The sequence below is a fragment of the Bidens hawaiensis genome, unplaced genomic scaffold, assembly GCF_021521415.1.
Source record: "Bidens hawaiensis isolate Kalapana, Puna unplaced genomic scaffold, B.hawaiensis_p1.1 tig00002306_1, whole genome shotgun sequence".
Lineage (NCBI taxonomy): Eukaryota > Viridiplantae > Streptophyta > Magnoliopsida > Asterales > Asteraceae > Bidens > Bidens hawaiensis.
Window position 1 is genome coordinate 97172 of NW_027491123.1, and position 115321 is coordinate 212492.

A 115321-nucleotide genomic window follows, 5' to 3' on the forward strand; every position below is an offset into this window, starting at 1 on the left:
AAGTAAGATAATAATTCTTTTTACTGCTATGCTCCCACAATAACCATCATAACTCTCTTCCTTGTTATTTATTACAGGGAATAAAAAATGGGACGAGCTGGACAATTGATATGTTTACCGATAGTTTCTTAGGACGGTTAAAGTCATATCCTTTTTGAAAAAATTATTGTAACTTTTTGTTAATATAAAAGTAAAAGTTTGTAAGTTCCTTAACATTGTGATCACGGTAGCTACAACAGATGCCACCAAAGTGATTGGTCTTAAAAGCATAGCTGCATATCGCAGTGGCCTTGAAATTAACACGAATGTCACCGAGAAAGAGGCTGGCGAGGGTCTTGCTGAACTTTTGCTTGGTGAGTTTAGGTTGTTCAAATGTTATTCTAGTTTATAAAATAGTTATTTTTGCGTTGTTATCTGACCATTTATGTTCCTAGGCGGAAGTCCTGTTCGCATCACAAACAAAAACCTTATCGATTACATATTCGTGCGTAGTTTGGAGGTTGCTTTGTCTTTTGACTGGCCCATGCAGATACATACAGGGTAAGACCAAAGTCAAATGTATTTGTTAGCTATTTATAGTAAAACTAAATCGAATGTATGGAGTTGGTACTAGGTTTGGAGACAAAGATTTGGATTTGAGGCAGGCTAATCCTCTTCATCTCCGGAATCTTCTAGAAGACCATAGATTCTTGGACTGTCGAATAGTGTTGTTACACGCGTCTTACCCTTTTTCAAGGGAAGCATCCTATTTGGCTTCTGTGTATCATCAGGTTGACTTGAAAGGGTAATTTAGTAATTCTAAAATACTCATTCGTATTAACACAAGTACAATTCATTTCAGGTGTACCTTGATTTTGGTTTGGCTGTTCCAAAGCTCAGTGTCCATGGCATGACATCATCAATCAAACAACTTTTGGAGCTTGCACCGCTAAAGAAGGTTCCACATTAAGTTTCGGGGCAATTTAATATATACTCCTACAAACTTGGAAATATCAGACAATGACATGCCCTTACAAAGTAGTTAAAATATCAAACATACCCGGTTCATTAAAAACAATATAGTAAATGGCCATTTTAACCTTATTTTTCTGTAACTTTAAAATTTCATATTTGCCCATCTTTAACTTCAAAATGTTTTATCGCTCGATTGTGATGTGATTATACTTGATTCGATTATTTAGTTCGAGTTCAATTTTCTGATTTGAACAAACAGATTCAATTGTTTGGCTTTCTTGTCGTCGATGTCGATCAAATCCAAATAAAAAATGGGGTTTAAACCAATATAACGGAAAGGGGTAGAATGGCCATGAATAAAAATTAATTAAAGTTGGGTATATATGAAAATTTTCAAGTTTGTAAGGGTATGTATGAAATTAATACTTCTCAAATTATGTTAATGATTGATAAACAAACCATTCAATAAATTAAAAAACAACAGCCAACGGTGAATATTCAAATCTTCATTTGGTGTAATGCATGAAAGAGCCATCAGGGGGGTACGTTTTAGTTTTCATTTCTGTCGTTTTTTTGTGTTAAGTCTGTCGTTTATACGCCTTTTATGTTTCAGTTTGACTTATGATAAAGCAAAATGATATGTGTATGTAGGTGATGTTCAGCACTGATGGATGTGCATTTCCTGAAACGTTTTACCTAGGTTTGTGAAACAAGAACTATATACACGCATGTATGCATATATCTTTTTTCTTTGTAACACAAGATTGACAGGTGCAAAGAGAGCGCGAGAAGTTGTTTTCTCTGTTCTACGGGATGCATGTAATGATGGTGATCTTTCAGTACGTGAAGCGGTTGAAGCTGTTACCGACATCTTTTCTGAAAATGCAAAACAGTTTTACAAGATTAGTACATCTAGTCTTGGTTGTGATACATTATCAAAGTTGGATAATCTTGTGCAAAAGACTCAACAAGATGCGGTGCTTGTTCGTGTTTTATGGGTGGATGCTTCAGGACAACACAGATGTCGTGTAAGTACTTTGGTTTATATTCTTTATATTTTATCTGGTTGATTGTAATGAGTTTGCTACAGGTTGTCCCTGAAAAACGATTCAATGGTATTGTGAAGGAGCACGGGTTAGGCCTAACCTGTGCCTGTATGGGCATGAGTTCAGTAATGGATGGTCCAGCTGATGACACCAATCTCACAGGAACTGGTGAGATCAGACTGATGCCCGATTTATCAACAAGATGCAAAATCCCATGGTAAATTTTCACATACAGCAATTTGTTATATCATCATTAATCTCTTATCACATACTTCTTCAATATTTCTTAAAACTAAAAATAAAATATATAATACAAGCATAGATTTTTTTTTTTTTTTTTTTTTTTTGTAATTGACATAATCATTTGTTTACAGGGCGACGAATGAAGAGATGGTTTTAGCTTCCATGCATTCAAAACCTGGTCAAGTGTGGGAATATTGCCCAAGAGAAACGCTAAGAAGAGTTTCAGAAGTTCTTAAACAAGAATTCAACTTGGTAATAATCACATAAATTATGAATTTATTCAGGAATTTTTGTTACGCTTAATATTGTTGATTTTGCTTTGGTACATATTATGTTATATCTAGGTAATGAATGCTGGATTTGAAAATGAATTCTATCTATTGAAGAGTCAGTTAAGGTATTAGGCAGTAGTTATGTTGATGTATTTTGAGCTGTATTAATATTACATTTCATCTTTACTTGTGTAAACAACTCCACAGGGGCGGTCAAGAAGAATGGGTCCCATTTGACACATCACGCTACTGCGCTACATCTGCATTTGATGCTGCTTCACCGATACTGCATGAAGTTGTTAATTCACTGCAGTTCCTCAATATTGATGTCGAGCAGGTAACTAGGCTTTATGTTCTCATACAAATTGGTTGATTTGGCTTGTTTATCAAGCCGGTAAAATATTTTTTAAATTATGAAGATGATGAGAGCATTTATGTATATGATAAATGTTTGTTTGGTAACGCAGGTACATGCAGAGGCTGGTAGTGGTCAGTTTGAAATTGCATTGCGTTACACAACTTGTGCCAATGCTGCAGATAATTTGATTTATGCCCGTGAAGTTATTAGATCCGTTGCTAGGAAACATGGGTTGCTGGCTACTTTTATGCCAAAGTATGTATTAAACATCATGGAAAACATCACTTTCTCTTCCTAAATGCTTTATTTGTGGTTCAATCAGGTATGCACTAGATGACATCGGCTCGGGTTCACATGTGCATATTAGTTTGTCCCAGAATGGTGAAAATGCATTTGCAGCCTCTGATGGGTCGTCGCCATGCCATGGAATGTCCAAAATCGGGGAGGAGTTCATGGCGGGCGTTCTACACCATCTTCCATCGGTTTTAGCTTTTACAGCACCAATCCCAAACAGGTTTCAATAGTCACAATGATTTTCAGGAGGAATTACATTTACACACACACACACATGTATATATGTAGAAAAACATTAATCATTCAGTATTCCAATCTAATAAGTATATACGTACACGCATATATACATATATGTATAATCACACACTTTTTTGGCTTCTCTCTTTTTGCTCTGTTTTTCCAACATGCCACGGTTACTATCGTGGCCATTGATCAATGGCAAACATATTAACTTTGCCATAGTAGAATAGAAAAGAAAAGAAAAGAAAAGAAAGAATAATATATTGTTGTATTTATAGTTATGATCGTATACAACCGAATACATGGAGTGGAGCTTACCTTTGTTGGGGGAAAGAAAACCGAGAGGCTCCTATGAGAACTGCATGTCCACCTGGAGTTCCCGATGGCATCGTCAGCAACTTTGAAATCAAAGCATTTGATGGATGTGCAAATCCCCATCTGGCCCTTGCTGCTATCCTTGCTTCTGAAATCGACGGTCTTCGCAGGCATCTTTCCTTGCCTGATCCTGTTGGTAAGTTGTTCACACTTTTTAATCTCATCCGTCTTGGTAAGCAAGTACATCCCGTAAACTAAACTAAACTAAACTATTATTGAAGAGGTATGCACCCGCCTTAACATCGAGCGGGGCGGGTCAACCCACAAGATATAGACAAGAGGCTTGAAATCAGGATGTCATGAAGGCACAAAGCCAAAACCTATGCGCGTGGCGCGTATCACATATGCTCACGCGTATCACATATGCTCACGCGTATCACATATGCTCACGCGTATCACATATGCTCACGCATATCACATCTGCGCGTGGCGCATCTGCGTGTGGCGCATATCACATATGCTCACGCATCATATATGCTCACGCATATCACATCTGCGCGTGGCGCATCTGCGCGTGGCGCATATCACATATGCTTGCGCGTATCACATCTGCGCATGAAACATCTGCGCGTGAGAATAAAGAGAAGACCTCGCGCATCCCCAGGATAGGCGCATATCACACATGCACATAATCAACCACGTCCTTATCCAAATCAGGATAAGGACAACCATGATTGTGCTCATCAGACAACCTTCCAGAAGGTATCCTTTAAGGAATAAAGAATATGTTGAGGTTGACAGCTGCCAATGAAGGGTGGACAACTCAGCAAAACCCACGTGCTACCACGTGATTGCACATAGGTCAGGTGAAATACCTTGGTCAGAGAATAATCAATGAAAAAGCACCAGGTGTCCTAAGGACACGTGGCGCGAAGCAATAGGAGGAGGCCAAAAAGGCCCTAATTGGGTCTGAGCCCAATCATTGGAAACCCTAATACTATAAATACCACACCACCTCCACAAGGGGAGGTAAGCAAGAAAATACATTCTAAGTCCTTACTCACTTTCAGATTATTATTATCTTCTCCTACAATATCTTATTCTCACACCGGAGGGTTACCCCAAAGAGGACCCGTCTGTCCCTTTCCGAGGGGTAAGTTCACGGTGCTGCTCGTTTTGTAGGTGGAAGAACTCATATTCCGGAAAACCATCGGTGATATAGCACACTCATACCCGAGGAAAGTTGATCGTCTGCCAGTAAGTCGATCCACGTTTCTTCATTGGCGCCGTCACCTGTTACAACGGCAACAAAACCACTATCTCATCAGTTCTCTCTGAAAATCTTCACCATGGTTTCCAGTGTTCGAAACAGCGATCAAGTTCTGGAGGATAATGAGCCTGAGGATGTTAATGAGGGACATCAGTTTCTGAGGGCGCCGCGTGATACTGCGCGCACCACCAGTAACCATCCCTTCATCACAACACCTCATAGCCAGACTGAAACTCCTCCAGACGATCTCACGTTCCAAAATCTGACTGGTGCAAAACAAAAAGGACCAATGGGTCCGGAAGTTGAAACCAATGACCCTAAAGAATGGCTCATAAACGAACAACGGCGTTTAATGGACAAATACAATGAGCTGGTCAAACACAAAAAGTTAGCCGACTTAACACAAAGGCTCGCATTTGACAAACAAACCATTCAGGGAACAACAAAAAGGGCGCGCGCGCCGGAAGATGGTCACTCTGTTCACACCGAACACGCTGATTTTAGTGATGAGGAAGAAGTGCACAGCATGAGGAAGACGCGAGATACTCATGCAGGAGGTTCACAGCTTCGCGCGCACATGAACATAGCGCCTAGAGCCAAAGTTGATATGGATCTATACACACCGTACAACCCACAAGCGAAAGGGCAAGTGGACGTAACCACACCATATAGGCCAGCCATCTTGGTGAAGCATTCAAAATTCACTGAGCGCATTGCGAAGGCTCCCATTCAACACAAAACCAAGATGCCAAGTGGTCTAGGCAAGTACGATGGTACAACAGATCCAGATGATTTCTTACAAGGTTTTTACAACACTGGAAACCTAGAAAGCTGGACGATGCCAACATGGTGTCACATGTTTGCTCGCTGCATCACGGGCGCAGCGCGTGTCTGGTTCGAAAGCTTGCCGACAGGACAAATCAATGGGTTCGAAGAGCTATTGGAGAAATTCCAGGCTCACTTTGTACAGCAGCGCAGACACGCGCGATCCCGATGACATCATGCACTGCGTGCGTAGGAACGATGAAACCATTGAAGACTACATAACTCGTTTCAATCAGGAATCTCTCGCAATTGGAGGTATCACTGAACAACTCTTGCGCGTGGCCTTTATACAAGGTGCGCGCAGTGATCAACTCCGCAGAGCTCTCGTGAGCAGAGATGGCATGCCAACCACTTGGGCTAAGATTATGGAAGCATCGCGAGTATTCGCGCGAAATGAAAAACAAATTGCCCAAGACAGAGCAAGAGATAGAGGGCATCAAACATAAGCACCACGCAACAATGAAAGGAGGGGCAAACAAAACTCCGTATGGTCCAGGTTGCAACAAACCAGTTATTCTCCCGCAGAAAAGCAAGCGCAACAAAGTTCACCCCAGCCCCAAAAAGACATTCGTAATCGCGGAGAAGGTGACAAGAGGGAAGGCGGCAGAGAGCCTAACAGACCTCTACCAAGAATATGGACTCCCCTCACCAAAACGCCTTCGCAAGTGTTAAGCACAGAGAATGTCCAGTTTAAGAGCCCCAAGCCGTTACTCCATAAGGGACCACCAAACAGTGGCAAGTATTGTGAGTTTCACAAGTCCACAGGGCACAACACCGATGCATGCCACCATTTGAAGGATGCGATTGAAAGAGATGTGAAATCAGGCAAGTTGGCTCACCTGGTGAAAAACCCAAGACCAGAGAATGAACAACCAGACGGAGCCTCAGCCAGTAAAAAATTCAAAAGAATCTGTGTAGCTGAAGGAGGAAGGCAAGGGCAAAAATCGAGGAAGAGAAGCGCGCAAGTCCAAGGGGATTGGCGCGAGCAACAAGTAATCTTCCCAAGAATCAGAGGAGGCCCGTCTATCAGCAGTCCTCTAGTCATCACTGCACACATCGCTCATTATGAGGTGTCAAAAGTCCTGGTGGACACCGGCAGTGAATCAGACATCATGTATGAGCAATGTTTCAGGAAGTTGGATCCAGCAGACCAAGCAAGACTCGAAATTGTGAATGCACCAATCTCAGGTGTCTCAAACGAAATTATTCACCCCTAGATCAGATACAATTCGAACTAACTATGGGGGATGAGAAACACAAGCGAGCTGAAATTGTCAACTTCTTGGTCTTGCCCACCGCTTCATGCCATAATATGATCTTGGGTAGAGGAACGATTGCCCAATTCAACGCCATACCGTCACCAGCGCACGGCGCGTTGGGGTTCCCAACACCAACAGGAGTAACATTTGTATGCCGAGATCATTTGTGCGCAGTAACAAGTATACCGCGAGAAGGGAGAATGAAGCTTCCAATGGCAAACAACGCGCCAGAGGAATGGATTCTCAACCCAAAATTCCCAGAACAAACAATCACAATTGGAGCTACGATATCAGATGACACAAGGGTGAGAATGAAAAGATTGCTCACAGCGTATACATCGGTCTTCGGGTGGCAACATTCTGATATGACTGGGGTTCCGCGAGACCTGGCGCAGCATTCTCTCAACACATTCAAGTCTGTAGAGCCAATTGCTCAAAAGAAAAGAGTCATTGGGGATGAGAAGGCAAAGGCCATGAATGAGCAAGTAGAAGATCTACTGCGCGCAAATATCATCCGCCCAATACGATACCAAACATGGGTAGCCAATCCTGTGATGGTAAAGAAGAGCAATGGGTCATGGAGAATGTGCATTGATTTCAAGGACCTCAACAAAGCGTGTCCAAAAGATTGTTACCCCCTCCCAAACATTGACGCGAAGGTGGACTCTGTGGCGCCATTTAAGCTCAAATGTTTCCTGGATGCCTATAAGGGCTATCACCAAATTCAAATGGCACCACAAGATGAGGACAAGACTGCCTTCAGAACTGACAAGGGTGTTTTCTGTTACACAAAAATGCCCTTTGGTTTGAAGAATGCAGGAGCCACTTACCAAAGACTCATGGATGCGGTTTTCAACGAGCAAATTGGAAGAAACCTAGAAGTCTACGTGGATGATTTAGTGATTAAAAGCAGGGAGGAAAAACAAATGCTCAAAGACATCGAAGAAACCCTTTGGCGCCTAAAGGAAGTAAACATGAAGCTCAACCCGAGCAAATGCACATTCGGCGTAGAAGAAGGGAAATTTCTCTGTGTAATGGTCACCAAGGATGGTTTCAAGGTGAACCCAGAGAAGGTGGAGGTTATCCTTGACATGCCCTCACCATCCACCATGAAGGAAGTTCAAAAGTTGAATGGCAGATTGGTATCAATTAACAGGTTCCTAGCAAACCATGCAAGCAAATCTACCCCATTCGTTAACACATTGAGAAATTGCTTAAAGAAAAGCCAATTCAAGTGGACGCCTGAGGCCGAGCAAGCTTTCAGTGAGATAAAAGAATGTATGATAAATCTGTCTGCGCTCACAGCTCCACTACCTGGCGAAACTCTAACGTTGTACCTGTCAGCAGGAGAGCGCGCCATTGGCGCACTGTTGTTGGTGGATCGCAATGGAATCCAAACACCAATCTATTATGTAAGTCGGGTGCTGACAGATCCTGAGACGCGCTACACCATCATAGAAAAGTTAGTTTTATCACTAACACATGCGTCGCGCAAGCTTCATAGATATTTCAATGGTCATCCCATTGAAGTCCTGACTGATTACAACATCCAGCAAGTCTTGCGGCGTCCCGCGCTCTCAGGAAGGCTGACAAAATGGGCGCTGGAGTTAGGGGAGCACACGATCACTTACAAACCTCGTCCAGCAATCAAGGGACAAGTCTTAGCTGATTTCATTGCAGAAATCCCTGAAGGAAAAGTCGAAGAGGCTCAGCGCGAAGTAGACCCTCCGCAAGCCAATAATGAAGAAAACGTTTGGAGATTATTCACTGACGGAGCTTCAATCAACGAAGGGTCCGGCGCAGGCCTCAAGCTGGTGGATCCAGAAAATCATGAGTATACTTACGCAATCAGGTTGGATTTCAAGAGCACCAACAATGAAGCTGAGTATGAAGCCCTGCTGGCTGGTTTGCGCATCGCGCACAAGTTCGGAGTCAAAAAGCTAGAGGCTCATGTAGATTCATACCTGGTAGCAGCGCAAGTCAATGGCCTTTATGATGCCAAGGAGAACACCATGCCTCTGTATCTAGAGCAGGCGAAAAAACTCATCGAACAATTTGAATCTTTCAGAATCATACACATTCCGCGCAGTGAAAATAAGTCTGCCGACGCGCTGAGCAAGATGGCATCAACCAGCTTCGATCACTTTGGCAAAGATGTCAGGGTGGAAGTAATGAGCAACCCGTCGGTGGGAGCGAAGTCTGTCCTTGTAATTCATACAACACATTCATCATGGATAACTCCAATAATGGAATTCTTGAAGGAGGGAAAGGTACCGGACGATCGCGCACAGGCGAGGAAGATAAGACACAAGTCGCAGAACTACGAACTGCTTGATGGTATGTTATATCGACGCTCTTATCTTGGACCGCTCATGAAATGCCTGGATGCTGAGGAAGCAAGCTATGTGATCAGAGAGATACACGAAGGAATCTGTGGAATACATGCTGGCCCGCGCATGGTGGTTGCCAAGGCAATGAACGCAGGTTACTATTGGCCAGGCATGTACTTGGACGCGTTAAAAGAGATCCAAAAATGCAAAGCGTGTCAGAGTTATGCGCCAAACACCATGCGGCCAAAGAACAACTTGATTCCGGTGACCTCCGCATGGCCTTTCCACAAATGGGCAATCGATATTGTGGGTCCCTTACCACAAGCGCAAGGGCGGTTAAAATTTTTGGTAGTGGCAGTAGATTATTTCACAAAATGGGTTGAAGCCAAGCCACTAGCAAAAATCACAGCCGAGGCAATGAAGCAATTTATTTGGAGCCACATCATATGCCGTTTTGGCCTGCCAATGGAAATTGTGAGCGACAATGGCTAACAATTCACTGACAGGAAGATATCCAGTTGGCTCAAGGAATTGCGCATCAACCAAGTCTTCACTTCAGTATACCACCCTCAATGGAATGACCAAGTGGAGCGTGCGAACCAAAGCTTGCTGAATGGGCTGAAGAAAAGGCTGGAGGGAGAATCCCATGCATGGGTCGAGGAGTTACCTAATGTCCTGTGGGCGCACAGGACATTAAGCAAAACCAGCAATGGCGAGTCCCCGTTCAGCCTAACCTATGGAACGGAGGCTATGATCCCAACAGAGATTGGATGCCCATCCTGTAGAGTGCTCATGATGGGTAAAAAAGACAACGAGCAAGAAAGGAGGTTGGATCTCAACTTACTTGAAGGGCGCAGAGAGGCGGCTATCATCAGTGAAGCCAAATACAAGAAAAAACTAGAAAAATATTACAATCAGCGCGTGAAAGAATGCCACTTCAAGAAGAATGATTTTGTCCTTCGGAACAATGAAGCTAGTCGCGCGATACCCCCGGGAAAGATGTCCCCCAACTGGGAGGGACCTTATCAAGTCTCGGAAGAATTGGGAAAAGGCGCATACGCTTTAAAAGATTTGAATGGAAAGAAGATCCCGCGCACATGGAACGCAGCACAGCTTAGAAAATGTTTCATGTAAAAGTTGTCAAGTTTGTAATCAAGGCCCTTTAAGCCACTATGAATAATGATGCGCGCTATTTTCTCTTAATGTGTGTTCTATTACCTTTTGCATACATGTTTCACACTTCCCTTTATTAATTTTGAGCAATATGACAACATTGTATTGACATCAAACTAAAAATAAAACGAAGTAAAACATACATGCGCGAGCTTCAAGCTCAAACGCGTTAACGAGTTTTAACTCTAAAACGTCAGGGCCTTAGCCCAATAATATGAGCCTTAGCTCAGGGCCTTAGCCCTAAAACGTCATAGCAACTGGCACAATAATCGTTCTGATCGAAATAAACCTGCCACTCTAAAACGTCTGGGCATCCACGCTTACCAACACACGGCACTGGTTATCAAATAGTCCCTGCCAGTGTGACTCAACTAAGGGAAAGCGTATGCTTCATCACATTCAACTAGTCAAAACAATCCTATAAGCAATTATCATAGCAACTGGCACAATAATCGTTCTGATCGAAATAAACCTAAACTGACTGAGTGCACAATAATACTAGACATCAATACTCATAGATTAACCAAAGATAATTACAATCAATTCGTTCTTAATACATGAGAAAAACTGAAAGATACAATACTCTACATTTCGGGTATGACTCGAAGGAACTAGCCGCGCATCGGCATCTCTCGGGCTTCGGTTATGATCTAGTAGGCCATGTATGATGCTTCGAGATGATTGGAAGTGATGGGGGCTCTCTCTTCTGCTCTGAAAATCGCCTGGAAGGTGTTGAAATCCGTCTAGGGTCGTCAAGATGTAATATATGAAGAAACCCTAACTTTCACGATTCTGGGGACCATCGCGTAGCGCGATGGTCTCCTCTCCTGGTCCATCGCGCTACGCGATGGACCAAAGTCAACGCAGTCATTTACAGGGCATCGCGCTACCCACCTTCAACACCTATCGCGCCACGCGATGGGTCTCTTTTCTCAGCAATTCCATATTGATGTCTCGATTCTCGTGCTGGACATCCCGGGTCTTCATTCCATGCTCGTACAGGTCCAAATTAAGCGCGTTAAGTACCTGTGACCTGAAACATAATAAACATGTATGAAGTACCAAAGTTCCTAAACTAGACGATTAAAACGACTTAGTTAACATACATAAATCTATACAAATAAACCGAACATCAGACCACCAATCTCTGAAGTGTCCTTACTTTTTGACCTCCTAAGATGTCTATATATAAATGCCAAAACGGCACTTCCCCAACTAAGACTGCCTCACATAGATAAATCATTTACATAACTTAAATATTTGACATCAAGAAGATTCTTGCGGTACCAAGAAATAGTGTTGTACCAATTTGAAGAAATATAATTGTTCTCGCACGTTGAAGACATTCATTGGCAGTTGGATTATTAGGAAAATTTGATTCTGTTAATTTTTTTAAAACATATGGTAAATTTATTTTTTGCTTTTAAGAGCACGATCTTCTAACGTAATACTCATTAAACTATTAAACATCTCCTTAATTTCGTTTTCCGTAAACGTTCGATCATTACCACAATTACTTGACCATCAACCTATCAACCTGTAAACCCCACAAAACCTGCACGTCTTGTAATGTTACCATTACCTCTCCAAAAGGCATATGAAAGGTGGTCGTTTCGGGTCGCCATCTTTCGACTAACGCAGATATCATAGCATTATCAATCCGCCTGTTGTCACACTGGATAACACCGGTGAAACCAGCCAAACGTATGCATTCCAAAACTTGTTCTGGAATGCCCGTTTTACGAATGTAGTCCCACAGCTTTTGATCACCCCGCCTTACTCGTAATAACCCACCATCTTTTAATATTTCCGGGTTTTGAAATATGTAATCGGCTCTATGTTTTCCACTTAGAAACAATAAATCATTAATTAGTGGACCACCACTTTAATGAACTGCCATTTGTAGTGGCAACTAAAGATCAATAATGCAATATGGTTCTAGTTTGTGAAAGTAGGAAAGAAACAAATTACATGGTTATCTTAATTGAATGTGGTTGGACTACAAACAAAAGTGGTCCATGGTTTATTTGTGGATATCAATAGACGTGCACAAAAAAACCGGTTCCGGACCCGAACCGGTGGAACTGACCTGGAACCGGTTCCGATTCGTACCCGGTATACCCCATACCTGGTTAGGGTATTATAATACCCGGATAACCCTACCCGACAACCCTACCCGGACCCATGTATTTGACAAAAAATCGGTTCCTACCCGGAACCGGTTCTAACCCAATTTTGGTTCCTACTCGAAATAACCGGTTCCGCCCGGTTTTTTCCTAAGAAAAGCCGTTGGGTTCTGTCGGTAATATAGCCGTTGGAACCGGTTCCAACGGCTATATTATCGATGGAACCGGTTTTTGAGCTAGACAACTATATAAAGGGTTGGATGATCACTTGTTTTACCACTCCAACTCAAAAGCATCAAGAAAACTTATCGGTTTACACTTTACACTCCAACATTTTTCACTTCCATTCCACCACCACTCGATAACTTGTTGTTATGGCAAGCCAAAACAAGGGCAAAAGAAAGGCGGTGGCTACCGACTCCGTTTTTATTGACCCGGTTCGTGCCGAAGATGACGTCGGAGTTGCAAAGATCCTCCCTCATAACCACAACGAAGAAATATGGCGGAATTGGGATTTGGTTGAGTTGCTTAATGGAGACATTAAGGCTCGTTGCAAATTGTGTGGCACTTATTTAAAGCATGATTCGAACTTTACTTTAAAGAAGCACATCGAGAAGAAATTTTGCAAGGCGTTGAAAGAAGTTCCCGCCACGGTCCAAGCCGAATTGGGTAAAGATGGGGCAATATTTCGTTACAACGTGAAAGCGGTTCACGATAGGATGGCGAAGTTCGTGATTCAACAAGGTTTGTCGTTTAACCACTTCGACAACCCTCAATTGACGGCCTTGATTAGAGTGACTCTTCAACCGCGCTACACCCATGTAAGTCGTACCACTCTTCGACGTCATTGTCTAAAGTTGTGGGAATGTGCCAAAAAAGATTTGATTGATTTTTTTGACACTTTACAAACGGGTGTCAACTTAACTAGCGATGTTTGGTCGGCACCCCATGGGTTACCGGAATCGTACCTTTGTGTGACCGCGCATTGGATCGATCCGGTATCTTGGCAAATGATGAAACGCACCATCACGTTTGAAAACCTTCCGTTTCCACATACCGCCGAAAAATTGTTTGAAATTTTGGATGAGGTAATAACCACTTTTAACTTGAGGAAAAAAAAATTTTCAATGTCGTTTGATAACGCATCTAACAATACAAAAGCGGTAGACAAGTTATATATAAAATATACACCACTTTGCTACGGAAAGTTTTTTCATACTCGATGTGTTGCCCATCGATTTGGTTGTTCAAGATGGTCTTGACAACGAAACCATGGAGGGCGGTTTGAGATTATTTAGGTTGATGTTACAAGATATTTTCAAAAGTGGAAAAAGAAGACATCTTGAATACAAAAACTATTGCAAGTCGGTGGATAGAAAATATTTGGGGCCAAACTGGGACGTTCCAACCCGTTGGAACTCGACTTGTAATATGCTCGCTTGTGCTTTTTCCCAAAAACAAACTATACAAGCGTTTCATAGAACGCTTGTAGATCGTTGCGAAGCCGATATGTTTCCAAACGGTGCTTGGGATAATATCGGTTACTTCTTGGAGTATCTTGATGTTTTTAAAACCGCAACTAAATTGTCGGGGGTTTACTATCCTACTAGTTGTTGGGTTTTGCAAGAATTATACAACATCTCTTTGAATTTCAAAGACTTTGAAAACAAAAATGACCTATTCGAGCACATTGTTGACCCAATGAAGAAGAAGTTCCTAAAATATTTTGAAGGAATACCACCCGTGTTTACTTGTGCCGCCGCTTTAAACCCCTACATAAATGTTGCCGGGGTTGAGGCGTTGATCGAGGAAATATATGACAACATGGGTGTGCACGAGATCGATCCGATGGCGTCGACGGAAGCAAAGGATTCTTTCAACAAATCCCTTCAAGAAATCTATGACCATTACTTCAAAATATATGGTCCAAGCTTAAAGTCGACTTTTGTGAGGCAAGCAACATCAAGTAAGCCATGCAAGGACAAGCTTATAAACATGATGAATGCGGTTCGTGAGTCGGCGGCTAAGCGGCAAAGGGGTAACACACCAACTAGTGAACTTGGCCGATATAGTGGAGCAAACTATGTAGAAGGTGCAACGGTCGAGGACGTTCGCAACCTTGACATTTTGGCATGGTGGATAGGAAAGCAAAACGAATTTCCTATTCTTTCCGCCATGTCTCGTGACTTGCTAAGCGTCCAAGCTTCAACGGTTGCTTCGGAATCAGTTTTTTCACTCAGTGGAAGGATATTATCGATGCGACGAACCAAACTCACTCCCGAGTCCTTAGAGATGTGCATTTGCCTAAAGGATCATTTGGACGCGGTGGATCGTATACAAGACAAGGCAAACTTTGAAGACGAAATACCACTTGAATGTCCAATTCAAGAGATGGAAGAAGAATCTTCGGGTGATGAAGACGAAGTCGTAGAACTCGACTAATTTTAATTTGTATTTTTTGTAATTGTTCTAATCATTTTTGTATTTGTTCTAATCATTTATGTATTATGTAACACGAATCAATTAATTAATGTAACAAGTTTTTTAAAGTGTTATTTGTTTGTGTTAAATAAAAACTTGTCTTAAACACTTAAACTAACTTTTAAACATATATATATATATATATATATATATATATATATATATATATAATTATAGAACATTACACAACGAACATTATTGCAAAACGATTAAGTACAAACACTATTAAACATAAAACTAAAAATAACAAACATTGTTCGTTGTTTTCGTCCCGCCATCTACGACCATCAAGCTTTGTTACTGGCGGCGGGGGCTTGACTTGTAGAGCCGGACGACTCCCCGGCTTCTCCTTTTTTGGCATCCAAATGCTTTTTTTCCTTGCAATACTTATTGGTATGCTTTCGAATGGTGGAATTTGATGCCGCCTTCAAAAACTTTCCGCAGTATTTGCATCGCGCCATCTCCTGTGTGTCGGTCATGACACACAGGTCATAGTGAACCCAAACCTCGGGGCATCTCGGGGTGTCGATAACCATAACAACTTCGTCGTTGGTTGCCATTGGTAATGGTAAGTGGTTTAACAAGAAATTGAAGTGTTAAACAAGTTAGGGGAGTTGGTTAACAAGTTCTAAACCTAGTATGTCTATATATAGTAAGTGGGGGTGGGTATAAACATTCAAAACCGGTTCCAACGGTCTAAAAACGGTAAAATAGCCGTTGGAACCGGTTTCCAACGGTCAAAAATGATTTAAACTAGGAAAACCCGCTGGAACCGGTTTTCGGGTATAAACCGGACCCGGTTCCTACCCTACCCGGTTCCACTGGTTCCTGATATTTGCCTACCGGGTCGGGTCCGGTTCCTACCCGGTTCCTGACAGGAACCGGTTCCATTTTGTACCCGGTTCTTAGAAAACCGGTTCCTACCCGGTTCCAGGTTTTAAAAAAAACCGATTTGTGCACGTCTAGATATCATTCCATTGAATATAATGTATAAAGAGAATCTTAACCCGTGAACAAATGGAAGGAGATTGCCAATTGGAATGACAAATGGCACGATATTACCAATTGGAATGACAAATTTTATTTTTTTCAAGACATTGAAGTGAATCTTTTTTCCTTTTTACAGAAATTACCAATGACTTACTTGCTTTGGTTCGATCGATCTTCATCGATCCTTTATATTTCTATATCTGCATTAAGTAATTAGCGTTGCAACAAATAATGTGAACAAGTAGAACCAAGTCCAAACTTCCAACACTTTTGTTTGCTAATTTTGGTAACAATCCATGAGAGAAAGAATGTTTGTCGGAGTCCTAGGTAAATTTGTTTTAAAATAGTTTTGTCTGTTGACTGTTAAGTATGTTGATTAATGTATCCACTCCAAACTAATGACTGGACAAAGACACTTGCTATTTTATTAACAGAACAAACGGTTTCTTTGGACATTAACAGATTGACTTATGTATGTTTCCGTTGCGTATGTTAAATAAATTTCTTTGGTTTGAGAACTCTGTCTCATGAGTAAATCTAACGATGAAACCATCCGAATGCACTTGACACAAAGCCAAGAATGCAAGATTATAACATGAATGAACTATTTATATATCATAAACAGAGAACACATTTATAGATCAATTAGGGCGCACCTAACCCATGACTAACGAAAATAAAACATTTTTTTACAAAGTGGACTGATGTTCAATGAGATAAGTCTCCGCAATGCTTGCATATAATGCAGCTCCAATGGGAAGAACATCTTCATCAAGAAAGAAATAAGGAGAGTGCGGGGAGTGAACTGAGCCAATAACTGCATTTCGTATTCCGATTCCAAACATAACTCCAGGGATGACTTGCTGATATAAAGCAAAATCCTCGCCAGCCATCACCTTCTGAGCTAACTTCACTCCACGTGGACCAAGTAACATCGAACCCACACGCTCCACGTGGCTGTTTAAGGTTTCATCGTTGATGGTCGCTGGATAAGGCGGGAATTCATCTTCTTGCATGTTTACCGAACCTTTACATCTATGAACATGCGCCTGTTCTTCAACCACTTAACACAAACCGCAATCCACTTGCATTTTAATGTCGCTTTTAAACTTTTACTGTAATTTGGAATATTCTAAACCTATTTAAAATGTTAAAAGCTCAAACACTAATAAATTAGGGGTGCAAACGAGGAAAACTGCTTGTGAGCTACTAAAGATCGGCATGTTAAAAGCTCAAATACAGCCAAGCTTAAACGAGCCCAAGCTACTCGACTGGCTCGTTAAAACCTCGGTCAGATCATTAAAAGCCCGAGCCTAACAATAAGCTTGTTTAATAAACAAGCCTGGGCCTGAGCTTCACTTACCAAGCTCCAGCCGGTTCGCGAGCCTAAACGAGCCTATTATTTATAAAATTTTATTTAATATATATTAACACAGTTATTTTAATTATATATATTAAATTTAGTTAATAAATAATAAACAAGTTAAGCCCGAACCCGATTTGAGAACGAGCTTGAAAAACAACTCACAAGCTGAATTCCTAAGCTTGAGCTCTCTATAAGTTAAACAAGCTGAGCTCGAGCCTAGACGAGCTCAGTCTTGGCTCGTTTACAACCCTAGTCAAGATTTTATTAGAAATTAAAAATGCCAAACATAATCAATGGTATATAATCGTAACAAAAAGAAAACATTATAAAAAGGTAAACAATGTGAAAATTTGACAAGTAAAAGATACCTCTTTTACTCTTTGCTGAAGACGTTGCAAGCCTTCGGTTGTAAGACTCCTGAGTGTTCCCCCTAATTCAACATATTCTGGAATAACATTAAACGCCCCACCGCCCTTAACATAAGTAACCGTTAGCACCTACACTCAAGATAATTACTCATTATTATGATTATTGATTTTACGCGCATTAAATATTAATTGAAACATACCTGACTTTGAAGAGGATCTAGTTCTCGGGAGATGAGTTGTTGCAAGGCCAAAACAGTAGCCGACGCAGCAAGTATGGGGTCCACGGCGTTGTGGGGTTCAGCAGCATGGCCACCTTTACCTTGTATTCGAGCCACAAAGAAGCATACAGCAGCCAGCATTGGTCCTGGAATGGTGGCAATGGTTCCAGTGGGAACTGTAAAATCAATGTGCATTCCAAATATGGCCTCTGCACCACCAAGTGCACCCTCGTTTATCATATGCAATGCACCCGCACCTCCCTTTTCTGCAGGTTGGAAAATCAGTCGAACCGTTCCCTTATATAATAAAAATGGTATAGCGGTTAGCAACTTGTTAAATATTTCAAATCATATATTGTTCAAAATATCACAAGAGGGGATGGAATTAAAAAAAGAAAAAAAAAAGAAAAAACGGGTGTTGAATCTGCCAAAGACAAAAATACCCCTCTTAACATTAAAAGATCAAAAGTATGTTCAACCACAGGAATTTTGCTTCACCACTAAAATATTTAGGTTTCTTGGTGCTTTCCCCAGAGCTCTGTCACTTAGGGGTGTGCGTGAAACCGAACAAAATGACCCAAAACCGAAAAAAACAAGCTTAAATAACCAAACCGAAATAGAAAGTAAAGGTTTGGTTTTAAGTTTTTGTAAAAACCAAACTTCCCGTTCGGTTTCAGTTTTGCACAATATTGAAACTGAAAAACAGAACCTTATTTTAATAATTAGTAATTTATAATTTACAATAATTTAATATATAGTCTAACCCAAATATTTTTGCCCAAATGTATAATAATAATAATAATAATAATAATAATAATAATAATTAACTAATTAAAAACTAACAAAGACATTTAGGCCCAGGTTCATTACATTTGGCCATCAACCCAAAAAGTTTCAAGCAACTGAACCGACCCAAACCAAAAATCGAAACAACCAAAACCGGAAAAACCAAAACCAAAGGATTTTCAAAAACTCTAAAAGTGAAATTTAGATTTGTGGTTTGATTAAGCCCAAAACTGGACCCATTGGGTCCAGGTTGAGTTAGCTTATGCACCTTTAAAGTGATCAATGACACCAAATGACCAAAATCACTACAAAATTGTGAACCTTTTTAGCTTTCTGTGCATAATTATTTGAAATATTTAAGTTAAGGAAAAGAAAGTATACCTTGAGATTGTGCTTCCTTTGATGAAGTAATTTAGCAGCCCCGAGAAGCATGGTTGTGTGGGCATCACACCATCCTTCTTACTCTTATGCTCCCAATCCACCAGCTCCTGCAAAGGAAGCGCGTCCATGTCAGCTCGAAGAGCCACAATCGGAGGAGACCCGGTGCCAATTTGAGCTACAAAACCGGTCTGGGGCAACCGGGTATGTGTAACTAATGCCGAGGCTGTTGAGTTGGCTGCTGGTGTTGTGTTCTTGGAAGCGGAGTTCAGGGTACTCGTGGAGTTGTCTTCTGATTGAAGTCAACCAGTTGGTGTCTTGCTTTGCTAAGCTTAAAAGCTGGGTTCCGTAGTCTTCGTCTTCTATATTCTCACATTCAAATTCAAATGATGCAGGGATTAAAACCAACAACAGGATCATCAGGATACGGAGTCCTAACGTCATCGGACAACAGCAGTGGGTTAGGGTTTGTAGATTCACTTATCAAGGATTTCATTCTATTTTGCTATATGGGAGATAGAATATAATATTCATTCTTTTCTCACATCTTCAACTACCCACATTAGAATATTTTAAATAATTAAAATTTTTGTTTTTTTCTAAATAGTTTTAACAACTTCTTTCTAGGCCCGCAAACGAACTAAACATTCGGTGAGCTGTTCGTGAACCGTTTGATGGAATGTTTGTTTATTTAATAAACGAACAAACATGAACGCATGTTTCATTCGCTCATTTATGTTCGTGAACCTTCATTTATGTCTGTTTATTTATGTATTAATAGGAAAATAATTAAATGTTATCTGGATCTATCAACTTAAAGGTTTTATATTTGTTAATTTGTCTTCATTTAAGTGTTTTCATTTATGTTCGCTTGTGTTCATTTACATTTGTTCATATATGTTTATTCATGTTCGTGTATCTTTGCTCACTTATGTTCATTTAGAGTTTAAACAAACGAACGCAAATTTTCGATTTTTAAATAAACGAACATGAACATAAATATTTGTTCGATTAAGTGTTTGTTTTTGTTTAAAGTTAAATTAACGAGAACATGAACATGCCCTTGTTCGTGTTCGTTCGATCCATTTATCGGCTTTCATTATTCACATTGATGAATATATCGGTCTCAATCTCTAGGCTCTATAATTTTGTTAGTGTTCGTTTGTGTTCGTGAACCGTTTGTGAACACATTCATTTCCTTAATGAACGAACGCAAACATAAAAATCTCGTTCGGTAAGTGTTCGTGAACATATTATTTCCTTAACAAACAAACATGAACAAGGCCTTGTTCGGTTCGTTTACAAACCCTAACTTTTTTAATTGTTCTCTCTATTTTATTACACACCCCTTTGAGTTAAAGTGAAAAATAGAGTAGTTAGTGATTCACACAGCATTGCCAACAACTGAATACCTGAAGGGTCTGATTGCAAAAATAGAAAAATAATTTGGACAAATAATTTGGCAATTTACACTAATTATTTTAAAAAAATATATATTTTTGATACTGTCTCTCTATTTTATTTAATAATACTTTTCAATTTTCCTATTATAATTTTTTCTCATTTATAAATTTAATTGCTGGCAATTTTTATCTTATTATTTTTTTCTCTTAATATTTATTTCTAATAAAATTTTATTTAATCCATTCAAATCTTTCCTCTGTCTTACCTTCTCCATCACATGGCTTGTGCGTTCTTTCATGAATTAATGAATTAATGAATTATTGACTTATGTATCCACTAAAGAAGATACCAATCTTGATCTATGAAAATGTCAATGAACAGTCAAGGGATCATGTCATGTTAAATGCATACATTTAAAGGTGTTTGTAGCTTTGGTAGAAAAGACTCATGTGGTGTGTATAATCAAGTGCTTTTGTATATAAAAGAAACACAAGGTAGTTGCACAAATGAAATAAATGTGAATGTACAATGCACCTAATATGTGACTGATTTTATTTGCATTAAATCATTTACATAAGTCTACATCTATACAGTTAAACCATGCATAGTCTCTACATAAAACATATAAATAATGTTTACATTAACGAACAACATATACACTAGCTTAATCATTGGTCTTTAAAATATACATTAGAGAATGAGAACATAAGAGTTGTAAGTCTAAATTAAATGAGATCGATTTTGTTTTTCCGGCTACTTGAGGTTTTGAATCCACGCCAATCGTATGAAATGAATAAATATACAAAACTTTCACGGCATCAGAATTCTCTTCTGTTCCGGAATGCAACGTGTGTCGCATTATTTCGGCTTCATCAATCACAATGATGAATATTTTCATGTTTTTAGTTATAGAATCTCCGTTGTCAGTGAAACCAAGCCCTCTTTAAACTCTGCTTCAAGGCTAGAATCACAAAGTTATTTCACATCCACAATTTGGAGCTGCGGTTTGAATGTTTGATCACGTTTTATCTTTTAACAATGACGCAAACGAGTCCAATGTCTCTCATGCTAGCATCTGTCTTCCAGTCATCTTCAGCTAAGCAATCTGAATCAGAGGAGACTTGATATCATATTAATAACAATAATACTAAATAAATAAACTAAAAACAAAAGAAATATGAGAAATTACCAGCCACTTTGGATTGAAAGATAGCTTGATTGAGATGCTGTTTCATTCAGAGAATTTAAATATGGAGCAGAAAAAATTTTTTTATTGAAGAGATAATCAGCTTCCATTAAACTGCAGTTGAGATGTGGGATCTTGATTATTATTGGTGTTGCGCTTCCTCCCAAATTTTGAGAACATCAAAAAATTTCAACGCTTCTTTTATTAATATATGCACAACTTATACATAAATATGTAAAAAAAAACAAAAAATAGATTTCATATCTTGTATTCAGAGCGGTACAAGTCAGACACTAAGCATAGTCTTTTTCATATTAATGATATATTTTGGGACCCTTAACAAAGTAAAAACTTGACCAGACAATGAAAAAAAGTTAATTTGTAATTTAATCTTGTCTAATGTGTATTCTGATGTTTATAACACCCTAAACTATTTCAATAAAGAAAACTAAATTTTTGGTTTTATATTGATATTTTATAAATATAAACGATACGATGTTTATGACTTATCAAATCCAGTCTATCTGGCCAGCCAATTTTGTTAGACTATGTGTAATATAATTTAACTAAAAGTTGAAAAAAATGGCATGTCATATCACTTTCATGTAGACATAGGAGCTCTCACTAGCTTTTCACTAAAAAACACGTAATGTTTTAACTTAAGAAATAAATTGTTTTTTTTTTAATCTTTTTTTATAAACATGTGAGTAGGATAATTTGATTGGTTGGAAAAAACCCTAAACCCTACACCCCTCCGCGCGTTAACCGCTTAGTGCCCTGAAGGGTTCTTAACATCTTGGCGCCCACGTGAAATGGGTTGGCAGGCTTTGGTGTATACAATAAGAATAAGGTGGCTTGGGGCGCCACCCCACAACACCAGCCCTGGTGGTTATGATTACAAAATGCAACAATGATCAAAGCCTCCAACGTTATGACGTTTGCACAGTAGCTCTCGGTTATCGTTAAAATAAGAGATGATATTTTCTTTTGCACCTCCCTAGAAAGGTGGACAAACAACCAAACTTGTAACAGCTCGTGGGTACGGTCCATTGACCCGCAAAACGTGAAGACGATGGGCTTTGGGTAACAAACATAAGGGGATTAGTCAGAAACGAAGGAACCTAAGCACCTGGATCGGGTGCTTGATAAAGAAACACGCCATATCTTACGGTTTAAGTAGCATAAAACCAGCTAACAAAACAATGAGAAGACCAGCCCGCCGCATTGGAACCGATACCATAAGCTATAGGTCCTTTGAACAAGCTCAAATCAGTTACATGGGCGCGAAAATAGTCTATAACAGCAAGCATAGACAACTCCCCAGACGATAATCGACATAATAATTGAACAAGAGTCAAAGTCAAAATAAGCAATACAGTAGAAAGGACGTCTGCAATTCAAAACACAAAAATACCTACAAACCTTAATTTTAAACAATATATAATTAAACATTGCTCTCTAGCTTCCATGCACGCTCGACGATACATTATTTTTCTGAACGCATATCCTACATAGAAGTGTCGCCCCACAATTTAGTTCGATATTAAGAATAGTAGACGTTTATTACTAATAGCAATCAGAGGTTTACACGCCTGCATCACCTGTAAAAGTTATTCAGCGTCTTCCACGTCGACCTGCACCACCAGCCTTATTACCAGGAGTGCGAGCAAATTGCATCCTTAGGATGGCGGAATCTCGGTCATGCTCGTCGAACTTATAACCTGCAAAATGGAGTTTTGACTAGTTTACACCACACTTTCTAATCACAGGGAATAGTGTTAGGTCAAGCAAGCGGTTTTGTTGCAAAGCCAGCCCCAAAGCTCTCCGACTGTTGACCGTCCTTGTAAAAAATACAAGATTTTGTATTTGTAGCACGAACACAATTGATAAGCTATCAATAAGATATCAGAGTGCCAAGCAGAATATAATTGCTCTGTCATATTCATTTCAGCGAGCAAAGAGTCTGTTCATACGAGGTAGTCTATATGAATTTATGAGGCGTTTGAAATGATTATAATGCTATTTATAATATACTAATTTAATGCAAGTAGATTGGATTGGAATTCAGAACTTGCGTACTTGGAAGAATACTTGAAAAGAATAGAATCTGTCAAAAGAGCAGGGTCCTGGAAGAGCTAATATTTGGTAGACAGGAAAGGAAATGGAATTCAACTCCATTCCTTTGGAGTATTCTGTTTGGTTACTGAATGCAAATGATTTCAGAATTTGCAGCAGGAATGGTAATTGAAGAAGAAAAGCGTGGCATAAGCAGATTGAGCCTTTGATAGAAGCAGGAGACTCGATATTTCAGACGTAAAGGGTACTTTTGTCAAAAAAAAAATAGCATTCCAATGAAACCATAGAGTTTCCACAGAGCTTACAAAGAGATATTGTAAAAATCCTTCATTCGATGGTGACCCTTTTCTGGGAATGGCAGTTCTTAAAACGAATAAAGAAAGCGTGCACCCTTTGGCAATATACTGATTTGTATGAACGCCTTGTACAGGAAACTTCGGTGAGGTAACTCATTAAGACACTCATAATGACGTCCAAATGGTAGATACACATATTGTTATTTATGTAGCATTTTTGCATTATTTTAGAAAACTCTGCAGTTAATCTGCCTCTAAATATAGCCGCAACTACCATTTTAGTTAAAAGTAGCATACTGCCTTGGAGTATTCAAAAAATAAATACCAGCCAACTTGTACAATGAAAAAAACATAAAACTTCAGATAAAAATAAAGTTAAAAAAACAAACGTACCTTTCAATGCATCTTTTGCAGTAGCTGCCTCGGCTGGACTTTCAAAATCAACAAAACAGAGCATAAACGGATCCCCGCTCGACTGTAAAACCCCAAACATTGTATCTTAGAATTGTATCTTAGAATAGTATATAAACAGAATTAGTTGGATCTTAGTAAAAGCCTAAAAATCCCTTGCATTAATCATTTGATTCTACAAAGAAACTTAGTCTTACATGTCTGGATCCCTTGGGCACAAGTCGAACTTCTTTATAGCCCACAAAAGGACGAAATATATCTGCCAAACTCAAGTGAAGGAAACAAACCAATACAAAAACACATAAATTGCAGCAGCACACACAATCACAGAAAAACAAAGGATACGAGACACCTCTCTGCGTGAACAATCTGAAGGCAAGCCCTCTACAAAGAGTGTACTGCTAGCATCAGAAGGCAAAGGTATTTCAGGCCTCATGCCTAAAAGCCCTGCATCCCCAACTTTTCTAGCTTCAGGCGGGCCCATACCCATCAGGCTGCGATTTCCGAGGTCGCCGCTATATGGTGGAAAATGCTGAAAGAACAGATTATCATGTAAGAATTAAAAATTTACACGTGTGGTTATCTATATTCTATCATGGTGAGACATACTGTTCCGTGTAGGTAAGATGCAGCGATGGTATCAGAATCTTTAAGCCCCAGGTAAGTTCCTCGTGCATCTGCGTTAGCAAGGTAGCTAGGAAAGTCACGACCGCCAGGAACATCTGCCATGTCAATCAAATTAGCACAAGATACCGACACAAAACAACTATCTTGGAATACAGACTAAGAGATACGATCCACAGAGAAAGCTTATGCAGATATAATGCATATACAACAACCATAGGCAGTAAAATCTCACGCATAACAAAGGTATTGGTAGGGTCTGGGGAGGGTGGGATGTAGGCAAACAATACCTCAATCCCAAAGGATTAAGAGGTTGCTTCCAGGAGACCCTCGGCTCCAAAAACGACATACGAGCATGAAAGGTATAGAGTGCATGTATCTAGCATAGAAAGTAGTAACAAGTAACTATATAGCATTAGTAAACTACCAATAAGTTAACCCAAACATGGTAAAAAGAAAGGGAAAAAAAAGGTATAATAGTAAGATATAAAACATCATAAGATGGCAAGGGCATCTAATAAAAGCTAAGTCCTTAATAATAAACTAAAAGAAATTGGTACCCTCCCCTAAAGGGTTCCTTAACCCTAATCCTAGGTTCGATTAAGATATGAAAGTCTAGCAAATTTCGCCTTAAAAATAAATATTAAAAAGAAAGCAAGCCCTGACGATTATGGATGTGAGGTTAATTATTATTATTATTAATTAATAAAGGAAAAGATATGGGGAGTGTTAGTACCGTAATCAGGGCGGGGGCGCTTGCCGGCGAGTGAATGAAGTGGCGGCGGCTGCTGCTGCTGTCTACCTTCAGCAGCGTATTTCCAGTATGAATCAGTCATCTTATGATTATGAATTCAGATGCAAACAACACAAGAACAACAAACAAAGGCAGCTAGCTCCTTCTTAGGTCAGGTTTTGACCTTGTGTTAAGGGAGATAAGATGAGATGAGATGGGTTCAGAACAAAAGAAAAGAATATATATAATGAATGAGGTAAGATATATATTAATATCCTAGGTTAATAACCCGGACCGGAAAATCAAGAAAAAAATATTTATATATTTGATACAAGTTATAAACGAAATCAAGCATATAAACCAATTATAATTATTAAATTAAATAATTTGTAATTAAAAAATTAGTTAATTAGGTGAAATATGTATAAATGAAAACTGATTAGTTGGCATCATATGTGGATGGCATATTTGAAAGCCATGTGTAACATGTATTGCTTTAATATATTAGTTATATTTGATACAAGTAATAAGCGAAATCAAGCATATAAACTAATTATAATTATTAAATTGAATAATTGGTAATTAAAAATTAGTTAATTATGTGGAATATGTATAAATGAAAACTAATTAGTTGGCATCCTATGTGGATGACATATTTGAAAGCCATGTAAAACATGTATTGCTTTAATATATTCGTTAGATATGTTAGGTACCCGTGTAGTATACAGGTTGAATAATTTAAATTATATAAAATCTTATTTCTACAATGACACAAGTGGCAATTTTAAAGTGGTTCAACCTTGTTATGTTTTATTTTAACTTTAATATATTAATACTAAACATAAGGATCCAATTACAATAGATAAGTATGTAACACACAACAAAAGGATCAACTTTGTTAATGATTTTTCTCAAATAACATGAAGACTCATATCCAATTTTAAAGTTGAAAAAAGATCTCTTTCCTCAAAATCAAACTAAAAACGAAACACTAATTGAGTCTAGACATAACATCCCAGTTCAAGAGAAAAATCTTAAAAACGATAATTACAAAATATGTCAATGGCCCATCTCGTTTATCAGCTCGTCCTTGATTTGTTAGATAAACAAAAATTTGATTTTTGAGTCCTAGCTTGCGTTCTCAATCAAAATGTTGATGCTCATTTTGTTACTAATCCAACAATGTCATAATTTAATTGTAACAAACTTCAAACTGTTTGGCTTTGTTACCCACTTTGTATAAAATACATGAAAATTTATCAACAGTTTCAAAGTAATAAGTTTGAACTTACAAAAGTCAAAGTGCACCATTCAAGTTTAGCATTACACTTCAAATATTATAAAATTAAATAGAAACCAGAGAACCACCATGCACATCATACACCCTAAAAAATGAGAAAAGTTAGTTTCTAAACACAACAGTCATACTCATATCTAGGGGTTCTCTGTCAGCTAATCCCATGGTCAACATATTTTGAGTGCCCCTGATTGCCAACCATCAAATGCTACTTGTATATAAATAAGTAAACATGATAAAAAAAAATACTGCCAAATCATTATTTTGATCTGTCATATAACATTTTGAGACCAACAAACTGTATGTCAAAATATCATTTTCCTGTAAAAACAAAGAACAGATAGCAAAACATAAAATTACATTCAATGAATTAATCAAAGGTAAGCTTTTGAGACCAAGCAACTGTATACCTCTTTCTCTGCTATTGAGCTTGGGTTTCTCGTCTATTTAATCTATAACATGACCAAAAAATTTAAAGTAAAAAATAAACCCAAAAAGAATTTCTTTTTAATTATAATATTTAACCTATTGTATAAGTTAAAAACAATAACTAAACTGAAAAACAAAAGGATATATTGAACTCAACACAAAAATAAGATAATCAAGAGTTGTTTTCTTTACCACAAGGGCTGCTAGCATTAGCAATAAACCTTTGCAAAACCAAAGCGAAGAACATGCATACAATTTAAATCAAGCTTTTAAAAAAATATTTTAAGTAAATAACATAATAGTTCATTAATACTAATATAATATCACCGTAGAATTTATCTAAAAAAACATAAACCCATAATGATTTAATAGAAGTTAAAAGAAACAGATCCTAGAAAAACCGAGAAATGAAATTCAAAGTTCTTTTTGTTAACGGTAAAAGAATCAACTTACCTTCATCGTTGATAAACATAAAGTTGCAGGTATCACCATTTAACAATCCATTATCTTTCATGAAGGTAGGCCATCCACTAACAAAAACATCTCATAAGTGTTTTGACATTTGGTAAATACTAAAAAAAAAAATACCAAAATTTGGTGAAAAATTATTGCAGGGAAAAGATTTAGTATATGTAAGCTCATCATCAATTGTCATGTATTGACAACTGATGTATTTCATGAAAAAAAATGCAAAGAATTAAGCAGCAATCATCATGAACCAAATAAAACACGATGCAAATATTTGGTGATTTCATAGTAAATTTAAATAATTAGAAACATACAGCCATACAGGAATAAAAATTGGCTAAACCCATAATGGTCAAAGTCGTTTAGATTTATAAAATTGATGAAATTAAAACAATTTAGAAATATGATAGTAATCGAAGAACGACGTTAGCACATACCGGCCGATTTAAAAGATTCTGATTGAATACTCACCGACGGCGAGGAGTATGTACTCCGACGGTGATTTTGGAGCTTGGGAATGAGCTTTGAGAGATCTGTAATACACAATTGATTAGGGTTTCCAAATAATTATCGGGCTGGGTTAAGGGATCCGACCCAAAATTGTGATAGGGATTTTGAGAGGAAGCATAGGCTAGATACAGGAAAAGTGGCAAAAGGAAATTATTATTTATTAAATAGTACCAATATCATTTGTTATATCCATTAACTAACTTTGAATAACAAAATAAGGTATAAGCAAGAAATATTTTTATAAATTGAATAATATAGATAGTCACTATTTTATACTTGTAGTTGAATAATAATGTACTTTTTCTTAAATTCAAGAATATCATCAATTGGTGAATTTATAAGCAATTGTGCCGTATAATAATAATAATAAACTTAACTTTTATGAACCTAAAAACGAAAATAACTTTTAAATAAACTATTAGCCTATTAGCCTAGTTGTAAATGATAATTTGTGCGCACTCTTTACCTGCTATGCATCTGTCTATCCAACGCAAAATGTGCTCCATAGCTTCCTTAATCTGAGAACCTGTAATTGTGGTTTTCACTACATCATCAAGAGCCATAAGAATGCCTACTCCCAAAAATCTAGAAACATCAAAAACATGTTTTTAGTTAAGAAGTTACAACTAAAAACTTAAAACTTACAGTTAGCAAATTCACATTTACACTTTAATCTAACAATTTAATATGCATCAATCATCATGTTAAAGAAATACATTGAGCATTGGAAAGTTCAGAAATGAAAAAACTTTGCTCGGATACTTAATTCATACAATTATTTTTACCATTACAATTTACAAAATTAATGGAAGTATATGTTGGACTCGTTATGCCCAAGACACATATTATTATTGATGTGGCTAGTACGTCATGATCCAAGTCGGGTCATACCCAATAACAAGCTAGACAAACACCGATTATATTTGTTTATATATGATATGATCATAAGCAAATAAATATAGACATTTATGTTATTTGGAAAGGGTTTCTAAATACAATATACTTGTGAAATGAATAAATCATATGGATGATTTATATTTTGAGAGAGAGAACATTTCATAGTGTTATTTAAGATGGTTAAATAACAATATGTGAAAATGGCTACCAAGCATGTTACCTATATTGTGTTATGTTTATTTTTGGAAATAACATAATTGAGTTTTATGATATAAAAAAAAATAATAATAATAAAGGAAGAGGGTGGCCGCCCCCCCCCCTTTCTCCTTTCATTTTATATTATTATTTTTCCCTTAGTGGGTGCATGCAAAGAAGGCAATTGGTCCATGGACTGGTGCATTTTGAATGACCACCAAATCCCTCTTTCATTTTTTATTATCACATTTTTGCAAGTATCAAAAACACTCTCACTCTTCTCCTTTCTCTCCCAATTTCAGCCAAAGGAGAAGAAGAACAAGGAGGTGTTTTTCAAGTGTTAAAATCCTAGCTAAAGGTGTGTTGTTGGAGCTTGGGGTATACAAGCTTGAGGAGCTTCTCCGTTGGAGTTCTTGCCCTTCCGTCATCTCCTTCTTCACCCGGTTTTGCTACTTGAAAGGTAGTTATGACATGCATGGACTTATAGTGACATGCATGTATTAGATAGTATGTATTTCGTATTTGGATCCGATTTTGGGTTTTACATGTATAAAATTGGTTTTATACACTATAAACTAACAAGATTTAAATCTTTTATCCGCTGCGTTTTTCATACAATTGGAGTTTTATGACTTTGATAATCTTGTTAAAACTCAACAATGGCATCAAGAGCCGCTTATATGAATGCATGCTTCATTAGATCCAAAAATTTTCGGGTTTATGGTGAGTTTTACCATATGGCCGAAAGTTTTTGGGGTTTTGGTTTCCCCATGGTTTTTCAAGGTTATACTTTACATGCATGTGGTAATCTTGAAAAAACTAGGTCATTTGGATGATTGTTTACTTTGTTTGGACAAAACCCGAAACTTTCGGTTTGGTTAAAGTTGGGCCGAAAGTTTTGAGGGAAAGGGGAACCATTTTTTGGTATTGGATTATTGCATATTTGGATGTGTAATAGATGTTCATAACCTAGCCATGGCCTTGTGTTTGGTTGTATGATTGTGTTGTGGTTGATAATTTATTAGATATGGTTGTAATATTATTTGGGTTTTATAATCTATTTATTCATTCATTTGGTTTGTAATAATAAATAGGTTAGATGTATTTCTTTTACTAGAAAAATGTATTAGGATATATTTTGTAAAAGAAGATGCAATGAAGGAAACCCAAGTAAAAGATGGAGACCACAACACGAAGTGAACACTTGGAGCATTTTGATGCGGGATCAAGTGGGAGTTCACCGACACAAGTTCATGTTCTTATGGGTCCCTTAGGAGAGACTTTTTGGCACACTTGTCTTCGGTCAACAAGTGTAGTCAATAATAGGAGGCTATGGTTATGAACATGTGATTGTATAATGTATGCTTGTTTGGTTGATTTACTTTTGTTTGTGCTATTACAATATGGATTGCTAACAATTTAAAATCAACAACTTGCATAAAATTGGTTCCTTAGAAATCGTTAGGCAATAAAATTGGTTTTATTAAAGGCTAGTGATTTCATAATAAAATGGGTTTATTTATAGGAACTTTGAAAATCGGTTTTTCAACTAAGTACCATACATTTGAATGCATGCAAATGGAAGGTACATTAATTGTTTTCCAATCTAGAATTTAGAAAACGAAAAAAAAATCCCTTTTAAAAAAAATAAAAAAAAAAATAAGTCGAACACCATCCTTTTATACAACACTCGAATCACTTGGGAACTCAATATGTGATAAAGGTCACCTAACCATGTTGGAGGAAACTTGTGAGTTTGAGGTGGGTTTACCATATTTGTGGGATAAATGTCACCTAACCACTTGTATGTGTAAACTCACACGTGTGTATGAGTAGGACGACTTAAATTGGAAACCATGTGAATAGGGTCACCAAAGCATGGTATACAATGGTGTTGATGGGATTAAACATGCCAACTAAACATAAGATGTTTAACCGATCCCATAAAACTAGAAGTTGCAAAGGGTTGCAATCGTCAAGCGTTGACTACCTTGTTAATTTAAATAGTAGGATAAAGGTCACCTAACTACTATTTGAATGTAACGTTGGGTTCTAGATTTTAATCATTAATCGTCTTGGAGACATAAAGGGTATTAAAGATTAAAATAATTGATATCGAAAATACTAAAATTGAGCTTTGTTATGTTTGTAGATGGCCGCAATCAACAATCCACCTAACGTTATTATTCCACCCGTAAATAACCTATCACTAAGATCTATTCTCGATAAGGATCGTCTAAACTATACCAACTTTATGGATTGGTATCGTAACTTGAGAATCGTTCTCAAGCAAGAAAAGAAATACTACGTTATCGACGAACCTATTCCCGATGAACCTAGTGTTGACGATGCCGAAAACTATAACAATTGGGTAAAGCACAAAGAGGATTCGATGCAAGTTTCTTGCCTCATGTTGGGAACTATGATTCCCGAAATTCAAAAGGATTTTGAACTTCATGGGGCATACGACATGATCACCCAACTTAAGGAAATGTTCCTTACACAAGCTAGGTGGAGCGCTTCGAAACGGTTCGAGCGCTTCATGCGTGTCGTATGGAAGAAACCCAATCCGTTTCCTCCTATGTGCTTAAGATGAAAAGCCACATTGATCGTCTCGAGCGCCTTAATTGTCCTGTCTCTAAAGAGTTAGCCACGGATTTGATCCTAAATGGCTTAACTAAAAAGTTTTAGACATTTGTTATGAATTATAACATGAATGGGTGAGACAAGAGCATTGGTGAACTTCACGCAATGCTCAAGACGGCCGAGACGGGAATGGGTAAAAAGGTTTTTCCCGTTCTAACAATCAATGAAGGGGGTAATAGGAAGAGGCACCACCTGGAACCTAAGGCAAAGGTTGCCAAAGGTAAGGGACAAGTCATGGCTAAGTTCAAGGGAAAGGCGAAAGCGGGACCACCCAAACCGAAAGAAAAGAAGCCAAAGGTTTGCGCGGAGGATCCGTGCTTTGGATGTGGGGAGATAGGGCATTGGATGAGGAATTGTCCAACCTATCTAAAAGAGTTGAAAGCTAAGAGGGATGCGGGGCAAACCTCGGGTACAAAAACTTTCATGATTCATGTTGATTTTAATATTATTTCCTCTAACACATGGGTATTGGGTACCAGATGTGGAACTCATATTTGCAATTTGTTGCAGGGGTTCAAAGGAAATGAATGATTCAAGAAGGGAGATATTAGTCTCTTCATGGGCAACGGAGCAAAGGTTATTGTCGAAGCCCGAGGGGACTATTTTTGAAGCTTCCAAATGGTTTGGAAGTAATTTTAAATAATGTTTTGTATGCTCCTAGTTTGACTAGGAATATTATCTCCGTTTCCTTGTTAAGACAATATGGTTATGATTTCAATTTCATGGATGATTGTATTTATGTTTTCATGAATGATGTATTTTATTTTAAAGCAATGCCATCTAATGGCATTTATGAATTGGTTCATAATAACACATCTTATGATAACATATTATACCAATCAAGCACTAAAAGACTCAAAATGGATTTGAGTAAAACTTATCTTTGACATTGTCGCCTTGGTCATATAAACAAAGATCGCATACATACATTTCAAAAGAATGGTCTTGTGGAATCAAGTGAAGGTGATTCATTTGATAAATGCGAGTCTTGTATATTAGGAAAAATGACCGAGGACCCCTTTAGTGGGACAAACGAAGGGGCAAAAGACTTATTGGGTATCATACATATAGATGTATGTGGTCCCTTTAAAGCAATGACAAGGAATGGTGAAAGATACTTCATTACCTTTATCGATGATTATAGTCGTTATGGGTATGTGTACTTGTTAAGACACAAAGATGAAGCTTTTGAAATGTTCAAAAACTTCCAAAATGAAGTACAAAATCAACTCGATAAAACCATCAAAGTACTTCGTTCGGATAGAGGAGGAGAATACCTAAGTGATGCTTTCCAAGATCATCTTAGGAGTTGTGGGATCATCTCACAACTTACTCCACCCGGAACACCACAACACAATGGTGTATCTGAAAGGAGGAATCGAACTCTATTGGATATGGTTCGATCTATGATGGCTAGAAGCACATTGCCTCTGTCATTTTGGGGTTTTGCTTTGCTCTCCGCGGCCCGTATTCTAAATATGGCCCCAACCAAGAAAGTGGAAAAGACACCTTTTGAAATATGGAATGGAAGGGCTCCATCATTATCATATTTAAAGGTATGGGGTTGCGAGGTTTATGTCAAGAACAACACCCAAAACAAACTTGAAAGTCGATCCACTAAGTGTATCTTTGTAAGATATCCCAAAGATTCTATGGGATATTATTTCTACAACCCAACCGAACAAAAGGTGTTCGTTGCTCGAAAGGCCGAGTTCTTGGAAACTAAGTTCCTTATGGAAGGTACTAGTAGAACGGTGGAACTCGAGGAGGATCGAGAACCACAAGCCGATACACGTTTGGTTGATACTAGCAGTCATCAAGAGGTTGTTGATAATGATCAAATGGTTGATCAAAACACACAAAACGTTCGCAAATCCGGTAGAATTAGTTATCCACCCAAAAGATATTTCATGGATGGATGCTATGTGGTAGATTCGGATGAACCCACCACATACCGTGATGCAATGTCACAATTCGATTGTGACAAATGGCTTGAAGCCATGAACGTTGAGATGCAATCCATGCATGACAACCAAGTATGGGATTTGGTTGTACCACCTCTTAATTCCAAACCGGTTGGAAGTAAGTGGGTCTTTAAGAAGAAAACCGATATACATGGAAACTTGGATACTTATAAAGCAAGACTTGTAGCAAAAGGTTTCACTCAAACTCAAGGGGTTGACTGTGATGAAACTTTTTCTCCCGTAGCAATGCTAAAGTCTATTAGGATATTGTTTGCCATAGCCGCACATTATGACTATGAGATATGGCAAATGGATGTCAAAACCGCTTTTCTAAATGGACATCTTGAGGAAGATGTCTATATGGCTCAACCCGAGGGTTTTGTCGATCCACAACATCCTAACAAAGTATGCAAGTTAGAGAAATCAATCTATGGATTGAAACAAACATCTAGAAGTTGGAATCACCGATTTGATGAAGAAGTTAAGAAATTTGGATTCATCAAAAATGGTGATGAAGCTTGTGTGTATAAGAAAGCTAGTGGGAGCATCATTACCTTCTTAGTATTGTATGTTGATGACATACTACTATTTGGGAATGACATTCCAACCATGGAATGTGTAAAAGCATGGCTTGGAAGTTGCTTTTCCATCAAAGATCTTGGTGAAGCCGCCTATATTTTGGGAATAAAGATCTATAGGGATAGATCAAGGCGGTTGATAGGTTTAAACCAAAGTGCATACATTGACAAAATCTTGAAAAGGTTCAAGATGGATAACTCTAAGAGAGGCTTGGTACCTATTCAAAGAGGAACGATATTGAGTGCGTCTCAATGTCCAAGCTCAAAGGAAGAACAAGATAAAATGAATGGGATCCCATACGCATCGGCTATTGGATCCATCATGTATGCAATGGTATGCACTAGACCGGATGTGTCATGCGCTTTAAGCATGACAAGTAGATTCCAACATAATCCGGGAAGTAACCATTGGATGGCGGTCAAGAGTATATTGAAATACCTTAGAAGGACTAAGGACATGTTTCTAATATACGGTTCGGGTGAGGAGGAACTCGTTGTAAAGGGTTACACGGATGCGAGTTTCCAAACCGATCGAGATGATTCTCGATCATAATCGGGATATGTGTTCGTTATGAATGGTGGGGCAATCTCTTGGAAGAGCTCAAAACAAGATGTGGTAGCTTTGTCCACCACAGAATCGGAATACATCGCCGCATCATTGGCAGCTCAAGAAGCTGCGTGGATTTGGAAGTTCATTGCCGACCTAGGGGTGGTCTGTACCATTCAGGACCCTCTAGAAATCTTTTGTGACAACGAGGGTGCGATTGCTCAAATCAAGGAACCTCGTGCTCATCAAAAGACGAGGCACATTGAGCGGAGGTTCAACTACATAAGGGATGAAGTTGAGAAAGGAAATATATGTATTCGCAAAGTTCACACCGATCAAAACATTGCGGATCCACTCACGAAGCTCCTTGAAAGGCCAAAGCATGAAGGTCACACTTGTGCCTTAGGACTTCGATATTCTAGTGATTGGATATGATCGAATCTTGTATTTGGATATCGGAACAATTGTAATTTGACTCATCATATGATTATGGTTAATGATTATGATATTTTGAGTTATGTTCCATTTTAGCATGTTTAAATCCATGAATAAGTTAATTATTCTAAATGTCCATAGTCGTTCATATTTGTGGGAACAAATATGAAGGTAAGACTATTATGAACTAGGATTGGTGGATATTCATGGGATATGAATATAGAGCAAGGGTTGCTGCCAAGGTTCATAGATATTTATGGGTTATAAATATTGGACTGACCCGCTCTCAAATATTACTACATGGAATCCTTGTGATTGATCATAAGTAAATTTGAGTAAAGGCGAATATCATAGTATCCTCCGACCCGAGATACATATTGGGTCTTGATATTCACCAAGTATTATACTTTGACTTAGTTCTTAGCTGTTCTGAAACATGACAGTACACAAGGCTAAGATCAGGTCTAGTACAAGGTGATTGTGAGAGACGCATGTAGTCAAGAGGGGATTTGTCCCTCTTATTCGTTGAGAGTGAGATGTCTAAGGCCTGAAAGTTAAATCAACAGAGAATGATCACTCTGTGTCTCTGGATTTGACATGACATCTGTGGTAAAAGGATAAATGACAGATGTACCTAAATCATTCAAGTAAGGGACTTGAAGGGGATGATGTTATTGAATGACACTTTGTCATGCGTATTAGGGGTAGTAAACCGTAGTTAGGCGGTATTTGCTACTTGCATCAATCTTCTATGTATCTTGTGCAAGTGGGAGATTGTTGGACTCGTTATGCCCAAGACACATTATTATTGATGTGGCTAGTACGTCATGATCCAAGTCGGGTCATACCCAATTACAAGCTAGACAAACACCGATTATATTTGTTTATATATGATATGATCATAAGTAAATAAATATAGACACTTATGTTATTTGGAAAGGATTTCTAAATACAATATACTTGTGAAATGAATAAATCATATGGATGATTTATATTTTGAGAGAGAGAACATTTCATAGTGTTATTTAAAATGATTAATAAATAACAATATGTGAAAATGGCTACCAAGCATGTTACCTATATTGTGTTATGATTATTTTTGGAAATAACACAATTGAGTTTTATGATATAAAAAAAATAAAATAAAAAATAATAATAAAGGAAGAGGGTGGCCGCCCCCCCCCCCCCCTTTTTCTCCTTTCATTTTATATTATTATTTTTCTCTTAGTGGGTGCATGCAAAGAAGGCAATTGGTCCATGGACTGGTGCATTTTGAATGACCACCAAATCCCTCTTTCATTTTTTATTATCACATTTTTGCAAGTATCAAAAACACTCTCACTCTTCTCCTTTCTCTCCCAATTTCGGCCAAAGGAGAAGAAGAACAAGGAGGTGTTTTTCAAGTGCTAAAATCCTAGCTAAAGGTGTGTTGTTGGAGCTTGGGGTATACAAGCTTGAGGAGCTTCTCCGTTGGAGTTCTTGCCCTTCCGTCATCTCCTTCACCCGGTTTTGCTACTTGAAAGGTAGTTATGACATGCATGGACTTATAGTGACATGCATGTATTAGATAGTATGTATTTCGTATTTGGATCCGATTTTGGGTTTTACATGTATAAAATTGGTTTTATACACTATAAACTAACAAGATTTAAATCTTTTATCCGCTGCGTTTTTCATACAATTGGAGTTTTATGACTTTGATAATTTTGTTAAAACTCAACAGTATATTCATAATTAATAAAAGTCATATTCATTGAACAACAAAAAAGGAACTGCAACCATATAAATCTTACAAATTTGAACATATATCCAGCAAAGTTATTAAAAAACCAACATAAAATTGATTTAGTATTATTCAATCAATCAATAAGGATAAACGAAACATGGACATCAATAAGCTTTTAAAATCCGTAGTTTTCAATTACTTACTGGCAGTGTAATCCACATAATATTGCCCATTCCAGGAAGATCTTCGTCTAACGCGTTTCGTGGACGACTGAGAAGGGCAATTAAGAATCAAAATCAAAGAAGAATAAATAAAATTCACTGAATCAAAATAAAAGCAGAAAAAATAATACAATAATAATAAGCACGAGCCAAGTTCTGAAGAAGACAATACAAGTCCTGGTGCCAGATAGCCTGTTGCCTGTTGTTCGGTTCAGAAACTTCCAACAAACAGAAGGCAGATTGCACAAGCTGAACTCTCATTTATATAATGATTAAATGATGATTGAAATAGTAGAGTCTATAGACAATAGAGTTCATCACAGTTGCCATCATACTGGTAAACATATCGGCTAAGTTATCATATAACGATTTTTAATCGTAATCTTGCAAAAGAAAAACATCAATTCCTTAAATAAATACTAAGCAAATTCCTATTTAAACACTAAGAACAAATGGATCAAATCAAAAAGAAGAAAACATTGATTCGTTTGAATAACATGAAAACATAACAGAAATTTAACAAACATTTGAACTAATAAAAGCAACATTAAGGCAAATTAAACATAGAAGCAAAATTATATGAAAGAAAATGTGTAGGAACGAATTGTGTACCTAACCGCCAGCGCCAGATATAACAAACCTGTTTTCTGATCGTAATCGAATAATACGGTGGCAGATCTGATCGAATAAGAAGCGGATCGTCAAGACATGAATGATAATATGATATTATGATAAGAATTGTAGGATTGAAGAGAAGAGACAATGGATTTTGGGTAACTGGTTTAGGGTTTGTATGATGCACAGCTAGCTATTCATGAGTGGTTAGGTTAATAGATATGAATCGGGCTGGCTATAAGAAACGGGTTTCTAAATGGACTGTGGTGTGGGAGGCGGGAATGGGAGAAAGAATGTTGTAAATAAAAGACACGTGGCTTGAATAAACTTTTATTTATTAGTAATACTAGATTAGAACTCGTGTAATACACGGGCGGGTAATAAAGTTAAAATAAAACTAATAATATGAATAACTGCTTAAGTCCAACAATTATTGTTCACATAATATATTTTCTTTCAACTTATAGATTTAAATTTCTCCGATAAACCAAAGCCTACTTAAGTCCAGCAAGAAAGACATAATCACCACAAGTACAGCTGGAAATCAATCCCTTACCTGAACACAGAAACGTTAGAAAAGCCTTTTTATATGGTAATTTTTACTTCCAACTTTAATGATCCACACCATACAAATCATAGTAAAATATATTGTTAAGAGAGAATTTGATTTTTCAAGTGTCAAAAGACTAGTTAGATTCTCATGTGGCAAATCAAATAACAGTTTTGATAATGCTTACCGTTTCTCTGAATGTGATCTTATGAACTCGCTGAATTCTTTGATAAGATTTGGATTAGTAAATAAGCATCTAAATAAATTAATTGTTTTACTTTACGATTTACAGTAGCCATTAAAAAAAATAAGTTTTGACAAAATAGATGCTGCAAGTACATCTAATGGCTAATAATCTGTTAGTGATAAAGATGCTGGCCGTGTAGAAGTTGTAAATATGGTGTTTAAAATTAATTAGTAAATGTTAATGATGATATAAAGGGTGCCTAAGTTTAACAACGATTATAGTAGTGTTCGAATAATATTCTCTGCGCTGTAATGCCTAATGGCTAATGCACTTAAAAAAGCATGATAATCATTTGAGTTTGATAATCTTTCTTTCACCTTCTCATCAAGACTAATTACTTGTTCACAGAAACCTGCTCAAAACTAATTTAAATAAAAGATTTTACTTCAGTTTTTAGGTGAAATATGGTATAAAATTGACTATTACACCCTTCTTTAGTTAATGAGAAGTAATACAAATGTGAAATATGGTATAAAATTGACTATTACACCCTTCTCATAATCTCAAATACAAAATAAGAGCCTAATCATGAATAGCAACAGGTCAAATACAAAACTATATTAAGACTTTTCTAAGACTTTATGGCCCGGTCCGCGCTTATATGCAAAAACTATATTAAGCTATGTATTAGTGATGTTAGATGCACGTGTTGAAAATAAATAACTTTATTTGACATCAAAATGCATTGCTTAAACAAAAGAATTTTACTAAAATACTTTATTAAAATGCAATGCTTAGCCGTAATCTTGCACCTAGTATGGAATTTATAAACATGTAATAATCTGTTAATTAACAGGAAAGATCTACAATAGTTAAAACACACATTAATACTAAAATATTTTATTATATTTATCTTCTAATGCATCATAATCGCATTTTATTATATACAGTATACCTTTTATTGCATCAGAAAACATTTTATTATATGTTCCTTTACTAAAGACTGTTGCGCAGGTGCAGCTAAAGGATGCAAATTTAAATATAAAAATCAAGGGTTAAGCAAGCAAAAGAAAATACAAATATAAAATGCCACCCGAAACATGATTAATAAATGAATTATGTTTTAAGGGAATCATTGAAATAGGAACCTTACAATCTTTATGAAAAACGCATCCCTCATAATGACCTCCGAACCTGTCATCATAAGTTCATTTAGAATGACCATCAATAATAGGGCAATAACTGATAATGATATGGATTTCTGACTTGAGGAAGATTTTTTTTAATCCACCTTATAAAGAGTACAAAAACAGGTAAATAACTAACCTTTGTTAATTGACATTTATCCTCTCAATTTTCTTCACCAATAAAGAGTTTTGAAACATTGAAATGATTAGGCACCCATGCATATCCTAAAAAACCAAAATACTAAAATTAAATTCATCTAGTTAATAAATAGGGGCGTTTACATATTTCCCCTTCCTAAACTTTGAAATTACATATTTCCCCAAACAATGCTTAAAATACATTTTGCATTAAAAACTTGTATTTTGGGGAAATATTTGTTTAGAAAGGGGAAATAGGTAAAAATCCCTTAATAAATATATGAAAATAAAGTTGTAAAGATTTTAAACACACTGTTATAAACTTCCTTGGACGCATGTAGTTCACAATTGACGTACATGTTTCTGGAACTATTGTCGTTTCCTCTTTTCTTGAATTCTCTTTAGTTAATCCTCATTGAAATCAAAAGATTTGTTAAAACTTATCGATTAAATAACTTATACTTGTCAAATCGTTGAATAAATATGACTTAGGAAGATGATGAATCTGTAAAAAAAAAAATAGGGTTTGTTGAGATTAGGTATTTAGTGATAGTATAGAAGGAATTAATTGAAAAATCACAATAAATACCTTGTCGAATCATTGAAATATGATGAATCTGTGAATGGATGCAATAACGGTGATGGAGAAAATCGATGATGGAGAGAACTATGATAGGATTTGTTTGAGGAAAATCGTTGATGAAAGAGAGAAATAATTCAATTGATTATGGGTTTGGTACGGGTGCTTGGAGACGAGTACATGTTAAACCAAAACTGAACCGGATTAAACTTTTAATGAGATTGATAGGCTGCTTTACTAAAGAAACAAAGAAAGAAAAAGATTAGTAATGGGGGACGGGGACCAAGCCCTACCCCGCATCCGCCATCACAAACACAGAAGCAATAGTGCTTTCTTTGGTGATATTAACAACCGGATTCCAAACCCGCCATCCCTTCCCAAGACACTGACATCAGTTTTACCGCGTGGTGAAGTATATACCTGAACATGGGTACCAAGGGTGTTACATAAATTTCAATAATTTCTTATTTGAACTTGTTGATTTAAACATAGGATGGCGAACTATCGAAAGACACAAATTAATTTAATAATGTATAAGGTGTGGACTCTTACCCCACCACTTAGGTTGTTCATTATGCCTGTTCAAAGGGTAAGATCCGACCCTTTTACCTACTACTCTACTCGGACCCTTTACCCTTTTAGGAAGAAATGTGGACCTGAGACCCTACCCTCTAAACAATAAAAGGGTCAGGTATAAATAAGGGTTTCAAGGGTCTAACCCTTTACCCTTTAAGGCAGTAATTACATCTCCTTTTCTGCATTTACTAGTTGCATATCTTATATATGACTTTAATATATAAATCCTAGATCAATTATACTTTCATTTAATAACATAGTAAAGTCTAACTTTAAAAGTTTATCAACCATTTGAACTTATACAAATAATATTCAAATTCACAACTTACATGTAGAGAATAATCCAGTGATTCCCATGTATATGTTTCCTAGCCCTTTATTTTATTTTTCTTAGTAGTTTGGAAATTTCTGATGAATTATATATGAAATACAAACCTCTCCTAAACTTAAAATTAATCGCGAATCTGATGTATATCTATCTAGAAACTAGTAAACGGGTCAAGTGTCTGAAAAAGGGTCGGACCCTTGAAACCTTTTTACCCTTTAAGATGAAATTTAAATACCCAACCCGACCCTTATTATATATTCGGGTCTATAAGGTGTGGACTCTTACCCCACCACTTAGGTTGTTCACTGTAGGGGGGGGGGGGGGATTTCGGGTTATTATGTTCCAGTAATTGAATCGTTCGGAACCAAATGATAGAGTCTAGAATCTAGACTCAAACAAACGATTCAATTACTGAAACATAATAACCCGATTCGAGATGGGAGGTCTTTGATTACCCAATTCGAGATGGGAAGTCTCCAATACAAGGTTAAAGAAAACCTAATACTTAGATAATAATAAACATTCCTTCACTATAACAAAAGATATAAATAAACACTAGTAGAATGGTGACTTGCCCTAAACTTTAGCTACCCTTTATTAATAGAATAATAACCGGTCCTAAATTTCAGCTACTCATTAACCCATTCCCTCTTTTAATAATTGATTTGACCAAGATATGGGACCGTATCAATACTGGTTCCGTTGCCGGGAAACATTTAAAGGAATGATGGTGCAAACCGGGGGTAGCGGTGGTAGCAGTCTTACATCAAATCAAATCACTGCTCAATTGGCAGCCATCACCGCCAAGCTCGACACCATACTCTAACGATTGAGGGGTGATGTTGCAGAAATCAAGTCCCAAATGATAAGATATGGTGGCTATTGTGAAAACGCATATACGGATCGGAAGAACATGGGGGTGGAGGACGGTTTAATGGCCGATAAAAGAGGCGAGATGGTCAACTCTTATAACAAGAAAAATCGTCATCAGATTTTGGAAATTAAATCTGATGAACCTAATGCCATGAGTTTGGTCCTTGAATCCGAGTCCAAAGTTGACCATACAAAGCCCAACAAAAACCTAGTAGCAACACCTGCCTTCAAACCTAACTTATCTTATCAGTTATTACACAGTCATTGCAATCCACTACTAAAATCCTTCCACACATATATGATCTGTGAAGCACAGGCGATTCCTAACATGCAAATTGTTGGAATCAGGGGAAGCGGAAAAGAATACCGACACTGAACAACCAACTGCAATTTCCGCGGACACACATGATAAGAAGAAAATCGTTGTAATCAAAGAAATGGCAGGACCTTCATAGTCCGCTCTAGCTTATGGATGGATCTATGAAGCGGGTCAGCCTATAATTGAATAGTTGATCGCCTGGCACAACTATCATATTTTCAACTTGAGGACAAGTCGTTTGTACGGCCGGGATGTATTGATACGATCCCATATCTTGGTCAAATCAGTTATTAAAAGAGGGGATATCTGGTTAATGAGTAGCTGAAATTAGGGCTGGTTATTATTCTATAATTAAATGGTAGCAGTTTAGGGCAAATTATTATTCTACTAGTACTTATTTATATATTTTGTTCCAGTGAGGAGGGAGTAAATGTTTATTATTATCAAAATATTAGGTTTTCTTTAACCTTGTATCGGAGACTTCCCATCTCGAATTGGATAATCGGAGACCTCCCATCTCGAATTGAGTTATTATGTTTCAGTAATTGAATCGTTTGTTTGAGTCTAGATTCTAGACTCTATCAGGGGCTTCTCATGGTCTGCGGATCTTATTATGCGGGTATCATTAATGACCCGCGGGTGCTATTGGTGATTCGCGGATCTCTTTTTTGAGTTAGCGGGTCACTTTTGCTACCCTACCTCTATAAATGCCGATTTTAATATGTTGAAAGCTTGGAGGGTATGCATAAGCTCACCAGAGTCGGCCCCCATCCCGCCACGGTCAAAGACAACGTCTACATTGGTCGATCAATCATCGTCTCAAGCCACGTCGGATGCTCGTTGTCAATTTAACTTAAACGATGAAGATCCCGATTTTCTTTTTGATGAAGCGGTTGAGTTACAACGCCCGGTCGGAGAGATAAAGCCAAGTCGGCGGTGAGAGGTGCAGAGTCTTCATCTAAAACGACTTCCTCGATGAGTTCCGAAGTGAGCTCGCGATTTGACAACTTGGAGCTTAAACTTTTCAAGATTGTCAATGTTAAAAATGAAACAAAGGAGGAAAATAAGATGCACAGGGAGAGGAAAAAAATGCACGCGAAATATAAAAGGATGCACGATGAGAGAAAAAAAATGCAGTTGGAACGGGGACGAGAAAAGGATATCAAGTTCCTCGCGAAGGATCTATCACATCTACAACCGAAAATGCAGGCTTTTTTGGAAAAGAAACGGGAAAGAATGCTAGCCAAATACGCGAACGAGGAAGACTACGGTGAGTATTAGTTTTATTTTAGTTCATTAAGTTAATTTATGTTTTTAACTAGGTTGTATGTTTTTTATTTTTATTTTAGTTTAAGTATTGAAATTTTTCTTTATAGATATAAATAATTTGATCACCTGTGGATATAAATTGCACACCCAGATATCAGCAACTTACTACTCAGTCTGTGTGTAACTTTGATAGTAACTACCCTTATGCGTGGATTTTATTAATAAATAAGCCAGAAACTATTGGAAAATATTAAATACAAATATGAGAATGATAAAGAGTGGAATAGATGTGTTTATCACAAAATTCAGTATTCATCCAAATAAGTGAATAGCATGTCATCTTTCTTAGACTTGCGTCTACTCAGCAACGCCTTGAGTAGACGTTTACTTTTGTTTGGTGGTTGATCGGTTTCTCTATACGTGTCTCTATGACTGTAAACGCGCATTGATGCCGATTTCTGATACTCTGGAACCTACAACACAAACAAACCATTGTGCAAAAAGAAACTTCATACTTTTGAATTTAGAAAATTTGACCTCGAAAGTCAAAGTGTGTGCATTACCCTTTGCCTACTGGGATTGGGAGTTTTGGGTCTCGAACTGGGCGTGGTTGGCCTACTTGCCAAAGACCCCGTACGCAACAGGGGAAATCGGAGTGGTGAAACTGATCTCTTATATGCTTCATCATAGAAATTGCATCAATGAGGATTTACATTTGGAGCTCATTATTGTCACTTGAAGCTACAAAATAATCTGCAAAAGGTATATTGAATGCATTCATACCTAAATCTTTTGGGGTCACTGCGCCAGCGAAGGCAAATGATCCGGGTTGCTGTGTAGAAGGAGACGTGGATCGCCCTTTTCTACATTTTTATCAATTTAATCTTTCAGCATTAACCATTAAAGTGCATAAAACTGAAAAAATAGACGAGACGTTTACCTAAATGAAGATGACGGGGTTTCTCTTATTGTAGCTCGAACGGCCGCGTATACAAAACAGAACCATAAGCACTTTTTATCATATATAAACATTTTAAACAATTGAATCTTTTTACCGTTCGTAAATTCATGCGAGTGGTTTTTATCTTCCAAACTACATCCTTGATACTTTGATTTAGTTCTAATACCGCCTTGCATGGTCTCTCCAACTGAAGTTTGATTTCATTATTAGATTACAGTTATCTCTTTGGATTAGAAGAAAGCCAAATGTCAAAAATATGAAGTGCTTTTGTTGTGCCAATTCTAGTCATTTAAACGTTTATATCTTTTTTGCCTAACACTTTGTTTTTTCTTGTTTTGGGTTTTTTACCATGGGCTTGGAGCTTGGACTCTTGGAGGCTGTTTAGAATTATTGGGCTCATGGTCTTTCAAGTCCCACATGGAAGCAGACACAATATATTATCAAGAGAAAGAAGATAAGGTTCAAGACACACATCCGTTGTTCTTCGCAAGCTATCGCTCTTTCTAAGTCTCGACCCAAATTAGGGCTTCCCTTTTATCTGCTACTTTCTGAGATACTCGGCTGATATAGTGCAGAATATTACTCGTAGTTTGTTCTTCTCTGATTCGAGTTGTTTCAGAAATCTTCTATTGTAACGAGTTGATGTTAATAAAAGGCAATATTACTAGTTTTGTGACATGGTACCAAAGCTCTGAGTCTCTGATCCGTCGCTCTTCCGCTTGGATCTGTTTATGGTGTATTTGGGTTCTCAGATTTGAAACCCTAACGACATTCTTGGCTTTTTTTCTTGATCTGGTTTACGTTTGAAGACGGTTTCTCTCATTATTTGCTGGCGGCATGTAACCCTAAGTGAAGGTTACGGCTGTTCTATTATTGCGGTGTTTTTTTGGTGAGATTGTTCCTTTACTCCTTGCTTTTTACTTCTTACTTATTCTTGCATTTAGGCATAATTTGGTTGATACCAGAGGATAATAGCCTGGTCTTGTGTGCATTAGGCATCTAGGAATATTTGTGCATCATTTGTTTGTGGTTTTATTTCTTGTGTATTAATTCTTACTAATTGTTATCTAATCTGTTAAAATGGATGATAGTGGTGTTGATGATGAGGTTCTTATTAGTAAACTTGATATTAGTAATCCTCTATATTTGCATGCTAGTGATTTGAGTAACTTGTCTATTGTTAGCATGAAATTGAAAGGCACTGAGAATTATTCTGTTTGGTCAAATGCTATGAAATTAGCTTTACAGGTTAAAAATAAATTAGGATTTGTTACAGGTAAGTGTATAAAACCAACTGAAAATGATGTGTTAGCTAATCAATGGGATAGGTGTAACTCAGTTGTGTTAACTTGGATTTTAAATTCTGTTTCTGAAGAACTTTATGTGGGTCAAGTTTACTCTCAAAGTGCTTTCGAGGTATGGGAAGATTTGAGGGATACTTATGACAAGGTTGATGGTTCTGTCGTTTTTAACTTGTATCAAAAAATAAATTCTCTAAATCAGAATGGATCAACCATGTCTGAGTATTATCGGCTCACCACAATGTGGAAACAGTTTGATGCCATGGTATAATTGCCCTCATGTTCTTGTCAGGCTTCAAAAGGTTTTAATGATTTTAGTCAATTAATCAAACTCATGCAATTTTTAATGGGATTAGATGATGTATATTAGCCGGTTAGAACCAATCTGTTAACTCGTGAACCTTTACCTATTGTCAAAACAGCCTTTTCGATTGTATCTAGGGAAGAGTCACACAGGTTCTCTAGTGGTTCTTCCAAAGGTCAATCGCAAAATGTCGGTTTCTTATCCAAAAATACTCAAAGTTTTGACAATAAGAAAAGGTTTAACAGAGGTCCTAATCCTAATCTTAAGTGTACTCATTGTAGTAAAATTGGCCATACGGTTGAAAGATGTTTTGAAATTGTTGGTTATCCCCAGTCAAATAGGTCTAAACCTGCTTCTAAACAGTTTTCTTCGAGTAATTCTTTTCCCACTAAAGGTTCTTCATCTAATTCTACTGTTAGTACCCTAACTCCTGATCAAGTGTCTAAATTGTTAGGTTTGTTAAATGAAAAAACTGATGAAGGACAACAAAGCTCTAATGTTGGAGGTAATTTTTTGTCAAATTTTTCAAGTGAAAATTTTAGAAAAAATATATTTTATTTTAATAGTAATAACACACCTAACCTAAGTTCTAGTTGGGTGGTTGATTCTGGTGCTAATCAGCACATGGTTATGAGTGACAAAAACATTTTTGATGCTATAGATGTAACTGAGTTTAATATTAGTGTGAAGCATCCAAATGGATCTAATGCTATGGTAACTAAAATAGGAAATTTTAAACTAAACAATGATGTCACTCTTACTGATGTGTTTGTAGTTCCAGAATATTATGTGAATCTCATGTCTGTTTATAAGTTAACTAAGGATAACAAGATGTTGGTCTTATTTAATGAATCAAATTGCTATATTCAGGATTCATTCACAAAGAGAACCCTGGTGACTGATAGTCAGGTTGATGGTTTATATCTTTTTGGTGAGTCTTTAAATACCTTTAAAGTTTGTTTTAATAGTTTTCATCAAGTTATATGTGGCACACTAGGCTAGGACATCCTGCACATCAAGTGTTAAATGCCTTAAAGTATGATCTAGGTATTAGTTCTATTGATGAGTCTTATCCTTGTGAAGTTTGTCACTTAGCTAAACAGCGTCGTGATCCGTTCCCTTTTAGTGATTACAAAACTAATAAGGTTGGTCAATTAATACATTTAGATGTCTGGGGACTTTATAGAGTTCAAAGCAAAGAAGGATATAGATACTTTTTAACTGTTGTTGATGATCTTTCAAGGGCTGTATGGGCATACTTAATGAAAAATAAAAGTGAGGTTTTCGATAATATTCAAAAAAAAATTAAGTTGCTAAAAAATCAGTTTGAAGTTAACATAAAAATGTTTAGGAGTGATAATGGGACCGAATTTGTTAATTCTCAAATGGAAAATTTTATCAAGCATCATGGTATTATGCATCAAACCTCGTGTACTCACACACCTCAACAAAATGGTATTGCCGAGAAAACATCAACATCTTCTTAATGTTGTTAGGTCTCTTTTATTTGAAAGTAATGTTCCTTTGAAGTTTTAGTCTGATTGTGTTTTGACTGCAACTTATTTGGTTAACAGGATCCCCTCTTCGATGTTAACTGGTAGGTCTCCTTATGAAGCATTGTTTGGATTAAAACCCTCTCTTAAACACTTGCGCAATTTTGGTTGTCTATGTTTTAGTAAAGTTTTAAATAATACAAATAAATTTGAAAAAATGTCAATTAAATGTGTTTTTCTTGGTTATTCTAATACTCAAAAAAGGGTATAAAGTTTGGGATTTAAGCAAAAAACAAGTTTTAATTTCTAGAGATGTCAAATTCTATGAGTCTATCTATCCTTTTAAAAATATTGAAATTCTTAAGGATTTGGAACTTAATGTTGACACTTCTTTAAATCGTCAAAAATTTTTAATATGTATTTTTCTGAAAAAAACAATGATTGTGCAAGTGAAAAAATTCCCAATGATGAAGAGGGGGAACAACATGTTTTAGCCAATGATCAACATCCTAGTGATAGTTCACCTTCTGGCAGTTGGCGGATAATCCTAGTGCTGTAGATCATGAGGTTGAAATATCTGATGAGGCATACTCTCCTGAGGGCTCAAATTCTTTTGATACCAATGAACTAGTATCGGTAAGGAGATCTACAAGAAATACGTGTTTACCAAAGAAGTTGCAAGAGTATGTTATTGAGGGTAAAGTTAAATATGGTCTAGAAAAGGTCTTAAATTATTCAAATTTGTCTTCTGAAAATTTGTGTTTGGTGTCTGTTCTAAATAAGAGTGTTGAACCAACTTGTTATAAACAAGCTTGCAATGATGAAAACTGGATAAATGCTATGAATGAAGAAATGAACGCATTAAATAGAAATAATACATGGGAAATGGTTGATTTACCTAAAACTAGAAAACCCATTGGTTGTAAATGGGTTTATAGGATTAAGTATAAGTCCAATGGTGAAATAGAGCGTTAAAAAGCTAGATTAGTTGCTAAAGGATTTTGTTAAAGAAAGGGTATTGATTTCGATGAAACATTTTCACCGGTTGTGAAAATGGTAACAGTTAGAACGGTTATTAGCTTAGCTGTTGAAAAAAATTGGAATTTGTATCAACTTGACATAAATAATGTTTTTTTGTATGGAGAACTAAGTGAAGACGTTTATATGTTACCTCCTGAAGGATATTTTTCGAAAAATGAGAATAAAGTGTGCAAACTAAAACGGTCTTTATATGGTTTAAAACAAGCTCCACGAATGTGGAATAAAAAACTTGTTAGTGTGTTAATCGGTTATGGTTTTGAACAAAGTAAAAGTGATTACTCTTTGTTCATAAAGTCTGATAAAGATATTTTAATCATTCTTTTAGTATATGTGGATGATATTGTCATAACGGGTAATAGTGAAACTGAGATAAACAAAATTAAGTCTATGTTAAAGACGTCTTTTCTGATTAAAGATTTAGGTTTACTTAAATACTTTCTTGGAATTGAGGTGTTAAGGTCCTCTAATGGGATTTGTTTGTCTCAACGAAAATATTGTGTTGAACTCTTAGCTGAGTTTGGTTTAACTGCTTCTAAACCGGTAAATACGCCAATTGATCGGAATCATGTAGTAACGAATGTGTGTAAGAAGGATGAAACCTTACTAATGATATTTCTGTTTATCAGAAATTAATTGGTAAGCTAATTTATCTTTCTCACACACGTCTTGATATATCATACTCTGTTCAATTCCTTAGTCAGTTTATGCGTAGTCCAACTCATGCACATTTGCAGTTGGCCTTTCGTTTGCTGAGATATTTAAAAAAATCTCCTCGTAAAGGAGTGTTGTTAAGTAAGGGTGGAGGTGTTGGATTAACTGCATATGCTGACTCGGATTGGGGAAAATGTCTTTCCACAAGAAGATCGGTGTTTGGGTTTTGTGTATTTTTTGGAAATTCTTTGGTCTGTTGGAAAAGTAAGAAACAACCAACTGTGTCTCGCTCTTCTGCAGAAGCAGAATTTCGTTCCATGGGTACTGTGACATCTGAGATTGTGTGGTTAATAAACTTGTTAAAAGAACTGAAAGTTGTTGTCGAATTGCCGGTTCCTTTGCACTGTGATAACAGTGCTGCTATTGCTATTAGTGCAAATCCTGTCTTTCACGATAGGACTAAGCACTTCGAGGTTGACTTGTTCTACCTTCGTGAGAAAATATCTTCCGGGCTAATTAAAATTATAAAGACAGATTCTGAAAAACAACTTGCTGATGTTTTCACGAAAGGTTTGTTTCCATCTCAACATGAGTTAATTTGTGACATGTTGGGTTTGCTAGATTTGTTTAAATGATAGAATTGAGGGGGGATGTCAAAAATATAAAGTGCTTTTGTTGTGCCAATTCTAGTCATTTAAACGTTTATATCTTTTTTGCCTAACACTTTGTTTTTTCTTGGTTTGGGTTTTTTACCATGGGCTTGGAGCTTGGACTCTTGGAGGCTGTGTAGAATTATTGGGCTCATGGTCTTTCAAGTCCCACATGGAAGCAGACACAATATATTATCAAGAGAAAGAAGACAAGGTTCAAGACACACAGCTTTTGTTCTTCTCTGGCTATTGCTCTTTCTAAGTCTCGACCCAAATTAGGGCTTCTCTTTTATCTGCTACTTTCTGAGATACTCAGCTGATATAGTGCAGAATATTACTCGTAGTTTGTTCTTCTCTGATTCGAGTTATTTCAGAAATCTTTTATTGTAACGAGTTGAGGTTAATAAAAGGCAATGTTACTAGTTTTGTGACACCAAAACAAAGGTTATAAAATGAAAGGTTACCAGGCAAGATGTATCTTTTATGGTACTTGGGGGTATTTGTTATTGCTGATTGCTCGGCAAGACCTTCGTGATCAAAACACCCCTGGGATGTTCCTAGTCTCTGAAATAATAAACTCAAAATCTAAACACTAGTGTTCTAAACTTCCAGACAAAACCGCATACAAAAAGATGGCGACTTAATATTTTATATATACCTGTCGAATGCATGAAACTCGAAGCTCCGTTTGAGAAAATTCATCCACTTCTTGGCCTAACATATCATTAAGTTTACACGACACAGCGCCCAAATGGTCCACGGTATTGACAAGGGCTTTGATGGCATAATCTTTTATTGTATCAACCACTCTGCAGACAGGGTGGAATTACTAAGTATTTGATTCAGTCATTCAGATAATCACAACCACACACGAGTGTGTGACTCACAATCGTTTTTGGTCATCATTAGTGTAAGATAGCTCGAAATATTCAGCAGCCGCGTACAGTTGTTTTCTCAGATTCTTCAAATCCTGAAACAAAATCAAGCATACGAAAAATGAGAGTTTTATCAACACATGAGCCGCGATAACATGAAATGATGAAAATTGAAATTGCCTTGAGACTGTCGGAAAACTGCAAGCTTTGTTGCATAGCCATTTCATCATAGTTTGCCGGTTCCGGCAATGTCTCCATTTCCTGAAATAACCAATATTCTAGATTGTAACTTAAAATAAACTCGGACAAAACAAAACATATGATGTCTTGCTTCTGATATTGTCTAGGCTTCTAACATTGTATAATGATTCAAGTTCAACAAAACTTCTTAAATAAGTTACTAAAACATGATCGCTATGAACACAAACACACATTACATTGTGACAAAAAAAATATTACAATTTCGCAACATACACCGACACGAGAAAATCCGTCTTACCTGATTATTGGGACTGAAACCGGCAGCAAGAGAATTAGAATTAGAAACAGATGTTTGTTTACTTTTCAGTTTTCACATTCGAAATATATAAGCAGAGAATAATCTTGTATATAAAAATGCAAATTTGACTAAACAAGAAGACAACAATAATTCAGGCGGTGAATATGGAAGTGAAGATTGCTTAAAAAGTGGCACAAAAAGTCCACGCAATTTATTAATGGCTAGAAACGTTAATGGGATACCATTATTAAGGCCATAATGTACGATGTAATTGATAAGTCGGATTCACGTTGCCATTTTATTATTCTTTTATGATAAAAATATATATATTTATAGGTTTTCTTATTTTACTAAAATTTATATAATATTAGACTCGTTTAGCCTCACAAGCTCTATCAAGTTTGGTGTACGAACGTCGAGTTTTTTTTTAAACAACATTCGATTTAAGCTTGAACTTGACTCAACTTTGTTTAAACTTAATTAGAATTAAGCTTTTCAATGAATGATATTAAAGTCTGTTAGGAAGAGAGGATACATCAATATCTTTAAGGGGTAGTTGTTGCAATAAATACAAAGGTAAGGGGGCCTTGCAGAACTATCAAGAAGTATACCCCACCAAAGTATAAAGCCACAATTCTTGCCTAAATTTGTAACTAACTACTGAAATGTTTTAAAAACCGGTACGTACCCGGTTGAATCTGGTTATATCGGGTTTTCGTAAGACAACTGATATTTAGAGTTCGGTATTTTTGGGCGGTTTGTTTGAATATCGTAACGCGGGTTTTTTTTTCAAAATATCGGTTTAAACCAACAAACCGATGTTAAATCTAAAATTTTTTTGATATTTTTTGTTGCCCTTTTTTTAAAAAATTGACTTTTAACATAACGGGTAAATTGAAACGAGTATGGTAAACAACAATACCTTAATCAAACCAACTTTGTATATGCAAATCCAATGTTGGTTTATTTACATATTTTGTAATTGACTAATTTCGTATACAAAATACAAACTTTCTATCTGACTCGACCGTTGTTAATGTGTGATAATTGGTTCAAGTTTGATGTGCATTAATGTACTTTTGGGTTAGTTTTTTGAGTTGAAATTGTATTTATAAGGAATTACAAGGTAAATTATTTACTCCGGTTGAACCTTTCAGTACATTCCGGTTCAACCAGTTATACAATTTTTGAACAAGTAAATACAAATTTTTAAAGCATTGCAACTAATTCATATAATCATATGTGATATTCTATTTATGCTTGTTAAATAATAAAATAGAACTGTTTGTCTTATAGTTGATTATGGATAATCATATCTTTAACTTGTAAATGACAAAACACCCTCCTTTACGTGTTAAGGTTGTTTAAGTGGCTAACGTGTATCGATTCCATCTTTTATAGAAAATGGTTATCAATTTAACATTTTCATTCTATCTATGCCAATTATGCTTTGTAAAAGGCAAATGCACTCATTTATAAGTTGTCCAAATGTAAACTTGCAATATTCAGCTCAAGACGGTCTTGGAAATCTCACGGTATTACCTTAGACAATATTAAGTAATTCGAGTAATTGACAAAATGTCTTTTTTACATGAACCTCTCTCATTCTATGTAAGTGTTTTTTAACTGGTAGGTTTAGAGTTATTTTGAGTGTACTTAAAATCAATATTTTGATATTTTAAATAAATATTTTATACAAGAAATTACATGTTTGTGAAAATTATTATATGAGTTTGTAACATATTCCTTTGATTATTTGTTAAAATTCATGTTTTAATAGTTAGACTGTTAGAGTCCCTTATATATTATTTCAATATATCTTATCTTATATTAATGAGACAACAAGGGTGCTTAATTATTAAACTGAATCATTTGAATAGATAATAAAAATCGTCAATTCTTGTTATAAATTGTGAACTCTTTTACATCATTTTACTGAATCATTATTTTAGCTTCTTTGAAAGTTTAAACTCGTTTTGTGTTTTGTGTCGTAAGATTTTAAAATCGCCATTTTCACAAAATTCCTGTGTTTTTGTATTTTGTGCGAACATGTTAACAAGTGACAACCAAACATGTAAAATGAAAGTGCAAATGCAAATGAAAATCAAGTCATAAAACTTAAATTAACGTATGAATTTGTAAGCCAACACAAAATATCATCCTCGTCTTTTTAAGGACTAGATATCCACAAGGAACCTATGCATGAAAGCCCGTAACCGACATCAAACACGCGCGACAGACACTGCGCGCCACCAGTGTAGGCTACTTATTTGAAGCGTTGGTTTAAGCTCATACTAGGGCCGGGTTATACGTGTTATGTGGTGCTAGACACATGCTTTCTAGCCATGGTACGCGTAACTACATCTGCACGCTTAACCAACAATTAAAAACGTGTAATATACGTTGCGCACGTAACTAACTCCTGAATGCGTGTAACCGGTGCCAAAGTCAGAAGCAAAACTATAATGAACACCAAATTAAAAATAAAAATAAAAATCCATTTTTGACCCGAATCCGTCCTAACATGGGATGTTCTAACACGAACCTGTTCTAACCAAACAAGTTTCAACCAAAATCCGTCCAGACCCGAGCCAAAATAGCAGTTTTTTTATTCAACCCAACTAGGGCTGTTCACGAGCCGAGCCGAACGGCTGAAATTCGAACCGAGCGAAAAACGAAACGAGTCAAAATCGAACTGAGCATTTTTTGATCGAACATCGAGGATTCCGAGCATATTTTATTTCTTTTTCACTTTAAAAGTTTCAATAAGAAACAAGTTTGAATGATGTAAATAATATATTTTGTAAATAAATTAGTAGTTTTTAGACAAACGTATAATAGATTCTAAATCTCTAGGAGAAAGAATTTTGAAGTGAGATATAATGAACATGTAAACAAACTTTTAGTATTCTGAAAACTTAAATCGAACTAATAAAACTATAAAATTGACGGAATAGAAAAAAATTAAAAGTGTTTAAAAAATTGTATACTTGTATCTTATGTGTTTTGTCTATATATTTATATATTTGTTCATATATAATTATATAAAAAATAAATTAAAAATATTCAAGCTGAACCGAACCGAGCAGACCTTTACTTGTTGCTTGGCTCGTTTGCAAACCGAACCGAGCTGAGCGGCTCGTTTACAATCGAGCGAAAAAACGAGCGAGCATTTTCCGAGCAAATTACGAGCGAGCGACGAGCAAGTTCGGGTGTCGAGCGGTTTGGACGGCCCTAAACCCGACCCATCCCGACCCTTTACGGACATCTTCCTCAACTTATTTATCAGACCCCTAAAAACCAAACTCACCGACTCTCCAACACTCAAAATCCTTAATATTTTTGTTTTCTTCAATCTCAAAATCACACAAATTTCTTTCTAATCAACCCATTTCGTTTAACTTCCAAAACCCAACAATTTCCCGTCAAACACCAATCTTTTGGACCGCCATGGCTGCTGCTCTGAGATCAAAGTCATCCAAGGCCACTGCCTCTTTATCATCATCACTCTCCAAATTCAGATGCTTTCATAATAATTCAACCCACCACCGAATACCCAATTCCCATTTCACCTCTTCAATTCCCAATAAATTCAATCACAATCACCACCAATCTTTCAAACCCTTTTCACCCTCCGGTGAACTTATTAACAATAAAAGGAGTTTTGTTAATCTTGCTGCTGCTGCTGGTGGCGGTGATGAATATGGGGACCCACCGGAGGTTTGGCAGCCTCCTGGGGTTGTTTCTCAGGCGGTTCCGGTATCCGGTTCGGGTTCCGGAGAAGGGAGTTGGGGCGGGGCGGGTTTGGGCAATAGTTTCCCAACTCCTAAAGAGATTTGTAAAGGGCTTGATAAGTTTGTCATTGGTCAACAAAGAGCCAAAAAGGTTAATGCTTTAAGATATATGTTAATGTAATTTTGAAGTAGAATGCTTTAAGATATTGGTTTTAATTTTATGTCGTTTGTTGTAATAAGTTTGTATGCAATGATACAGGTGCTTGCAGTGGCGGTTTACAATCACTACAAGAGGATCTTTGGTGACGGTTCACTGAAGTAAGCGCCTTTGTTCTTGTTTTAGTTGGTGTTTTGATTCTTGGAAAACATACTTGTGTGTTGAATTCGCAATTAGTTGTTATGCCTATATAGAAGATTTTTGTTCTATGTGATTAGGAGGTGTTTTCATGTGCATTTTGCAAGTAGAATCAGATTTATCTGTCGCTAGAAAACGTTGAGTATGAAATTAACTTTTGTTTGTTTTCCAGATTCTAAATGTTAATAGGAAATAATGGATAGCATAAGACCATAAGTTGATACAAGTTATTTTAGTTTTACCTTTTTATAGGTTTGTATCAGACTGATACTATTGACCATTTGCAGTCATTAGATAAATCACTTTTAAAGGGATAATTTTGATGATCATAAATTGTGATGGAATTATTGTGTGCAAGTTAAATAGGTACTAAATGCGCCTGATATATGCCATTAAACTTGCAAAGTTAGGCCTTCAAGGAATGACAAGACAAATGCCATGGATGATGATGATGTAGAACTTGAGAAAAGTAACATTCTTCTAATGGGGCCAACGGGTTCAGGTATTCTTTAATCTTCCAATGTGATTGCTTAAGCAATTTTTGGAGTCGTTTTTTTAACCTGTGAACTTTTTATTGCTTGATAACAGGGAAAACGCTACTTGCAAAGACACTGGCGCGTTTAGTCAACGTTCCTTTTGTTATTGCAGACGCTACTACACTCACTCAGGCACGCTTGTATTCATATTTTGGTTGTTTAGTAGTTTCTTGAATTTCATGCTAATAAACCTTAAGTGATTTGCAGGCGGGATATGTTGGGGAAGATGTGGAGTCCATTTTATACAAGCTTCTTACCGTATGTGTCTTGTATACATGCTATTAAATACAATGGACATTTTACTGATTTTAGACATTTGATCAGTTGTTATTAAACTACATAATTTAGGTTGCTGACTATAACGTAGCAGCGGCTCAGCAGGGCATTGTGTATATTGATGAAGTTGACAAGATTACAAAGAAGGTCTTTTTGTAATTATTTATCATAAAATATTGAACTTCATTATATGTTACAACTATTAATTTCTTAATTTCATTATTTTCACAGGCTGAGAGTGTTAACATTAGCAGAGATGTATCGGGTGAGGGTGTGCAACAAGCATTATTAAAAATGCTAGAAGGCACGGTGCGTCATTATATTATTAGTTTATTATTTTTTTGTTTATGGAGAATTAGTTATTTATAATATTTGACATCTGATTCAGGTAGTCAATGTCCCCGAGAAAGGTGCACGGAAACATCCTAGAGGAGACAACATTCAGGTAAATTGAATCGACTCTGTTGTGCAATTTTTAGTTTTTGTATCTAATGATGACTGTATTCGTGATAGATTGATACTAAAGATATCCTGTTTATTTGTGGAGGGGCCTTTATTGATTTGGAAAAAACCATTTCAGAAAGGTATTTGTTAGTTAATAGCATTTTTTTTTTGTTTTATGAATTAGAGATAAAGGGTAAGTATGCTTGTTTCAGACGGCAGGATTCTTCTATTGGATTCGGGGCACCTGTTCGTGCAAACATGAGAATCGGAGGTGTTACAACTGCTGCTGTAACTTCAACCTTACTGGAGACGGTAAGTTATCCCAAACAAATTTAATTTTAAATTTAGCATCCTATGTTAATGGTGTTAATGTTTGTTTAAAAGGTAGAAAGTAGTGATCTTATTGCGTATGGTCTGATACCTGAATTCGTTGGACGGTTTCCAATTCTTGTCAACTTATTAGCTCTTACAGAGAATCAACTTGTCCAGGTACATCTTCATTCTTAAGACTATTTTGTCCATATTTAATGTTAATTATGATTACTATAACAATAATAGCCTAAGGAGCAACAATGTGTTGTCTTGTAGGTATTAACAGAGCCGAAGAACGCATTAGGCAAACAATACAAGAAGTTATTTAAGATGAATGGAGTAAGTCTCTCTTCTCTTCATCTTTTCCATTTCAATGCAATTATTAATGTAATGAAATGAAACGTCTTTTTACAGGTTAAGCTACATTATACAGAAAATGCTTTGAGATTAATTGCAAGAAGAGCAATAACTAAGAACACGGGTGCTCGGGGATTGAGGGCGTTACTAGAGAACATATTGATGGACTCCATGTATGAGGTTTGTAACTTTTGTCTATTTGCTCAATTATTCTCTTCAAATGTTAGTTATATGTGTGTCAATAATTAATGAATATGTTGCAGATTCCTGATGTAAGAAGCGGTAAAGATATTATAGAAGCTGTGGTGGTTGATGAGGAGGCTGTCGGTTGTGGGGCTAAAATCCTCCATGGTGAGGGTGCATTTGAGTCTTATCTGTCACAACATCATACTGTAAAAGATGTGGCAGCAGATAGCACGGCCGAGGCTGAGGAGACGGGAACAGAGGCAGAGTTGCCTTCTATTGCTGCTTTGTAAATCACAAGGAGTGAGGGAGATGATATTTATTATATGTATGTATAGATAATGTGTACTGATCTATAAGCTCTAATGAGGAACAATGATTTAATAAGTAAAAGTAATCTGAAAACTTAGATTATAATAAGTATATGAAAACATGGATGGTTATTTTATTAAAAGAAATAATAAATATGAAATTATGGGTGAAAGTAGGATGAGATGGAGCCTAAATTTTAAGCTGTTAAAGCTAACATTTTGTAGTAGTTGTAAAGAGTGTACACCAAGGATTGATTTTGTCCACCGACTCCCACCCTTATATCTGTTCATTATTCCATTTTTGTTTTCAAGATTAAGCAAACAATATTTGAATGATATGGAACTTTTAATCTTGGTTGAGGAATTAAGATAATATTACATTTTTGTGGAATTGTGGATCATAGCATATAAATAAATATAATAATGTATTTAGATGGTTCTTTTTTTTAAACAGAAAAATTGTTAGGCACACATTTTGTGATATTTAAGCTTTTACCTTTTTTTTCTTACTTAACTAGACCTGCACAAAAACCGGTTCTGGACCTGAACCGGTGGAACCGATCCGGAACCGGTTCCGGTTCGTACCCGGTATACCCCATACCCGGGTTAGGGTATTATAATACCCGGATAACCCTAACCGGACCCATGTATTTGACAAAAAATCGGTTCCTACCCGGTTCCTACCCGGAACCGGTTCCAACCTGAAATAACCGGTTCCGCAGGGTTTTTTCCTAAAAAAAGCCGTTGTAACCGGTTCCGTCGGTAATATAGCCGTTGGAACCGGTTCCAACGGCTATATTATCGATGGAACCGGTTTTTGAGCTAGACAACTATATAAAGGGTTGGATGATCACTTGTTTTACCACTCAAACTCAAAAACATCAAGAAAACTTATCAGTTTACACTTTACACTCCAATTTTTTTCACTTCCATTCCACCACCACTCGATAACTAGTTGTTATGGCAAGCCAAAACAACGGCAAAAGAAAGGCGGCGGCTACCGACTCCGTTTTTATTGACCCGGTTCGTGTCGAAGATGACGTCGGAGTTGCAAAGATCCTCCCTCATAACCGCAACGAAGAAGTATGGCGGAATTGGGATTTGGTTGAGTTGCTTAATGGAGACATTAAGGCTCGTTGCAAATTGTGTGGCACTTATTTAAAGCATGATTCGAACTCTACTTTAAAGAAGCACATCGAGAAGAAATTTTGCAAGGCGTTGAAAGAAGTTCCCGCCATGGTCCAACCCGAATTGGGTAAAGATGGGACAATATTTCGTTACAACGTGAAAACGGTTCACGATAGGATGGCGAAGTTCGTGATTCAACAAGGTTTGCCGTTTAACCACTTCGACAACCCTCAATTGACGGCCTTGATTAGAGAGACTCTTCAACCGCGCTACACCCATGTAAGTCGTACCACTCTTCGACGTCATTGTCTAAAGTTGTGGGAATGTGTCAAAAAAGATTTAATTGATTTTTTTGACACTTTACAAACGGGTGTCAACTTAACTAGCGATGTTTGGTCGGCACCCCATGGGTTACCGGAATCGTACCTTTGTGTGACCACGCATTGGATCGATCCGGTATCTTGGCAAATGATGAAACACACCATCGCGTTTGTAAACTTTCCGTTTCCACATACCGCCGAAAAATTGTTTAAAATTTTGGATGAGGTAATAACCACTTTTAACTTGAGGAAACAAATTTTTTCAATGTTGTTTGATAATGCATCTAACAATACAAAAGCGGTAGACAAGTTATATATAAAATATACACCACTTTGCTACAGAAAGTTTTTTCATACTCGATGTGTTGCCCATCGATTTGGTTGTTCAAGACGGTCTTGACAACGAAACCATGGAGGGCGGTTTGAGATTATTTAGGTTGATGTTACAAGATATTTTCAAAAGTGGAAAAAGAAGATATCTTGAATACAAAAACTATTGCAAGTCGGTGGATAGAAAATATTTGGGGCCGAACTGGGACGTTCCAACCCGTTGGAACTCGACTTGTAATATGCTCGCTTGTGCTTTTTCCCAAAAACAAACTATACAAGCGTTTCATAGAACGCTTGTGGATCATTGCGAAGCCGATATGTTTCCAAACGGTGCTTGGGATAATATCGGTTACTTCTTGGAGTATCTTGATGTTTTTAAAACCGCAACAACTAAATTGTCGGGGGTTTACTATCCTACCAGTTGTTGGGTTTTGCAAGAATTATACATCTCCTTGAATTTCAAAGACTTTGAAAACAAAAATGACCTTTTCGAGCACATTGTTGACCCAATGAAGAAGAAGTTCCTAAAATATTTTGAAGGAATACCACCCGTGTTTACTTGTGCCGCCGCTTTAAACCCCTACATAAATGTTGCCGGGGTTGAAGCGTTGATCGAGGAAATATATGACAACATGGGTGCGCACGAGATCGATTCGATGGCGTCGACGGAAGCACAGGTCATCGCGCCATCTCCTGTGTGTCGGTCATGACACACAGGTCATAGTGAACCCAAACCTCGGGGCATCTCGGGGTGTCGATAACCATAACAACTTCGTCGTTGGTTGCCATTGGTAATGGTAAGTGGTTTAACAAGAAATTGAAGTGTTAAACAAGTTAGGGGAGTTGGTTAACAAGTTCTAAACCTAGTATGTCTATATATAGTAAGTGGGGGTGGGTATGAACATTCAAAACTGGTTCCAACAGTCTAAAAACGGTAAAATAGCCGTTGGAACCGGTTTCCAATGGTCAAAAATAATTTAAACTAGGAAAACCCGTTGGAACCGGTTTTTGGGTATAAACTGGACCTGATTCCTACCCTACCCGGTTCCACTGGTTCCTGATATTTGCCTACCGGGTCGGGTCCGGTTCCTGACAGGAACCGGTTCCATTTTGTACCTGGTTCTTAAAAAACCGGTTCCCACCCGGTTCCGGGTTTTAAAAAAACCCGATTTGTGCACCACTATACTTAACTGCTTGCTTTCAACATGCGTGTTGCGGTAGGGACGCGGTGGAAACTCAGGCGCGATGAAAATTCGGTTGGTGTTAATTTGGCTCATTATGGTAATATAATCTATTAAAAAGTTAAAAGTTACTTATTATTCTTATTAAATACTTAATTCATGTTTGAGAAAGATTTAACCTAACTGTTAAACCTAGGAGACTAAAGTTGCCAAATCGGCACAATTGTATAAAACCAAAAAAAATGGAATGGAGTAGATGGGATTCAAACTCGTGTCATTAGACATCACAACTCTTTCAAGATCTAAAAAACACCACCTGAACCACTCAGGCACCCAGAAGCCATTCACTTCGATTATTTTGGATCTTATGTTATGTATATATAACATATATACATAAAATTATGTGTAATTAATGTTTGAACATGGAAACCCAAACAATATTCTTATTCTTAATGGTATAATGTTATGTTGATTATACTGACTACGACTGATCTTGCTATTGCTGGATGGTAACGTACCCATTGAAATGAGAATGTTCCGTTTCTCTCTTTCACTATAATCATACTTGGTTAGAATGTTAGACATTGCTTTTAGTTCATTACACCACAAATTATCAAAAAGGCATATTTATTTATTTAGTTAGTTTATGTTAGATTGTATTATAATATGGTAAATATGAACATTTTCTAATTGCACTTGTTTTGTTATCTTGATTATCTCTAGCCTAGTGTCACGACTCACCAAGCTTGACATCATTGATCTGTTCTATAGTATTTAGGGTTGTGGGGTGGCCTCCGATACACACTAAACATCCGACTCGTTAACATAAACGTATGATAAATTCAAAAATAATAACCACTCGTTAAAGAGACTCTATTTGGACTCTATTGTCACCCGACCGACAATTAAGAGGTCACATATCAATCTAATATGACTTCCTATGTTTTTTTTAGACTAAATGACCTTTTTATCTAAACCTTATTCCATATATGGGATACACAAAAAGATAACTATGTCAAAAGATTGTATGAAACCACTACGAGTCGTCTTGTGTCCCAATAGGTGGAGGGTTTTTCATCAAAGAAAGCATGACACCAATTGCATATACATACAAGCCTTGTTGAAAAAAATCTTGCTGGCTCGTTATCATGCGTAAAATTCTAAAAGCATCGTTGAAGATTTGCATAGCGCGTCATACGCACAACTAATTCAACACACATTTTTTTCTAAATCACAAAGGCCTAGAGGTCTGGGATCATCTTAACGAATGAACCCACCGACTAACGAACAGAATGTGATGACCTGACATACTCCGCCTAAAAAAACCCAGAGCTGAGAAAACCCTGACTCAAATCAGGAATAAATATGTTTCAAGAGACTCCCCCAACCTCACGTAACAAAAGTCACATGGTGCTAGACCAGTTGTTAAAAAGTTAATATTAGAAGTAAAGAAAAAGTGAATAAGTAAGAAAATAAAAAAATTCTTGAGACGTGGTTGACTGAGGAAAACAACTTCTTTCTTTATTTACAGAGTGGACTTGATTCTTTTGTTCAATTCAACAATCAATTGATCTATCTGTTGATCTTGAAATCGGTTCCTCTTGAATTTGATTGAAATGGATTTGGATAACATCGAGTGTGTTTCTTCTTCCGATGGAATGGACATGGAAATGGAAGATGAAGAGATCCACTTGTCTTCTTCTTCTTGTTCAAAATCAAATAATAATAATAATAATATTACAGCAATTGCTGTTCTTCCTCCGGCGGCTACAAGTGTTCATGATTTGCTCGAATGCCCTGTTTGCACCAATTCTATGTACCCTCCTATTCACCAGGTCTCTTTCTTTCTTTCTTTCTTATTCATTTATTTGATTCTTTAATTTCTTTGTATTTTGTTTTGATTTTTGTTTGAATCTTGAATTTGTTTATATGAATATGAATGTTTAAAAAACACCCAACAAAAACTTGGTAATCGTTTTCAAATAAAACATTGTTTCTATTTATTCGTGTTCATGAATCGTTCACGAACGAACACAAACAAGAAATTTTGCTCTTGAATCGTCCGCTTGTCCGATAATAGCTTAACGGACAAACATGAACAAGGCCTTGTTCGTTTCGGTCCGTTTACAGCTCTAAGGATCATCATCATGATTAAATGGTGATTTTGTTTGTTGAATTGATGGTTTTAAGCAATTTAGAGTCTGAGAAAACTGTTTATATTGTTCATCACAAAAGGAGTCATAGATTTAATATTAACAACAGAATCAGATGTAAGAATCTAAGTTGTAGGAGATAATTCATGATTCTGAAGTTGTAATAGCAATTCATTTTGATATATTTTTTGATATATTTTGAATTTGCAGTGTCTCAATGGACACACATTATGCTCCACCTGCAAAACAAGAGTGCAAAACCGGTGCCCTACATGCAGACAAGAACTAGGGGACATTAGGTGTTTGGCTTTGGAAAAGGTTGCAGAATCACTTGAACTAGCGTGCAGATATTCGTCATCAGGATGCCCCGAGATTTTCCCATATTACAGCAAATTGAAGCATGAATCTTTGTGCAATTTCAGACCGTATAATTGTCCATATGCTGGCTCAGAGTGCTCTGTAACAGGAGACATACCTTCTGTTGTCACTCATCTCAAAGAGGACCATAAAGTGGATATGCACACAGGCTATACATTTAATCATCGTTATGTCAAGTCTAACCCCCGTGAAGTCGAAAACGCCACCTGGATGCTTACAGTAAACTTAATTCTTGTTAGAAAGATTTGTCTTTTCTAGTATTGGAAGTATGGTAATTTTTTTTATGTTATATATTTCTTATTTTAGGAGTGTTTACACTACTACTATTAAGTGTTATTGTTAAATTTCCTTGAAAAATGTTTCTTTGATATTTTGTGTGCTAGCATCGCATGCAGATAGACTAACCTTTGGTATAGGATGATATCAGGATAATTCTCTTTTGGATGTGTTTTCTGCCACTCTTTAGAAAGTAAATTCCATTTTTTAGTTTTTTACAAGAAGTTAATGACTATATTTCGTTATGTTAGTCACGTGCGTTTTTGTTTTATGTTTTGATATTATTAGTCATTTAGCTGATCTAATTGAGTGCATTCAATAGCTGTTTGACTGTTTCTTATGAAATAGTTTTTGTTTTTTGTTTTGTTACCAATATATTTTTTTTTTTCAGTTTTAATCTAGTTCTAGAATCATCTTAATCCGGATTTTGGGTGCTAAATTTCTTAAAGAGCTGAAAGATAATACCTTTAATAAGTGAAAAGTTGTCTTTTTCAACGTGCTCTCTTTCCCAACGGTGCTACCACTGCAGAAATTTATTTCCTTTGTCCTGTGCAAACGAGGACACAGTATAACTATTTGTCAAATATGTAAACTACTCACAATCAGTTGATCTGTTAGATTCGTCCGACTTTGCTTTGACAGACAATGCACGTATAAGTTTTATTTCAGAATCTGGCAACTTTAGTGAGAAAGCCCAAAAACAGAAACTGCTGCAGATATTGTCTGATTGAATAAGTATTTTGTTGTGTACATAAATGACTAAAATTTTTGCTTAGGCATTCATTTATACACCAGGATCCCTCCCATGCTTTCTACTAGGATGATGCATGGTTAAATAAAAAGATTAGTTTTTGTGAACGTGTATCATGTTGTGTTTTTCATGAATACTTGTGATCCCAGATTTTGTTTGGTGAGTACTTGAAATCCCATATATTTGATACCGAATATCTTGATTCTTGAATACTTGAAATTCTAGATATCTTTTCTTGAATATTTGAGATCCTATAATTCTTCTTGTGAATACTTGTCCCATGTTTAATATTTTGGTGGTTTTTGCAGGTATTCCACTGTTTTGGGCAGTACTTCTGCCTTCACTTTGAGGCATTTCAACTGGGAATGGCACCAGTTTACATGGCTTTTCTTCGGTTCATGGGCGATGAAGCAGATGCACGCAACTACAGTTACAGTCTCGAGGTTGGAGCCAATGGGAGGAAACTTACGTGGGAAGGAACACCAAGAAGCATCAGAGATAGCCATAGGAAAGTAAGGGACAGTCACGATGGACTCATTATACAAAGAAACATGGCTCTTTTCTTCTCGGGTGGAGACAGAAAGGAACTCAAATTAAGAGTTACAGGCAAGATATGGAAGGAACAACAGAACCCTCAAGGCGTTCCAAATCTTTGTAGTTGAGGAGATTTTTGGTCTTGTTTTATATGAATTTGAATGTGAATGTTGATTTTGATGAGTGATTGATTCTTTTGATGTAATGTTTCTCAACTTACTACTGTTATACTCAGTTTGTTTACAGTGTGGTGTAGTTGAAGTTTTGGGCTGCCGCTGGCTATAGCTATTAAGTTATTCTTCATTTGTTCATTTATGCTATTTTGACAAGACTTATGCTTGATAGTTTTGTATTGGTAATGAGGTATGCATGCCCACCATTTGAATGCTCAAAACACCTAGGTCTGGCAAATGGGTCGGGTTGGGCTTGTCGGGTCACAGGTCATACGGGTTAGCCTTAAAACGGGTCGATTGAAAAAAATTGTTGATATGGTTTGAGTCAGGTAGAAAAGTGTCATGTCAGAACGGGTTCGGGCTGGAACGAGTTTCGGTTCAAAACGCGTTGGTTTAAAAAAAGGTTTTTTAAATATTGTCAGGCCTAAACATCCCCTTCTTGAAATGGACGTGCGACTATTATAAAAAAGTAAAATTAAAATAAATAAATAAATAAAGATAACATATAAAGAATGTAGAATAAAAGACTTGTCACGTAAGCTCAAAATCCCTAATATTTAATGTTGGTCACAAACTATACTGAATTCTCACTTGATGCTTTTGGCAATAGATGGCAATGTTAATATAAACAATACATATCATGATATTATATAGAGCTTGACACGTCAATGATGTAAATACTATCATATAAAATTATCCATTGAGCCCAATATAGTATAACCCTTAACATACATATATGGAAGTATCATGTATGCTCCATGTATGGAATCTGTCACTAAGGTGATATTACTGATGTTACAAAACAACACAAGTCTGCTTCCTATCACCGACTTGCTGCCAATAAAAAAATACTTATGTGTGAAGGATCACTACTGATGGGTTACAAGTAATGAATACCGTTAGACAGAAAATTAATTTTACTATTGAAGATAACTAAGATACATAATAGGAGGGAAAATTAAAAACAAGCAAACATGCTTTGAACATTAACATTTGTGTTATAAGTCCATATATGCAACTAGAAACACTTTTAATATTCTTAAAGTTAAACGGGTTAACAGAATAACGGGTCAATCCATTACATCACGTTCAAGTTATGAGTTTATTAAACGTGTTGCGTCTTGGTTGGCATATTTAATTATTGAGTTACATTAGTGAGCTAAGACCCATACAATATCCTTGTCATGTTTCGGGTTGATTACATATTACTAGTAACTTTATAAACTTTGTGAAGATTTTGATATCACCGGAAAAAGTAATATTTTTGTTAAAACTATATTGAGAGCACGCTCTGACGTTGAAATCAAATATCTTTTTAACGAAATTATTTGCTAAAGTCGGAGTTGACATATCAAGTCACATTAAATTCGCAATTTATAGTGATGTGATAAGCGCTTGTCGAAGTGACGGTTGTGAGGTCTAATCTAAAAAATGATCCGACTCTTATCTAGTCCATATCCGGCTTACCATGTCTTTCTTGATAGACAAGAAATTAAAGTGGAACATGAGATAGATTAGATTTAGTACAGTTTACCACCCACTAGTGGTATTAGTAGTTTGGTACATGTCTTCATCCAACATGCAATTAATAATTGGCACGTTACCAGACATTAGTGTACAACTTTGAATGCAGAAAGTACTACCGTTTTAACTCATTTTACCTTTCAATGAAGTTACTCTATCATACTCGATGTGATTTATAATTTAATAAAGGATGGCTTCAACAGCGTTAATTTTTCTGAGACATGATGCCAACTGTTTATACTAATTTTGACGCTCCAAATCTGACTTTTCTCAAAAAATCATAAAAAAAACTTCTCACTGTAAGAAAAACACATTGAGTTATGTTCAAATCTTGATATCTTAAAGATCATAAATCTTAACCATTATCTTCATGTAATTAGATCATAAAGCTAATGTGAGATAAACTTAATTAATTCATGAGATAACACTTCTAGATTGTTTGTTCGAAGTTTGGAATTTGTTGGCCATAAGACAAAACATATTCAATCATATATTAATTAATTTAATAGTTTTTATAAAGAATAGTGGCATCAAATATTTCAACTAATTTATTCTTGTTTTTATTATATGTGAACTAAAGTTGTTAATTTAGCTATATATTATGAGTAAAATATAAATTCTTGTAATTATAAAGATCATTTTTCAAAAGTTAATAATATTAAAAGAACGTGAAACTTGGGAAGACAAAATCATATTTTGACCCATTGTATGAGCTAACAACATTAAGTTCAAATGTCTAATTAAAATATAATTTTATGTTTTAAAAACATGAGTATTTCTAGCAATTTATTTTAATACATAGATAAACTAGGGTAGGTATCCGTATATTACACTGGTTGAACAGTTTAAATTATGTAAGTCATAACTCTATAAATAAAATACTTTTTATTTACATTATTATAAACGATATACATTTAACAAAAAACAAAATTCACAAACACACCTCAAAGTATGCTCCAAAGATGTCTATTGATGTTGGTGACATATCGAATATTATTGTTATTGCCTTCACCATCAACTTCACATGCTACGATCTTCAAAACAACAAAAATCAAGTGACATTATCATTATTATTATTATTATTATAATTATATAATCAAGGTTAATTCATTACTTGTAAAGAAAAGTAAAAAAAGCTGATTAAATGTATAAATCTTCAAGAAAATACAAATTCAGTTTGACTTTTGGGGTAAGCTTCAATAATCCAATTAAACGTTTCATTTTTCAAAAGAAAGTCGTCGTCGTCAACCTTTAAAACAAATAATACAGGAAGCAAAATCTTGAACTTACATTTGTTGAACAATCTAGGAGAATATCGAACCTTTAAAGTATAAGGTTTGACTTAAAAGTCAAAATATTATTATATACCTGGATTTATCCTGCTTGAAGAATTTACATATTCAGGTGTAATCGTATCAGCAGCTTTAACCTCCGGTCTAAAGTTGGCATAACAGGTAGGTGATATATTGAACTGCTTTTGGCATTTCCTTCTATAAAGTGGCGCAAAAGAAGACAAAGCAAAGCTTTTAGTTGTATATCAGATTTAGTGCATGAAAATGGTAAATTATATGAATTTTGTTCAAATGTTCACCTCCACGACTTATTCATGTTAAGAGAAAATAGAAAAATTATTGTAAATATTGATCTTGGAGATGTCCCCTACAAAAAGCATCCCACTAATTGTTCTTAAAATAAAATGTGGGCATCAATAGTGAAATAAAACTAACTTTTTTAAAGAAGGTGAATGCCAAATCATACTAAGAAGGCTCACACAACACCTTAAAAGATATGCGCCAATGACAGAACATACCAAACTTAACTTGCAAGTGATGTATATATGCTAATGACAGATCATACCAGTCTCACAGAAATCATCAGTGAACATATTGTAATCTGCAATATTATAATTTTTTGAATCAATTTTTTTTTAAAGAGTAAATTATTAGATAGTACATCATAATAGTTTATTCAACAACAAAAAAAAAAGATTTGAAAATATATGCAATTATGAGTATTACAGTTTGTACCAAGTTGATGAAATCAAATTTAAAAGATATAACTATTGAAATTGTTTAAAAACAACCTGTTTAGCCGGTACTGATTTTACTCATAACGCATTTGGACCCGACCCGAATTGACATGAATTCATTTTAGTCGGATCTCGTTTACACCCGAACCTGCTTAGACATAGATTCTTTAAACTCCTATATTAATCTCAGTATCTTTCCCTAATACAAAATAGAAAAAAGAAATTTCTTTGTAGAGAAAAGTAGCTTTGACTATGCCAATTCTATGGATACCAATACATATTTCATGAGGATAAAACCATAAAACTAACTGCTAAAGCTAAAATATGCCTTCAAAAATCTTTGTTACTCTTGTAAATTTGCAATTTTTTAAAACATGAATCACAACTAATTCAAAATGGCCAAAATACCCTTCAATACATCTTAAAATGTTAACAACGAAGATATAAAAGAAGTACACGAGACATTTTATCCATGATTTTTAAAGCATACACTTTTCTGATATTTCTTTTTTGTTCTGACAGCTTGATTGTCACACCCCGACCAAAGGCGGCGGAACATGCTGAGGTGTAACGATTGTCCATAACCACATGATACTAATTAAAGTGACAGTATTTAACAAACTCATTTCATTTCACAACATCGAAAATGTCACATAACAATTATCCATAAAATAACCATAAACAAGATATCACAAAATATGGCAAATTTGATATTGTTCATTTTTACTAATATCCTAAGGTCTTTGATGTCGTTTTCTTCACAATCATAAATCAACCAAGATGCAAACCTGTAACATTTTATAAAATAAAGTTTGTCAACACAAAGGTTGGTGAGCAATTCATAAGTTTAATCATATTAGTATTTAATAAAGATAGCCACAAAACTTGCATACGAAACGATAAATAAAAGTGGTAATTTGGATAAATAGATATCGCTAAACACATTAGCGACACCTAGCTATAAAGGGATGCCAAATAGTCTAGGATTTTATAGTTATCGTTAATTGCATTACGTTAACGACACCTTGCTATAAGGGGATGCCAAATAGTCTAGGATTTTATAGTTCCACCAACCAAAAGCGATAAACACATAGGCATATAAGCATATGACACCAAATCGAGCAATTATTTAGGTAAAGTATACAACTACGTTTGTGGTTTAAGATTCAAATATAAAGCATTTTGTAGAATAAGTATGAAATGTCCCCCCAAAATAAAAGATGGAAAATGGGGTATGAAGTACTCACCTTCAAGTAGTAAACTTGAAAGATGATAATTTGGAGATTTGTCGGAACGACGAGTTTAACGCACAATGCCTTGAATCTTTGATGTTTGAGAGAGTTTTTTTTTTGGAGATTTGTCAGGACATCGAGGAAATCACGAACAATAGAAATATCTTGGATTTTCCTTTCCTTTTTGTCTTTTGTCGCCAAGAGAGCTAGGAGCGAAGCATACTTTTGATGTAAGTATTTTTGCGATTGAGAGCACTATATGAGATTAAGCCTTCTCGAAGTAGCTTTTCCGAAGACCTTAAGGATTTTATCGTTGACAAGCGGAATGCCAATGAATTTATCGAAGCAAACAACTTCGGCACGGTGCAAAGATAACCAATCCATGCCTACTATGACATCGAAACTTCCCATCTGCATCAGGATGAGATCGATGGAGAATTTATGGTTAGCAAGAACGAGAGTACAATCGCGGACGACGGAATTTACGGTGATGGAGTTCCCATTGGCGACTTCAACAGAAAACGATCGGGACAGCTTGGTTCGAGACACGACAATTTTCGACTCAAATTTCAAAGAAATGAAACTTCTATCGACACCCGTATCAAATAAAATGGAAGCCAAATGTTGGTTCACTAAAAACATACCGTTCACAACATCGTTTGCCGCTTGAGCTTGATTAACATTCATCATGAAAGCTCGTCCTTGATTTCCTTGGTTGACTTGAGGTGCTTGCGGTGGTGGACGAGGTGGTGCTTGTATGGCTTGGATGGGTTGGATGAGTGGTGCATTGAGTTGGGAAAGTTGAGGTTGGTAGGTTTGAACTTGGTAAGCTTGAGTTTGGTAGTAAGGTGAGGTCATGGTTTGGTTAGTAAGGATGAGGCGAGGACAATTGTTGCGGAAATGGTTAGGGTCACCACAATTGTAGCAAGCTCGGGGTTGTTGAGGTTGGTTTGGTGGGTAGGGTGCATATCGGTGTTGAGTATTTTGGGGAAAAGTTCTTGGTTGGTTAGGTTGGGTTCGTTGTGCGGATCGGCATGTGGTGTTGAGATGACCAAGTCGGTTACAAATGGTACAATGGCGACAAGGCATGTTTGGTGGGTGATGGAGTTGGCAAATGATGCATAGTTGGGCGGTACCGGTATAGGGTTTTCGGGTTTGGGGTGGAATTTGGGTTTGTTGTTGAGGTTGGGGTTGGGTAACGGCATAGTTTCGATAGTTGGTTTTTGGTTTCTTCTTGTTGTTGTTATTGTTGTGACGGGAAGAGTTGGAGTAGTTAATGGCTTGTGGTGCGGGTTCGGGTTTGGCCTTTTCCTTTGGTTTCTTGAGGGTTAGGGTACCCGCTTTCACATGATTCTCCGATAGCGCACCGGCTAGAGTAATGGCATCCTCAAGATTCACGGGTTTGCTACTCATGATTGAGTCCCGGATTTGCATAGGTAAACCCCCAATGTATTTTTCAAGCTCACGCTCAGCCGGGGTAACCAAATGAGGGACGAGAATGCTCAACTCGTGGAAACGGAGTGAGTAAGCGGCATTATCACCACTATCTTGCTTGAGGTTCTAAAATTCCTCCTTAAGCTTTTGAAGTTCGTGTTTGGGACAAAACTTCTTCATCATTAGTGCCTTGAGGTCGGACCATGGAAGAGCCATAGCCGTTTCCAACCCTTGGAGATGCATGACACTACCCCACCATGTTAGAGCGGTTTTTCTAAACATGCTTGAAGTGAAATTTGTCTTTTTTGCTTCGGGGCACTCGCTATATCTAAACATATTCTCCATAGACTCGAACCATTGCAACAAGGTAGTCGCACAGTTCGTACCCCAGAATTCGGTTGGGTTGGCACTAGTAAATTGCTTATATGGGTAGGATACGGGTTTGGGTTCAACGGGTGCAACAACGGGTGGAGGAGGTTGGGTAGCTTGGATTTGAGTTACAAGTGCGGGAATCACAGCGGCCATTTGCTTGACGATAAAAGCAGCCATACGTCGGTTGGTGTTCTTGCGCGGTATTAGTGGAGACATGCTAAAAGATTATAAAGAAATGGAATAAGTTTTAGGTAAAAAGAAATGGATATGAGAGTGTATAAAATAAGAATAAGGTGAAGTTAAATTTTCTTTTTGATTGTGAATCCTAGAGTTAGTGAAGAGTAGATGTTAGTGTTAGATAAAATATAAATCTTTGTATATAAACAACAAACCGGAAACAATCGTAAATGATTTTGAGGGGTTAATGCTTAAAAATTTGAGATTTTGAGGTTTATAGAGTCGGAAAATCGTACATGAACCACCATGATTTGATATTCCAACTCAAAAAAAAAATTTATAAAACACAACGTTGGAGTCTAAACATGTGTACGGATCACCGCAACTTTTTAATGTTTTCGACTCAAATAACGATAATAACACCATAAATCGGGATACAACGTCATGTCAAAGCACTAGTCCACGAATCACCGTAGTTCTATTGTTTTGACACCGAAAAATTAGGATGGCGACCGGAACGCTCGCATTCGACTACTTAAAGTATTTACATGTATAACACGGTTTGTGGCCTAGAAAACGAGCACTATAATCCCACCATTCCAGGTAAGTAAATCACCTTCGATTCTTGTAATCTTTTTGTCAAATGGTCGTTTTATAATGTCTCGCTTCCTATGAGGGCTACGAACCCGATATAAATGCAACCTTTAAGGAATTATAAACAACGGGATCCAAGTTAATCTTGTAATCCATAAAACACAATGAAAATCTACTTTTTGCGTTTTAAGGTAAGGATACCTTGGAAATACTATGAAAGTGTGTGTATGTGAACATTTGGGATATTGGTGAATTTTAAACAAGTTTATAAATAATATGCGATATGAACAATCAAAATAGAGTAAACACGTATGAGCATACGTATAGGACCCTAAGCATAACAATACTAGGTCGTTACGTCTAACCACATATCCTATTGTCAGGTCTCTGATACCAATCTGTCACACCCTGACCAAAGGCAGCGGAACATGCCAAGGTGTAACGATTGTCCAAAAGCACATGACACTAATTAAAGTGACAGTATTTAATAAATTCATTTCATTTCACAACATCGAAAATGTCACATAACAATTATCCATAAAATAACCATAAACAAGATATCACAAAATATGGCAAATTTGATATTGTTCATTTTTACTAATATCCTAAGGTCTTTGATGTCGTTTTCTTCACAATCATAAATCAACCAAGATGCAAACCTGCAACATTTCATAAAATAAAGTTTGTCAACACAAAGGTTGGTGAGCAATTCATAAGTTTAATCATATTAGTATTTAATAAAGATAGCCACAAAACTTGCATACGAAACGATAAATAAAAGTGGTAATTTGGATAAATAGATATCGCTAAACACATTAGCGACACCTAGCTATAAAGGGATGCCAAATAGTCTAGGATTTTATAGTTATCGTTAATTGCATTACGTTAACGACACCTTGCTATAAGGGGATGCCAAATAGTCTAGGATTTTATAGTTCCACCAACCAAAAGCGATAAACACATAGGCATATAAGCATATGACACCAAATCGAGCAATTATTTAGGTAAAGTATACAACTACGTTTGTGGTTTAAGATTCAAATATAAAGCATTTTGTTGAATAAGTATGAAATGTCACCCCCAAAATAAAATATGGAAAATGGGGTATGAAGTACTCACCTTCAAGTAGTAAACTTGAAAGATGATAATTTGGAGATTTGTCGGAACGACGAGTTTAACGCACAATGCCTTGAATCTTTGATGTTTGAGAGAATTTTTTTTTTTGGAGTTGTAGCCAGGTAAAATGAAGAGGAAAGGTGGTGTATATATAGGGTAATGTTGGTGGTCAAATATGGGTGTGAGACACAAGAGTTTTCATGTAAAATGGACCAAGACAAAAACACAAAACAAAAAATATATATATATATAAATAAAAATAAAAATAGGATGTTTTCAAGATCCAACAAGTGTGAAACAATATTGTAACATAAATCCATCATTTTGATTATAACATAAGCTTCGGTTTACAAATCGGGTTGGTTTACATAATAAACAAATACAAAAACGAATACAAACAAGATCCGAAATTGACGAATGTCACATTGATGATATCAAATCTTAACTAATAAGCAAACACCAATGAACAAATAATATTGCATGAAAGAAGCATAAACCTAAAACCTTGTTACTCATCTCTCTCCGATTAAAATACAAGTGTAGTTTTTCAGGTATCTAAAACCTAGCATAAAAGCAAAATTTCAATACTATTACTCATTCGCCTTCAGAAGATTAACAAAGTTATATGATCATATTAAAAGCCCTAGAAAAACCTGTAACAACTTCAGTTATGTTACTTTATGAATCTAACTGTGCGCTATATAATCCAATTCATACATGAACTAACACAAATCAATAAATTCCTCATCAAAAATACTAAAATTCTACTAACTAAATGTAAAAGAACTATTTTTGGAATCCAAGTAACTAATGAACATTCTATAAATGTCATGGTACAAAACCTAAACTATGATGACTTTTCTAACATTGAAAACACAATTAAAAGCTTTAATTGAATGCAGAAATCAAACCTGATTGTTAATCGAAGAACCGATTACTATGATTTCGTAGCCTCAGTAGCCACAAAAGAAACAATGAGTTGATGAAATTGATTCCAGTCGATATTGTGGATAACATACTAATAAAAAAGAGATGATTAATCATGTATTATGAATCATGAGAGGAAAACCCCTAATTTTCAAAACCAGTAGATGGAGTATAGGAACGATTTGTGGTAGTGTATTTTTTTAATTTAATAATAAACCCTAAAATGATAAGAGCGGGAAAATAAAAATCTGGGTGATTCTGAGAATAACAACTATCCCAAATGGATTTCCTTTATTATAGAAGTTAGATTAGATTTCAAAAAGGTTGTGTGACTCTGAGCAAGAGCATCGATTAAGGTGGTGGTTGTTATTGAATATAGACGGAAGGAAAAAGTCATGTCCACCTAGAAAGATGTCATCAAGTGAAAAACATCACCCCCACTTGTGTTACTTTATGTAAATCAAAAGACATTTCATTTCATTTCATTTGTAAGGGCATTTCTAACAGAAGATTTGATTCCAATTTTCATCACCACAAGTTCAAAACTCTCGGACCATCTACATTCCACAAACTAGGAAAAAAAATAAACGAAATTAGAAAATCCTTATTAATGTACTCAAGATTCAACAAAGATATATTTAAAGGTTTTTTCTGTCATAATGTTTCTAAAACATTGATCTTAATCCAAGAAATGTTGTGTGGATATTTTAATCTATGTAGAATCGTTGAACAAGACAGCAGTTGGGAGTGGTGGAAATGGGTCGGAAACAACGATGTATAATTTAAGGTTTGGTTGATACGTATCAAAATAAATAGTATGGTTGAGAATGCAAAACCATTCATTTACGGGGGCTAGAATCCCCACCTTGGATGCACCGACTAAAAGGAAAATCATCATGGATTCGACTGAACATTATTTGTCTTGTGCAAATGGCGAGAGAGTTATAGTTTAACATAAGTCGTTAATCCATGCTATATTTTCACATAATGAATCGATATCTCAAGAGCACAATGGGATAACTCCCAAATTCTATTAATCAAGAAAAACTTACTCAAAAACTTGATTACAACAGTTTATATAATAAGTTACATAACCAATCCTAGCTAGGCTCAAACTCTTTTATTTGTATATGAGCATGAATAAATAAACTTGACTACTAATACGCATTAATCAGTAATCCCCAAATTACCCTTAACACGCCAAAAGTTGTGCATCAAGGAATTAGCTCAATCCATTACCGAACACCTAATTTGGTCGGAAGCATCTTTCTCACTACATGTTGGGGTACTTGAAAAGGTCATAACATCATAAAGCCTTCATTGCCAAGCTAGTTGAAGACATCAAAACACAAAGTTTCATATGGGTAAATACTAGATTAAGAATCAAAGACATTAACCAAGAAATGTTTAATTAAGCTAGATTTGTTATAAATTTGGTAGCTCCTTGTTAATAATACTAAGATTGCCGCCATTGTTAAAAAGAAAAAGAAAAGGAAAGCATATATACTGAAAAACTAAGACTTATCAAATAGTCAAGTAAATGCATAACCATTTAATTTATCGGATAATTTTATCGTGAATCACATGTAGGAAACTTGAGACAATGTTGATAATCTATATCGGATAATTTTAAAAAAATAAAAATAAATCATGTCAAGTCAAGTAAATGCATAACCATTTAATTTATCAAATTCTAGCAATAATATGAAACAATTAATTAAAATTTTCATTGGAAAATAATAAAACTAAAATAAATCACCGACAATATCAATTCATAATGTCACAATTTGATTGATCATTATCAACATCCCATACGTTGCCAGTCTAGCACCAACACCACATTTTCTCGTGTCACTTCCTTTCGGTTATTCAATTTTTTTGACAAAAACAAATTAGCAAATAACCATAACCTGTATAACCCAATCAACTAAATCAAAAATCACAAAACGTTACTCCGATAGACCAGCCACGAAAGCAACACCGGTCGACAGCAGCCACGACAAACCATATATAAACTTTGCCACTGTGAACCGGCTAGCCTCTATAACCGATGTAATGACCCGATAACCAGGCCATTTGACCCGTCCTCCAACTCCCGCACCCGGCCCATTATTCATATACTCACCATAGTATAATGTATCAAGTGCAAACGACCCGTCCCATTCTAGCCACCCCTTCGGGTCAAAGTGGTCACTCATGTACGACAATAAGTACACCGTACATGAGTACTTTTTCCAAGGCCGGCCAAGAAACGTTTGGAAACTCCCGTTCGAAGCTTTGAGATCGGGTTGCGCTAGAAGTTTACAAGAGTGGATTGATATCCCCGTGTTTTGATTAGGGTCTTTTCGGTTTTGAGCCGTGATGGTAATCTTTTGGCGGTCCATTGGCTTTCGGGCATAAATGTTACAGTTCTGAAGGATAACTGCCGCGTTACCAAAAATAAAATCAACCGTCCCGTATATGTCACAGTCGCGATAGAACTGACGTTGTGAGTGCACGTACAATGTATCCTGATACCCAATAATGCTGCACCGGTAAATCACTGAGCGGTCAGCACCTATTCTAAGTGCAACCGCTTGGTGTTTTTCCGGTCCAGCATAATTCTCAAATGTTATGTCACGTGCCATGAAGCCTGCCCCCGTGGCAGCTGCATAAAACATAGCACATGGAATGAGGTAATGTGAAAATGACTTATTGAAGACATGGGTTACGAGTGGTGATGTGTTTACCAAAAGAAGCGGTGTGGAATGTGGTCACATGGTCAGTCACACTAACCCCTCCTGTAATGACCGTTTTGCCCTTCCCGTCACCTATGAACATCAAATTTGTCTTCTTTCTACCCACCTTCAAATCATTCTCTTCGTATCTGCATACTTACAATCACATTATAAAACTATTTTACTATTTTTATGAAACTACTTTTGTTTTTATTCCTTTTAATATTAATATATAAAATTTATTCCAAGTTGGATAGATTTATATTCATTTTTGTGATTTATGGCATGAGGAATTATTTAAATATATATCATTTGTCAACAATGTGGAAATTAAAATAGATTACGACAGAAACTAAATAAATAACTTTCTAGATAAACAATAATTTGCATTACGACTTCAGTGGAATTGATTGCTTAGGAAACCCATGATCATACTTTAACACCACCAAACTTATTTAAATTAAATTAAATACTTATACAAAAGCATACCATGATAAAAAAAAATTAATGAATAGCGGTCACGTACATCTCTTAAACGCTTGTCAATTTCTAACAGTACGATACCTCTATACAAAAGCATATCACCATGTTAGCTGGCCTGTATAGACATACGAAAGTCCTAAAGAAGCTTATAAAACGTCGTTTTACAAAAGTTGTTTACAGGTGTGCAAAGTTTGACACAAACCTAAATGGACAAAACGTGTATTCATATACGTCATAAGATTATGTAATATCAAATCAATAAAAGTGTGATATGCTATGATTAGTAAAGTAATATTGTTTTAGCATGAGAATAATCATGTATCCAACATATAATTATTAAAATTATTATTTACGTAACTTTATTGTTTTAATATTTTAGAACACTTTTACTTGTTACTGTCATCCTATGTGACCAAAAGGTTGTTAGAAAAAAGTGACATCAACTGTCAGAAATAAGATAAAGTGTTTTGTCTTTTTTACCTTCCAGCCTTCACGTAGATTATGAACCGCCGACTACTCTTCTCAGGTGCGTCCTTGATCGTCTTGAATGTGCCATTGCCGTCTTTCGACACGATGATGTCGGCTTGAATTGCGGCTGCGGGCATCTCTATCAGATTCCTCTCCCTCCTATACTCATCCATTCTGGAAATTCCGGTGACGATTCACCGGAATATTCCTTTAATAACCTCCGACGGTTTTGTACCGTTATTCCGCTGTAATCATCGCCAGCATTCTCCGACGAATATATCGCCAAAGTATTACTCACCAACTCCGACAAGTCTTCAATTTATCCTTCATTAAATTCTTCACCTATAATTAAGAAAAAAAAAGCTGTCAGTTTGTCGTTCAAAATAAATAAATAATAACGACCACAGACCGTCTTTTAATGATTTTGTTAAAAGACTGTCACACAGCCTTTATTAAGATTATTATTATTATTTACCTCTCCTTCTTCGGCGTCGGTTAATCCATCCGTACACGTGTCCTGATTTGCTAACGAAGCGCTAAGCCACGTCATCAGGACTCCCCACGCGCGGCGCGTGGGTATCAGCGTCAGGCGCAACAGTCATAAGCGATTGTTGTAGCTGGTCCACGGAGTCTACCAGAAGCTCAAGGCAATCGTCATACGCGGACCGGACACGTGTACTCATCGCCATGTTATTGAAGTCAGTGGACGCATACAACGCCCGGGCGACGTGGCCGAGCTTCATGTTCATGGAAATGTGAACGAGGTCTTTATCCGAGGCGCTGAGTGAACCCGGGAAATCTAGAAACGAGTTGACACATAGATTTTGGTAAAGCGTGTGGCTGCATACTCGCGAAATGGCTTTTGTCGGTTTTGGACGGGTTATTGAACCCGATCCATTACCCGATGATTTTGATCGTAGACCGACCGCTAGTCCCACGGTTACAGCCGATGCCACAATGAGTACAACTCCCACGATTAGGAGGATTTTTTGTAACCGGGATTTTGACCTTGTGGCAGATAATTCAGGCTCGGGTTGTTCGGGTTCAGATTGTGACTTGGCTTCCAGCCTGCCATAGTTCATGATTCTTGTGAACAATTGGTTACTAAGAGAAAGTGAATAAATGAAATTGAAGATGAGATGTGATAATGATGGGGGAGAGATGAGGATGATAATAATGAGAGAAGTTTAAATGTGGGAAGATTATATATACACAATTACACGTATAAATATTATTATGTGAGTATATAATTATATATGTTTATTTTTATACGAAAATGCATACAAAAGGGCTGTTTTGTGCTGACTGGTTACTTGGACCACTCAAATTGTAAGTCTAAGCGACTAAGTCATGTTTGTGTATAGTTTGTAAGGGAGACTTGTGTTGTGGTAGGGATAGTAATTAACTAATATATGAAGAAAAAAGCATGTGAATAGTTGGTATTGTGTGTAGACGTTAAAAAAACATGTCAAATCCATCTATCGCATTTGTTTTGAGTGCGGTCGTTAATAGGTGACAATTGACGATATAAGGTATATAGTATTCGTTATGAAGAAAATCATAGTCGTAAATACTTGGATCCCGTTTGATTGATTTGCATGTATATATTGTATAATAAACCGAAAAAATTAAAAATTTTGTATATTAATAGAGCACCTTAAATTCTAAAAGTTTCATGGGTTACCTTATATTATACACCCTAAGGAAGGAATAGTTACAGAATAATACTTTTAAGTTAGGTTTCATTGTTTTTAACATTTTTTTTTTCATGGAATGGCTTCATTCCCATTATTCGATTTATGAATCTGTAACCAAACATCTCCTAATCTGATAAAAAAGATAATTAGCTTTTTCCGGATCATTCTATTATTTTTTAGGGATTTTAGAGGGTAAAATGTGATAATGAATTAATTTGGTTGACTTTAAGGCTTAATGATGACCGTCTTTTTGATTTTGTAAAGCGCGTGTAACTTTTTCACCAAGCACCTTTGCTTCATGGTGTCTTCCAAATGCTAAAAAGTTGTACTTTTTATAATATTTTCCTTACAAAATAAGAAAACAAAACAAATATATATGTAAATTATAAAGATTCGTTTGTTAACCAATTTCTTCAAAAACGGGTCAAAGTTTCATATTTTTATACAAAAGATAATTCAAGAAAATATAAGATTTTGTAATTTTTGAATGAGATAGATACTATAAGTTGTAAAATATAAATAAAAAACGGGTTTAAAATCATAAAAGCCTAAATAACAAGCTATTTAAAATGTATTATTTTGTGTGAATAACCATATTATTGACCTTTTAAACCAATAAACAATTAGGATTCTAGCTCTTTAATATTCGTAAAGTTTATATTACATATAAAAGCACACACGCGCAGCTTACTTAGGTTCTACCTTTAGAAACCACTAACTTAGGAAAGTGCATACGATAAGAAAGCTTGCGAATTTGATTCGATGCTTAAAGACTCGACACCAAGAAATAATATCCATAGTTTTTAATACTCGATCTTATGACTCCCCACACAACCAATAGTATTTCAAAAAGATTGTCTTACACGCATTGTTTTAAAGCTCTTATATACCGGCCGGCTAAACCAATTAAACTGGATTTCGGTAAGGCAACCAATATTTAGAGCGCGGTATTTTTTGGCGGTTTATTAGAATATCGTGCCGAATACCGGTTTAAACCAACAAATCGGTTTTAAACCCACAAGATTTCTAATATTTCTTGCGGTATTTTTTAAAAATAACCTAACAGATAAAATTGAAACGAGTAAAACAGTTTACGATGATTCGTTAATCAACCAATTTTGTATCCTACAAATCCAATGTTGGTTTCGTTACATCTTTTGTAATTGATTAATTTCTCATCTAAAGTACAAACTTCCTATTTGTAACATCCTAAAAATTTTAATGATTAATAAAGGAAGTTATGTTTAGTGATTTCGCGTAATTAATTAATATCGGGTAGGGGGCGGGTCTTGGGCGTGGATTAATTGAGATGGGTTAAATGAGAATGGGATTTCAGGGATATAAATACCCCCAAAATCCCAAAATATCTTCATTCTCACCAAACCCCCTAACACCCCAAAACACACACACACCACACACATACCGCCGCCGGCCGGCCGAGCCAAGGGAAGAGTCGGGCAGGTCCGAGAGAGAGAGATTAGTGTACTAGCAAGTAAACGAGATCCAAACAAGCCCAAAAAGGTATGATTCTTGATCTTTGAAGTTTAAAGATCCAAGCTTCTTAGTGTATAAGCGACCGAAAATGGTCGGGAAGCGTAGTGGGTGATATTGAACCATAGCAAGGGTGTTAAAATCGCTCAAAATGCTGGAAAGAAACCGAACAGCGGCTGTCTGGGCAACTTCGCCTGCATCTGGGCAACTTCGCCTTCAAAGCGATGAACTTCGCCTGCAAGCTAAGTTAGCCTGATGACAACTTCGCCTGAGGCCAAGTTCGCCTAATTGATAACTTCGCTTACGGCCAAGTTCGCCTGATGACAACTTCGCCTAAAGCCAAGTTCGTCTGATGACCACTTCGCCTAAAGCTAAGTTCGCCTAAGGTTTAACTTCGCTTAAAGCCAAGTTCGATTAGGAAGTAAACTAAAAATCTAATGAAAAATGTGTTAAGACAGTTAATGGAAATAAAATTTTTCCAAGCTGACCTGGCAGCTCGACCCCAGCCAGGGGCTCTGCCCCTTGGACCCTGCTAGAGGCTGCCGCCCCTAGACCCCGCTACCAGGGGCGCTGCCCCCGGACCCCCGTTCGTTGTGGGTCATATAAAGATAGAAATACAACATGAGTAGTAGTAGTTAATTGATACGTGTAAATATTATACAGTTAGCCGTGCACAGCTCAAGAAGGGAATAACTATTAACGGAGAGCGTAACAGGATTCAGGTGAGTTTCTAGCCCCATTCCTTGTTATGTTTTCGGGGCTGTGTGCATACTCGATGTGTTTGTTAATACATTTATCCTAAGTGATAAGTGTATGCCATATGTGATATATGTGATAGATATGAATGATTGCTTGACGGTACGTGAACGATCTTCGGATATTGCACGTACTGTCAGGTTGCAGCGCTAAGAATAAGGTAAGTATGATATGTATGCTTATGTGTATGAATGTGATAAAGTTAATAAAAAAAGGAAAGTATGGTTGTATGGTAACAAAGAGGGAATCGAACCCTGCTAATATTCGAGAACTAGGGAACCGAACCCTACTAATATTCGAGGAAAGAGGGTACCGAGCCCTAATAATACTCGAGGAAGGAGGGTACCGAGCCCTAATAATACTCGATGAATGCAGGGCGTAATGCTCTTTATAACGTAAGATGTGGAAGTAAGAAAGTATGAAAGTAAGAAAGTATGAAAGTGTGAATGAAAGAATATAATTTATTGTGTATTGTATAACGTATGATTAACTAGAACTCACTTAGCGTAGCTGACTTTTAGTATGCACGCAGGTGAGTAGGATGAGACAGCTGGCTTGAGTGGGGACACATGACAGAAGAATAAGAGCCTGGCATCTGAAGACTTATGATGTTTTAATTTTAATGCTTTAATGTTGAAAGACAAAGGATGTTTTGAGACAAGTTATGAATTATGTAATGTTTTATGAAAGTTTTATATTCCGCGTAAAGTTTTAAATTAACTCTGATATTTAGAACTGTGTTTATGAGTAAATCCAACACGAAAGTAGGGTTACCGGTAACAGGGCCTTACACTATTTGACTCAATTATTGCTCGTGTGTAATGTTTGGTTCATGTGATATTTATTTATGTGCGTTTGGGTTTTTGAATTGAATTTGTATTTATAAAGAATTACAAGATAAGTTATTCAACCTGGCTTAATCTTCTGGTACATCCTGATTCAACTGGTTGTACCATTCTTGAACCAAATCCAGTACGAGTAAAAAACTGGTTTTTAAAACATTGCTTACACGCACTAGTTATTTGTTATAGGTTCAGGATCTTGTACAAAGGGCACGTAACGTATAAATCGTACTAAGGGCGAATATAGACTGTTTGTAATTATTAACGGTTTCATGATTATTTTATAAGTTGCATGATTGTTCGTTACGTGTTGCATAATTATTCATATATGTTGCGTAATTATTTTACTTAATTCACAATGACTTATATATTGCGTATTAATTACTTCATATGTAGTTATTTTATTTCATGCGCAACTATGACATGAAACACATTTGTATTGTACGTAGGTTAAGAGCTCTTTGTATCCAAACCTTTTCCTATATATTGCATGTGTGCTTTAATCAAATGCAAATATAAATTTTGTATGAAGTGTTATGGACTTATGGCCAGTTTTGAACCTTGATTCGTATTATTTTAATTGTTAGAATTGTGAAGATGGAAAAGAAATCCCTTGCATGTTACTCATTATACATAGAACTCTAAGAACCACATAAAACCTTATATGTATTGTTAATTGTGATAATTGTGAATTGTGATATATAAATGTTATGTAATCTTCATACACGCCTTTATTTCTCTATTCAATTATATTTAAAAAGCACTATATAGATGTGTGTGTACAGTAATTAAAAGATTATCACCCCCTAAGTTTAATATTTAGTAACTATAATTCTAACCAAGGTTAATACACCAATTGGAAGATTACATACAGTAATCACATTCATCTTAGGGTTTTGAAGGGTTATTGCATATACAAAACGTAGTCATATTGACTTTATAAGCTGAACGCCTAAGTAACAACACATGCGAGGACACTATCAATTCAATTATCTCCTAACCAATGCTCAAATAATTGAATTAAGGAAAATTTGACTTTGATGTTCTTTAAACCTGAAATCAGTTGCTAAAAACCTTAATAATCATAACTGAACAAAGAGTTGCAAACAAGGTATGCCCAACTTCGGATTGATCAATAATGAAATTAGCAACTAAAGATGACTGCGATGGATCTGGGGATTGATTTCGGACTGAATGGATGAATTATCGTTCTTGATCAATACTGTTCGCCTCAAATTCGTACAACAGATTCCATAAGATGTTGATTCTTGAAAGCCTGTTATTATGTCTTAAATACCCTTTTAACTTCGACTTAACACTTAATTTTTTTCCCCGACACAATGTAGGACATGCCAAAACCAACAAACGTGATTAAAAATGCATAATCAAACCTGATAAGCTTATGCAACTCACCAACCCATCAAACAAGCCGATGAAACTAACATTATTTATTTATTTATTAGTTTTTACTTGATCGGAGCGGGTTTAATAATCTCCAAGTGAATGGTGGTGTCAAGAGACAAGACAATGATACCAGTAACTTAATGAAGAAACACTAAGTGACCCCGGGCAGATTATGGGTAATCTGGGGGCTAGGTAATGTTTCCCACGAAGGTAGGTCCAGCAGAGTAATTTGTACTTCAGGGAACCTGCAAAACAGACACCGTAAGCTCGTCACTGAGAAGGGGGGGGTTCCTCCTTGTGACCACCCTCCGGCGTGAGAATCAGTCTATATTGCTCTTTGAATATAAAAGTATATGAATACTATTGGAGCAGTTATCAAGTAAGTTATACGAGATAGTAGATGATCTTACCATTCCAAGATATTGGAGTATTTATAGCCGAAGGTAGGTTTTCTAGAAGGTACAGCCGGCTGAATAGTATTCCTGTTCAACCAACAGTGGATTACGCACAGGCCATACTGGTTGGTGGGTAGGTTACAGCCAACAGTAATAAAGTCGGCTGCACTATTCCACCAACTGTAGACTATGCACGTCCCACTGACTGTGGATTGTACGCAGGCCATGCTGGTTGGTGAATAGGTTACGGCCAACAGTAATACTATTCCACCAACTGTAGGCTGCGCATGCTCCACAGTGAGGGTTGGTGAGTAGGCAGCGGCTAATAGTGACAAACAGTACTAGAGGGTGCTCCTCCTCGCACTGTTGTCGGTGAGCTGTCACCCTGTGATTGGCTCATGGGCTGTTCTGGTCGGATCGTCTGTCGTATCCATACCTTGGTAGGTATGGTACAAAAGATCTTTCAGAATCAGACTGGCTCATTTGGGCGGGATTGTTCCCGCCTTGCTCATGCCTTCACGTGACTGCTGAAGTAGCTAGTGTCTTGTACGTGTAGCCCTGCTGTCTGCGGGTAGCCTTCCCTGATGGCTTGTATCCGCAACTGCGGGAACAGGCGGGGTACTTCACCATTGGGAGGCTTTCCCTGCGTGTACAGGTTGCGTACTGCGCGTAAGATTCTATGAGCATGGTGGGTCCTGCGGGAGCAGATGGCCTTTGCGCAGACGTCCATGTTCAAGGTGAGTCTTGCGGGACCAACTGGTCTCTGCTGGGACCTACCTCTTCAAGTCCCCCCAGTCCAATGTTCTTCTCATGCGTGTTTAATAAAGTGAGGTGAACTTTTGGACTTAAGCAAAGGGTTTTGAAAAGGGTTTTGTAAGGTTTTCCATGGGAAGTCCTTGTCACTTGCAGAAATGCCCGAGTTTCCTGCTTGGTCTTTGGGTATGATGCGGGTAGGTCTGTAACCTCCTCGCAAGTCAGGAGCATTGAGTCCCAGTTGTGTGGATTCTCCATGAGGTTTTGGTAGTTTTGAACATAGTGATCAATTATGTTAAAACCACCAATTCCATCCTGGCGCTTCAAACAACGTAGTTCTCAACGTTCCCGCTATGCGGGGATGTTATTTCCGTTTCCGCAAGCATTGCCCAGAAGATCCTTCCTGGTTTCAATTCCCAGCGGAGCGCTAAGTATGTGAAGGGTTTTGCCTTAACACTGTACCAGCGCTCGTCTTACGGTTACTTTACTTCCAAGGTATTCCTAGCGTCAATTCCCTGTAGGTGCTAGGTACGTGAAGGGTTTTGCCTTTACACTGTATCCGCGCCTGTCTTATAGTTACTTGGTTGCCGAGGAATATTTGGCTTCAATTCCCTACGGGCGCTAGGTACGTGAAGGGTTTTGCCTTTACACTGTACCCGCATCCGTCTAACGGTTACTTGTTTACCAAGGTTTACTTGGCTTCAATTCCCTGCGGGTGCTAGGTATGTGAAGGGTTTTGCCTTTACACTGTACCCGCATCCGTCTAACGGTTACTTGTTTGCCAAGGGGTAAGGGGTATTTTCCCGCTTACTTTTTAATATTTTTTAAATTTTGAATTTTGAAATTCGAAGAGTTGGAAAGATAAGAACAGTCCAAACCTCTGAAACGTCGTGCGACGGTTTCTTCTGACTGTGTCAGGACGTGCAGGAAGTTATGGTGACGTGACAGAACATGGTCATTCCAGTCGCTTTTTCAGGCGCGTGGGCGTGATTTTTCGGGCGCGTGGCCGCGAAATTACTGGCACACGTCCTTTCAACAGCTGTTGCCAGCCTGCTTTTTGCCACGTGTCATAGTTTCATTGCACCTTTGATTTCTCTCTCCTCCGCATTAAATTCACCGCATTAATTGCGATTACTATATAAAGGGGGAGAGAGTTATTTGTAATTCACACTTTCACCTTTCTTCTTCTTCTCACGTAATTTCCGGCGAATTTTTCTGTTCAGTAAAGCATTACTCTGAAATCTTTTTCTTTTTTCCACCATGTCTTCTCATGATACTGATGATCAGAAGACTGCTGGCGAATGCCAGTGTTCTCTTCCTGTCGATCTGTACCAGTATATCGTCAGGAAGTTCATGCTCGAGTCTCTCGAGCCTGAGTTTCCTGAACCCCACCATACTGTGTACGATGCCCCTAGTGGCAAGATCGGGGTTTATGCTGCATTCTTTGTCTACGGAAACCTTAGGTTTCCGTTGACAAAGTTTGTGTACCGTGTCCTGGAGAGGCACGGTGTGCACCTGACAGAGGTACACCCCATGGCCATTGCCAAGGTCCGGCACTTTGAGTGGGTGTGCCGGATACTGGGCCTTGAGCCCCTCGTTGACCGTCTGATGACCTTCTACACTTGGAGGTGCATCCAGGGGTGGTATACTCTTACAACCCGTATCAAGGGTTTAAAGATTTGTACCACCGAGCGGAGTCTTCGCTCATGGAGAAGAGAGTTCTTCTTCATATCCGCTCGCGCCGTCCCCATCGCCATGAAGTTCAAGAATGGCCAGGCGCTTCCAAACCTTCCCGCCCTCAACTACGAGGAGGCGGAATGGTTTTCGAAGATATCCCGGGTCCAGTCCCCGGTTTTCCGTTTTCCGGAGTCGGCGATGGTGATGCTGGGGATGAGCCGGGTGTGGAAGGCGGCGAATGCGGACAAGGTTCCGATCGTCCTTGAATATGGTTCGAACTCTGTCCCTTATGGTACGTCTTGTTTCATTTTGCTGACTTCGATTTTTACTAACTTGCTTGTTGATTTCAGAGGGGAACGATCTTCAGTCGCTCCTGAACCCGCGGGAGGAAGATAGTCCCGCGCGGATGGGTACTCGTGCTCTGGACGAGAACGAGTTGCCCATCTTAGAGCAGACCGCGGGTCGGTTCGTGGAGGTTTACCCGCCAGGCCAAGAGATCCTGAGCCACCGACGGCCAGGTAAGCCTATCTTCTACCCTGAACCTCTCAATGCTGTGCCTGCTGCTGGAGTTCATGACATTTCTTCTTCTGAGGAATCCGCAGAAGGTCCTCCACTGGTGCGGAAGAAAAAGGCTGCCGTCGGGAAGGGCAAGGAGAAGGTGGCCTCTACGGCCGACCCGGTAGTTTTATCTGACTCGGAGTCAGATAATGCAGAGGTGGCGGGGAAGCCCGGTGGTGAGGAGACCACCGCTCCGGAGGCTGCAGGTGTTACCTCCGGGGAGGCAGCGACGACGACGGTTACCGGTGTCAAGAGGCCGGCTCCATCGGGTTCGCCCCCGCTCGTCCGTGCGTTCAAGCTCAAGAAACCCCGTGAGTACCCCCATAATTCTTGTCTAGATTTGTTTCAAATAAATTTTTCTAACACTTTTGCTTGTGCAGGTGTGGATGTTGACGCATTCCAGGGTGGAGTTGGAGCAAGTATTCCCCCGCCAATGACGGTAGGCTCGGTCAGCCTTCCCGAGGCATCGACTCAGGCGTCTACGCCTGCTTCCGCTGGTTCCAGCCTTCCTGAGGCTGTTCCAGCTGAGAAGGTGTCTCCGCCGGCCGTGAGTGCAATTTTTACAGCATCTTTCACGGAGCCGGCGGTTACTGTTACTGAGGAGGTGGCGCCAACCATGGCTACCACAGCGGCTGCGACTATACCTGCGCCACCGGCACCGACGGCCGGACCATCAGGTATGCGCCAGGCTTCCCGCCGATCTATGCCACCTTCCCGTCTGCCTGACCTGTTGGATGGATTTCCTTTAGGTTCAGGTTCAGGTGATGGGTTTGGCGGCTATCGGCCTGTTATTGACCCTACAGGTACGTAGGGTTCTTTTTCCTTTGTATATTTTTATCATCTTTTCCTAACTGCCTTTGTTTCTTTTGCAGTGTCGGATTCCAATGAAGTGTATGTTCCAAGATGGAACATACGCCGAGGAACAACCCTTCGCACCCCTGTGGAGTGCGTGGACTGGGCTCGCCACGCCGCTCCTCATGGTGCGTTGGGGGAAGCCATGGCTAGCTACCAAGAGGGTAGGCTAACCAATGAGCTTCGGGTTCTCCAGGCCCGAACGCAGCCCCGCGTCGAGCTGCTTTGTCGTGAAAACGACAAGTTAAAAGCAGCTCGCGCCAAAGATATATCTGAAGCGCGGGCTCTTCGGGAGGAGAACCGGCAGTTGGCCGCTGCCGCAGCCGAGAAGGAGAAGGCATTCAAGGCCCTCGAGGTTGAAGTCCAGGCGCGACTTGAGGCCCGCTCCAAGGCTGCTCAAGCTGTGAATGAACAGCTTCGGCTGGCCAAGGAGACTGCGCGAAACTCAACTGAGAGGGCTGCCAAGGCTGAAGCTGTTGCTGAGCCACTTCGCGAAGAGAATGAGCAGCTTAAATGCAAATTAAAGGCTCTTCAGCATGCTCATGACGCCTTGGCAATGGAAGATGCCAAGAAGCTGCAGGAGATCCTTGACCAGAGGGGGGTGCTTGACCGTACTGAAAGGAAACTCAAAAGCGTCGAAGAAGCTGCCGCCAAGGAAGTTCAACTTGCCAACCTTGATAAAAGCGGAGCCGAACGTGCTTGTAAAGAAAGTCAAGCTACCCTCCAATGGTTGCTTCGAGAAGCGTTGCCTCAGGTATCTTTATCTTTTTCTTTACGCTTTTCGTTCGTAATTAGAAAATGTTCTAACTTGTATTCTTTTGTAGGTTGTGCGTCAGGTCCTCTCAGAGACCTCTTATGACGATGCGATGAGCGCAGCCCTCAACGCTTCTCATGAGGATGGGCAGAAGACTGGCTTCCTGCTTGGTCTAGGGTTCGCTGAGAGAGGCTTTCCGCCCTCCAACTTCCCTTTATTCAATGTTAATACTGAAGCTGCTTATGACCATGCTGTGAACCAGTACGCTGCCTTCCCGCATCCAGTGGTGGAGAAGGTGAATGAAGTTGCTGCTGCTGATGATGGGCTAAACATCCTTAAGGCTTTCCTTGGGCAGCCGCGCTCTGACGGTGCTGGTCCAAGCGGAGGTGGCCCTGAAGCCTGATCCTGAAGATCCCTTCCCACTGCTAGGATAGACTTAGCTTTGTATAGATTTCTTTTAGGCGGGTAGTTACCCGGCCACTGTTGTAATATATCATTGAAATATACGATTGTTATTCCTTTCGCTGGATTCTTTGCTTTATAAACTTATGACTTGCATACTTAGTTTGAATTAGCAATTTTCCAAGTGTTTAGAATAGGAACCTTTGAACGTGGTTGATGATGGGTTAAAGTTTTGCCTCCTCCTTCGTGATTGTGCGGGTAAAACCGTCACTTGCACTTGGTAGGATGGCTAATCTTTACCCTCTATCTGACCTGCGTGTAGGTTTTCCTTTTCGGAATTTCTAAGGCATTAAGTTAAACCTTTGAACGTGGTTGATAATGGACTAAAGTTTTCGCTTCCTCTTTCGTGATTGTGCGGGTGTAACCGTCACTTGCACTTAGTAGGATGGCTTTAACTTTAGACCTATATCTGACCTGCGTGTAGGTTTTTCTTATCCTTTTTTAAGTGTTCATAAGTTAACCTTTTAACGTGGTAGATGGTAAGTTAAGTTTGGCTTCCTTGTATGTGATTGTGCGGGTAAGACCGTCGTTTGCACTTACAAGGATGGCTAAACTTTACCTACATCTGACCTGCGCGTAGGTTTTCCTTAGAACTTTTTTTTTTTTTTTTTTTTTTTTTTTTTTTTTTTTTTTCAAAATTTTGGCGTTGTGTTTATGCGGGTATTGCCGCCTTCCACACGCAACTACTTCTTCCCGTAAGGGAAGTTTCATAGGTTACAAGCTATCAATACATCATGAAAGGAGAATCATTTCCATTAGAAGTGGCTCTAGGCCTTTTCTTTACAAGTTGGAATTGATCTACATATAACATTTGCGTAATTGAGCTCCATTCCATGTTCTAGGGATGGGAGTGCCATCGAGCCTTTCGAGCCGGTACGCGCCCTTTCCCAGAACTTCTTTGATAATGTATGGCCCTTCCCAAATCGGGGCCAACTTTCCTGGGCGTTGTTGGTTCGAAGCCTCGTTGTTACGCAGTATGTAGTCTCCTTCGTTGAAGTTGCAGAGTTTTACCCGCGTGTTGTAGTATTTTTGCATTTGTCGTTTGTAGTTTTCTTCACGCACGGCGGCTAAGTCTCTGCGCTCTTCGGTTAGCATAAGGTCTAACCGTCTTTCCGCATCATTGTCTTCTGGTTGGATTAAGACCCTTGGTGAGGGTAAACCGATTTCGACTGGGATCATGGCTTCAGTGCCATAAGTGAGACTGAACGGGGTTTCTCCCGTACTGGTCTTCTTCAGCGTTCTGTTTGCCCAAAGGACGTGTGGAAGCTCGTCCACCCAACCGGATCTATGTTCCAAGAGTCTTTTCTTTATGCCTTCGACGATGCTCTTATTTGCTCTTTCCACCTCACCGTTACCTTGCGGGTGTGCCACTGAGGTAAAGGTGTGGGTGATTTGAAGCTCTTTCAGCCACTGCTGTAGCTTCTTGTCAGCAAAGTTGGTGCCATTGTCGCTTACCAAATTCTGTGGAAGTCCAAAACGACAAATAATAAATTCCCAAATAAATTTTTTGATATGCTTTGCGGTTGTTTGGGCTAAAGGTTTCGCTTCTATCCATTTGGTGAAGTAGTCAATGGCTACCACTAGGAACTGAACATTCCCAGCTGCTGTTGGGAATGGGCCTGTCACGTCGATGGCCCACTTCTGAAATGGCCACGAGGAAGTGACAGGAACAAGTTCATTTTTCGGGCGATGCGTGTTGGGTGCGTAAAGCTGGCAAGATCTGCATTTTCTGATGTATGCCAACGCGTCCATATGCATCCCCGGCCAAAAGTATCCCGCGTTGTTTAGCTTGGCTACCACAGCGCGGGGGCCTGCGTGTACTCCACAGATGCCTTCGTGAACCTCCCTTAAGAGGTAGTCAGCATCTTGGTTGTCCACGCATCTTAACAATGGGCCAAGAAAGTTACGTCTGTAAAGGGTGTCATTGACCAGTTGATAATTCAGTGCTTTACAGCGTAGTTTTCTTGCCTGTGACTTCGACTCTGGTAACGTTCCTGCTTCAAGGTATTTTATTATTGGGGTCATCCATGTTTCTGTACCGGTTTGGATGACACAAATTTCCTTGTGCGGGACTGATGGTGTTTCGAGGAGTTCCACGCGGATGTCCTTTCCCAAGTGGGTGAAGGCCAGTGATGCAAGCTTGCTTAACGCATCCGCAGATTTGTTTTCGCTGCGCTTGACGTGTATCACTTTACAATCATTAAAATCGCGCATGATGGCTTTGGCTTGGGCAAGGTACAGGGCCATTGTGTCGTTCACAGCCGTGTACGTCCCGTTTATTTGGTTTGCCACTAGCATGGAATCTACGTGGGCTTCCAAATTTTTTACACCCATCTTTCGCGCAATCCTCAATCCGGCCAGGAATGCTTCATATTCAGCTTCGTTATTCGTACTTGGAAAATCCAGCCGAATAGCATAAGTATATTCCTGGCCTGCCGGATTTGTTAATTTTAACCCTGCGCCAGATCCCTCGTTACTAGCTGCTCCATCAGTGTAGAGTCGCCAGACTTCGTCGATTTCGTGTGCTGGGGAGGGTTGAACCTCCTCCTGGCACTCTTTCTCCCGTGAAGCGGGGACTTCTGCAATAAAATCAGCCAGGACCTGACCTTTAATGGCTGGTCTCGGCTTGTATTGAATCGCATATTCTCCCAATTCAATTGCCCATTTGGCTAGACGTCCCGATAACTCGGGTTTGCCTAGAACATTTGAGAGTTTGAAGTTGGTGAGAATAGTGATTGGGTGACCCTGGAAATATCGTCTCAACCTGCGTGAAGCGTGTATAAGTGCCAAGACCAGTTTTTCCAGGGTAGAGTACCGGGTTTCCGCGTCTGCCAGCACGCGGCTAACATAATAGATTGGCATCTGGATGCCTTTTCGTTCTACAAGCATGACTGCCCCGGTTGCTCTATCTGTTGCGGAGAGGTATAGGATTAACTCCTCCCCCGCTTGTGGTGCTGTGAGTGTTGGGAGTTCGATCAGGCGTGATCGAATCTCCTGAAAAGCTGCTTCCGCTTCTGGTGTCCAGCGGAAGTGCGTTTTCTTTAAACAATTTCTTAGCGTTGACACAAAAGGGAACGACCTATCCGCATGGTTTGCCAAAAAGCGGTTAAGCGCGACTAGTCGTCCATTAAGTGTTTGAGCCTGTTTTATGGTGGTAGGTGATTCCATTTTGACAATGGCTTCGACCTTTTCAGGGTTCGCTCTGAAGCCATCTTTAGTAATAATGACCCCTAAGAACTTCCCTTCTTCCACCCCAAATGAACACTTGCTCGGGTTGAGCTTCATGTTTATCTTTCTGAGCGTGTTGAAAGTTTCCTCAATGTCTTTCAACATCGTCTCTGGCTCGGGGCTTTTGATGACCAAATCATCCATATAGACTTCCAAGTTTCTCCCAATTTGGGCGTGAAACTCTTTGTCCATTAGTCGTTGGTACGTGGACCCCGCGTTCTTAAGTCCGAACGGCATCATTTTATAACAAAATGTGCCATCGGGCGTCCGAAAGGCGGTTTTGTCCTGGTCATCCACAGCCATGTGGATTTGATGGTACCCCTTATACGCATCCAAGAAGCATTTAAGGCGAAATGGTGCCACCGAATCCACCTTGAGATCAATTTCTGGCAACGGATAACAATCTTTGGGGCATGCTTTATTCAAATCTTTGAAATCTATGCACATGCGCCATTGTTTGTTATTCTTCGGTACCATTACGGGATTTGCAACCCATGTTTGATATTTGCTAACGCGCACGATGCCCGCATCAAGGAGTTCCTTGACTTGGGTTCTGCACGCGTTGGTTTGCTCGGGCCCCATTACTCTGCGCTTTTGTACGATCGGCGTAACGGCCGGATCGCATTTGAGCTTATGCTCTGCCTTTCCCCGGGGTACACCAGTCATGTCGGCTGGTGTCCACGCGAAGATGTCTGCGTTTCGCTGCAGTAAGCGCTTGAGTAAGGTGCGTGTTGGATCAACAATTGTCGGGCCAATGGTAACGGCCTGATCGGGATATTTCCCATTGAATGCCCACTGTTCAGGTTCAGTGATGGTTTGTTTGGCCATCTTCGGTTTGGGTTTAGAGGAGACAGATGCGATGCATACCTGGGGAATGCCCGTGATCATCGCTACGCCTTCAGTTGTTGGCCATCCCATCATGCCGTGGACTGAGGATACCACGGCGTTGAATCTTGCCATCCCGTCTCTCCCGAATAGGATGTCATACGTATGATGTGGTTTTTTCATCACAACAAAATCCACATCCTCCGTGCGTGAATAATTCCCATCAGTGAGAGTGACGGGGAAAGATAGGATGCCCAAGGGAGTGTTCATGCTGCCGTCAAACCCTTCCATTGAAGCGTAGACCGTCTCCAGGCGTTCCTTGTCTTCATCATCGAGCTTGTCGAAGAACTGCCTGTACATCACTGTCGACGATGCGCCATTGTCAACGAGGGTGCGGGAGGTGATGTAGTGCCCCAGCTGGCTTTTAATGACAATGGGGCCTTCTTTGTTTGGGCCTCCCGGCACTCGCGGGAAGCGCACTTCTGCTTCCTTCCATGCGCATGGTTCGGTCATTGGTCTCTTTCTTCCTCTGACCTTACCATGGACCATGTTGATGCTAATGTCGACGGGCTTCCGTCCGTTACCCCTGTACCTGTTGTCGTTCCTTCCTCCCTTCTTGATAGATGCCACGAGGTGTGCGAGCCTCCCATCCTTGACGAATGTCTCGACGATGTCCCTCAAGGATGTGCACTCCTCAGTGCTATGGCCCTTTGTCCCATGGAAGTCACAAGACTTGCTTTGATCCGCATTGGGTTTCTGTCGGATCACTGGGGCTTTTGGCCATGGCAGTTTTTCCGTGGCAAATATCTCCGTGACGCTCTTGGTGAGTGGCGTCCAACGGTTTTTTCCGGTTCAAAGGGTGCGTTTTGTCCCTTCCGCCAACCAGAGGGCGAGAGCTTGAGGGGGCGTCAAAGTTTATCCTTGACTGCCAAATACCTTGCCGCCTCTTTTTGTTTAGCCGGGCGGTTCTCACATTGTTCTCCCTTGTCCTCTGCGTGTAGAGGTTTGTATTCTGGGGGAGATCTCTTCCCAGCTGTTTCTCTGTTTCGGCAAAGCGCTTGGCTGCCGTCATTATGGCATCCCACGTGGATGGCATGCCGTCTTTACCCGTCAGAGTGCGGATGAGTTCTGGGTATTCGGCGCCCTGAATGAAAGCGGCGCGAACGAGGTCTTCACTGATGTTGCCCAGACTCACCTTCTTGGAGTTGAAGCGGGTGATGAAGTCCAGTAAGGATTCATCCTCTTCTCTGACACAGTTGAGGATCGTCCACTGCTCCTCAGTGTGCTTCCTCTGTTGACTAAACTGTTGACTGAACTTGTTCTGGAAGTCTGCCCAGTCATAAATGTGGTGGACCGGTAAACGGTCGAACCATGCTCTGGCTGCTCCTACCAGAGTCATTTGGAACATGTAGCACCACGTGGGTTCCGTCCAGTTACTGACGGTTGCCCCCGCAATGAACCTGTTCAGATGGTCATCTGGGTCGGATAGACCATCGTATGTGCCAATGTTGGACATTTGTTTGGCACTCCTCGGGGCGATTGCCTCTGCAATGTCCCTTGCAAATTTTGACCTTCCTGCGTTTGTAGCAGTAGGTCTAAAGGCCTTGGAGAAGTCACGCTCGCTTTTTTCCGTGACTGGTTGGAATGCTTCCCCAAAATTCCTTTTTGGCTGGGGATCCGTTTCCTTACGCTTCCCTTTCGCCCTATGGCGAGGGTTCGCGTCGGTGTCGGAGTCTTCCCCCTCGCCGTCTGAGTACTCGTACTCACTACTCATGTTGAGGTGCTGGCGAGTACTACCGAATTCCTCAGCTTGTTGGACTGAACGCAAGCGTTCGTCCAACTCAGCCTGAAATTCTCTTTGACGTGCCTCGGCCCATGCCTTCACTTGATCAAGTGTTTGGCGAGGGGCTCGAGTTCGTTTTTCCAGCTGGGCATCAGTGAATCCCAGTGGAATATTTACTCCACTTGCCCCTACATGAGTGACTGGGGTAGTGTTCGTAAAATGTATTTCACTTGCCCCAGCTTGGGTGGCTGGGGTAGTGTTTGTAAACATTGTGTTGCCGGTGTTTACCCCAGTGGCTGGGGTTGTGGTTACCGGAATTTCTCTAGTCATCTTGGAAGTTTTGAAAAACTGGAGAAAGATGTAGTTCTAGCTTTATGCACGGATGGCGCCAATGAAGAAACACTAAGTGACCCCGGGCAGATTATGGGTAATCTGGGGGCTAGGTAATGTTTCCCACGAAGGTAGGTCCAGCAGAGTAATTTGTACTTCAGGGAACCTGCAAAACAGACACCGTAAGCTCGTCACTGAGAAGGGGGGGGTTCCTCCTTGTGACCACCCTCCGGCGTGAGAATCAGTCTATATTGCTCTTTGAATATAAAAGTATATGAATACTATTAGAGCAGTTATCAAGTAAGTTATACGAGATAGTAGATGATCTTACCATTCCAAGATATTGGAGTATTTATAGCCGAAGGTAGGTTTTCTAGAAGGTACAGCCGGCTGAATAGTATTCCTGTTCAACCAACAGTGGATTACGCACAGGCCATACTGGTTGGTGGGTAGGTTACAGCCAACAGTAATAAAGTCGGCTGCACTATTCCACCAACTGTAGACTATGCACGTCCCACTGACTGTGGATTGTACGCAGGCCATGCTGGTTGGTGAATAGGTTACGGCCAACAGTAATACTATTCCACCAACTGTAGGCTGCGCATGCTCCACAGTGAGGGTTGGTGAGTAGGCAGCGGCTAATAGTGACAAACAGTACTAGAGGGTGCTCCTCCTCGCACTGTTGTCGGTGAGCTGTCACCCTGTGATTGGCTCATGGGCTGTTCTGGTCGGATCGTCTGTCGTATCCATACCTTGGTAGGTATGGTACAAAAGATCTTTCAGAATCAGACTGGCTCATTTGGGCGGGATTGTTCCCGCCTTGCTCATGCCTTCACGTGACTGCTGAAGTAGCTAGTGTCTTGTACGTGTAGCCCTGCTGTCTGCGGGTAGCCTTCCCTGATGGCTTGTATCCGCAACTGCGGGAACAGGCGGGGTACTTCACCATTGGGAGGCTTTCCCTGCGTGTACAGGTTGCGTACTGCGCGTAAGATTCTATGAGCATGGTGGGTCCTGCGGGAGCAGATGGCCTTTGCGCAGACGTCCATGTTCAAGGTGAGTCTTGCGGGACCAACTGGTCTCTGCTGGGACCTACCTCTTCACTTAATCTACTATTCACATTATAAAATATTTTTTGTTTATCGTTGTTCGTACAAAACTTCCCATGACCCTATGTCTATGAGCTATTTAAAACCATGACGTGCCTATTTGGTTTCCTTCTTCTGTCTTTAAGCTCTTTAATTTGGTTTTTTTCTTAAGTTGTTTGATTCTTTTTCTTTCTTATATTATTCTTTCTTATATTATATCCTCATTTAGATAATGACTCCCGAGCTTCAAAACAGGTCTCTTAGATAAGTTAAATTGCCTGTATTTCAACATGACGCTTATTTTCATACCCATATGACTATAAGGTTTGTGGATTTATCAGAGGTGGATTTAATAGAATAGGGTAACAAAACTCGCTGGCGTAGCGATGAAAATTTGATAAGTATCGGTTAAATTCGTTACGGCACAACACAAAATCAGAAAAATAAATTTATAAGCGTCCCAAACAATAACCATACACATACAAGTTAAATCAAATAGACACAAATTTGGTCGGTATTGATTAGGTTTGTTATGGTACCAATATTTAGGGTAAACCTCACGTATTATTATACTCAAAAAACTAGCACAAAACTTAAATACAATAACCCCTCACAATTCCATAACCCTAACATGGCTATGAATTTATATGGAGACCCTAACTTGGCCAACAAGTAAAGCTCAAATATAAAAGCCTAATTGTAACCCCATAAACCCATTACATTATTAATGAATTTCATAGGCCCAATAGGTTTAACCCGGTCACCTACACGTAACGGGCCTAATACGATGGAAATTACCAACAATCACCCCCTAATTTCCGACTCGAAACTAGGAGATCTTCAACACCGAGCAATCTTCTCATCTCGTCAAACTTGATTCTCGCAAGTGCTTTCGTAAGAATGTCAGCTCGTTGTTCCTTGCCACTAATGTGCTCCACCGCTAACTCATTCCGCTCCACACACTCCCGTATATAGTGAAATCGGGACTTTATGTGCTTGCTCCAACTATGAAAAATAGGATTTTTAACCAAGGCAATCACCGATGTGTTATCAATCATTAACACCACTTTTTGCAATTTCCTTCCGGTCAATTCTACCAACAGTTCACCTAACCATTCGGCTTGTCCCACAGCTGAACTCGCCGCCATGTACTCTGCCTCGCATGATGAAAGCGCTACGGTGCATTGCTTTTGTGAGCACTAAGAAATCGGGGCTGTCACACCCCAACCTAAGGCGGAAATGCCGGGGCGTGATCCGATTGCTCACAGCTCGAAGATACTATCATAATATAAAAGTGACAATATCTAATTATTTTAATTCCAATATTCACACACGTTTACAAATACAGTAACCAATCTAAATAAACAAATATGAGTTCAAATAAAGTTTAACTTGATTATATCCTAAAGTCTCGTCTATGTGTCCAAGCTTCAATCTTCCATACAAGTAACCTGCATATGCGTATAAAATGGAGTTTTTGTCAACATAAAGTTGAGTGAGAATATCACCAGTTTGATACAACAAATAAATAAGCATAACGTGATAAGTGCGAATAATGAAATCAAACCGTAAACAAGTGTGTGGACCGTTGCCAAGCGAATCGGGCACTGTGACAACTGCCCGATCCGACCCGACCCAGGTACCCGTTTTCGAATCCGATTCTTTCTTTTTATGATTTAAAATTTGTTTATTAATCTTTATAAATTTAACATTTAATAAATTATATATATATATATTTTTATATTACTTACTAATAATAATAATTTCCTTTCCGCCGTCCCGCCTCTTTTCTCTCTTGTCGCCGTCCCGCCTCTTTTCTCTCTTGTCGCCGTCCCGCCTCTCTTTCTCTCTCTTGTCGCCGTCCCGCCCCTCTGCTTGACCCTTACGCCTTGAACCCCCTTTTTCTCTTAACTCTTTACTTGTCCTTTGGTTCTTCCCGCCTAAGGATGTCTGCGCAGCTCCACGCGCCAGACTCCTTACAAGGAAGCCTGCGTGAAGACCAGTTGTTCCTGCGATTCGCGAGACGAACTCTTCTCGCAGCGCGCTAAGAATTGTAGTTCTTCTCGCAGCACGCTAAGAACGATAGTTCTTCTCGCGACGCGCTAAGAATTGTAGTTCTTCTCGCAGCGCGCTAAGAACGATAGTTCTTCCCGCGACGCGCTAAGAATTGTAGTTCTTCTCGCAACGCGCTAAGAATGGTAGTTCTTCTCGCAACGCGCTAAGAATGGTAGTTCTTCCCGCGGCGCGCTAAGGCTTGTTCTGTCTGCCTTCGCCCTCGCGCGTGCGCTCGAATCTTCTCGCGTTAGACCTTAAGTCTTTTCTTCAGTTTAGGTCAGCCTGTATTCTTTTGATATCTTATCTTTTGTTGAGCACTTTAGGTCAGTTCCGACATCTGTCCGAAAAGCCACTTTCGGCGCAGCATGCGCACCAATCCTATTGGTTGACAGAAAAAGTGACTGACATAATCTTTTGAAATCTTCTTTTGCATGTCTTGAACAGTGTTTTCCCTGACACCTCCCATGCTTTAACCTGTAACCTGCCAGCTTTTTCCCCATCCCCTGCAGCTGCCGGCATATCTTTTGATATCTTTTGCTTTTGTTTTCTTATGCTTTTTAAATATCTTTTTTTGATAAGATCTTTTCCTCTTTTCTAGGGATTGTGTTCCTTAGGGTTTGCCTATAAATTAAGCTATTTTCTTAACACTTCACACACTACACTTAAACACTCCCCATATCTCTCTCCCTTTGCTCTCTGCCCTAATTCCTCATCCGCCTCCACTCTCTTGCCTCCGTCTTCTCTTCTGTTCTGCCCAGATCTCGGTAAATATATATATTTTGTTTAAGTAACTTACATATATTCAAGACATAAAGCCAATCGTTAAACCAATAACCTCTTATTTATAGGTTAACTTGTGCTTATTTAAAAGTTGGTTCTTGCATTATCTTTCAACACACCTTTTTCAGGTGAGTAATCTCGTACCTAATCCCTTTTTATTTTTAATGTTTTGGGATGTTCACGTGTTCGTACAAACTTGAGTCTTAAACTTGTTTATGAACTTTTGTCGCGCAAAACCCCATGTGTTATGGACGTAGACTTGGCTGTTTATTTGTATGTGTGGATCATTAACCGTCTTGTCGGCCTATTCCGCAGTTTTCATGGATCCATTAGATGAACACGGGAGAACTATCGTTTATGATTTCTCTTTTGTTTACACTTGCACAGTTTGTGCTCAATTGGGAGCACGGATTGAACTATGAGCTATGATCTAAGGTTTGATCACAATCTGATTACACCCTTGTTGAACACCAGTTATACACATGATGCGCGCAGATATTGTTATCTATTTATATGTATTAAACTTGATTTCTCACCGACACGCAAGTGTTGACGTTTTATTTTAACACATGTTCAGGTTTGCTGTAGCTGTTTTTGGAAGCTTGAGGACACATAGGATGTTTTCTTTTCTTTTGGACCTAGTTTAAAATGTAACAAGACAAGTTTATGTTATTTGAATATTTTAAGTTATGATATGAATTATGTTACTTTATGTCATGTTCTGCGCGTGCGCAATGAAATGTATTTATTAAATATAGACACCCAAATAGTGTCACGAGTAATGAAACAATACGTGGCGCCCCGATGTATAATCCGCCTTCGGTCGGGGTGTTACAGGCACCACCAACAGGAACACCCGCTATATGATTGATTGAATAGTAATCCCAATATACGATTGATTGAATGGTAACACAAGTAAGCAAGTAGCACGTATGTTTGATTAAATCACTCACAATAACATGTATGCATTTGTTTGAATATATATATATAGTATGAAATACGGATACGTACACATATGTCCCCAAAACGTTTAGAAAATTGAGTAAAATACGGAAATGATAAACTTACCTGATTGAATAACCCAAACGGGAAGATATACGACAAGAAAGCATAAACCACGCTCTTCGAGAATTACCGACAAGAATCCTAATTAAATAATATTATGAATGAATTATAAAGTATGTAATACGTATGATGAATTTAGGATTGCGATATGATTGGAGTTATATTTATGGTCGGATACTTTATGGATTGAACGATTGATCTCTACTAATTATTGTTATTATTATTTAATTATAAAAAATCATTATTTGTTATAAAATCGAGTTTACGTACAAGTAATTTAAATAAGTATGATATGAGACCTACTATAAACGTTTTAAATATAATATTATCTTAGAATCCTTAACGAAAATCGATGGTAAAAATATAATTAATACATTTGATACGTTTAATACGTTTATTGCTTTAAAAATAATACATAAATATATACATATATATATATATTCATATATATATATATATATCTAATAAATACGAGCGATTTATAAAGACGTTCTAACGGCAATATATCAATATTAGATGTCGGTTTTTAATAAAATAATAACGGCTTACTATTAATATGATACATATATATATATCCGAAAATTCATAACGAAACCCATTGACATGAAACGTTAACTTAGAATGTCGGTTTGAATGAAATATTGTTTATTTAATATTTAATATTAATTATAATATATTATATATAATCAACACAAGCTTAAACAATCACATAAAAATTAAAACCAAAAACAAGTTCTGGCCGGACTCGAACCCACGACCTGTGACTAGAATTCAGAACACACACACACCAGCAATGCGTGCTGGTGAGTCAGTTGTTAAAGGAACGAAAACAATATTATTTATACAATTCCAGTTAAGACCCAAATTTGCTTAAGAACCCTAATTCAGAAATTGGTTGATTCGTTAAGTGTTTGATTAATCAATGTTAGGTTTTTTGTTTACAGGTATTAGACGAGTATTGTGCATAATCAAATTACCTTATACGCTGCTGAATTGAAGGACAACGACGAATCAGACACCGGCGTCAAGAACGATATCCGAAACAGGGGGTTACGGCCAACTCAAAGCAATTAAGGTTAGGGTTTTGGTTCGTCGGGTCATATAGAAGGTGCAGACAGAATTAATTGAGTTATGATCAACGTTAGATTATATAACCGATTTTTAGGTTAAGACGGTTAAGAAACTAAATCAATTCGTATCATAAGAGATCTCGTTTTCCTAATTAATTATAACACTCAGGCCGAAAATGGGAAGAGGAATCCAAAGCATGATTAAATTTCCAGTATAGATCAAGAATTGTGGCTCAAGATAACTAAACGGGTCACGGATTTAGGTTAACGGGTCATAGGTACGGGTTGGGTAAATGAATCATAAAGATTATATAAAATTTGCATTCCTAGTCCTTGAGGATTTGAGATGGAAACAATAGTAGATTAAAGTTCATATTCGGGTTAAAAACGTTCATTTTCTAGAGTTATATATAAACAATTATAATTTTATAATAATGTCTCGATAAACGTGTTTATTTTTCGTTGTTAAATTTTTCTCAAACGTAAGACGGGTCGGGTAACAGGTATAAAGTCGTACGTGGAAAAACCCGAGTTGTTACAGGGGCTCCCCCATAATAGAACACATGACCGGTAGTGCTTCTTCCATCATCTTCATCAATGTTATGGCTACTATCGTTGTACCCGATCAACTCCTTTGATCCACCTCGTTTATACTTGATCCCCCATCCAACAGTTCCTTGAATAAACTGAAGAATTTGGTTTAATTACTGCCAAGTGAGACTTCTTTGGAGTTTGCATATATCTACTAACCATGCCAACCGAAAATGCCAAATTAGGTCGAGTGTTTAACAAGTAACGAAGACACCCAACCAACTTTCGATACTCCGTTGCATCTACAACAACATCATCCTCGGCTTTAGATAATTTCACATTAGGATCCATGGGTACACTTTTAGGATAGCAATCCTCCATCCCCGCTTCTTTCAATAACCGTCGAGCATAAGCACTTTTATGGATTTGAATCTCATTCTCCAACTGTGAGACTTCGATTCCGAGATAGTAAGTGAACATTCCTAAATCAAACACTTCAAACTTCTTGGACATCGCAAGTTTGAACTGATTAATGTGATCGTTGTTTGAACCCGTAACGACCAAATCATCGACATACACGCCGACAATAATAATATCGTTTCCAATCAATCTCCGATACAACGCTTCTTCTTTCAAGCACCTCACAAATTTCAAACCCATTAGAATACCATCAAGCTTGGTATTCCATGCCCTTGGTGCTTGTCTCAAACCGTATAAAGCCTTGGTTAGCTTGTAGACCTTGTTTTCCTCCCCGGGTTTAACAAACTCATCTGGTTGAGAAACAAAGACCTCTTCTTGTAGCTCCCCATGTAAAAATGCCGACTTTACATCCAAGTGATGTAATTGCCATCCTTCAGTAGCTGCAATGGCAATGAGCATACGTACGGTTTCAAGTCTCGCCACCGGAGCAAAGACCTCGTCAAAATCGACTCCGGGTTGTTGCACATAACCCTTTGCCACGAGTCTTGCTTTATATTTATTAATCGAACCATCTGCATTTCTTTTCACCTTGAAAACCCACTTCAATCCGATAGCTTTAGCCCCTCTCGGTAACTCGGTCAACTTCCATGTGTCGTTTCTTTTAATGGATTCGAGTTCCGTTTGCATAGCCTTTATCCACTCCGGTTTGGATTTTGCTTCACCAAAATTCCTTGGTTCACCTTCTTCTAACAAAAGAAGTTCAATGTCCTCCTCCACTTCCGAACATAGGACATAATCATTGAACTTAACCGGTGCGATCGGAACACGTGTAGATCTTCGTAGGTTAATTTCTGGTTCGTCAAGTGATGTTGTCGCTAAACCAGTTGCTGCTGAGTTGCTAGAATTAGCGACCAGAGTATCAGAATATGTTGCTAAAGGTGCTGATGGGCTGTCTGAATTAGCGACAGAAGCTGTCGCTGTTTCTGTAGCTGAATTTACCGACAAAGCTGAATTTTCGTCGCTAATGATGTTGGTTCCCATAGGCTCGGTTACAACTTGCCCAACTCCGGTATCAACAACCCCATTCCAATCAACCCAACATAAACCCGGTGCTAGCTCCGTTTCTTCATTGGTTTGACCCGAGTTAGACCAAACCCATGTCTTTTTCTCGTCAAAAACCACATCACGAGCTATCACAACCTTCTGGGTATTCGGATCGAACAACCGGTAAGCTTCGGACCCGGTCTCGACTCCGATATGCACTAAACTCCTCGAACGGTCATCAGTTTCTTCAAGTGAGTGCCCACTATCTTTGCATATGCCACACAACCAAATATTTTAAGATGAGCAATATTCGGTTTCTTTTGTTTTAACATCTCGTATGGCGTTTTCTCCTTTATGGCACGAGTAGGAATCCGATTCTCGATATGTGTTGCATGTCGGATTGCCTCACCCCATAAGTAATTCGGAACACCCATTGCTTTTAACATACTCCGTGTCATCTCCAATAAGGTTCGGTTCCGTCTTTCAACCACCCCGTTTTGTTGAGGTGTGTATGTTGCTGTTAGATGTCTTCGAATACCTTCCATGTCAGAAAACTGGTTGAACCCATGTGAGGTAAACTCACCACCTCATTCGGTACGAAACGTCTTGATCTTTTTCCCGACATCACTTTCAACCAATTCCTTAAACTTCTTGAAAGCTTCAAACGCCTCATCTTTAGCCTTCAACAAATACGTCTAAACAAATTGTGAGTAATCATCGATTAAAACAAACACGTACCTGTTACCCGCTATTGTTGGAGGGGTAATCGGTCCACACAAATCACCGTGCACAAGTTCTAAGGCTTGAGTCGCCCTAAACACCGCCGAATTAGGAAAGGATTGCCTCGTTTGCTTCCCGACCAAACAAGACTCACACAACTTGTTTTCATGGGTAATGCCACGCATTCCTTCAACTATCTCCCTCCTAGCCATTAACTTAATAGATTCAAAGTTCAAGTGGCTAAGCCTAGCATGCCACAACCAACTTGTTTCTGCAATTCGGCTAAGTAAACAAACTCGTTTACCAATCTTTAATTGTATCCGGTATAGCCTATTAGGGGAACGGGTCACCTTCATCAATAACCTACCTTGCCCATCATGCATCGTAAGGTAGTTATCTTTTATATGAATATCACACTCGTGTTCTGAGGCTTGACCGAGACTAATAATATTGCTTCGAAGACTCGGTATAAAATAAACATCCGTTAGCAAACGATGTTCACCACTTTTAGCCTCAAATAAAATCGACCCCTTACTGCTTATATCAACATAAGAGTCATCACCAAACTTAACCTTTCCCGTGACACGATTGTTAAGTTCGGAAAAGAAATACATGTTACCCGTCATGTGGTTACTTGCACCGTTGTCCAAATACCATTCATCACCATCTTTGGACTTGTAGTTTCCGGGTATAACCTTCTTTTCATTCAAGAACACCGTTTCTTGAACACTCTTTATCATAAATAGTGTCGGATCCCTTGTCTCGGATACTTCGGCTAACTTTGCTTCACCTTGAACTTTCTGTTTTCGGTTGGGACACTTATGGACAAAGTGTCCAAACTCATCACATCGATAACATTGAACCTTTGAGAGGTCCCGGGTTTTGCCCTTATGTTCACGGTTTTCCCGGTTCATGACGGATTCTTGATGACCGCGGTTTTGACTCGACCCGCGACCACCTCGTCTTCGCCCTCCTCCACGTCCACGACCTCCACGAGTGGACTCACGATCATTGTACCGACTACTTGAGGATTCGGACCTTTGGAACATAAGCTTACCTTGGGTTTCGGAATGCATGTCTTCTTCCCGAATCCACTCCTCGTATGCCTTTAAACGTCCCACCACGTCTTCAAACCCAACAGTTTTGAGATCCATAGTTTGTTCAAGAGAGGCAACAATTTGAATAAACTTTATTCGGGGTAGACTTGAAAGGAACTTCTTGACCATCTTAGTTTCCTCGATCATCTCTCCTAAACTCGCCGCCTTCGACGTCGTACATGAGAGTTTCGCCACAAACTCATCAATGGTCTATGTCTCTTTCATCCTCATACCATCAAACTCATTCATGAGAGTTTGCAATCCTGCCTCCTTAACCATTTCAGCCCCCAGATTACGCGTCTTAATCGCGTTCCAAATCTCCTTAGTTGAATCAAGATTACCCACTTGCATGATTGTCGCTTCCGGGATCGACTGATAAATCAACGAAATCGCGATGTTGTTTTTATCATCATCGGTTGCCCCCGGATCAATGGTATCCCAAACCTTATGCACGTTCAAGAGTACCTTCATTCAAATAGCCCATACCGTGTAATTGGTAGAGGTAAGCATGGGACTTTGAAACGCATTCGGGTTCCCGCTCATCTTCATTGTTTCTTTATCACCCATTGATCTTAGTTAAACCCGCAAAGTTCGAACCGTGAAACAATAATACTACCAGTTCGTCAAACCCAAAAATTGGGTTCAAAGCCTTCTTGACTTAGAACAATGATTTATGATTATGCAATCAATTAAATATTACTACCAGTTGTGAGAATTACCAATTTAAAATAAAGATATTGAATAATATCTACCAGAGTGTTACGGTGTTTCAACCAAATTCACAAAAAGACAAACCTCCTAATTTGACTTGTTCAAAGAATTAATTGTTGATAAATAATTCGTTGCTCTCTATTAAATCGATGGTATCTCCTTGACAAACCCTTGGTAGTGGACGGCAATATTTTGATCACGGGACCGCCAAACGACTTGCTTCTTGAACCTTGCTCTAATGCCAATTCAAGAACGAATTGATAACGGAAACACAAACGAGCACACATTATTTAGGGTAAACCTCACGTATTATTATACTCAAGAAACTAGCACAAAACTTGAATACAATAACCCCTCTCACAATTCCATAACCCTAACATGGCTATGTATTTATAGGGAGACCCTAACTTGGACAATAAGCAAAGCCCAATTGTAACCTCATAAACCCATTACATCATTAATGAATTCCATAGGCCCAATAGGTCTAACCCGGTCACCTACACGTGACGGGCCTAATACGATGGAAATTACCAACAATTATTTGGTAGGTGAAACCCGGATGTTACGGCAGCGACTCAACGCGAATTTAGTCGGCATAGGATAGGGTTCCCTGCGATATTGAAAATAAATCCAAGTGGCATATTCATCAAATTATTTAAAACAAAAATAAACAAATAAAATAATAAAAATATATATAACAAAAGAAAATATTAAAAAATAATACTATAAAGAACCGGGGCAAACTTATAACATATCATATGGCCCAGCCTAAAACCACACCAAAAAGAAAGAAAAAAGTTACCAAAAACTTGCTTTAGATAGGTTTTGAACATACGCTCATAAAAAATCAATAATCCGAGTCACAAGAAACATTACGACAACTAGCTGAACACATAATCACAAATTGTTAAATATCAAACTGATTTAAATAAAATCATAACAAAACTAAGTATATAAAAAACAAATGTACATATACGCGTTTTGTAACAATAAAATTGACATAAATAGCAATAATAAAATTATAAAAGTAAATAAAAGGTAAAAGAATGTGTATGTATCTCAATAATAACGGCAAATACACGGCGGAAATTCAATCGGTAGCTGCTTTGTTCGCTACAGTAAGGGCATATGCCTTTCGAATAGGTTAGCGATTTTTCTCAACCGGCACAGCATCAAGTTGGCGAGTCCTCTCCCCGACCCATATGGAATGTGCCAAAACAATCATAGTATAAGCTTGGAGTTAAATCCAAAAATAATAAATAAGTGGTGGCTAATAGGGCGGCCCTGGTCCGTTGTAAGCCCAATAAGTTAAATGAGCCCGTAAGCCTCATCAACCTGTCTAGCTAGGTATCAACTATGGCTCATGTAAGAGTACTAAAGTAGTCTGATAACTAGAGGTGTTAAAAAAAACCGGTTTGGGACTGGTTTTAGGCAAACCGAACCGAACTGGTTTGGGTTTAAAACCGGTTTCATCCAAACCGGTTCCCAACCCAACCCAAACCGCCAGTTTCAGGACATGTTCCCCTTAAAATCTACCAAACCGGTTTTAAAACTGAACCGGTTTGAGAAAAACTGGTTTATAAACCGAACCGGACCGAGGTGATCAGGTCGACCTATCTTGTGTCTAAACCGGTTTAGAAACCGAACCGGTTTGAGTCAAACCGGTTTTGACCAGCCGTTGACCAAACCGGTTTTGTACACCTCTACTGATAACTGATTGCCAAGTGAGTTCTTCATTATTTGGGGTCTTTGTAGCATAATCTAGACATTTTTTGAGGAGGGAGACAACATCTGTCTTTTAGATAAATATGGATTAAAATAACGGTCACCAAGTAAACATTAATTGTTCTCAAGTGTTTCAAGGGCTTATTATCATCCATATTTAGAACTGGTTTTTCTGCCGGGGCAGCTGACAAAACTCTAGCGTTGAAACTCGAGCGTTGGTAAAACCCAAGCGTTACGATGATAAGTCGACGCAAATTCAGTTTGTATCAGTTATGTTCTTAGGGTATAGACCTTGTTGGTAAAGTTTGAGCGTTAAAGCCCAAAAAATTAATTCGTCAATTTAACTTATAAAAATATTAACATATAAATAAACAAAATATTTAAAACAATGTTTATTTGGTAGGTGACACGAGGTGGAAGACTCGCGCAAAAATAAACCAACTACAGCTAAATAGATAGTGACAAATGGGTATCGAACACAGGGAGTTGTGGAATATGTGTTAACAAGTAGTTTAACAATTAAGCTAATATAAATGTAAATGACGAAAAGTAATTTTCAAGTTGGTTTTTGATTTGATTTTAAGAACTAAATTAACTAACACGAAAGTTATAAACAATTGATCAAGCAAGTATTTCTCTTGGAATTCGGGTTATCACGCAACACTCTTGTTAAAGTTCAATGGATAAATCATAATATCTTGATTTTGTGTAAATGTAATTATTTGTGATTAATCAAGAACTAGTACTCGGATTACTAGAACGCGAGGTTGTTACTTGTTAATCAATCAATATGTTTTTAACCCTAATTCCTTCTACTAAATCTCAATTGTCAACGACACCAAGAACGTATAGAACGAAACTAGGTTTAAAACGATATGGACAAATTACAAACAATCAAACAAACATCATAGTTATACTAGCATCAATAATTAGATAACCAATCCAAATTCAAGAACAATAAACATAAGTGTATTGTGAATAACCTTACATCCAAGAGAAACACCAAAGGGTTTAGGCACACATGATTGGTTTCATCAATCCAATGTTTAATCCAATGCAAGCAATGATTATGATGTTAATCTTCAATTAGAAACACCCAAAATATTGTTCCAAGACACCAAAATCACCTACACCAATTTTCTAGTTCGGACTCCCCAAGAATGGAACCCAAAAGTCCTTTAAAACCCATTTTTCGAGTTGTAACCGACATCAAAATGCTGAGGCTACAGTAAGCTACGGTGGCTACCGTAAGCTACGGTAGCCCTGAAGTTCCTACGGTGGAAAGTGTCTGTATACGGTGGCCTTTTACGGTAGACCCCTAGCGTAGCTTACGGTGGCTTTTTACGGCATACCCCTAGCGTAGCTTACGGTGGCTACCGTAAGCTACGGTAGACCCGGTTCAAAATTCCATTTTTGTTTATCAATTCTTGGCTGTTGACTTCCTGCATTGACTCTCTTGTTCCTTTTCATCTGAACACACTCGAGCAACCTTGTAACACCCCAACCCGAAACAGGCTGACGTGTCACTATTACAGATATCAAATCAAAGCCACAATCCAAATTACAATAAATCAAAACAACCTAAGTCATATTATTAAACCAAAATGAATTAACTTTTTTTTTTAATCTTGAACTTCATGAGTTTCTCTCGTCACTAACTCCCCCGAGTCCCAGATTACCTGTAAACAGATAGGAAAAACACAACAAAAAAAAATACGGCTGAGCCAAAAATTGCCCAGTAACGGAAAGAACAATAGTAATGACATTTGACCGAATTAAGAACAATAGTAATGACGATAAGACGAATGAACATAAGCAAAATACTAACAAAATATACATTAACCGAATTAAGTATGATACTGACATTTGATACCATGAGAACATATGACAATATACCAGAACAAAAACCGATACTAAACGTATTACTAAACATATAGCGGAGACTGACTTGCACGATGAGTGATGTTACTAAAATAAGTCGCATATTAAAGGAGTACCCAGAACCGAAACATATAACATATAATGTGTGACATATAACGTGTGACATATAACTGAACTAGGATCGATCCATACGCCCCTAAACGGCCAAAGTACTACCAAAGTACTAGTTAGAGACGCCGTGAACTTTTAAAACACACTGTCACGAAAAGTGTTATGCTCGGATAACAGAGTACTAAACCTGGAAGGCAATATAACTGCCTAGCATATAATGTATTAACAGAAATTCATATTATTATCCATAGGAACATGCAATAATGAGTACGAGTTTATAAAATCTATTGCATGCTACAAATCTCTCTAACCAAAAATAGTAACCAAAACAAATAGTTGAACAAAACTAAATAAAAAGTCGACGACATATAAAATGTCCAAAGACCAAAATGGGTTGCATCGATAGAGACAACTTGGTGGTGCTAAAATATAAAATACCGAAGGTCCACACTACGAAGTAAAGGATTAGAATTTATACTATGAATAAACGAAAACAGAATCCGTACTACGAAGTAACGGAACATAAATAATACTAAGAGGAAACAAAAACAGAAACCGTACTACAATGTAACGAAATATATTAATACTAAGAGTAAAAGAAAACAGAAACCGTACCTTAGTCAGAGAAAAACAAAGCAAAACAGATCACATCATCCTCAACAAATTTGAGAACCTCTATTGAAGAACAAAGCTGGCAGCGCACGGAAACGAGACGGTTCTCCGAACAGAACAAATCGAAGGCGGAACTCGAACGGTCGGTGCTTGCGGGAAACCGAAACGAGTGGTGGTGCATGATACGTGACGGTTCGTCGGCAAGCGGCGTAACTCAAGAACGCGTGCGGCTGGTGAGATACGTCTCCGCAACAACCGTTAGCGGTGGCGGCTATTTAACTCAGAAAAGAAAACGACGAGCGGCAGGGTGAGTGTCTCCGTTTTCCGGCGACTGTTCCCAGGGCGGTGGTTTAAGTCGGAACAGATCCGAGAGGCGGCGGAGATTGTTCACGGATGTGTGTCGATGGCGGTTGGATCGTTAGTCAGAGACTTAAGCGGTGATCGGTTCATGGGTATGGACGTGTTGGTTCGTGACAGATTCTACTTGTTGGCAATGGTTTCTACATATGAATAGGTTGAGAGCACAAGGATTTGTTGTGGGTTTTTTTTTCTGGTTTGATTTAAAGGGATTAATGTTTATAAAAACCCATGAAGAAAGTCTTCGTGATCCTCATTCCTTTGGCTGTTAGTTGTTTGGCTAACTTTAAAGAAGTTAGAGATAGATTTAGTAAAAGGATTCTATCTTGGTTTCATTCTTAGGCTGAGGGGTGTGGGGGGCGCGAGAGGGGGCGCGAGTGGGGGCTCCAGCCAATAATATTGTGACGTGTGGCAGAGAGAGAAACTTGATAAGATGGGTGTTGGAGCCCCCGCTCGCGCCCCGGGGCCTGGTGTGGAGGGGCGCGAGCAGGGGGCGCGAGCGGATTTTTTTTAACATTCCCAACGACTATATTTAACATTCCCAAGCTCTCTTCACGCTATTCCCAGCCGCGAGGCCTCTTGCGCCTGCCTTGAAAGCCGTGCTCGCGCCCCTCTCGCGCCCCTCTCGCGCCTCGGTGGTGTGGTGCTCGCGCCCCGGGGCGCGAGCGGATGGGCTCACGCGCCCCCTCTCGCGCTCCACACCCCTCAGCCTTATCAATTATTAACCCAAATCAAGTGATTTAGTATTTTCAACTTGTCGTGTTTCATTAGTGTCAAAACTTCTAGCCATTATCATTGTTATTATTATTATTATTATATTATTGGTTAAGATAATATACATATTTTGAAATGTTCGGTTATTCACATTACCTCTTTTAGTAGTCAACCAAGAAAAATTCAACATTTATTATTTTATTGTTTTGATTTTTTTTCTGTATATTACAAACCTTTTCTCCTCATTTGTACGTGCATTACACAACATAGTGTAATAATTCAAATCCTTAAATTTATACATAAACGCACACGTTTTAACTCGAATTACGACACTTAAAGGTGGCTCTACAATCTACCCGTCAGTAGGCAAACGTGGGCGGTGGAAAATACAGGTGTTGTCGGTCTCGGTCATTGTAGCAGTAATTCAACACGATTTCGGTCGGTTTTGATTATGCTCGTTACGGTACTGGAGCCAAAAAATGAAAAAAATATACGTTAAACTTGCACGTCAGACGGTAAACTTGCGCGTTGGTAAAACCCGAGCGTTGTCAGTCACAAGCGTTGAAGAGGCGAGTCTACTCGAATTTAGTCGGTTTCCGCTAGCTTCGTTATGCTACCGGAACTAAAATAAAAAAATTGACATTTAGTCGGTTTCCTTTACGTTCGTTATGATAACTAAACTAAATAAAACAAAATAAAAATTACGAACTAATACCGGTGCCGCCAAGTGGCCCAATAGGACACTTGCGACACCAAAATTCTATTTTATATATATTAATAATGCTACAAGCAGATTTAGGTATTGAATTTATGTTCGAAACTTACACAACCGATCGAGCCAAATTCGACAAAGAAATTGAGATGTGTTTCAACTTTCGTCTATGTTTGCCAGCACCAGTAGGATTTGGGAAAATCTGACTGCTTCCATCGATATCTACTTCTAAAAACATTGTTCTACAAGATCACCTTTATGATGCAACTCATTAATAATAAATAATAGTCATAATTAAGCGATTAATAGAACTTTGAATCTAAAGTTTAAATAATGCATATAGATTATGGGATGCTTTAACAAGTAAAATAAGAACTGAAGTAGTAAAGGTTACAAGTGTATACTATCCGCAACACCAAGAACACAAAATAAAAATAAATAAATAAATAAAAATTGAAATGTCTCAAATCATTTGTTAAGACACGAGTAACGTTTCATGATTTTCCATATTTAATAATAAACTGGTAGTTGAGCAAACGAATTGTTAGCACATCACATCAAAATATTTAATGCATAAGAATTTACACATAAAGGCTGAGGATAAGATACGATTGTCTTAAATTTATGAGAATATTTCGTGATTTGTTTCATAATACCGACGTTCGTCTTTGAATTGATCTTTAATCATGTTTCACGGTTCCTTTCTATTTGCTCCACGTGTGTGGCTCTGAACATGTGCGATGGCTCTTGAAGTTTGTAATGTATACATACTCGAAACGCCATTATAAATTTCACGAGGCTTCATTAATCATTTCCCATCACTAAAAATCTCTTCAATGTCCACTCGCATTTTGAAAATAATAATAAAAAAATGCTAGTGGGTTGTTTTAAAAACGATTGTTGAAAATAAACAAAGATAAAAACTAGATGTTGTTATGGTGTTGAGGCGTCATTTGATTTCATCACCAGTCTACTTGATTTTAATCTCAAAGCACCCCAACCAAATCTCCACATAAAATCGGTTTCAACAACCGTGTGTGATGAACACCATGTGATTTGTCGGATCGCGTGGTCAGTTTCTACCCTACCAATTTGGATGGTCCTCCATGAAGTTGGTTAAACATAAGATTCTCATCCATCGATTTGGGTACTCTTCCATTTCCATGTACCCACAGTACCCTCATACACACCCAGCATGCCGCCAACTACAAATTAGCCAACAGGGAACCCGCCAATCGCAAATAAGACCCAGTCGTTAGATAAAGGCCAACTAAAACCTAGTCGTTATACGAAACGGTAGACGCAACTGAACATGTGATGAACAAAGTGGAGGTAGGTAATTTCATGTTTGTTAACGGTCTTGTAGTTTTCATTGTTTATAGGGTATTTAAGTAATTTCAAATTGTTAAATAGACAAAAGTTAAGTGTGACGTTGACTAGCAAAACTTAAAGAATGGGTTACACATGAATTGTAGCTAGTAACCAACCGAACCAAACCCGTCACAGGTCCGTCCTATATGAATATCAATCCCATCTTCCTTCGACCCTGTTTATTAATATTATTATTTCTCTCGATCCTGATGCCCTAAAACACCACCGCCAATTAGAGATCAATAAGCGGGAACACCCTTTTCATTTCAAATCTCCCCTCCCACCGTTTGTTTATTTGCTTGTTTTCTAAACCCTA

The 115321-nt window shown here is 38.1% G+C and overlaps 4 protein-coding genes and 3 pseudogenes across 7 annotated transcripts in view; 3 read left to right on the forward strand and 4 right to left on the reverse strand.

Moving 5' to 3' along the window:
- LOC143614747 (protein fluG-like) overlaps positions 1-3980 on the forward strand; it is a 6833-nt pseudogene extending 2853 nt beyond the window's left edge. The window contains exons 3-17 of the transcript XR_013150342.1: positions 1-2; positions 78-145; positions 226-353; positions 435-540; positions 614-770; positions 842-937; positions 1606-1654; positions 1726-1982; positions 2045-2217; positions 2375-2495; positions 2588-2640; positions 2723-2852; positions 2983-3128; positions 3196-3387; positions 3686-3980. The exon at positions 1-2 is cut by the window's left edge and continues 250 nt beyond it. The product of XR_013150342.1 is annotated as a protein fluG-like (transcript). The remainder of the gene's footprint in view (positions 3-77; positions 146-225; positions 354-434; positions 541-613; positions 771-841; positions 938-1605; positions 1655-1725; positions 1983-2044; positions 2218-2374; positions 2496-2587; positions 2641-2722; positions 2853-2982; positions 3129-3195; positions 3388-3685) is intronic.
- A 12772-nt stretch (positions 3981-16752) lies between these two features.
- On the reverse strand, positions 16753-19736 carry LOC143614758 (IAA-amino acid hydrolase ILR1-like 3; annotated as a pseudogene). Its single transcript, XR_013150346.1, has 4 exons — positions 19296-19736; positions 18111-18425; positions 17898-18039; positions 16753-17239 (listed from the first exon to the last, which is right to left on the reverse strand). The product of XR_013150346.1 is annotated as an IAA-amino acid hydrolase ILR1-like 3 (transcript).
- Positions 19737-23267: 3531 nt separating this feature from the next.
- On the reverse strand, positions 23268-26125 carry LOC143615392 (RNA-binding protein 2-like). Its single transcript, XM_077088526.1, has 6 exons — positions 26026-26125; positions 25275-25387; positions 25011-25197; positions 24863-24924; positions 24648-24729; positions 23268-23603 (listed from the first exon to the last, which is right to left on the reverse strand). The coding sequence occupies exons 1-6, from the start codon at positions 26123-26125 to the stop codon at positions 23497-23499; spliced, it is 651 nt and encodes a 216-aa protein (XP_076944641.1). The 3' UTR covers positions 23268-23496.
- Positions 26126-45266: 19141 nt separating this feature from the next.
- Positions 45267-52362, reverse strand: LOC143614769 (protein ABIL2-like). The gene is made up of 6 exons (XM_077088106.1): positions 52333-52362; positions 51846-52094; positions 51617-51767; positions 51423-51522; positions 45498-45705; positions 45267-45420 (listed from the first exon to the last, which is right to left on the reverse strand). Exons 2-6 carry the CDS (start codon positions 52061-52063, stop codon positions 45267-45269), a joined length of 831 nt encoding a protein of 276 aa, XP_076944221.1. The 5' UTR covers positions 52064-52094; positions 52333-52362.
- A 3420-nt stretch (positions 52363-55782) lies between these two features.
- On the forward strand, positions 55783-58945 carry LOC143614776 (CLP protease regulatory subunit CLPX1, mitochondrial-like). Its single transcript, XM_077088111.1, has 14 exons — positions 55783-56217; positions 56326-56384; positions 56832-56923; positions 57010-57089; positions 57165-57215; positions 57306-57380; positions 57465-57542; positions 57622-57678; positions 57747-57817; positions 57890-57989; positions 58062-58166; positions 58266-58328; positions 58404-58526; positions 58610-58945. The coding sequence occupies exons 1-14, from the start codon at positions 55783-55785 to the stop codon at positions 58820-58822; spliced, it is 1602 nt and encodes a 533-aa protein (XP_076944226.1). The 3' UTR covers positions 58823-58945.
- Positions 58946-63415: 4470 nt separating this feature from the next.
- On the forward strand, positions 63416-66050 carry LOC143615402 (E3 ubiquitin-protein ligase SINAT3-like). The gene is made up of 3 exons (XM_077088533.1): positions 63416-63634; positions 64163-64549; positions 65666-66050. Exons 1-3 carry the CDS (start codon positions 63416-63418, stop codon positions 66017-66019), a joined length of 960 nt encoding a protein of 319 aa, XP_076944648.1. The 3' UTR covers positions 66020-66050.
- Positions 66051-77415: 11365 nt separating this feature from the next.
- LOC143615412 (putative pectinesterase/pectinesterase inhibitor 34) lies at positions 77416-80219 on the reverse strand (annotated as a pseudogene). The gene is made up of 4 exons (XR_013150474.1): positions 79613-80219; positions 79150-79479; positions 78199-78335; positions 77416-78116 (listed from the first exon to the last, which is right to left on the reverse strand). The product of XR_013150474.1 is annotated as a putative pectinesterase/pectinesterase inhibitor 34 (transcript).
- Between the last annotated feature and the right edge of the window lie 35102 nt (positions 80220-115321).

Bases quoted from the DNA above. Each gene is read 5' to 3' on its own strand.
- LOC143614776 (XM_077088111.1), top strand. From the start codon at position 55,783: ATGGCTGCTGCTCTGAGATCAAAGTCATCCAAGGCCACTGCCTCTTTA. The intron at 57,679-57,746 runs GTAAATTGAATC...TATTCGTGATAG, and splicing joins CTAGAGGAGACAACATTCAG to ATTGATACTAAAGATATCCT. The intron at 57,818-57,889 runs GTATTTGTTAGT...TGCTTGTTTCAG, and splicing joins GAAAAAACCATTTCAGAAAG to ACGGCAGGATTCTTCTATTG.
- LOC143615402 (XM_077088533.1), top strand. From the start codon at position 63,416: ATGGATTTGGATAACATCGAGTGTGTTTCTTCTTCCGATGGAATGGAC. The intron at 63,635-64,162 runs GTCTCTTTCTTT...TTGAATTTGCAG, and splicing joins TGTACCCTCCTATTCACCAG to TGTCTCAATGGACACACATT. The intron at 64,550-65,665 runs GTAAACTTAATT...TGGTTTTTGCAG, and splicing joins ACGCCACCTGGATGCTTACA to GTATTCCACTGTTTTGGGCA.
- LOC143614769 (XM_077088106.1), bottom strand. From the start codon at position 52,063: ATGATGAAATGGCTATGCAACAAAGCTTGCAGTTTTCCGACAGTCTCA. The intron at 45,706-51,422 runs GTAACCTTTCAT...ATCAAACTTCAG, and splicing joins TAAAAGATACATCTTGCCTG to TTGGAGAGACCATGCAAGGC. The intron at 45,421-45,497 runs GTAAACGTCTCG...ATAAAAATGTAG, and splicing joins ACCCCGTCATCTTCATTTAG to AAAAGGGCGATCCACGTCTC.
- LOC143615392 (XM_077088526.1), bottom strand. From the start codon at position 26,125: ATGACTGATTCATACTGGAAATACGCTGCTGAAGGTAGACAGCAGCAG. The intron at 25,198-25,274 runs GTATGTCTCACC...CTGTTCTTTCAG, and splicing joins CATCTTACCTACACGGAACA to CATTTTCCACCATATAGCGG. The intron at 24,925-25,010 runs GTATCCTTTGTT...TGAGTTTGGCAG, and splicing joins TTCACGCAGAGAGGTGTCTC to ATATATTTCGTCCTTTTGTG.